We start from the raw sequence: 144109 nt of genomic DNA, 5'->3' as shown, positions 1-144109 counted from the left end.
GTCTGCTTCCTGGACGACATTCTGATCTTCTCGGAATCGCAGGAGGCTCACGAGAGAGATGTCAAGGAAGTCCTGCAAAGACTACGGGAGCACAGGCTTTACGCCAAACTGGAGAAGTGCCAGTTCGACATGACGGAGGTGGATTTCCTGGGCTACAAGCTGTCTGACAAGGGAATCGCCATGGACAGCGCCAAGGTACGCTCGGTACTGGACTGGAAAAGCCCGCGCAATCGGAAGGAGGTCCAGAAGTTTGTCGGTTTTGCCAACTTTTATCGCAAGTTTATCAAGGGTTTCGCTATGCAGATGGCGGCCATCATGGACACCCTCAGCTCCAAGAATAAGAAGTTCATCTGGACGGAGCAGGCGGAGCAGTCCTTTCAAAAACTCAAGCGTCTCTTCGCTTCCGAAGAACAACTGCTACATGTGAACCCCAGCAGACCCATGAGGGTGGAGACGGTTGCCTCCGACAGAGCCGTGGGGGCAGTCCTGTTGCAGCAAGACCCGCAAGGGGATTGGAGGCCGTGCGCTTTCTACTCCAGGAAACTCAACAAGTCGGAGCAGAACTACACCATCTGGGACAGAGAGTTGCTGGCCATTCATGCAGCCTTCAAGGCGTGGCGGCACTTCCTCATCGGAACCAAACACACGGTGCAAGTTCGCACGGACCATAAGAACCTGGAATACTGGCGCACGGCGCGGTTCCTGAACCAGAGACACATCCGCTGGGCGGAGTTCTTTGCGGATTTCGACTTCAGGATAGAATATATCCCCGGAGACAACAACATCATGGCTGATGCGCTATCCAGGAAGCCGCAGTATCTGGAGGAAGCAGCACCGGTAGCAGCCAAACACATTTTCGCACCTAAGGCGTGGGCATGCGCTTCAGCCACCGTGGACCTGGAAGCAATACGGCGTGAGCTTCGAACGGATTCCTTCACACGATCCAAGATGGAGGAGGTGCGCAGCAGCACAGCGAAGGACGACGAGTTCCAGATACGCGACGGACTGCTCCTCCGCAAAGGGGCCATCTACGTGCCGGGAGATGAACTCCACGCGAGAGTACTGCAACAGCTACACGACGCACCCAGCGCCGGACATTTCGGCAAGGACAAGACGGTGGAATTAGTAGCCAGAGACTTTTGGTGGCCCAAGATGCGGGGAGAAGTCGCGGATTACGTCACGAGGTGCGACACATGCCAAAGGGCCAAGCCAGTACACAGATCGCCAGCGGGACTGTTGGAACCGCTACAGACCCCGTCCGAACCGTGGGAGAGGGTAGCCTTGGACTTTGTCACTGATCTGCCCAGCTCGAGGGGCAAAACAGCAGTACTCGTGGTAGTCGACATGTTCACCAAGATGGCGCACTTCATTCCTTGCGCGAAGGTGGCCACAGCGGAACAGACAGCCAAGCTGTTCATAGACCACGTGTTCAAGGTGCACGGCCTGCCACGGTCTATCCTGTCCGACAGGGGGCGCCAGTTCATCTCGAGTTTCTGGCAGAAGCTGATGGGGATCCTGAACGTCAAGGTCAACCTAGCGTCGGCGAGACACCCGCAGACCAACGGACAAGCGGAGAGGGTCAACGCCATCATGCAGCAGTACCTGAGATGCTACGCTAACCAGCAGCCCTCGACCTGGGTGGACTATCTACCGCTGGCCGAGTTTGCCTACAACAACACGAAACACGTGTCCACGGGGGTGACACCGTTTTTCGCCAACAATGGGCGACATCCCAGGACCTTCCCGGGCTTAGAGAAAGAGGGAGAGGGGGAGCCGCAGGGAGCAGAGGCATTGGCAGAGGAGTTACAGGAGGTCCATGAACAGCTCCGAAGGCAGTTGGAGCTAGCTAAACACGTGTACAAGATGCAGGCAGACAGACACAGGAGAGTTGGGGAGGACATACGGGTAGGGGACTGGGTCTGGTTAGCAGCCCAGGCAGTGCCGGCCAGATCCTTAGCTAAGAAGAAGCTCGGACACAAGCAGCTAGGCCCGTACCAAGTCGAGGCACAGATCAACCCAGTGGCCTTCCGGTTGACACTACCGGAGGGATCCAGAATGCACCCGATCTTTCATAGATCGGTGCTCACGCCCTACAAGGCACCTCACAGGTTTCAGGCGCCAGCGACAGCTCCTAGCCCGCTTAGAGACGCACCCACGACAGGGGGGTCGCCGAGGGCAGGGCCGCTCAACGAGGTCACAGAGATTTTGGACTCGAGATGGGGGGAAGAGGGGGTTGAATATCTCCTCGCCAGGGAAGGTACCCCGGCCAGCGCCAACAGCTGGGTACCGTACTATGCGGTGGAGGAGCACTACCTCAAAGACGAGTTCCACGCACTCTTCCCACACAGGCCCATGCCGGAGGATTATTTCGACGAATATCTTTTCACACCCACACTTTCAGCCAGCACGTTCCGGGGTTTCTCTTCAGAGGAGGACACGGCGCCGGAGACTAGCTCCCCAGAGGGGTCCCTCTCAGGGTTTGGCACAGGCGGCTCTTATTGGTGGGAAGATCAACCTGTGGGGGAGTGGCGCAGTGAACTGCCGAGCGGGCCCGCGCACGCAGCGTCACCCCAGGCGACAGGGGGAGAGGAGGTCATGGATGTGTTGGGGGAGGATCCGGGGTTCGAACACACCGGCAGAGAGATGGAAGCTGAGGAGATCGACGTCGACGAGCCCATTGAGGACTGGCCGGATCTACCCGGCTGGAGGCACACCACGGGGGAAGAACTGTATCCTGCACTCACCCCCACAACATTGGAGCACCCAGAACCCACGCCAGAAGAGGGGGAGGGGGAAGGGGGGCTTCGAGGGGGGGATGGATGTCAGGGGTTCAGGAGCAGAGGCACAGGGAGGAGAGGAGATGGAGAGTGAGGGGGAGGAATCCGAGGGGAGCGTAGGAGAAGAGGACAGTGGACCGAGCGATTCCATGAGCCTCTCCAGCGAATCGGAAGATTCACAGAAGGGGGCGCCAGTGGCCAGGGGTAGGGGGTTCCCAAGGGGAACGCCCCAGGAGCAAGGGGGCAGCAGGGACTCCCAGAGCAGTAGTTGGAAATCAGGACCAGCTTCCCCACCAGAGCAGAGTGGGGGGGAAGAGTCCCAAGGATCGGGGCCAGTGCATTCCCTACCAGGGAGAGAAAATAAGGCAGGGCTGACCACACCTCCATCGGAGAGTCAGACAACGGAGGGGAGGTCAGATCCGGCCAGTATCCCGGAAGAGGGAAGCAGTGACAGAAGTAGTGTAACGGTCAGGAGGAAGGTCACTGGGTTGGCGCGAGAGGCAAGTTCAAATGTACAGGAGCGCGGGACAGCAGAGAATGAGGATTGGGAACCGGGTCCTAAAGCCCGCCGGAGGGAGGGGGAGGAGTTAAGCGACTCAGCGTCGGAAGAGTCCAGAAAGGGCAATGCCCCAGCGGGCAGGAGGACCCAGAGGAGGAGAGAGCAGCGTAAAAGGTGGAGCAGGGCTAGGATCTTAAACTGGTGTCATAGGGGAGGAGACTCAGACGGTACTTCGCCGGTCTAGGCTTTAAGACGTAGAGCTGCGCGCTGCGGCTTTGAAATGGAAACTAAACCTCAGTAAAGACTTTTGTACATAACGACAGCCTAGCGTTGGTCCTCTGTGAGCTGGGACCTAGAGGCAGCTCTGACACATACATACATACATACATACATACATACATACATACATATGGTTTTTTAAAGGAGATCAAAAGGGCAGGAAATTTCCTTCCACTTACTGTCTCTGGTCAAACAACTCTTGCAGGTTTATGATGGGCTATGAAAACTGTTTAACTACAGATAGGAAGCATAAGGATTTTTTTTTAAAAAAAACACACCCAAAATTCTGACTGTATACATTACACTACAGGCAAAAATATCTGTATCACCACCTTCAATTCTTAGGTTGGGTGGGGAAAGATCCCACAGTGAAAGGGTCCCTAGCCTAAGTTTCCACAATTTAGGATAGCGATAGGTGGCTGGAAGTGACCAGGGTCTGAAGCGGACTCTCAAAGGCTACCTGATTGCAAGCACATCCAATATACAAATACAGAACTCTGGTACTGGGTGATGATGGTTTGCATAGTCAAAATGGGGCTATTTAGAAAGAAGAGGCAGATCTCAGCAATCTCAGGTTTCCAGAAGGAGAGAGAGAGAGAGAGAGAGAGAGAGAGAGAGAGAGAGAGAGAGAGAGCAGAAAACAGGGGATATTGAAGGGGTAAACTCTTCCCTCCCAACAGCCCAGTGTTTTTCCTAAGGATGCTGGAAAAAGCTGAGTGTCTGTTGGGAGATGGATAGGAAACCAGTTGGGAGGGGTAAATGGAGTGTCCTGGAAAAGGATGCAGGACCCTTGACTTTCAGCCACAGATTCAAGTTTTCTTTAGCCAACATGGGAGTTATGTGCACACAGCTCAAAATAGCAGAAATGCTTTGAAATCATGGATGTGGTACGTGTTTGGCTCCATTGTGCGCAATTGTACTGTAGCATTCATTGAGATGGAAACGTCATCAGAGGAGAACTTGGGGGGGCTGGATGAGGGTGCAAGAGAATCAAACCATTTCACCCCTGTAGTTTAAGGTGTGTGCCCAGCAGTCTGTATGTCTCAGGCCTTTCACAGCTTAGCTAACACTTGCAACCACAATCAAAATAAAGCCATTCCAATCTTTTAAAAGCTTTTCTTTCTCCTTTTTCTTTTCTTTTTTCTTTGCAACTCACTAAAAATATCTGTTGCTGACAGATGCAAGCTATCAATAAGGAATTTAAAACTCAGTATGAAAAGTGGTAAGTGTGGAAGTCTTGATCAACATCTCAAATAGGATTTTACCCAGCAGGTACCGACTAGTTTGTGGTGGTAATTGTAAAGGGCATTTTACATGGGAATCAATTAAATGAAAATCTTTTAAACCCTTTTTAAAAGGGACTTTTTAAAGTTAACAGGTGATTTTAATTGGAACCAGGGGAGTTGCATTTTCCCCCCTCGTCTTCCTTTCTTTCTGAAACATTCAATATGGGGACAAAAATCAATACATTTCCATCAGCAGCTGAACTCCCAGCGTTTTCACGAGCCAAATGCTGAAACTTGACAAATACTATGAAGCGTGCTCCATTTTATTTTTAATTTTTTGGGTGACATGGTAAGTCATTAAATATAATTGATGCGGGAATGGTAGATCCCAGAAAGGTCCCTTAAGCAGTTTGAATACTGAGCAAATTTCAGAGAGAGAGACAGAGAGAAAGAGAGATAGACTGACTTTGAAGGCTAGTGGACTTTTGACTGGGGTCTTTGTTAGTCATCGGTGGCTCCAAAAAGCCCAAAGTTCTTTTTCCCAAGGCAGCAGCAAAACTGAGGCTTCTACCTGCTTCATTGCCTACATTCAAATCACCAAACTAATTAGATGGCTAGTAGCCACCAGCCACTGGATGCCATTAAGCAATCACCTTCAGGTAGCAAATTATTATTATTATTGTTGTTGTTGTTGTTGTTGTTGTTGTTGTAAACTTATATGCCGCCCTTCATCTGAAGATGACAGGGCAGTTCACAACATAAAAACACAAAATGAGAACGAAAAATACATATGAATCAAAAACAAACCAATAATTTCCTCTCCCACAAGCACATTTAAAAGGCCTGGTTATAGAGATATGTTTTCACCTGGCACCTAAAGATATGCAATGCAGGCAGGGCTGCATTAAGCATATGTGGGGCTGGGGTGCAACGATCCACCCGGCGCCCCCCCCCCGGTTGCCCAGTCCCAGGCACGCAGGAGGGCGGAGCCGGCTGGCTGCCTCAGCATCTCGCTGGCTCAGTTGCCCCCAAACTCATGGCACAGAGCTACCCGCAGCAGAAGAGCCCATTATGGTGCTCCAACTGATGGGCAGGCTCTTCCCTGGACTCAACTCTTGGGCTCCGGACTTTTGTCCTGGCACCCCTGAGAGCCCAGAGCCCCAGTGCCTGCACCCCTAGCGCCTATGGATAGGATGAATGCAGGCAATACAATGCAGGCACTAGGCAAGCTTCTCTAGGGACAGACATTCCACAAATGGGGAGCCATTCTTGTGTTGCCTCCCTCTGGACCTCTCATGGAGGTGGCACACAAAGAAGGGCTTCAGGTGATGATTGCAGGGTCTGCATTGGTTCATATGTAGAGAGGCAGGCCTTGACGTACCGCAGCCCTGAGTTGCTTAAGGTTTTATAGGTCAAAACCAGCACTTCAAATTGGGCCCAGAAACTAACTGGCAGCTAGTGTGCAACGTGCATTGGGTGGATGACATATTGGGCAACCCCATAGTCATCATGGCAGCCATGAAGTCCTGAGCCACACCACAGCCTTAGCATGGATGTTGCATAGCTGTCAACTTACAGATTTGAAAATAAGGGACCAGCAGCCAAAATAAGGGACCTGCAGCCTCACCTGTTCCAAGCACTCCAGTCTTCCTGTCCTCCTGCAGTCTGGTCAAACTCATGCTGGTAGCTTCGAGAACACTGTCCAACCAACTTTGTAACCAGAGGTTCAACTGAACAGAATCTGAATCACATGCACCACAAGGCCTATGCAGCCTCAACTTAAGATGGCTCCCCAGCCTGGCTTTGCACTGCAAAGTTTGCAGCAGCACGTGCAACAAAATGGCGTCCAGCATTCAAAAAACCCCTCAGCTTACATTAACTAGCCACACACACATAGCCTCCCCCCCTCGCCACAAGATCGCCAGTCACCCACCATTTTAGTCAACCAGCTCCTTTCTTTTCCCCCACAAGTCAATCAAAGGAGCCTCCAAAACAAATTCAAAAGCCCCCCCTCCCACGAGATCTCCTTTCCTTTTCCCCCACCATGTGCCCCTGCTCCAGACAGCCCTTTTCGCCAGCAAGGGTAAGTGGGCCGTCGATGACGTATCCATCCGATTCCGATCCAAGCACTTAGCACAGGTATGTTCAACTTCTGAGCCCCTCTGAGCAAAGGCAGAAAGCCTAGCCAGCAGCCAAACGAAGCCTCAAGGAAAACCACCATCACCTCTCCGCTGGGAAGCGCTGAGCAAAGGTGAGTCCCCAGGCAACACAGCCAATTTGATCAGCATAAGGCATGCAAGCTCCACCCCCCAGTCGTTCTTAGACTTCTTACTGGGTGAGCAACACAGCCAAGCAACACAGTTGGAGCCTCCCTCCTCCCTGGCCGGCAGGGAGGGAGGGAGAGGAGCTGCTTCCTTTGAAATTTAAGGGACATCTAAGGGACACCCATCAATAAGGGACAGCAGCGGGACATGGCACTGGAATAAGGGACTGTCCCTTCAAATAAGGGACGCTTGACAGCTATGGGATGTTGCAGAACCTCCAAGTGCCCCTATTTTTCAGGGATGTCCCTGATTTAGAGAAGCCATCCCAGTTTCCGATTTGATCCCAGAATGGCTCACTTTTCCTTAGGACGTCCCTTTTTTCATTGGATAAATGGTGGAGGGTATGGAGTTATCTGACCCCCGGGCCGTTTGAAGGCAATCCTGTATAGGGAAGGTTTTTTTCATGCTTAAGGTTTCATTATGTTTTTATAAATACAGTGGTACCTCAGGTTAAGTACTTAATACGTTCGGGAGGTCCGTACTTAACCTGAAACTGTTCTTAACCTGAAGCACCACATTAGCTAATGGGGCCTCCCGCTGCTGCTGTACCACCAGAGCACGATTTCTGTTCTCATCCTGAAGCAAAGTTCTTAACCCAAGGTAATATTTCTGGGTTAGCAGAGTCTGTAACCTGAAGCGTATGCAACCTGAGGTACCACTGTATTGGAAGCCACCCAGAGTGGGTGGGCAACCCAGTAAGATGTGTGGGGTATAAATAGTAAAATTAGCATTAAGAAATGGGACGTTCCTGTTTTCATTGGAGAAATGAGGGAGAGTATGGATGTTGAAGTCTCCCAAAACTTGCAGTCTGGGGGTCCTCAACACAACCTCCGAGACCAGCTCTGTCAGCTCAGGCAGGGAGACTGCTGGACAGTGAGGTGGTCGGTAAACCAGCAGAATCCCTAATTTGTCCCAATTGCCCAAAGCCAGGAACACACACTCAGGACCCTCACTCAACTGGACAGAGAGCCTGGGAGAGGGGGGGGGAGAGGGAGGGGAGAGGGAAGAAGGGAAGGAGAGAGAAAGAGAGAGAGAAAATTTCTATAGACCACAGCAACTCCTTCTCCCAGTGTCAGAGACTAGGCAGAGGAGGAATGGTGGAGAATGCCTCCCCAGCCTGACCCTTCCAGAGGAGAAGAAGACAGTTCAGGATTGCAACAGGGGTTTCAGGGAGGTCACAGCTCAGAGGCAGATGAGGGGGAAATAATGGGAAATAATAGGAGAGGAGGAGAAGGAGGAAGAAGAAGAAGCACCAGGGGGGCAACAGTTGACAGACACAGTGTCTTTAGAAAGCATTCCACACACACACACACACACACCGAACCCGGCAAGCATTGAAAGTAGGAGAGCAAAGAGCTCAAAGGCAGAGGGCACTTTTCAGCGCCTGTAGCTGTTATGCATGAGACTTACTCGGGGCAACACCATTATTCCAAAGGCAGCATTTCGAAGCCTCTCTCTGTGAATATTGAATAAAGAACAGTTGGTAAGAACTTTTCCTTGTCTTATCCATTCCTGCTGCCCTGCCGTGGGGGTTGGATCCTCTGCCGCCTGACACCTGGACCCTCGCCTGTCCTGATGCTGTACTGAGTACCCAGGTGGGCACAGTTAGAGACCAACTCTATCGTGCTCCCCCACCCAAGACTCAGTGATACAAACCCGATCAGCCTCCTCATCCATAAACAGATAATGGATGTGGGAGGTGTTACTCAGAGCCGACCTGGCATTTAGCAACAGCAGCCACAGACTTGGGGGCTGGCTGATAGGACAGCCTCAATCCCCCCAGTTGGAGGAGGGCCTGGCACATGACACAGTCACTAATGGCCTGTGCCATGTGCCCCTTTCCCTGCCTGCTGTTAGGATATAGTTCCCTTCCACCTTAAAAGGAACAGGCATGACTGATGTGTGTCACATGCCTGTTTACTTCCAGCACCGGCTTGCTGGGAACTTCCGTTTATATATTGCTTTTGCTAGATTGCTGTTTTGCTGGACATGAAGGGAAGCAGACATGTTTTTCCTTTGTTCCTGAACTATGCTGAATAAACGCCTGTAAATAATGCTTTCACATGTCTCTGTCCGCCACTTCTGTTGTGAGGATTTATTCACTCTGCTGATAAGAGCATGCACAGCTTCTGAACGTTTCGGAGACTCGTGTTGCTGATTGATGCTGTTCTGGGAACCGAAGTTCGCCCAGCTGCCGGCTGCCGGCTGGAGCCAGCTGGGGGGCTGCCAAATGCCCCCATCTCCCTGGACGCATCCCAGCCCCACAGCAAATCCCTCCTTGCCCAGTACCTTGCCCAGGGTCCTCCCTGCTCAACCCAGCTCCTCTTTTCCCTGGCATATCTCACATCCCCTACCAAGAGTATGTTCAGCTGCCTCAACTTTTGTAGCTGAAATCAGTTAAGCCAGATGGGAAAAGGCCAGCAAGGCAGTAAGCAGGTCTTCCAGGACTGACAGCCGGGATGGTCTCTGATCTCCTCAGCAGTATCAGTCCTTGTTATCTGGAAGTTATATGAGAGCCTCAAGAGTGAGTCATTTTGCCACATCACGGGAGCCTTCAGTGCACTTCTTATAACGTCAGTCATAAAAATAAGCCTTCAGTAATTCCATAGCTGCCAAATTATGATCTTGACCTCTGTGCTGGTCTCCAGTAACTGGCTAAATGTCCAGGTGGGCCTTGCCTTTGGTCGATAGAGATAACACTGGAGGGGAACTGCCCTCTTATTGATTTTATGCATAGAACCACTTGCCCAGTTGTTTAACAGGATTGATCAGCCTCGAGCATTTATTCGTTATCACTTCATTTAAGCAACATGAACAAAGGGTCTTGGAACCTACAATTCTCAGAGTGGTTTAACAATCAATCCCTCTTCCCAGGGAACTCTGGGAGAGCCAGTGTGGTGTAGAGGTTAAGAGTGGTAGACTCGTAATCTGGTGAACCGGGTTCACATCTCCGCTCCTCCACATGCAGCTGCTGGGTGACCTTGGGCTACTCACACTTCTCTGAAGTCTCTCAGCCCCACTCACCTCACAGAGTGTTTGTTATGGGGGAGGAAGGGAAAAGAGAATGTTAGCCGCTTTGAGACTCCTTCGGGTAGTGATAAAGCGGGATATCAAATCCAAACTCTTCTTCTTCTTCTTCTTGTAGAACAGTGAAGGGAATGGGGGCCTCCTCACAATTCTAAGGACCCTTAATAAACTCCAGCTCCCTGCTGGAGGAATCTATGACTGTTTAAAGTGGCACCGCAGTGCTTTAAATGTATGGTGTGAATGTGACCTTAGCGGCAAACATCCGAAAGGGGGGGGGGGTGATGAGGTGAGGGGATTCGAGAGGAAACTGAGAAAACCCGAGAAGACTCTGTAACAACTGCATTGTGTATGTGCTTTCCCACTGAGCCACAGTCCCCCCCTTCCAGAAAGGTAGACTTTCCACACTTTGGGATTAATGCTAAAGCATCAAAACAGGAGCATGTGCAGACTTTGGCCTTTACCCTCGTTGCTCAGATGGGAGGCACAGCAAGCCGCCTCCCCCCTCCCCTCCCAAAACCAGGACCTCTGAGGCTGCATATTCAGCAAGGGGATCGCATTTCCATCTCTGGGATTGTGACATGCTTCTGCTGCACACTAAGTGATTAGGACTTTGCGCGTAAGAGTACAGCCCTATCAGAGTGTAAGTGCTTGGCGGGTTTCTGCGGGGTTTTATTTATTTATTTATTTATTCCTCCCCCCTCCCCCCTCCTTTTCCTACGCCTTTGACAATCTAGACAAATAGGCTTTTAAATTAGGAAGTGATTTGGAATATAAGTGAGTGCATTTAAGCTGATAAGAGACGGAAAGATCCTAATGGCTGAAATATTTGTCGCCTCACAAATAAACGGAGTGTATCAGGAGCCACTAATATAACTAATTTTGACCATCTCCTTGGCTGCTCTGCGACAGAAAATGAGGTCAGCGTGGGTTGAGGCAACAGAAAATGAGCATCTGTTGGAAGGCAGTTGAGAATACTGATAAAGGAGTCTACTGAGCTGTATTACCTAGCCAGGGGAAAAAACTAGGAATCAGGTTGTTAAAATTAGGGGCTGAGCCTTCCTGAAGTGTCCGGGGTTTTAAAAACATAAAGGTGAAAATGAATACATTGGCTTCCAAACAAAGCTTGAATACAAATGCCGCCCTCACCATCTGAACATGGGATGCTGTGCAGTGTTGATGTGATACAACCTGAGTGTTTGTGGACATGGAAAGTTTTCTGGATTCACTTGGGGGAGGGGGAATGAAGACTTAGTCCGGGATGTAAACGTGTGCATCATACATCATTATTGTGTATACGGATTGCTTCTTTGGCTCCATCCAAGGGCTGCTTTGGAAACAAACCCAGCTATTTCCTAAGGCCTAGTAGCTCTCCAGAACCTATATGCAAATAAATAAAACTAAATTTGAGAGCCACCCTGTAATCAAAAGTGGTACAGTCAATGGAGGTTCTTGTAACCCGCCCTGGGACATAAAGGTAAAGGACAGGTAAATTAATAATAATAATAATAATAATAATAATAATAATAATAATAATAATAATAATAAAGAATAGGTAGGGTGGAAGGCAGGGAGGCCAACTGTAAGTGATGCAATAAATAAATAAATCATTGTTTTGTCCCCATCTACCTCCCTGCAGAGTTCTGCAAGGGCAAATCTGAGACTGAGGAGGAAGAAGCTGAGAGGCAGGATTATTCCCCTGGTTGTAAGAAGACAGGCATGTAGGTCGGGGCTGACTGAAGGCAGAGAGAGGTTATCAGGGCAGTGCCCCCCTTGCCCCAATAAGAACAGCTTTCACTGCATACAGCCCAGGCACATGTTTGTCCCCTCATCTGCTGTTCGTGATAAGGAAGCCATGAAGCTCTGTTTTGATTGGGAAATTATTATAAATAAGGCTGACTACATTTACAGGCTGCAGGACTGGCCCTGCTATTAGACAGAATGAGGCAACTGCCTTGAACAGTATATGCAGGAAGTGGGGGATGGCAGTGAAGCGTTGAAGGGCAACACTGGGTGTGCCCCCATGGCCTGCCCTATATCCTCCTAACCCAGCTTGCTGCCCTTAGGAGTGGTGGAAGATGCAATACCATCTTCAGCCCTAAAGGAAGACCTGGTCTACTTCAGTGCATGGAATGGAAAGACACCATTTTGTCCTTTGCCTCAGGCGGAATAATGTCTTGGACTGGCCCTGACTGGTTTCGTGGCAAACAGCTTCTAGGACTCGGCAGGTAGCTTGTACTAAAGTCCTGGCAGGTGTGTGTTTGCTTGTTTGTTTTGAAAGGGAGTTGATTTCCCTGTTGTACATCTTAAGGGACTGTCAGATTGCAGGCAGAGAACCTGAGGAGAAAGAGAAGGGACAAAGCAGGCGGAGAGCTGAAAGACACAGGGGTGTGAGGATAAGGGGGGTGACATGGGAGCTAACGTGAGACAGGAAAGGGATGAGGCTGTGTTTGGGGTCCAAAGGGCAAGGAGGTCCAAGGAGGCCTGTGTGTGGTAGCAAAAAGTGAATGGTCAGGAAGGAGAGCTTCAGAAGCCAGACCTTCCAGAGAGACAACTGTGTTGGGCTGGTGCAACAACATTTCTGTGCATAGGTTTCCATGGAGTAGATGTGCTGGTCTTCAGCTGGTGGGTCAGGACATGAAGGAGCATCACCACCCCCATCGTTCAGCCTGGGCACTGAAGTCCAGCGTCGAGGGCCTTCTGGCGGTTCCCTCACTGTGAGATGTGAAGCTACAGGGAACCAGGCAGAGGGTCTTCTTGGTAGTGGCACCCGCCCTTTGGAACACCCTCCTATCAGATGTCAAACAGATAAGCAACTCCTTGACTTTTAGAAGACATCTGAAGGCAGCCCTGTTCAGGGAAGTTTTTGATGTTTGATGCCTTACTGTGCTTTTAATATTTGTTGGGAGCCGCCAAGAATGAGTGGGGCGTGCAGTCAGATGGGAGGAAGGCTGATGATGATGATAATGTCATGGCCTGATCCAAAGTGGGTTGCAATAGGAGCACTACTGCCATGCAGGTGTATGGTAAAGGATTAAGAGATCTTGGGGCCCCCCGATGCATGTTTGGGTTAAAAGTAGGTCCTAGGTGTGAAAAGGTCAAAGATAATTGGAGTAAAGTAAGGGTGCCCATGAGAAGACAAGACTCCCTGGAAAAGACCCTGATGCTGGGAAAGATTGAGGGCACAAGGAGAAGGGGACAACGGAGGACAAGATGGTTGGACGGTGTTCTCGAAGTTACCAGCATGAGTTTGACCAAACTGTGGGATACAGTGGAAGACAGAAGTGCCTGGTGTGCTCTGGTCCATGGGGTCATGAAGAGTCGGACACGACTAAACTACTAAATAACAAAGGATTCCCAAACTGTGGTCCATGAGCTTCGTTCAGGTGGTGGTTCACAATGTGCCTGCATAAATACAATTAAAAATCACACAGCATCTAGCACGGTACATTGCAATCAGCACAATAGGCAGAGAAATTGTTAGGTGGACCACCAATACTGTCAGTAGTTTTTGAGGGGTCTGTTGGAGAAAAGGTTTGGGAACCACTGGACTAGAACCATTTCATCGAATGCGTGCAGTGCCAGTCTCAGTGGGTTCACATGCAATACAGACACATAGACATAAATGAAAGTAAACAATGGGACCCAAAAGCCATAAGATACAAAAGGTACAGTATGTAGCACTCCAGCGGGAAACTCAGAACATAAATGAGAGAAGCACTGTGGCGATTCTCAAAAATGGTAATAAACAGATCTCTTTCTGGCATTGCAGCTGCAATTTTAACACCTGATAGTGGGAGAAAAAACCCTTGGCTCAACTGAGTCCTAAATGAATATTTTATTTATAAAAATATTTGTATACTGCTGTGTCCTAATATATATATCTCAAGGTGGTTCTCAGCAATAAAAGCATACAATATAAACCATTTAAAAATTAAGAACAGGCATCAATTAACCATTATAGAAAAGTTTTCCGCAGGCATTTAATTATTATTATTACTATTACTATTATTATTATTATTAATACCCCATCCATCTGGCCCCGCCACTCTGACTGGCTTACAGCATATATAAAAACATAGCAAAACATCAAACATTAAAAAGTTCCTGATACAGGGCTGCCTTCAGACGTCTTCTAAAAGTTATGTACTGTAGTTCTTTATCTCCTTGACATCTGAAGGGAGGGCTGTTCCACAGGGAGCACGCAGAAGGCTCCCACTGAATCTCTATTGGTTGTACTTTTTATAGGCCAGAATTTTACACTGATACACTGATGATGGGGAAACAGACTGGCATGATGATTCCAGTATGTTATTGGGTGTGACGGGAAGAGAATACAGCACTTTTGGTTTTGCTTTGGGCTGATCCCTGCAAAATATTATTTTTTTCTACTTCTTTAGGAGGGAACAAGATGCTTTGCAAGCATCTGACAGTTTCCTAAAACGAGATCCCCCTGAATTAGTGAGGAAACTTCAACTCCCTACGTTTCCTCAGCAGAGCTATGGAAGGGTTCATATTTGATAACCATTAAGCAGCTTAATGAAATAATTATAACTCAGGCTCCTGAGCCCCGAGCGATCGATAGCCATGAGCTCTGAAGCGGCCACACACTCTGAGCTCTGCCGTTTGCCCAGCGCTACCCAGCAGGCAGGCCATCGGCCTGCAAATGCAATTGATGCTAAAGTTGCATTAAAACATTCCCATCAAGGGCAATCGTAGATTAAAGGCTACCAAGGCACTGTGGTTTGCCGGTCAATATTCTTTATTTGCTGCATCAATCCACCCCAGCTCCAGCTCCCCCCCCCCCCAAGTGCCTTGTCCCCTCCTGCACTCTATTAGCAGAAGTCAATTTGCTGTCAATGGGCAGCCGAGTCAAAGACACATTAATGCATGCTCACAAAAGCAGTGCACATGGCATTATCACTTCACTCGCTTTCAAATTACACTCTAACGCCAACTCCGGCTAGCTTGTGACTTGTTAGCACGATATGCGATTTGTTGCTACTAGGCGTAATATTTCATGCCTAAAGATTTCATCAGATATTTGATGACAGAAATAAACTGCCGCCCGCGGGGAAATCACTTTGAATAATAGAATTAGGTATTGTTGGGAAATCAATCAGGAATAAGCGCGGACAAGGAAAGCGAGGAGCATATTCCGCCCCCCTTTGCCTTCTTAGAGCCCATTTGTCTGCTAATTAAAGGGCTTATTATTAATAAATCATACTTAAGCAGCAGAAATTCGAAAGCAACCTCTTCCCTCTCTCAAGAGCAGGGAAAAGTTGATCTGTCAGGGTCTTTTTTCCACCCTTTAAAGCAAGGGGGGGGGGAATACAGTTAGTACAAACATCTCAACGCGAACAGCTAGCGTGCAATTTGCCTGGGTATCTCAGGGTTTTTCTTACAGGTGTCCAGTTTCATTTTAGAATCAATTACTTTATATACAGTACGTTTACATGCATTCTCCCATCAGCTGTTTTGCTTTCAAGAAATAGTTTGCCTCTTGGCCATGGATGGGAAGCTCTGAAGCACCCATTCTTCCAGCCACAGGTTTACCTTCTCCCTTTCTAGCAAGGCAGTCCACATCCCAGAGGAACTCATTTATACTGGCTGAAAAAAGGGAAAGGAAAGCATTTCACTGCGCATGGGAAATGATCCCAGCAAGCCTGGTAGTTCTTATGCCATTTCACGGAGACCTGTATTTTGTGTATATGCGTATGTTGTGTTTTGCGTTGTCTGACTTCCACCCACAGCGAGTGGCTCATCATAACTTTTCCCTCAACAGGCCCTCCTTAAGGAGTACTTACATATTCTTTTAATTTTCTGATTTGTATGCTGCATTTTCTTCTTTGTAGAAACACACACACTTCATCTGAACAAAGCCCATGTGATGTAGTGATTATCAGGACAGAGGTGCATTAACAATTGGGACCAGAAGCCAGAGGAAGCGTGGGGTCATGGTGGTCAGAATGTTGGAACAGAACTGGAGACGTCTGAGTTCAAATTTGTGCGCGCACACACTACCTTTCTGAACTCAAAGTGTACTCGAGTGCGCTCAAGAATAGTGCACTTCAGCAGACTAGTTGCATCTCATGACGCATGCACAAATAACAGCTCTTCCTTCCATTGAAGTGAAATGGGGAAGTCCTTTGGGATGCTGGTGGAGAAATGCAGCAATGGCAATAGCCCTTGGTTAGGATGTTTTCCCTGCCAGTGAAGGCAGTCGAGAAATAGCTTGGTGGCTCTCCAAGGGCAGGGAGTTCCAGAGTTTAGGAATCACAGTAGAAAAAATATTTATCTGTGCTGCCTACCCCGCTCATCTCATATCAGTAAAAGGAAAAAAATCAATACAGGGGTACCTCAGGTTACATACTGTCAGAGCTGCCCCTAGGTCCCAGCTCACAGAGGACCAACGCCCGATCGTCGTTATGTACAAAAGTCTTTATTGAAGTTCAACTTCCATTCCAAAGCCGCAGCGCGCAGCCCTACGTCTTAAACCCCAGACCGGCGAAGTCCCGTCTGAATCTCCTCCCCTCTGACACCAGTTTAAGATCCTAGCCCTGCTCCACCTTTTCCGTTGTTCTCTCCTCCTCTGGGTCCTCCTGCCCGCTGGGGCTTTCCCCTTTCTGGACTCTTCCGACGCTGAGTCGGCTGACTCCTCCCCCTCCCTCCGGCGGGCTTTAGGACCCGGTTCCCAATCCTCATTCTCTGCTGTCCTGCGCTCCTGTACATTTGAACTTGCCTCTCGCGCCAACCCAGTGACCTTCCTCCTGACCGTCACACTGCTTCTGTCACTGCTTCCCTCTTCCGGGATACTGCCCGGATCTGACCTCCCCTCCGTTGTCTGGCTCTCCGATGGAGGCATGGCCAGCCCTGACTTATCTTCACTCCCTGGTGTGGAATCCTCTGCCCTCGATACCTGGGACTCTTCCCCCCCACTCTGCTCTGGTGGGGAAGCTGGTCCTGATTTCCAACTGCTACTCTGGGAGTCCCTGCTGGCCCCTTGCTCCTGGAGTGTCCCCCTTGGGAATCCCCTTGCCCTGGCCACTGGCACCCCCTTCTGTGAATCTTCCGATTCGCTGGAGAGGCTCATGGAATCTCTCGGGCCACTGTCATCTTCTCGTACGCTGCCCTCAGATTCTTCCCCTTCGCTCTCCATCTCCCCTCTTCCCTGTGCTTCTGCTCCTGAACCCCTGACACATACGCTTCAGGTTACAGGCGCTTCAGGTTACAGACTCCGCTAACCCAGAAATAGTGCCTCAGGTTAAGAACTTTACTTCAGGATAAGAACAGAAATCGGGCTTTGGCGGCGCGGCAGCAGCAGGAGGCCCCATTAGCTAAAGTGGTGCTTCAGGTTAAGAACAGTTTCAGGTTAAGAACGGACCTCCGGAACGAATTAAGTACTTAACCCAAGGTACCACTGTACATAGCAAGGATTTTTCTTCTGATCTGATGCGGCAAGAGGCTAGATATTGACTGCATTAAGCATCTAATTCATTCCCCGATAAATGAGCAGCGGAGGGGTAGGGACTGCAATTAGAAATTATACGAGAAAGCTCCCAAGGGACATATTTTGCATTTGCCCCTATGCATCATGGACAGTCCATTTTATTTAATTCTTCTTTCTTCTAAGGAGCTCAAGGCAGGGTACATGATTATTCGCCATGTCATTTATATGCTCCAAAATGTCTCCTGCTAGCAGCCATTTCACCAGGGCTGCAACACAGGGTGGAAAAGAAGCAACACAAAACCATCACCTACCCAACTGGGAAGCCAGGATCTTCACTCTGTTAACTGACACCTGGCAACATAGCAGAGGAGGGAAGGGAAGGGCAGCAAGGTCACTGAATTGGCACAACTGAGAGACCGAGGGGATGGAGCAAGTCAGCTCTGAGGAAAAGTTGCAACTTTTGTGGCCTTTTAGGTTAGAGAATAAGTAAGAGGTGACCTAACAGAGGTGTATAAAAGTATACAATGGGGTGGAGGAAGTGGATAGAAAAAGTTTTCCTCCTAAAACTCGGGGACAGCTAATGAAGCTGAATGTTAGAAGAGACAGGACAAAAGAAGTTCTTTTAAAAAGTATTTATTTACATAGGTAAAGGTAAAGGTACCCCTGACCATTAGGTCCAGTTGCAGACGACTCTGGGGTTGCGCGCTCATCTCGCTCTATAGGCTGAGGGAGCCGGCGTTTGTCCGCAGACAGCTTCTGGGTCATGTTGTGGCCAGCATGACTAAGCCGCTTCTGGCGAACCAGAGCAGCGCATAGAAACGCCATTTACCTTCCCGCCAGAATGGTACCTATTTATCTACTTGCACTTTGATGTGCTTTCGAACTGCTAGGTGGGCAGGAGCTGGGACCGAGCAATGGGAGCTCAACCCGTGGCAGGGATTTAAACCGCCGACCTTCTGATCGGCAAGCCCTAGGCTCTGTGGTTTAGACCACAGTGCCACCAGCGTCCCTGGGATTTATTTATCTAGTTAACCTATGGAATTCACTGCTGCAAGATGACTACCAACTTGGATGACATTGAAAGAGGATTAGACAAATGGATGGGGGAGACAGGGCTGTCAATGGCTAGAAGCCGCGATGGCGATGTTGTGCCTCTGTTGTGGAAGCCATATATCTCTGAATCCGTGTTGCAGGGAATCAACAAGTGGGGAGAGCGCTGTTGCCCTCAAATCTTGCTTGTGGGCTCCCCACAACTGTGAGGACAAGATGCAAGACTAGATGGGCCTTTGGCCAGATCCAGTTGTGCTCTCTTTACATTGGTGGGTCTTTTTGCCTGTACAAGGCAACCTGCAATAAAACTGCAGTTCAGATTGCTCTGTTTAAGGTTTCATCCAGCCATATCCTTCTCTAGGATATTTTATTTCACTCCCTCCTCAACAAATTCCTGCATTATAGGGGTTTTGTCTAGATGACTGTTGGGGTGCCTTGCAATTCTGCAATTCCATCAATGCAACCTTCTCAGCTTATTGGGCGTTTCCCTCACCATAACTGAGGGTTTTCCCCTCAAAAGTTCTTTTGCACTTCTGCAAATTCCCCGCCCCCCAAAGTCTGTATGGATGGTGGTGTTTTGACTGCAGAAGGCTCAGCAATGGAGGAGGAGGTCGCTTTTAGCATATGTGATGACTGCCCATGCACATTAATTAGTCAGCAGTCAGGCCCAATCTAAGATGTTATTTTCCTCTCGCCTTTTGTCCTCTCCAGTTGGATGTTGTTGCGCCTGTAATCTAAAATTAATGGCCATAATCCTAATATAGGGATGGAGGGGAAGGGGGGGGCAGAGATCTAGCGGCTGCTCCAAAGTCGTTGCAAAACACAAAAGGGAAGGAGCCAGGCTCAGTTTGCGCATTGATCCAAGTTTCGTGAAGATTATGACGCAACTAAAAGGGCCTAAATAGCTTCAGATCAAACAGGCGGCTCGGTCCTCGAGGCGCCTGGCTGGGAATTATCCTCCTGAAAGGGGAACCAATGCAGAGATGGCCGAGACAGGAGTTAAAATCTATGAGACTTTCCAGTCAGATGTGATGAGATAGCTTCTCGACCCTCCAATAAGCAAGGAATTAGCTTCCTGCCCTCTTTTAATCAGGCAGGAACTGAAGCTGATGATATAAAGACAGGCTCTCTCAGAGAAAGCTGGGGAGGGAGATAACCAGCTGGTTCTGGTGGAGGGCGTATGTACTGCGCCAGACCTTTCCACACTTCATGCAGCAGCAAAGGCAGTGTGGTGTAGTGGTTATAGTGCCAACTTGGACCTGGGAGAGAGCAAGGTTCAAATCCCATGAGCTCTTTGGAGGGGGGGGGGGAATCTATTTTCTGTTTGTTTATTTTAGATATATTCCATCTTTTTCTCCAAGGAGTTCAAAGTGGTGTCCGTGGTTTTCCTCCTCATTTAAACTCCCACAACACCCCTGTGAGGTAGGTTAGACTGAAAGGCACTGACTGGCCCAGGATTACCCAGTGAGCTTCACTTCACTTCCAAATATGCTAAAATTTCCTTGTTGACCTTTCATCACTGAGGCAATTGCATTCAACATTTGCTAACTTCTCTTAGAATCCGTGCAGATATCTTGATTTGGGATGCTCCTGCCAACTAAGGATGCATTGATTGGAGCACCCCACCGGAATATGCAAGTGATGAGAGAAATTCATGCTCTGAAGTGCAACTGCTGTATGACTGTCTCCCGTGCTCTCTTGACATTTGAACTCATCCAGGAAGAACGAAAAACAAAACTAGCTGAGCTCCACATCCTCAAATAGCCGAACTCCAAATCCCCAACTCAACACACAGCTTTTATAAATTAGTGACTGCTGACATCTGGTGGACAGAACAAGAATTTTGGCTTTTAACTATGCTGCTTCAAAAAAGGCCAAAAACCAGGTATGCCACAAATTCTGGGAGCTTACTGGGCAATCAAGCAATTAAATGGGGCATCTATACAGCAGCTATGCATGTGAAAGGTATGTATCCTTGCTTAAATAATTTTCAGAGCTCAAAAGCTTTATTAGTCTTATATTTATTACATTTATATCTCACCCTTTTCTCCAAGGAGCTCCCCCCTCATTTAATCCCCGCAACAGCCCTTTCCTGGCTGATCCAAGGTCACCATGTGAGCTTCATGGCTGAATGGGAATTAGAACACTGGTCCCCCAGATCCTAGTAAGACACACTAACCCAGGGTTTCCCAAACTTGGGTCTCCAGTTGTTTTTGGACTACAATTCCCATCATCCCTGACCACTGGTTCAGTTAGCTAGGGATGATGGGAGATGTGGTCCAACAGTAGCTGGAGACAAAGTTTGGGAAACACTGCTCTAACCAGTAGACAACACTGGCGCTCTTAGAGATATTTTATAGCAACTGCAAATTCTGGATCCCTCCCCAAAACACCACTTCCTCTAGGAAAGTGGGTCATAGCTCAGTGGCAAAGGACATGCTTCCATGCAGAATGTATGAGGTTCGGTTTCAATTAGAGATGGGAAGAGCTTTTGTCTCAAACCATGGAGCAACACTGCTAGCCAGTGTTGACAATTCAGAGGTAACTAAACAGATTTAGACTGTTTAAAGCAGCTGTTTTACTGGTCAAAGCAGCACCTTTATCAACATGGATATTAAGGAAAACAGGACTGATATGGGGGCAAAAGGCTGCCCTGATCAAAGCCACAAAGACTGCTATCCTAAAGCCCCTCGGGAATAGGCCCTGCTGAGTTCAGTGGGATTTACAGCATTAATCCTAACCATATACTCAGAAACTTTGGTGTTGGTCACAATAGAGAATTGGATACAGCAAACTTAAATTAATACGCTCTACTAGCTGCTATATTTCAGGTTGCACCTAGAATGCAGGGACCTTCCTTCCCTTCCCCACCCCATGCAAAATCTGTTATATCTCCCCCTACAAAAAAAAAGGGGGGGGGGGGGGACTTCACCAACCAGATCTGGCTCATCTGAAAACATAGGTGGCTGATTAACTGAACTAGCACTATTAAGTGTATTCGGAGGGGGGGGGAATGCTAGACTACTTGTAGAATGTGAGAGTATACCTTCCTTTTGAATGTATCCAAGAGCAGACCTTTCAATCTCATGAAACCCTTGCAACTTCCATTTTGTATGCTTCATTGTCACTTCTCTGAAATTAATATGGAGGACTAATTTTTAGGGGGCTACCCTTCTATGGCTTCATTTAGGTTCAAATCCTCTCCCTTATTGTGGGCCATAGTTTCTATTTCCCCCATCAAACCTTGGTATGGAAAGAACAGATACGTACAAAACATTTTAGAAAGCAAATTTGCATTGGGGTGGGGATTGCTGGTTTTAAGGTTTAATGTATTTCATGTTTGAAGCATGTTAAGTGTTAGGTTGATATCCACCAAAGTACTGAAGATACATAAAAGATTTATGGCAATTAACAGACACATTGTAATTTAGTGCTCAATTTCCCACTGCTCTGGATCTCATTTAGTAGTGTTAGAAAGGTATGCTAAATGTACAAAACCTCCATGTGTACTGTTGCGTAGCAATCCTAAAATGCCTCCCAGCTGAGTGGATTAATATTGGGTAGGAGGCTCCAGAAGGGGAGAGGCTATAATAACCCATTTGTGGGAGCTTGCAGGGTTTTAGGCATAGCAAGTCTCCCCTCCTCTCTTGTCAAAAGGAGGTTAAGAGGACAATTCAGCTAATATAGGAGCTATGCAAAAGCAGTGAATAGCCTTGAATTTTAAAAGTTCCAGCTTCAGATCTACGCTTACTGTGAAATAATTTGGCATTCTTCCAGGCATACAAATACGACCTTATAACAAGGATGCTGTGTAGCAGAAATCTGGAAAAAGCACCAGGAAGATTCATGTAAAGTAGCTAAAGGTGAATGCTGATGCCTTACTCCTGGCATCACAATGAGTCTGCCTACTAAGAAAGCACCACAAGTAAATCTTTCATGTTGCCAATTAAATAAGTTTATTGGGACTCAAGTTGCATTTCTACTTTTATACAGTACTGGTAAAGTGCAGTGTTTGCCTTCCCCTCCCTGTGCACATGTTCCAAGTATCAAGAATGCCCTTTGTAATTTGAGTCCTTCAGTTCTGAAGGTGGTCCACAGAAATGTCCTCTCTAGAGCTTTAATCCACCTCCTCAATGGTTGGTCCAGAAGATGCTCCTCCAGAGGGGGGTGCTCCACCACCAGGGAAGCCACCAGGCATGCCTCCAGGCATCCCACCTGCACTCTGGTACAGCTTGGTTATGATGGGATTGCAAACCTTTTCCAGCTCCTTCTGTTGGTGCTCGAATTCTTCCTTCTCGGCAGTCTAAAAATACACAGGAAGAAAGCATCCATGTTAGTTGTTTCTCTGTACAGTCATATACAAAAGAAAGAAGCTTGGCTAAGCCCAGTTACCACTCAATTAAACACTAGCACTCCTGAACAAGCCTTTCTAAGTGAACTTTTGCCTAGTTTTGTATGATGCATAAAGCGTCTTTACTGGGCAATTGGGGATTGCAATGCCCAACAGATGTATTACCAAGTGGTCGCTCAGACATCCAAGGAAGGTACTTGGAGCCAACATAGGTCTTTCAACCTCTGGTGGAAACTACGAATGGTTTTGGAAACTCTTTCATCATTGCGAACCACTGGCTACTACTCCACTCCACCCTTTTTTTAGCGTCAAGGACAGACCCACTGTTTAAAGATTTGTAGTGCCACCCTAGGCACTTGCTAGTTTTTTAAAGTGTAGGCTGCCTTCTGCCATACAGAACAGCTTGGTGGAGAAGATAGTATTTAAATGCTTTCCACCAGTACTATTTGAGGCTTGAAGTGTAAAAAACCCTTCCTTTAGATATCTAGGTTGGGGTGGAGCTACAAACCTGGTTTTTATCCAGCCAGTTGATGATCTCATTACACTTGTCCATGATCTTCTGCTTGTCTTCATCACTAATTTTGCCTTGAAGTTTCTCATCTTCCACAGTAGCTTTCATATTGAAAGCATAGGATTCTAGGGAGTTCTTGGATGACACCTTGTCACGCTGCTTTTCATCTTCAGCCTTGTATTTTTCAGCTTCCTGGACCATGCGTTCGATGTCTTCCTTACTGAGGCGGCCTTTGAAGAATAAAATATTTTAAGTTTTGTGTTTTGGCAGTCAAACCACTATTTGCTGCATAGTTGGGGTTTTTTTTTAAAAAAAAAAGGTAAAGGGCCCCTGGCATCTGGATTACCACCTTATTCTCAACCTAAACCTGAACATTAGGTCAATTAGTTTTGGCTAATCTATACTGAGTTACCTACTTCAATTTCATAAACTTACCTTTATCATTGGTTATTGTGATCTTGTTCTCTTTGCCAGTGCTCTTATCCACAGCCGACACATTGAGGATACCATTGGCATCAATGTCAAATGTTACTTCAATTTGAGGTACGCCCCTTGGAGCTGGAGGGATGCCAGTTAATTCAAACTTGCCCAGCAAGTTATTGTCTTTTGTCATTGCTCTCTCGCCCTCGTAAACCTATAAAATAGAAGTGTCTATAGTCAGCCTCGTTTACAAGTGCAAAGGCTCTATTTATAGGGTTAGAATGCATTTAAATATAATTTTTAATAGGAAACCAAGCAGTTATGAGTAAGTTGGTCGCTCAGACATCCAAGGAAGGTACTTTGAGCCAACATAGGTCTTTCAACCTCTGGTGGAAACTACGAATGGTTTTGGAATCTCTTTCATCATTGCAACCAGACACCAGCCTGCTATCCTTACACAGCAGAGTAAATTCATGTGATGTCCTCCAGAAGTTGATACTCCCATAAACTAAAATGTCAGGTTAGCCAGAATTTCAGCACATCTGGAGGGCACCATATGGCTAGTCCTAGATTAAATGGCTATATTTTTTAGCTAAACTCCTATGGGACATTTTTACCATACCTGAATCAGCACACCTGGCTGGTTATCAGAGTACGTGGTGAAGGTCTGAGTCTGTTTTGTGGGGATTGTGGTGTTTCTTTTAATCAAGACCGTCATGACACCACCAGCTGTTTCAATGCCCAGCGACAGAGGAGTGACATCCAGCAACAGCAGGTCTTGCACGTTTTCAGACTTGTCCCCGGACAAGATTGCAGCTTGAACAGCTGTAAAGGAAAAAAAAAAGAGGTTATGCGTAAACAAAAGTACACGCTATGCCTCTTTACTACTCAGAAATAATTCTACTCGCTCAGACATCCAAGGAAGGTTTGGACCATCATTATCAGCTTCTGGTGGAAACCGCGAATGGATTTGGAACCAGTCATCAATGCAAGAAATCAAGTTTATAGTAAGGAATCTGGATTCTAGGCTTGCATGTAAACACATGCTTAATCTACAGGTATAAGGCCCAAAATTTTGGTGTAACTGCAAGGATGCATTGCTGATAAGCTTTCAGACTATTACTAGCTCTTAGTACTGACCTGCACCATAAGCCACAGCTTCATCAGGGTTGATGCTCTTGTTCAGTTCCTTGCCATTGAAGAAATCCTGAAGGAGTTTCTGGATCTTGGGGATGCGAGTGGAGCCACCAACAAGTACAATATCATGCACCTGAGATTTATCTAGCTTGGCATCCCGCAAGGCTTTCTCCACAGGGTCAAGAGTGCCACGGAACAAGTCAGCATTCAGCTCCTCAAAGCGAGCTCTGGTAATTGAGGTGTAGAAGTCAATACCCTCATACAGGGAATCTATTTCAATACTGGCCTGAGTGCTGGAGGAGAGAGTTCGCTTCGCACGCTCACAGGCAGTGCGGAGCCTTCGAACAGCTCGCTTGTTTTCACTGATGTCCTTCTTGTGTTTGCGCTTGAATTCAGCAATGAAATGGTTGACCATTCTGTTGTCAAAGTCTTCCCCGCCCAAGTGGGTGTCACCTGCAGTTGACTTTACTTCAAAGATGCCATCCTCAATGGTGAGGATCGAGACATCAAAGGTGCCACCACCAAGGTCGAAGATCAACACGTTTCTCTCAGCACCGACCTAGGATACATGATAAAAGGTACACATTAGTGGAAATGAAGACAAATTAGTAATACCCAGATATTCCTCACCATGGAGTGAGATGCTTTTACCACTCACTTTTTTGTCCAAGCCATAAGCAATAGCAGCTGCAGTTGGCTCATTGATGATCCGGAGCACATTGAGACCTGCAATGGTTCCAGCATCCTTTGTAGCCTGGCGTTGGGAGTCATTAAAGTAAGCTGGGACTGTGACGACAGCATTTGTTACAGTCTGCAAAAGATAAAAAGAAACCTCTGTTAAGGTATGGAAACAATACAGCATACGATCTACAATCACAATGCTGTCATTTTAAGGCCTCACCTTTCCCAAGTACGCCTCTGCAATTTCCTTCATCTTAGTTAGCACCATGGAAGAAATTTCCTCTGGATAAAAGCTTTTTGTTTCTCCTTTGTAATCCACTTGGACTTTTGGTCTGCCAGCATCATTCACCACAGTGAAAGGCCAGTGCTTCATATCAGACTGGACAACAGCATCATCAAATCTACGGCCGATCAGACGCTTTGCATCTATAAAAAGATTTTAGTTACTTGTTAGTAATGCTTCACTGGTGACTTCCTGTGTCATTTTAATAATGCCACACTGCACTTTCTAGTCTTAACAATTTCCAGAAAAGTAGCTATTTTTGATTGAATGCAGCAAAAAAGGGTCTTTCAGATTTAATACCAACTTTCAAAGAAGCATACATGCACTGAGCAGAAAATGCTACAGCTTAATGGAAAAAGTCTGAATTTATTGGTAATTGAATTTCTATGCAAAATGTATACGAAATAAAATGTATGTATGAGTTGTACAATTATATATTCTACTAAATAAACATTTTATACATGCCTACTAAGAATTAAGTTAAACAAATCCATAAAAGCTGATGCTGCAATAAACTTGTTCGCCTTTAAGGTGCTACAAGGCTTATTTCCAATTTGAATGGAGCACATACAAAGGGTTATACAGCTCAATAAAACACCAAATCTTCCCAGGGGTGGAGAAACTACCAAAACTCCAGGTGGACATACTATGCCTTCTCCACACCTCTCTGGTATTCTTGCCAATAATGCAGCTATTTGTATGGGGCATGTTGTAAGGTGAGGGAAGTGACTCCCGTAAGGAAGTGGTTTTAATTGTATCTCAAGAGTGGTGTTGAGAAACTTCAACCCCGCTGGCCTTTGAAATGGAAAACTTTTAATTAGCTGCGCCCTGCTACTATAATACTTTGTTATTACCTAATTTCGTTATTACAGCACAGTTGCATGACAAACACCTTAAGCAAGCCTTAATCTAAATGGCCATTGTGCAAGACAAATGCTTCCAGGAAGTCTTAATGATCCTTACCGAAGACAGTGTTGGTGGGGTTCATTGCCACCTGGTTCTTTGCAGCATCACCAATAAGCCTCTCAGTATCAGTAAAAGCAACATAGCTGGGAGTGGTCCTGTTACCCTGGTCATTGGCAATGATTTCCACCTTGCCATGTTGGAAGACACCCACGCAGGAATAGGTGGTGCCAAGATCAATTCCAACAGATGGTCCCTTAGACATTGTAGCTGTGAAGACAGTAACATTTAATTAGATATCAACAATTCATACCTGTAATGTTAAAGCACAGGAAGCAACATATTCAAAGCAAAAACAGTCAGCCGATCCACTTTAAGAACGACCATTAAGACATTAAGAACTATTTAGCAAAACATTTATCCTAGAACCAGCCTAGTGAAGTTTCAGAAATGGCCAAGATGACCATACACTTAAATCCCCATTTGGCCATAAAACTAACTAGATTAACTCTCTGAAACAATTTGGAATTTTTCTTGCCTTGAAATCAAAGCATTACTTGTGCAGGACTAGGCCTCTTTTCCAAAACGTTTTTTGCTTAGAACCCCACTGCCTGGATGTAAAATTATGCATGCTTTTATGCATTCAATTTTAATATCCCATCTGGCTCCCTGACTCGCAAATCTGAACCCTCTGAAACCCTTCTGTCCTAATAGAATGGGGATCGAAGGCGGTGCAGCGACTTTGGAGAAGCCACCACGTGCCCGAGGCGGAAGCGCCGACGTTCCAGCCACGAGGGGCACCGGAAGGATTGAATTACTTTTCCCGGCATGCCCTAAGAGCGTTCCACCCGCGCGAGAAGGAGGCGGGGCTTCGCGATGGACTCTGGGAACCTCCTCTTCCCCCCTCCCTCCGCGGCCTGCATTTGGAACATGCGGCCTCGAAAGATGGGAGGAGCAATACCAGACCACGTGCAAAGATGCCGGCCGGAACCGGCCGAGGGCGCTGCTGAGCACGTGGCGGGGAGGAGGAGAGGAGGAAGCAAAGAAGGGCGATTAGGTAAGCTTTCTGCACCACTAACGAAGGGAGAAGACAGAAGAGATTCCTCCACACCACCCTAAAAAGGAACTGGACCTTTCGCCAGCAGTTACTTAAGAACTTCTGCTTTTCAAGCAAGACTCCAGTGATCTAAGGTCGAGGGAGGCAGCAATCCTCATTTCCTCGCCTCGATATTTCAAGGTCATCAGGAAAATAATAACGACCGCCCCCATTTTCTAATCCTAAGAATTAAGACGCCCCCGCCAATTTCGTTAATCTGCCCCCATCCAAGTAAAACTGGATTAGAGGCACACGATACATAAACGTGGGGGGGGGGGGAGAGAAAGGTTCCCGTTTTTAACCGCCCCCACCTAATTTTCCCGCATTAAATCAACGGACTCGCCCGTGCAATCCTATAGCCAGGTTTAACGGGGCATAGACTTAACCAATGGGTAGCATTCCTTCTTTTCACTCCCCCGTTCAAAGAAAAGGCCAATGCAGCTGCTTTATTAAAGGAGGGCGGCCCGCCCACGTGTACTTTAATCGCCTTAGCAGATTTAGCCTAGTTTTTCCAAAGGCGATCCATACCATTATCTCTCTCTTCCCCCCCCGCGCTCGTTTCCTCCTTTTTCTTCTTCGGCACGAAGCGTTTAGCCGAGCCTCTCCTTAAATTTATTTCCTTTTATCTGTTTCCCTAAAGGAACACCCGTTTCAGGCGCCATTGTCACCCCCCCCCGACTCAGGCAGAGACCCCTATGCTAGAGAAAGTGGGGGCGAAGAGAAAGAGGCTGGAAAGACGTTTTGTACAGCTGAAAGGAAAAGGGACAGAAGGGATGGGGAGCCTGCAAAATTAAGGAGCGACACGGTTTTTTTCCACTTTAGCAAATTCTCTACTTTCCTCCACCCCAACCACGGAAGGAAAAGAAATCAATGAATCAGATGCAATTAGCGCATATATAGGCACCTACTCTGCATTACTGGCCCCCCCCGAAAGAAATTACCTGCTTCGTTTTCCTTCAAAAACCAGGAAACGAGTAGCTGGTTCGAGTAGCTCTGGAGAAAAAGCGGCTTTCCCGGCCCAGCCACAAGTCATTATATACTACTGGAGAACCTTCCAGAAGGGCCACGCCTCTTTCCGGCCGACGGGCCAATCCCGCCGTGTCGGTCGCCCGCCTTCCCCGCCCACCTCAGCCAATGGCCGTAGAGGCATTGCGTGAGGCGTATGTGACGCAACAAAGGAAAGCGAAGGGGGCGGGCGAAACCGGTGATTCAACGGGTGCCGGCCGGCTTTCTCGCTCTCTTTCCTTCTTCTGGTTCTAGAACTTTCATCTCTCCCAGCGCGGCAAGACAGTGTATGTGGGTGGGAGGGAGAGAAAATGTTGGAGCTCTACGACGTGGCCCTGGGCCAATGAGATTTCTCCCCTGGTAGCCTTTATTTGCATAACCGGAGAGCTGTTAGGCGTAGATAGGGCCTGTTCTTTTTCTGTCTTTTGTGTTCTGAGGTGGAGCCAATCCCTCGCAGAATCGGGTCGCCCCCCCCCTATATTTATATAATATTCGACGGGAGGGATTGGGCGGAGAAATGAGAGGGGGAGGGGGAGCCGATTTGAGTGCAAACTGAAGATTCGGACGGACGTGGGGAGTGACCAATGAGGTGGTCGCACGGGAAGAAGGGGTGAGAAACTGGCCAATCGGGTCGCTGGTTACCTCAGAGCGGGAAGTCAGTGGGCGGGTCGAGAGCAGCCGCATTTTTGGAAGTGAAGGAGAGAGTTCGGCACAAAATGGCGGATTAGCGAGGCCCGTTTGCCGCAGGGCGCTGGCTGATGGCCAAGGCCGGGGTCAGTTAGGGATGGGCGGTTCATGCTCGGGCGCCAAGGGGCGAACAATGCCGACCTATCTCGAAAGGAAGTAAATCGACTCAACACACTTAGGATTGTTGTGGCGCTCCCCCCCCCCCCCCATTTTCATTTATTGCATTTATATCCCACCTTTTCCTCCACGTGGTTCTTCACCTCATCTCCGCAGCAACCCTGTGAGGTAGGTTAGGCCTAGAGGCAGTAACTGGCTTCTTTCCAAGGTCACATGCCGTGAGCTCCCAAGACCCTTTTTATCAACTATGCCACACTTGTTGTGAAATGAGAGAGTTTCTGAAGTGCATTCTGAAGCCGATACCCTTAACCTTTCTCCCTTTGCCGACCTGCTGTGCGAAGGAATTGCCTTATAGAATTCTGCACATGCTCAAGGGCACATTGCACACACACACAGCCGGCATAACCTGAAAGCTGCGTAAGCGCCATGGGGAAATACCAGGGCTGGCCCAATACATTTTGGTACCTGAGGCGAAACACAAAATGGTATCTGCCTACCCCTGTCCAGGCAGGGAAGAAAGGGTGAGTGTAGAACCACTATCAGGAAGGGCGGGGGGGGGGAGTGAATAAAATCTTCACTGGGTACAAGGCAGAGAAACCAACCAACCTGCCTGGTGGTTGAAGTGGGAATCAAAGGCAGTTGCGGGGATGGAGGAAGGGGTCTGCTCTGAATCCCACCTGGCAGGTGCAGAGTCCAGAGGGAGATTTATTGAGATCATTGCAAACTTTGTGGCTGTTAGATTTCATTACTGTATTTTGCATGATTTACAAAATTGATGGTTAAACAACAACAACAACCCTCCAAAGGGTTTACCAAACAACAACCCCAAGCTGTTCCTCCCACCCCTAGGTCTCTTTTCCACCCCCCCTCCTAATTACCACACAGCCTGTTGGAGAGTAAAGGAGAAGCTGAAAGTTTGCTTCCTATTGTATTCCATTTTTGTTGGCCTAATAAGGGTCTTGTTTCTGATTCACCCCCCCCCCTTATGGGGTGACACTTTGTTTTTCCCTCTTAAAGGGAGTTCATATAGTTTAAAACTGCCTGGGTACTAAAATCAAGTAACCGATTAGCTGAGCCACTGTCAACCTTGTTTGCAGTTAGCTCCACATCTCTCAACAATATGTGATGCTGAGATGGACAATGGTTGGTTTCATTCTGGCTTTGGAAGGTCTTCTAATTTAGATGTCTGATGACCAGCAGACAGTTGCACAAAAGAAAGCAAATGAATTATTCACGGTTTTTGATGGTTTAGTTCTGACAAGGAATGCTTGGTTCTGGGATTAAAGGTGTAGGCCTAATGTGCAAGGGGAAGGACTGAAGCTCAGTGGTAGAGCACAAGCTTTGCATGCAAACAGTCCTGGGTTCAATCCTGGCATTTTTAGAAAGCGTTAGGAAATACTGTCTGAAATAGTTGCTGCCACAGTGTAAATAATGAGTTAGATGGATTTATAGTCTAACATGGTTTAAGGCAGCAGCGTCCTATGTCCCCTGTGTAGATAGTCCCATTTCACAGTGGAACTTGTTTTTTTTATTAATATGCATAAGCTTGCTGGCAGATAGAATCATACTTACTGGGGAGTAAAGCTCATTAAATTTAGTAGGATGTTGTTGAGTAAATGTATTTTTGATTGCATTGACCTGATTTGCATGCCCCTTTAAATGGTTGTTAAAATAAATTTATGGATTAAATTTGAGTATGCATTGTTCTAGTGCTTTTCCTTCCCCATTCCTGCTACGCTGCCAGGAAACAAAAAGTGGTCTGATTTAATTCAGACCCAGGCCCATAATTTCCTCCTCTCCAAACGAACCACAAATAGTAATCTAGTTTCATTCATATTTAAACCATAATTTATTTTAACTGTGGTTTACAGTGGCATGTGAATTGGGCCATTGTAAACCATGGTTAATTCTGGCTGCAATTAATTCCTCACATGAAAGAAAATCCTCTCTTTTTTGTTTTTTGTTTTTTGCTTTACTCTGCCTATTGATGTGGAAATTCCACTGCCTACCTTTTGGGTGAAAACTGAAACTTGTGTGCAATTTATTTCCCTATCAATCTCAATATTTTGGGGCACTTATTCCTACACAAATTTCTCTTTCCCCCAATTGTTACCTAATTAAGAATCTTTTTGGTTTGGGGGCAAAATTAGTATGTCCTTGTATTAGCCTGTTAAAAGTTTTCTTTTTCAAGTAGGCTCTTTGAAGTTGAAATTTTTCCCACCTCTAATACTGATACTGATGAATCTGAGATTGTTAGAGGGAAGCTTTGTCCCTATCATCTTATGTCAAAATGTGCTTGCTACGGTTGTTGGTTCTGAAGGGTGACTAAACTACTGTGGATCGGATCTATTTATATCTTCAAATAAGGTCTTTTGGGATATGTTGCTGGAATGATTCCCCCCAGTGGAATTGCATGTTCATTGGTTATATAATCCATAGGACATTCTAGTTATACGTGCATACAAAAGCTTGAAATTTCCATTTTGTTGTAGGTTTTCTTGGAATTTATGTTTATTCTGAAATAAGGCCCATTGATGCTCTAATACAATTTAGCCTAATTAGCATCGTACAAGTAACTGCAAGTATGAATAGCTTACTCTGTTTACATAGAAATGTGACATTTGCATCTCATGACCTTTAGATCCCACTGCATATTGTAAAGTGGGATCAACAAAAAAAAAGAGGTCATAAGAAAGCCATCAGACTCTACATATAGTATAGACTCCCAGGTCCTAGATCTCCTGCTAGCCAGGATATGGAAGCCTACTACTATCCCCTTCTCTACTCTCTTTCCTATAAACACTTAGTAGGTAAGAGGAAGTTCCTCTCATTTTCCCTCTCCTTGATGCAGTTTGAAATAATTAATTGGACCATAAAGTTAGTTATATAACAAAATTGTGACACTTTTCCAGGTTTGGTTGAACTACAGCATTTATACTGCAGCCTCTTTTATTTAAAAACAACAACAAAACAACCTTACTAAATTGTTGATTCAAAGGAATCTATAATAAATGTTTGTTTCATTTTGTGTTGCTCATTCTGAGCACAAGTACACCAGTAATAGCAGGTAGACGTAATCTCAGTTTACCAATTAAGAATTAAAACAAAACTAGAGAAGATTTATGCACCCACACTAAGTAGCAATTGGTATACAGAATAACAGTAAATACTTTAAATAGAACATTTTACAAAATAAAGTTTGGTTTCTCGTAACATGAGCGTGATTTCCCTTATGAAATACTGTTTAGTATCATGTCTACTTCAAAAGCCATTGCACGTAACATTCTCTTTAAATGTGAAATATTTGATGATCTGAAAGAATATACTCCACCTTTATTTAGATCATATCTCCCTTAATACCTGTGTAATTTACTTGGGTTAATTTTAACCTATAATGCCACTGACGATGTGCTAAACTAGTAGAATCCATAGTTTGTACTTCACCTTTAAAGAAATGGCAGGTGTTGGTTTGGAAATTTAATAGCATGTGAAGGCTCAAAGTACACACGTACCATATATTTACAACTGAGCCAATTTGAATACAATGATGTAGATTTTCCTTTGTAAATTAGAGTAATTTGTATGGGATAATTTAAATTGGGGTGGGACTTCAGGCTTGCAATGGAAAATAATTTGGTGCCCTAGAGAGTGATCTGATTTAGCATGTTTATTTTACTTGTATTTAGTAAACAGAACTAAAAACTTTGAAATTGCCAAACTTGCCTAGTATTTTATTTGCAGTTAGCATCTACTCATTGTTACTACTGAGCTTCCTGAGTGGAAAAATTTCCAGAGGGAAAACAAAGTGTTGAAAAAAATTCTGCCACATATCACTGTTTCAGTGTCCTCTTTTTTGTGATACAAATCATTAATCCATTTCTGTACTTGGGTCAGATCCTGAGTAAAGTGATCTAAATAGCTTCCTAGTTAAAAGTTTGAAAAATGAAGTTTACAATAAATCATAAACTGTTGACCACCTTGCAATCTTCTCTATGGTGATTCAAATCAGTGCAGTGATAAAACTGATCAGTGGTCCATAAACCTTATATTTTAATTTATTCATGTTAAGGATGTGCATAATATGAATTCAGTATGACCTGCAAACAGGAGTCATTGGCACTGTATTAGGTTTATTTTGAAGAAGGGGAAAGTAGGTTCCTTAGTTGGGGATAATAAACTTAAAGTACTACTCTATGAACATTAGGAGCACGTTCTTCAACACAGTAGAATTCTGAATAAACATATGGGGGTACTGTTAGGGTTGCATCCAGCTAGCTATACTTATAGTAGACCCATTGAAGTGAATTGACCTAAATAATTCATGTCCATTCTTTTCAGTGGGTCTGCTCTGAGTAGGACTAATTGGATAGAACCATTAGTCTTCCTAGATACCTGATTGTAATCATACTGGAGCATGCTTCAAATATTTCCAAACATTTTGTTACAGAGACTCTCCAAGTAAAGGCCTTTCTCTCTTAGGAAGAAAATTCACCCCTGATTTCCTTTGAGAAACCTTTACTGAAACCCCTTGTGTTGTATCTAACATTAATGAATTGCCAATACAGTACATGATCCACTGGTACTTTCTAAGCAACCATTTGGGAATCATTCTTGTACTATGTCAGGCTAGTGGTTTCACTCTGAATGTGATAAAATGTCAGAATTTAGGCTTTAAAACAATCAGCTGCAGTATGAACATTTTAAATCAGCCTAGTTATAAACTTATATCTTCGGTAACAAATAGTATTAATGGAAGTGTTTTTGTACTTTGGAAAATTTGAGGAATTCTTAAAATCAGCTATGGAATTCTACAGTTCTGGTTGCATTGTGTAAACAAACTTTCATTGGCTTTCTCCTTTAAATTTTGGGTGTCTGCGTGTTTCTTTCACAAATATATTTACAACAAGAATTCCCAAACCATTAATTAGAAGTTTTACTCATCACACTTTCCATTTTATTCTGGCCTTTTCAAAAGCAACAACATAACTTTGGCAATATCCATCCTAAAAATGAATGGTGTTATTTCCAGTACAGAGAAGAGAAGTACACTGTCCATCGTCCCCCATCCCCCGACACACTTCAGTATTGCTTCTTGTGTACATTTCATGAAAACTACCAAATAAATTTCCACTTCAGAGATCTATTGGTATTTTTTGTGTCTCTTTTTTATTTTTTACAAAATGGTTCAAGACTCCAGCATTTGACACCTGCCGCTTCAGTGTTCCCTTTTCTTCCTTTAAGAGTTAATCACAAAAAGCATTAAAAACAATAATAAAAAAACCAGCATGAGTTCACTTTTCAAGGCTACCTGTAGCAGAGAATACTGTGATGAGTTTTATTATGTAGTGGTTGAGTGTGTGTGGTGGGGGAGCTCCCTTGGAAGGTAAACAATCTAATATAGTGCTGGTGGTTTGTGTGTGTGTGTGTGTATGTGTTATGGGCATAGCTGGAGCCTGAATAGATGTGGAATAATCAAACTGACTGGAAAACCCGACTCTGAGCAGGCATCATGGTTGGTGTGGCTTCTGTTTTCATAAAGTTGGTGTGGTTTATTTTCTTTGGCTCAGTTTCCCTGCCATCTATCTCAACCTGGTTGTGTTGCGTTGGAGTAATATGAGGAGTGGCCTCTGTTGATAATGTCTGCTGGCTTCGGGAGGCACTGTTTGCTGTTGATCTTGTTGAGGAGGATCCAGAATGTGAACTTCTGGAGCCAGAAGAGGAAGAGCCAGGCTTGACTAATCGGGCTTTTGGTGCCTCTGTGTCTTCTCTGTAATCAAGAGATGGTATGATTAAATGTAGAAAATAATGAAGACCAGACATATTCATTTCATTAATTTTAAGATGCTTTAGAAGTTCAACAAGGTTTTGAATTAATTGCTGATCTTTTCACCTGTATTACATATGTATATCATTCACAATGCGTGAAAAGAATAAAAATGCTTGCTTCCATGTTATCCAAATCATACTAATACCATTCTAAATAATTCAGGGTTTAAATGCAAAATATAAATCCTAGAGGATTAAAAAAATGACCAGTTATCTACTAATAGGAAAGTTGCAGGTGTTAGTTAGCAGGAATATTGTGTATTGCATTGTGGGTGGGGACAGTCTCTGAAACCAAAGGCTCATATGGAGTGATATGCTGCAAGTAACACAAGTGACATGGATCTAAACTCTAAACTAAGGCTTTTACAAAACCTATTCTATTAATTTGTATAAATACAGTATAAGGATTACCACAGCAAGACTGGCTTGAATCCCTCCCCTTACACTATTGATTGTGTTGGTGTGAGGGGACACATTCTGCCTTCATACAGCCAGGTATGACATACATGTCACTTCTGGCTCCATGCACTGTGAAGATAATTAAGAATATAAGAAGAACCTGCTGGATCAGGCAAATGAGCCATCTAGTCCTGTATCCTGTTCTCACAATGGCCAACCAGATGTTCTTTCAGGAATCCTTTGTAATTTTTCTACTGTGATCGCTTAAATAAAACTCATTTGTGTTTCACACAGCTCTGATGTGTCATTACTGCATTGGGTCAATCCTATATTGTGCAACAACTGCCATGCCGTGCCCAAAAAACAAATCCAAAAGAGCTACCACACTGAGTCAGATCAGTAATTAATTGAGTCCATAGTCATTTCCCAATAAGACCAACACTAGAAGTTTGAAATGAGGTTGTGCAGCAACACAACTGAACAATCTAGTCTCCTGAGTATTTGCTTCTAACAGCCAAAAGTTTAGGGGTTCCTTAACGATGTGTTTGTATTCCCTATCTTAATCATAGAATTGTAGAGTTGGAAGGCACCCTGAGTACTTTCTAGTCCAACCCCCCTGCAGTGCAGGAATATGAAGCTGTCCTGACATTTGATTGAAAAAACACACAATTGCACTTCTAGGCTGCTGTTGCTAAAATAACACATTCTGTCATAGTCTGCTAAAACAGTTGCTTCTCAAGTTATCTGATGTGGTGGATTGGCAGCCCCGCACCGTGTGCCAAGAATTGACACCATATTTGGTCTCTAAAACATCCTACCCAACTTGGACCATGGTGGAAGCTGATGACTCGTGGACTGGCAGATGTCCATGGACCACCACTTTGAGTAAAGGTAAAGGGACCCCTGACCATTAGGTCCAGTCGTGACCAACTCTGGGGTTGCGGCGCTCATCTTGCTTTATTGGCCGAGGGAGCTGGCGTACAGCATGACTAAGCCGCTTCTGGCGAACCAGAGCAGCGCATGGAAATGCCGTTTACCTTCCCGCTGGAGCAGTACCTATTTATCTACTTGCACTTTGATGTGCTTTTGAAGTGCTAGGTTGGCAGGAGCAGGGACCGAGCAACGGGAGCTCACCCCGTTTGAGGATTTGAACCGCTGACCTGATCGGCAAGTCCTAGGCTCTGTGGTTTAACCCACAGCGCCACCCATGTCCCTTACCACTTTGAGTAGCATTGCATTAAAATGTGATTGGGTAGAATTATTTTGTATCTGCTTTGAAGCTTCTTCTGAAGTGCTTTAAAACATGGTTTAAAGTTTCAGGGTAATAAAACCTTTGAGAATTTTTCACCCTTGACCAAGGTTGTAGTTCTAGGGCAAAGTGCTGAGGCAGACTGTGTTAATAAGTCATTCCCTTGTGTGTGATCTAACCCATATTAATATAGTGGAGTCAGCGGATGAACCTGAACTACTTGTTGCAGCTTGAAAGTGGGTCACAGAGTGCTTTCGGGACTTAGGCCACTCTGTACATAAGTTGGACAAATCTAGTGTGTGTTACATTCCTGATATACAATTCAGTTATCTAGAATTTGTTTTTTACATTTGTATCTCATCTCCCAAGTAACTAGGTAGGCTGTGCAAGTGTGAGTTGCCTGGGGTCATCCAAGTGAACTTCATAGGTGAATGGGTATTTGAGCCTGGGTTTCCCCACAGCCAAACCCAGTGCCGTAGAACTGTACTATACTATTTCCTGTATCTTGAGAGACGTTCCTCTCAATCATTAATGTTATTTTTGGTATAGAACTTCGGAGGCGGCGCGTCCGGCAATGGCTGCTCTCTCCTAACCGGGAAGAGGGAGCTCCGCAGGAACGGGTCGTCCGCTACGGCGCAGCGGAGACCCACATCGGGAAACCACAGGTAGCGTAAGCCTGTGGCCGTGGGACTCGGCGGGCACCAGGAGCGCCCCCCGAAACGCAGAAGGGACCCCGTAAGGGGTCTCGGAACGTGGAAGGGTTAGCGCGGTGCTGTGAGTCAATCGCTCTTTCTGCGGAGTGAAGCCGCGTAGCTGCTGTCGGCGAGCGCTGTCCTCTTTTCCTGGAATCATTCGGCTTGAAACCAACAACTCGTGAGTAAGATAAGAAAAGACAAGGTTTGGGACCAAAATTTTTGCTAATTCGGCTAAAAACGAGAGACGTAACCAGGAAGTCCGTCTCTTGCCACTGCCTAAGATCTAAATCAAAGGCTTTGATGTCTGGAGCCTTTGAAGAGGTGTCAAAAGACAATCAACTCTTACATCTATTTAAGCTACTTTAGGACTTAGCTTTTGAAAGCTTTATTTTAATTCATGAACTGTGTGATACCTCCACTGTTGGATTTACAAATTGACAAAGAATCCCAGGCAGTCGGACTGCCTAGACACCAGAACTGTCAGATTGCAAGACTTTGATATTTTGTTGCTGGAGCCAGTATTAGCTGAGCCTAAGTGGAACTGTTGCTTTGAGCTGTTACATCCTGCACTTATTGAGACATTGTTATATATTGAGACCAACTCTGCTAAATACAACTGCTGAAGGGTTTTCAAGAAATTAAAGGCTGTTTGGACATTCTTTTTAAAGTATTGAAGTCTGGAAAATTTTAATAACTGATATTAATTAATTTGACTTCTTCCCTACAATACAAGTGGACTCCCCCTAGAGGATTTTTGGATTTACAACTATACGTGACTTTCCTTTTGGTTTCCTTTCCTCCTATTTGGTTGTTTATCTTATGGGCTTGTGGATTCCCATGAGAACATACTCAGTTTGACCTTGACTCGTAGACAGAAGTGGAATGAGCGGCACTGGGAGACAAACAAGAGCGGGTAAAGGAAAAAAGCAAACAACTTTGAATTTACTTTCCCAGCCGCGCAGATCATCGGTCCCTGATGTTTTGGAACTAGAAGAAAGTGAGCAGCTGTTGGGTGAAGATATGGCAGCAGGCGGAACTGCTTCAGTATTAGACAAAATACTTGAAAAATTGGAAGGCCTAGATAAAAAGGTGGATGAACAAACGGCAAAGATTGATCAGACCAGAGACTCTGTTAACAAGTTAACTGAACAAGTTATTTCGAACGCTCAAGCAATTAGCAATTTATCTGAATCCACTGTAGAAAATCGGAAATTGGCAGAGGAAGCCATTCAGAAAACTGCAGTATTGGAGCAGGAGGTGAGACCGCTCCATAAGCAGGTTGGGGAACAACAGGCCTACCTGTCTATGATTGAACTTCGGGCCAGGGAAAATAACCTAAAATTGAGGTTTATACCAGAACTTGAACATGAACAAGGGAACTTAACTGAGTTTTTAACAAAAGAATTTTCCAAGTGGTGGCCTTTGGAGGAGGAAAAGGACTTTAAAATTGTGACTGCTTTCAGGCTTGGGAAACTTACAAGGAAGGACAAGCCCAGAGACTGTTTGATTACCCTGAGATCCAAGGAGGAAAGGGATAAAATACTAGGACTACATTACGGAAAGTCACTTGAAATTTTGGACAAAAGAGCAGAGATTTACAAGGACATTCCTAAACAACTTTTGGGTCTTAGATCTACCTACCTTGAATTAGTCAAGCTGTTGAGGAGCAACTTGATTATCTTTAGGTGGGAATTTCCACAAGGACTATCTTTTACATTCAGGGGGAAGAAGGTCAAAATTAAAACAGCTGAAGACAGAGATAAATTTTTGAATACCTACGGAGAGGACCTTCAGAAAGGGATTGAAAGACCCTCAGGGGCTGGACCACAGCTTGTACCCACACCTACACCTCTGGGGTCTGTTGACCAGGATAAAAAGATACCACCACTAGAACAATAACAGATTTGACCAGGATGTCTCTGCAACTTCTGAGTTGGAACATAAATGGCGCCAACATTCCGGAGAAAAGGAGAAGGATATTTCATATTTTGAAAAAAGAGCAATTGGATGTTATTTGCTTGCAAGAAACACATGTGACTAGGCTACATAGAAAAGTGTTAATAAATAAAAGATTAGGCCAAGAATTTATCTCATCGGATCGAGTAAAGAAAAGAGGTGTGGTGATATATGCAAAAGAGAGCCTGTCACCAAAATTTTTATTTAAAGATGAACAAGGACGAATTTTGGCAATTGAGATCCAGACCCAAGGAGAAAAGTTTTTGTTATTAGGAATTTATGCGCCAAATGAGGGAAAATCGGAATTCTACAAGAAGCTGCACGAGATTATGCTGGACTATCTGGACTATGATAACATCATCATGATGGGAGATATGAATGGAGTGGTATCAACCAATATGGACAAGTCACATAGCCAAAACATGACAAAAGACGGCAGACTACCGAAAACATTCTTTGAAATGACTGACAACATGGACTTGATTGACATTTGGAGAACAAAGAACCCTCTAGGAAGAGAAGGAACATTCTTTTCTGAAGCCCAACTGACATGGACAAGAATCGACCAAATTTGGATAACCAGAGGCCTGGCACCCAAGATAAAAAAAGTGGAAATCTGCCCAAAGACTTGCTCCGACCATAATGCGGTGAAGATGGATATGAGATTAATTCCAACCAGCTCCTTTAGATGGAGAATGAATGACAATTTGTTTAGAGATCAGGACATTATTAAAAAGGCCCAAAAAGCTTTGAAGGACTATTTTGAGATAAACCTGAACACTACGGTGGAAAAAAGAACTGTCTGGGACGCAAGTAAGGCGGTCATGAGGGGGTTTCTGATACAACAGAATACTATTAAGAAAAAAGTACAGAACGATAAGAAAGATAAGATCTTGGAGAAAATTAAAGAAGGCGAGAAGAAGTTAAGATCGAGACCGAAATCAAAGGAGATATTAAGAGAAATCAAACATTATCAAGCACAATATTCAAAACTGATAAACCAGGAAGTGGAATGGAAAGTTAAGTTAATGAAACAAAGATCCTTTGAATCGGCAAATAAATGTGGAAAGCTGCTAGCATGGCAGCTGAAAAAGAGACAAGCTGAACACAGTAACAAATTTAGAAATTGAGGGAAGAAATATTCAGAACCCAGTGGAAATCAGAAAGTCCTTCCAGAGATATTTCAAACAACTATATACTCAAGGGCCGCAAAATGAATCAGAGATAGAACAGTTTCTAAAGAAGAATGGTCTACCAAAGTTGTCTCTGCGGAATAGAACAATCCTGAATTATAAAATAACACAATTAGAGATTGAGGAGGCCATTCAGAACATGCAACTGGGCAAGTCTCCAGGGCCAGATGGGCTTACCTCCAAATATTATAAGACATTGAAAGACTATTTGATACATCCATTAATGGAGGTTTGCAATGAAATTATGGAGGGGAAGAAGGCACCGGAGTCGTGGAAAGAAGCTTTCATCACATTGATACCCAAACTAGAAACTGAAAAGACACAATTTAAGAATTACCGCCCCATCTCCCTCCTAAATGTGGATTACAAAATATTTGCAGACATTTTAGCAAGTAGATTTAAAAAAGTTTTAAATGAAGTAATTCACAAGGACCAGGCAGGCTTTCTCCCAGGTAGACATTTGTTTGCAAACACAAGGAACATTATTGATATTTTGGAACTCTTGCAAACAAACATTAATACAAAAGCAGTCTTGATATTTATAGACGCGGAGAAGGCCTTTGACAATATCTCCTGGAAGTTTATGAAGAAAAATTTGGAAGGAATGGGAGTGGGGCGGGGGTTTTACAATGGGATAGAGGCAATTTATTCAGAGCAAAAGGCAAAACTGATAGTTAACAAAGTGGTGACAGAAGAGTTTAGAATTGAAAAAGGAACACGACAAGGTTGCCCTATATCCCCTTTGTTATTTATATCGGTCCTAGTAGTGCTCTTGAATATGTTCAGAGGAGACCGGTTGGTGGAAGGTATCCAGGTTGGAGCGAAACAATATAAACTGAAAGCATTTGCAGATGACCTAGTTTTAACCCTACAGGAGCCAGAGCCTAGTACTAAAAGGGTGTTGCAACTGATTTATGAGTTTGGTCGAGTGGCGGGATTTAAACTTAATAAGCAAAAAACCAAGGTCTTAGAAAAAAATTTGACTTCTTCAGAATCAGAAAGGTTTCAGAAAGAGACAGAATTAAATGTGGTTAAAAAAGTAAGATAGGTAAAAGGTAAAGGTACCCCTGCCCGTACGGGCCAGTCTTGACAGACTCTGGGGTTGTGCGCCCATCTCACTTAAGAGGCCAGGGGCCAGCGCTGTCCGGAGACACTTCCGGGTCACGTGGCCAGCGTGACATCGCTGCTCTGGCGAGCCAGAGCCACACACGGAAACGCCGTTTACCTTCCCGCTGGTAAGCGGTCCCTATTTATCTGCTTGCACCCGGAGGTGCTTTCGAACTGCTAGGTTGGCAGGCAAAAAGTAAGATACCTAGGGGTAAACATAACAGTGAAGAACAGGAATTTATTTAAAGACAATTATGAAAAATGTTGGTCTGAAATTAAAAGGGATCTAGATGTTTGGTCAAGATTGAAACTTTCCTTGACAGGACGTATTGCTATCCAAAAATGTTGTTTTTGTTTCAAACTTTGCAGATTGTGGACAAAATGGAGTGTTTTGGGAGGTGGCAGAGATATATTTCAAAATTTGTCTGGCAGGGCAAAAAGCCCAGAATTAAGTTTAAGATATTAACTGATGCTAAAGAAAGAGGGGGCTTTGCCCTGCCAGACCTAAAGTTGTATTATGAATCAGCAGCTTTCTGCTGGTTGAAAGACTGGCTACTTCTTGAGAACACTGATGTTTTAGATTTGGAAGGATTCAACAATGTGTTTGGTTGGCATGCATATTTGTGGTATGACAAGGCTAAAATACATAAGACTTTTAAGAACCATGTTGTCAGAAAAGCAGTATTTAACGTCTGGTTGAAATATAAAGACTTATTGGAAAACAAGACCCCAAGGTGGTTATCACCAATGGAGGCTAAGGCCTTGAAAAAACTCAATATGGAGGCCAAATGGCCGAAATATTGGGAAATAATAGAAAAAGATGGAGATAACTGGAGGTTGCAGAGTATGGAGAAAATAAAAGATAAAGTGCGAGATTGGCTACATTATGCTCAGATTAAAGAAGTTTTTAAGTTGGACAAAAAGATAGGATTCCAGGTGGAAAAATCAAAGTTAGAAACTGAACTGTTAGAACCCAGCTCTAAGATACTTTCAAGAATGTATAACTTGCTGCTAAAATGGAATACACAGGATGAAACGGTTAAATCAGCTATGATAAAGTGGGCACAGGACATTGGCTATAACATCATGTTTGCTGACTGGGAAAAGTTATGGACCACCGGTATGAAGTTTACGGCATGTAATGCCTTGAAAGAAAACATTATGAAAATGATATACAGGTGGTACATGACCCCAGTCAAGCTAGCAAAAATATATCACCTGTCAGACAATAAGTGTTGGAAATGTAAAGAAGCTGAAGGAACATTCTTTCACCTCTGGTGGACTTGCCCTAGAGTGAAGGTTTTCTGGGAAATGATTTATAATGAACTGAAAAAGGTATTTAAGTATACCTTCCTTAAGAAACCAGAGGCCTTTCTCTTAGGCATTGTTGGTCAGAGTGTGCAAAAGAAGGATCGAATCTTTTTTATGTATGCTACAACAGCAGCAAGGATACTCATCGCAAAAAGCTGGAAAACTCAAGAATTACCCACACTGGAAGAATGGCAGATGCAACTGATAGACTATATGGAACTGGCGGAGATGACTGGCAGAATCCGAGACCTGGGAGAAGAACTGGTGGAGGAAGACTGGAAGAAATTTAAGGACTATCTACAAAAATATTGTAAATTGTATGAATGTTAAGAAAGATGTAAGATTAGCAAAAACATGGCTTCAACAAACTAGTTATAAAGAATATAAATTTAAATTTAATTGGAAGACGAAAAGATAAATTTTGGATAAGTAACATTTTATGTTTAAGTTTTAATAAGAGTATGTTAATCCCAAAATTTGAGATATTAATATTGGAAAATTATATTATATGAATTAAACCAAGTTAATAATTTGCTGGTAAAATTTATGAGTTTAGAAAGCAGGAACAAGGGTTGTGAGGAAGTCCAAAGATGAATATGAAATGTGGATATTGGAAAAGATTGTGTTATAATCTATGTATTTTATTGTTAAACTAAAATTTAATAAATATTATATAAAAAAATATGTTATTTTTGGTATATTCCTGTCCCATATAAAATACTCAAACTAGTTTGTGCACTTTTATTGTATCCCATGGCTTCCAATTTCTTCCTGCATCATTCTTGTTGCCCTGTGTATAGAAAAGGGCAGTGAAGTGAAATGAAAGTTTCCAAAGATGCTAAGGTTGAAAGCAAGGGACAGGAAAAAGTCCAGGTAAGTGTCACATAGGCAATACTGGTAATCTGTACTAATGGTTTCTCTTACAAAATTCCAAACCTAATATACAATCGAAGAGATGCAGAGTTTTTTTTTAAAAAAAATAAATCTGTGAAAGAGCACAGATATCATCTTAATGGTTGGATTATAAAGAGATTAAATGGGATACTGTGAGTCATGAGGGCTGGGCAATCTTAAAGGATGACTGTTTCATTTTCTCTCCTGAGGGTGTAGGCTGAATCATGTAGTTCAGACTTGTTTTAAACGTCCCACAAATAAAGTTAAGGAAAGTTCTGGTAAGGGTAATGTGCTAGAATAGAGAGAGCTACTTACATTTAGTTTGTTGTCATTTGTCAGTTCTTGAAAGTATGTGCTCTTTCAAGAATTCATATGAATTTGTACTTCACAATAGTGACTGAAATTATTGTTACAGCTATTAAATAAAAATATACAACTTCAAACTCAAGTATCTTAAGAAGATCACTTAAAACAATATACAAAATACTACTACAAATTCAATTGACAAGCATATAGCTGGGTGAATCTTGTATGGAATAAACTTTGTATTCAACTCTGGGAAATGGCAGATAAAAGCTCTATATATAAAGAAGAGGAGGAGTTTGGATTTGATATCCCACTTTATCAGTACCCTAAGGAGTCTCAAAGCGGCTAACAATCTCCTTTCCCTTCCTCCCTCACAACAAACATTATGGGAGGTGAGTGGGGCTGAGAGACTTCAGAGAAGTGTGACTAGCCCAAGGTCACCCAGCAGCCGTATGTGGACTCTATATTTAAATGAAAAAAAGATGAAAAGGAACTGTCACAAGGGAAATGCTTTGGCAAAGAATTTAGCCATTTCTGAAGAGGGAATAGATGTCAATAGACAATTATTTTAATCGTCAGCTGATTATGCCAAACTCCACCTCCATCTGCCACTATTTTGTGGCTGACTGCCCTGCACCACTGTGTTGTGACTGGTCAGTCTCAGTAATTCCCAGCCATCTCAAGTAGCCTTAGGAATAGAAAGTTTGAGAACCTCTAGTTTACACCATGTTCATTAGCACTGAAAAGTTAAAGTAATGCACAAATGAGTATTTAATACCTCTTCAAAGGAATACAAGGTGCACAGTATTTTTGTTAAGGATCTCAGCATTCATGGGTTAATGAGAATGGTCTGAACAAAGACATTGGATTCTTATCTCATTATACATGACAAAGCCATTTTTCACCTTCTCACCCCTTGCTTTTTCCTGTAAGACCTATTGCAGTCGTTAAGAGTCATCAACAGGCTCATCACAGCTATCTGCCAATCACCCAATCCCACCACCCTTCTGAGTAATACCCCTCCCCACCTTCTCACTATATAGAAGGGTCTGGTGACTTCTGTTTCAGTGTATCTGAAGAAGTGTGCATGCACACGAAAGCTCATACCAAGAACTAACTTAGTTGGTCTTTAAGGTGCTACTGAAAGGAATTTTTTTATTTTGTTTTGACTATGGCAGACCAACACGGCTACCTATCTGTAACTGAATATTTTTGAAATAGCATGTAACTAACTTGTTCACAATTATCTCAAACTAAACTGCATTGTTGTCCATATGCTTTCCCTACTGCAGGAGTGGGAAACCTGTGGTCCTGTGTGTTTAATTAGACTCCAGTTACCATCAGTTCCAGCTGGCACGGACAATGAATATGGATGATGGGAGTTGTCGTCCAGCAACATCTGAAGAGACACAAGTCTCCCACAATAGAATAACACATATTTAGCCTTGAAACTTCAGTCTTGACTCATTTATTCACTCCACTTGCCCCAGGCTTGCATATTGTAATGCAGCTAGATTCATACTGCATTTCCCTTTTAAATAGGTAGGAACAAACTTTAATAGACAGCAATATACCTGTGCAATTTATCTGTGCAATGACATAAATAAAAACTGGGCAGGCGAGTGATATGATAGCCAGTCTTTTTCCCAGCCTGCATGTCTTGTGCCTGATAACACAAGACAGTGGCTGGTATACAGGAAGCAACCATTTTAAGTGTGTCCGATGTGTGTGTGAATGCACACCTGATTCTCAAAGAACCTAGAAGTGACCCAAAAAGTCACAAAAAGGGGTGGAATGGGGTGTGTGCAGGCCTTTTCAGTGGTGTTTCAACTATATGCAATTTCACTTAAATGTGTGGCACCTTTGGAACTTAACCTTCGTGTAAATTGGGAGTTGCCTGTATGCATATAAAGCTGCCATTTTCTGCATATGTTTAAGCTTCAGCAGAGTTGTCACAGACTGTATTTTTCAATCTCATTTTGATGTTGTTTACATCCACATAATACCTGCCCCCTGAGGATAACATTTCATGTTGAAGCATACTTTAGTCCAGGAAGGCTTATCCTGTAATACTTTTGTAAATGTTTTAAGGACCATAAAACTATTCGCTTTTGTCAGATCATTAATCCAGCTGGTGTAGTACTCTCTCTTGCTGCCTGTAGCAGCTCTTCAAGGGGCCTTTTAAATTGGGGTGCCAGTGATTCAGTCTGGGATCATGTGTAAATCATGTGCTTAGAATCATAGACTTGTACAATTGGAAGGGGTTCTGAGGGTCATCTAGTCCAGCCCCTGCAGTGGAGGAATCTCAACACATAGTTCCCCATCCGATTAGAAACCTCTTATCACTGAGTGATAACCTCCCCCTCCCCCCTTCTGCCTGTTCCGAGACCTTCTGTGACACAGGAAGGTAATGTGGTGTTAATTTGGTCTTTTGAGAGTTGTAAATAGAAACACTTTTAAGGTAATTACTTGATTTCATTTGGGGTCTCCTCTTCTTCATATTTCTTCTTCTCTTTTTTCTTGATTGTCAGCCACACCGCCAAGAAAACCAGGGCAGGGCCCCCCATTGCTCCACACACTGCTCCAGCAACTATGCCAAAATTTTGTGCATCTGTTAATTCATAAATGCATACAGTGTTAACATTTGCCAAAGAACGAAACATTTTGCCACAGTATGTTGTGTCTGTTTCAGTGAGTTTCCATGCAACTTAATCCTCTTGTATAGGTTCTAATACTGTGTCCAAAAGATAAAATAACAGCATACTCATATTGCTATAGTGAACTGCATAAACACTGTAGTCCAGGTTAAGCCCTTTTTACCTCTCCTCTGTTGAATGTCCCTTTATTCATATTTACATTTATTTTAGGAAAAATAAAGCCTTGATAATTCTCTGTCTACTTCTGGGTTAAAGAGGTGAAATTTAAGTCAGTTCACTTTCACAAAGTACTGTGAATGTTTTATGTTTTTAATTATGTTTATGTTTTTGTATTAGGGTTATTTTTTGTTGTAAATCACTTTGGGAATTTTTGGTGTGAGAAGTAATTGATATGTTTAATAAATTTAAAGTAACTATAACAAGACTGGCTGGTTGAAAAATTCCTTTTAGTGACTTCAAGTTTCCACCTTAAACATGCTCTCTGATACACATTCATTCAGTCTACAAATATTTTTAAATGTATCCATAATGTACATTTTATGTTTGTTACAGTAAATGTTATGAAATGTGTAATATAGTATCCAAATGTATTACTGCTGTTTATTTATATTTTTGTTGCCTAATCTGTTGTTGCTCACAGATTCTTTTAACCTTGGTGTGCCATTATTTTGGCATTGTGACCCATGTATAATGGTTCTGGGCACAGGCTTAAAGTGTTCAGTTAATATTTATTAACTAGCACATTGTACCACAATAGAACTTTCTTAGCTATTTATTACTTGATTGGGCAGTTATTACATTTATAACCTGTCTTTCTTCCATCTAGGAGCTTGGGGTAGTTTCCAGTCTCCCATCCAGTCATTGAGCAGGTTTCAGACCTCTTTATCTTGAGCAAGGTGGCTGCATCATGCATCACCTGACCATGTCATGGGACAAGAAAAATCTGTTGAGAGAGGTCATCTTGTTCATACGTGATGGCTGCTGGCAGCATGGTGGTGTAGTTGCAGCTGTGGGAGTGCACCAATGGAACTAATCCAGTGCTTCTGCTGGTATGCCTAAGTAGTCCTTACCTTGCCTCTGCCCAGTTCCACCCAAGTTCTTTCTAGATAGGCTGCTGTGGTGACGCCTGTCTTGGGAGCACAGCTCCATCACACCACGTAAAACAGTTACTGTTTCTTGTTGTAAGGACTTTTTATTCCTCCTGTCCATTTATTTAAAAGCAAATCTATTCCTCATGGTTGCACACACCTAGATTTGTGTGTATGTTGGCAAAGACTTGTTGCCAACCGTGTGAGCCTTACCCTTATTCCCGTGTCATGGGGAAAAACAGTTGCCCAAAAACCCTAATCTCTGGTTAAACTAACTTGGAAAACTTCATGACCCACAGTATTGCTATCATTAAGTACCTAAGCAGGAAAGCAAAACTTATCCATTGCAGTGAATCCTTCCCATGTAGTTTTTACTCAGCATCTGGTGGTAAGTATATTTTATTGCTCTACAGGAAAATAAAAAATTATTTCTGCCTCTTCAGTCAAATTTGAGGCTCAGTATAAAATTAGGCGAGTGGATAATTCAAAAGTGTGGCCTTTACTTCAGAGACATAGCTCATGAAACCTAGAGTTGCTGCTTCTACCAAAAATATATTAGTTTGTAGGGATCCCTAAATAATAGAATCATAGACAAGAGTCATCTAGCCCAACCCCCTGCAATGCAGGAATCTCTTGCCCAACCTGAGATGCAAACCCACAACCCTGAGATTAAGAGCCTCATACTTGACCAAAGGTGAGCAGAGAACACCTGAGATTGATAAAGGAGAAAGAGGGGTGCAGCTTCTAGACCCAATGGCTGACTACAGGGTCTTGGTTACTGTGCCTTGGGAGCAAAGCTTCGTTGTGTAAACTGACAGCTATTGTGTGGAGAGTTTGGGAGATGGAGAGTGCTGAAGCCAAGGTCTGAACAGCTGCCTTCTAGTTGTTCTGCTTTTCTATAATATTCATGAACTGTCCTTTTCGTACAATTGACATTTGTTGTGAATTTAATGTTTAATTTAGTATTGGGCCACTTTGCCCTCCTCCAACCTCAAAAACACTTGGGATTCCCTGTATACTTACACTGCACAGTCACTTTTACAGCACAACTTTCCTGCCCTACTTCATTAGAGGCAGTACACTGGTATAACCCTGTTGCCATCCATGTGAGGTTCTTCAGCAGAACTTGTGCAGGATTGGAAAAATCTGGGGGGAAATCAAGATTTCATGAATTAGGTAGGACAAGGATACATTGTTTAAAACCTAAATAAATAATGTAGAACCTTTTAAATCTTTTGCAGGGAGTAAAGATACTCAACATGTCAAAGACTTTCAGCTTTTTATACTTTATACAGAAGACCCAAAAACATTCCCTGCTTTTGATAGCTGCCATAATGAGCGACCACAAGAGAACCTTTGCTGAAGGTGGTTTTGGGGCAACAATGAACTTACTGATATGTGCCATGGGTGGCAGGGACCCAGCTTTTCCATCCTCTTCTATACGCTCCCATTTGTACATTATGGGTGTAGTGCCAGAGACAGTATTGCACTGTAAACTGATTTCTTTTCCTTCTATCATCTCTCCTTCTTTCCAGCATTTGGGTTTAGAAGGTTTTTCTGGGAATAGGAAAAAAATATCAGATTTCTACGCTTAATTGTAAGCCAGAATAACACAATACTCAATAGATAAACTAAGTGCTTATCTTGGAACAACTTTATAAGAGCCTTACCCAGAACCTTCAGGGTTATGTGGGTCCATTCATACTGCCCGGCATTTTTAACTTTGCATGTGTATTGGCCAGCGTCGCTTGGCTGCAGGAAAGAAATCTCCAAAGAGGCATCTCCAGTCCGGTTGTTGGAGGCAAATGAAACACGACCCTTTTGTTCATCATTAAAGTAAGTGTAGGTGTTGCTTCCTGCATAATTTATCACCTGAGAGGCAGAGAGAGTCCACTCATTAGTTACTTTGTTCTTCATTTCACCATTGCTAGTTTAATAAAAACAAAATCTCTAGGATTTATTCTTATTCCAAGGGCTTTTTCCACTTCAGTATTGTTCATCTGCTAATCCACTAGCATGACTACCTCTCTGGAGAGTTTTATTTCTGTCTTTCATAATTTGTTCTTGTAGTTAAGGGTTAACCTTCAACATTCTCTGAATGAAAACTGGACAAGAGTAACTTGTTCTAGATGTGTTGTCCTCAGTATACTACTTAGTTAGATATGTTCAAGACTGCACTCCAGTTCTTCTAAATTTTCTAAGTTACCCTTTTCACCAGAAATCTGTCGTCCAATGCGGGAGCTCTTTTAAAATACAGAATGGCTGGTTTGCCAAGCAGGCTCCTTGTATGCTTTTAAAATGTGTAGTGCTTAGTAATCGATGTTAACTAGTTTTGCTATCTCGGTGTGACCAAAGGTGTGGCTGGTGTTTCCCAGTTTGCATTGTAACAAAAGCCTCTTCATAGGACTCTGAAGTCTCATATTGTTCTGAGCCAACTTTATATATTAGCATACATGCAGGGACGAACAAAAGCTAACCGACACCCAGGGCGGGGCAAACCACCGGCTGCACAAGCGTTGTGTCACTACGTACGACGCATGTGTGGCATTGCTACGTAGGGCGCATGTGCAGCGTACCTATGTACAGCACATGCGTGTGACACCACGCATGCGTTGTACGTAGCAGTTTGCCCCTGGTGGTGCCCGAACGCCGTACGGACAGTGGTGAGATCCTCTGCTCACGGCTGCAGTGGCGGCGGGGGGATCCCAGCAGCAAACCACTATGTACAGCACGTGTGCGGCGTCGCTACATTCGGCGCATGTGTTCAACACTGCATGCATTGTATGTAGGAGTTTGCCACTGGCGCCGCTCAAATGCTGTACGGACGATGATGGGATCCTCTGCTCGCGACTGCAACTGCGAACAGGATCCTCCATATGTGGCTGTGGTGGCGCAATGGCTGCTCACACCACTGCGCCCGGGGGTGGTGGGGCGAGCACCCCACGGGGTGCCACCTTGTCACCCCCCAGACATGGCACCCTGGGCGCACTGCCACACCTTGCGAGGCCACTGCATACATGAGGGCAGAGTTATTTTTCAAGAAAAAGAGGTGCCTGAGCTCACCATGAACTTCTCTCTTGTTCTCTTAGAATGGCAATGATGCCCACCTAAGAGGTGCTGGAGCTGAGCTCCAATGAGCTCCGGCTCATAAAAGCCCTGGGTGAGGGCAAGGTTGCTTTATTCCTTTAATCCCAGAATCTACGTGGGGATAGTGTGAACCAAGGAACTTTGAATTTCAGGGGATAGACATACCACTTTTGGTTCAGCATCGGAATTCTTTAGCAGCCATTCTATGTCTAGGCTTGTTTGCCCCAGGCGGTACAGTCGATGGTGACAGGGCAGAGTAATGTTTGCTTCGGCCACTTTCTTAAATTCTATCTGAGCCCGTGACAGCCAAGTGGAACAGGATGCTGAAAGAGAAAGATCAAGTCAGATGCTTCCAGTAATCCTAGATCAATAAATTGCTGCTTTGGCATTTCATGTCATGTTCCAGTGAGAGTTGTGTTCTGTGGAGTAAACTGCTTTGAATTGATCAAGAAGACCAGATATGAACATTTAAAGCAATATTATTCCTATTAACAAATGTAACCAAAATGGAGAGGGAGAGAGTGACTTGCCAAGATGATGAGGCTACACTGAGGTGGAATCTGAACACATCCATCACTCTGTCAAGAGGATCATAGTGACTTTTACGTATCATCTTTGTGTTATCATGGGATGCTGCGGGTCTTGTTCTGTGTTGCAGATCAGTTGCTTGGTAGGCATGTCACAAGTGCAGCCTCACTAAAACAGAGTTTGGTTATCTCTTGCTTTACAAAATAGAAGTTAATTTGTATCTACAGTATTTCAGATGAGCTGACTGGTAGATTAGCAGTAAACCAGTCAATAATCTAGATACTGTTTACATACTTCTATTTTTTGAAAAAGTATGCTGATGCTGGCAAACACCAGTGGTAGAAACCAGTGTTGCCATGTGCACCAAACAGATGGTAAACATAGAATTCTTTTAACTGTTGGAGTTGATAAAAGGAACATAGGAAGCTGCCTTATATAGAGTCAGACCTTGGTTGGTTGATTTCTGCACTGTCTACACCAGGCATGTCCAAAGTTCGGTCTAGGGGCCTAATCTGGCCCTCTGGTTGATTTAATCTGGCTTCCATGGCAGTTTATTTACTGGAGTGAAACCCCCAGTCAACAACTTCAGTCCTAAAAAAAAGGTCAACAACTATGGTCAGCCGTCATGCATGTTCACTTCATCAAATCTGGCCCTCTGAAAAAAGTTTGGACACTCCTGGTCTACACCAAGTAGCAGTGGTTTCAGGCAGGGGTGTTTCCCAGGCCTATCTGGAGAAGCCATGGATTGAAATGGGGACTTTTTGCATGCAAAGCAAGATGCTTTACCACTGAGCTGTGGCTCATAGTGTATAACAGTTGCTAAAATAGTGATAGGTTTGGTTTAGCCCAAAAGTATTTATAGTGAATAAGTGTATGAGTAGTGTATGATTTAAAGCAGCAATCAAAACACTTAACTCACTTTTCTTGAATAGTGAGTTGACTTTTGGCTGTCTGAGTACTGTGAGTATTCATCAGAACAGTACTGGTTGTAGCTTCCCTCAAACTATAAAAAAAACCAAAGTAGAGCTTGAACTACTGGTTTTTAGATTCACACACTCTTGGCAGAAGCCCTGCCCAGAGCAAGGGATTTAATTTATGTGGGCTATGCGTAAAGAACCTGTAGCTGAATATAGGCAGGGCTAACCTGGCAGCGATTGTCCTGGTACTATTGGCAGCATTTCCACCCATATTGCGTTGTTGTGGATTGAGGGGCTGTGAAATGACATGGACGCCAATTCCCTCTCCTCAAACTCCATCCATTGAGCTATGCTACTTTGTGGTGGGATTAGGAACAAAATTTTATGACTTGTGATCGATAAAGCTTTTGCTTACAGTTTGTTAATAAGAAACATACTATTTTTAACTTAAAACCCTCCTAACAAAAGAAAACCAAGTACTGTACTGTAATCAATGGCGAAATTGTATACAGCTGACAATGCTATATTGATGCTTCCAGAGTTGGCCGCTAGAGGGACTCTGATACGCATGTGAAATTTAGGCTGAGAAAGTAATGTAGACAAAACAAATAGATATGGAGTGTCTTTTTTATCATGTGTGTTGTTTTTGAGATCTTTTTTTTTTTAATTTAAAAAAGGGAGAGTAGACACCCCAGTGACAGCTTGTTTTAATTGTTATTTTTTCAGTTGACCATCTTTAGAGCAGCCAGAAAAGAGAAGCAACAGAAAACTAATAATAAAATGTCATCCCAGTTCAATTTATATTATTTTACTGTGAAATGTTGGTGTGTTCATGATGAGTTAATTCATTTGTGCTTGCATTTCAAAAAGCTGTTTGGCATTATCTAGTTTTTGCCTCCAATTTCCTCTAATTCCCTTATGGGGTATCCAGAGTCTGTAGAGTCCCTCACGAGATTTCTGAGATTTCTATCGGTCAGAGAAAGCAGAGGCCAAGCAGAGTATATTGAAAGGAAAGTGGCTAGTAAGCCTGATCTTTATTAAAGGAAATAAACTGTTGCAACAAGGTCCCCACTCACCACACACAGGAGGGAGGAGAACCCCGAACAATGGTGCACAAGCCCCTATAAAGACTTTTGAAACTGCCCACCCTGTAGCCCAAGACCACCCACAAAACATCATACATACATCACAGAAGGAGGCAGACTCCAGCAGAAATTTGAGAGTGTTGCTTCTCTCCTGTCTGCCATGATACCTGATAATGCCTCACTTGATTGCATTTTCTGGGTTGCCTGGCCATTCCTTTGAGATGGTAAATACTTTAGTTCCGGAATCTATTACGCATATTGATTGTTTGCTCAGCTTAACAGATACTTGCCAGAATGTATTTGAAAAGGGAGGTGTAAGCCCCTACAGTCCAAAGACAATTGGAAAGCTTTTCCCATTTCCTTCCTCCTTGCAGAGAAATATTTGAGGACAATTTGGGAGAGTCAAAATGGCTTCAGGGTTGTTCTCCTGCACTATTTTAGACACGAGGTTTATATACTTATGTATGTGTTTGCCTTGGACATTTATGAACATTTATTCTATATTTCAGACCTTAGAATTCTTATAATTTGAGGAAACAGGAACAATGAGAGTGACACACACACACATTCTTGCATTCACCTTTTCATGACAAATCCTAGCCTCCCAGGTATGCAGAAAATTTCTGCTGAATTCACTGTTGGCAAAGTAGCAACAAAGAACTTAGTCGTCTATAGACCATTTATTTTAATAAAAAAACAGGGGGGCGGGGAATGACCCTTAGATACATTAAGCCAAAGATAGGGTGATAAGATTACATTCAAAATGTTCAGGCCTTTCATGTTACCTTTTTTTCTCGTGACTGAAGCGTGTCAGAATGCACATTAGGATTACTTATTTGAAAATTAATTACCATGACTTAACATGGGAGTCCCTTAAGTGAGAATCTAATATTCTGGGAGGAGAAAGAAGACTGTTGCTTTGAACTATCACAATCTTAGCAGCTTTTTCTATTTCCACCCCAAACATACTTGTACATTTCGGAAACTATGCTGGGTATATCGTAAACTGAAATGCAGTCCCTTGAAAGTACACATATTTATACAGAATTTGTTCATGGGCAGGCATCCTTGTTTGTTTGTTTTCAAAAATACTGCGAGAAGTTTCACTGAATCGGTGAAATTGTGTGAAAACAGTGTTCCATTTTTACACACAACACAGTGCATATTGATGCATATGCTCCCCCTCTCCCCAATTATAACTAACACTTCTGGTAGTTAAACAGCCCAGAAACCAGGTCCATATTCCCCACTGAGCTGGACCTTGTTGTCGCATTCTGAAATCAAAGCATATGGCACTGAATCTGCTCAGATTTGGCTTCATGAATGGCATTGAGGTGGAGACAATTAAAATGAATGGTATGGATAAAATACCGTACTCATTTTTAATAGTACTTTGTGTTTCTAAGAATTGTACCACAAGATGGCAGAATTCACCCAAAGGCCATGGGCGTTTCAGTTTGTTATCTTTCTCCCTCTCCCTTCTTGATCACATGTGATAATTCATAATCTAGTGTATAATTGTTCTCAGAATTCAACCAGGTCAGTGTGTGCGCGCACACATGCAAATGTATATGAGTTTCTATTTGTAAGCTACATTTATAATTTGGTAAACCTAAAATCTGGGGAAGAAATAGCATGTATTTTTGTATTTAGTGTCAGTGAGTCTGAAGAAAGTGCTACCTAACTTAAGACCTGAAAATCTAATGGCAAGGAACTTTCAGATTTCTCAAAATAGTTTGGGGGAGCCTGACCATCAAACTGTTCCTATTCTCTAGCTAAGGCTGTATTTAAAGACTTTGATTAATTGAGCCTACAGTTTATGCTTGAAAGGGTTAACTAAGAAGGCACGGAGGTAGGAGATAAAATGGATTGTGATGCACACTGCAAGCTTCTTCACTATGCAAACTGGATTCACCTTTGAACCCTAAGCATCTTGAAAATCCTTTTTATCTACAGAGAGTTTGATTCCATAAAATCCTATGTGAAATAACTGGCCTTTTAAAGAGGCAGGGCTTTCATGTAAGCAGTTGGTACTGTATGGTGTTCACATCTATCCTACCTTGCATCCATTGAAAAACTCAGTCTTAAGCAATTTTGTAATAATAGTTATTAATTTGTTAAAGATGGATAAAGAGAGACAATGACAGGCTGCCGTACAGCCATAGAAGAAATTGATGTTTGATTCCCAGTTTAGCAAAACATTGCATACGCTCAGGAAATGCTTTTCCTTGAAATGCTTCTCCTTTTGGGTCTTGCTTCTGCATTGGTCCTGATGCTATCAACTATATTTATATTAGATCAAGTGGTATCTTAACCACTCTCCTGCTGCTTCCTTGTGACGAATTTTCACTGCCATGTTATACTGCCTACAAACACCATGGGCTGCGACAAGAATAAAATATTGTATAGATTAACCTGGAGAAGTTTTTTTTTAAAAAAAGAGTTATGTGAATCTAATTCTATACTAACAAAAAATGATACATTAAAAACTGGATTGTAGCCAAGTAAGTTCTACCCAGAGTAGACCCATTGAAATTAATGAACCTAAGTTATTCATGCAGATTAATTTTAATGGGACTACTAAGTATAACTAACATTGGCTGCAATTCTGTTTTCAGGCTTCCTTTTCTTCACTTTAAACTTTAATTTTGCTGTCCTTAATAACGTCAAATGTTGAGCCAATGTGCAAGTAGTGCCTTTTTGCAGATTTTTTCTTGCAGAGGAGGTGAAAGTCGGAAACGAGTTGGAACATTCTGTGGGATAATCACTCAGTTATGCCCAGACGATGTACATACTGGGACATCTGCTCTTTGTATTCTTTGGCTAGCAATAGAAGAGAGGCTATAGGTCACCTTCTCCCGAGAGTGTGAGCGCTCAGAATAAGTGAGACCCGGCCCCACATGCATGATGCTTGCAGCCTGCTTTCCTAGTCTGATCTGTGGTTTCAGGAATTTGGTAGAGAGTCAGAAGTGTCTGGTTAAAAAAAATATTTTATTGCAGTCAGCTCCCAGGGGGAGCAGCTAGCTAGGCTCAAAACAAAGAGGACAGAGAGGCCCGTCAATATAAAACATGGTGCTCAGAGGCCCTGCCTAATTTGAATCACATGCGCTTGAAGTTTCAAGTGACACAAAGATAAAATGAAAGTAAATTTCTTTCCTCTTTTAAGCATTGTGAGGCATTTGAAGTCTAAAGCTAAAGAAATTAATAAGGATCAAATCAAACTATAAAGAACAAATTGTAGATTTAAAGATTAAATACCTCCCGCCCACACACATACCAATCAGAAGCAGTTATAAGGTGGAAATATGATGGGTACTGTGCAGATATATATATATATATCTGTTGAATCATGGGTGGTCAGCAGCTGTGTAGGTGGGGAAGTGACCATTATTTTCCTGGCTCCTTCACAAAAGTTGCTGTACTAGGACAGAATGTACAATGAAATTTTGAGAGAGTATTAAAGTGGAATTGCTGATGGAAAAGTGGGCCGGAGATTGCTGCTGTTCTGTTGTTGGCAGAATGCCATAAATAAAAGGATATTACCTTTAAATGTGGCCGAACAGCCATCATAATCAAGCTTCTTGGGGTAGAAGCTGAAGAAAGCATTATGTGTCAGACCAGCTTACTTGAGAAATCACACTGAAAATTGGAAAGAGTTTTGGAATGACAACTGTTTTTTCTTCATATTTTATATCAATATGTATTGCTAGTAAAATATGAGAAATCTAATAACATGGCGGTCAACAGCTGATAATGTCTGCTTTGAGCAATGTCTTCCAATTTTAACTGTTTACAAAATATTTATCTTATGAGCATTGCAGAGTCTTGTTTCGTGTTGCCTGACAGGCTAGGTGCCCTCTCAACAGACAACAGTTTTTTCCTGATTATTGTAACATACCAAACAGCAGGTAAATTATAGCTTCTGATGTTCAGACATTCACAGAGAACTTGACAGTACTGTACAAGAAAAATGTCTGCAGTTATTACAGCTGCAGCTGGAGACAGGAATACCTGAGGCATTTATCCAATTTGTTTCAGTTGCAGGTACAAACTCCTAGGGAAGGGAAGAGAGATGGAGGGCAGATGGGTGCATGTACTTGCTTGTCAGATGTTCAGGTTAAGATGATAGTTAACAGAAACCCCAATATATTTGGGTTGCTAAACCTTGCCCTGGATCTGAATATTGCGCATATCAAACCTAATAATTCTGGTTGAAGGGAGACTGATGAATGACTAGATGGGAAAGGATATTAAGAATAGGCTGAGGGGTAAACCCTACAAGAATCTGGAGTAGAGTCCCTAAGACGTTTAGATGGCGTTTCGTATGCCTCCTTCCTGCCAACAAAGGTCCATATAGTAAAAGCTATGGTTTTCCCAGTAGTGATGTATGGAAGTGAGAGCTGGACCATAAAGAAGGCTGATCGCCGAAGAATTGATGCTTTTGAATTATGGTGCTGGAGGAGACTCTTGAGAGTCCCATGGGCTGCAAGAAGAACAAACCTATCCATTCTTAAGGAAATCAGCCCTGGGTGCTCACTGGAAGGGCAGATCGTGAAGCTGAGGCTCCAATACTTTGGCCACCTCATGAGAAGAGAAGACTCCCTGGAAAAGACCCTGATGCTGGGAAAGATGGAGGACACAAGGAGAAGGGGACGACAGAGGACGAGATGGTTGGAGAGTGTTCTCGAAGCTACCAGCATGAGTTTGACCAAACTGCGGGAGGCAGTGGAAGACAGGAGTGCCTGGCGTGCTCTGGTCCATGGGGTCACGAAGAGTCGGACACGACTAAACGACTAAACAACAACAACAAATGCCTCCTTCCAGCCAAGCTGGTGACAGATGTATTGCTCTGCTTTCCTTTGGCCCATCAGCGAGGGGCTTGCCGTCCGGGCAGCCCAGGACCTTCATACACACTGCCCAGGATTGTGTCACAGAGAGATCACTTTGGTGCTACTAACACAACAAAAACAATGCATTAGGCAGCAGATATGAGTTACTGGTCTGTGCAGTAACAGCAGGGATTGATTCTCCAGGGTTTTACGTCACTCCCAGAAGCGCACTGTCTTTTGAGACAGATGGATGCCAAAAGCAGTATACGTTTACAGTGTATTCTGCATCATCATGATGATCTGAGATTGTGACTGATCTTAACAGTGATTTTGTCTGCTAAGGAAGTTGTTTTATAAAGGATCAAATTAGCCCTTAGTTCAATCAACTGCTGGTTCAAGTCCCTAAGCCAGAAAATTAAACTTTTACCTATTCTATGACAAATACATAACTCTCCCACAAGGATGCCCTGAGGCACCTATCTTATAATTGTTGGACTATGTAAACATGATTAGATTTAATTATAATTTGTCCTTCTGTAGGCCATTATAAGATTGTCACCATTCTGCACTACAGAAGGCAAAGATCTACGAATGAGAAAAAGCCTCAGCATGTACGCAGAAGTTTTCTTACTTATTGCTATTTAATACTTTCAGACATGTTTACTTCATGGCAAGGTACTTGTCCAACAACCTGTCTGGTTCCTCTAGATATAATAGTAGAGTGGTACCTCGGGTTAAGTACTTAATTCATTCCAGAGGTCCGTTCTTAACCTGAAACGGTTCTTAACCTGAAGCACCACTTTAGCTAATGGGGCCTCCCACTGCTGCCGTGTCACCGGAGCCCAATTTCTGTTCTCATCCTGAAGCAAAGTTCTTAACCCAAGGTAATATTTCTGGGTTAGCCGAGTCTGTAACCTGAAGCATATGTAACCTGAAGCGTATGTAACCCAAGGTACCACTGTACTAGTATGATATCTGAACACCAAACATTTCTTGTATAGCAGTAGAAAAGTGAAGAGGGGGTAATAGGTGTTCAGAAGCACATGTCGCTAAAAGTTTACCACACAGCAAAAGGCAACATGAGGCAAGATGTGGATATTTCCAAGACCAATGTCTGTGCAGGATAACACTAGCAAAAAGTGTGATGCAGAAGGCAGCAGATGCTGTTGCCCCTCAGAGACAAAACAGTATGTAAAGTTTGTGCGTAGAGGCAAGTGAAAATACACATGCCGCTCTGTTGCTGAGTGTTGGCATTTATCCCTTCTATTCAGCTGCGTTTTGAGAAATCTGTTGTTCCTACACCGATGGGGCATGTAAGATCAAAAAGTTACATTTATTCCAAGACAGCTACCCAGTTCTTGACATAGAACTTAGCACCTTTATGTTGACCTGACTGTAAGTGACCAATTCAAGAGAAAATACAATAGGACTGTAATGGCCAGTAAGTCATCAAGCAGATTGTTGCCACCAGAGACCCAAACAATCTCCGACGGAGAGATGAAGGGGCCGACTGTAAATCTTCTAGTCTGGGGAGAAGATCCCTCCCCCTATGAAAGGTTGCTGAAGTTCCTTGACAGTGCAGTAAGACCAGCATTAGCAGCTGGAACTTTATTGTCTGTTAACTTCCTTTTTGCTCTTATGTCTTTTAAGTCTAGAGTATTTCTTTCGTAATACTGAATCTATTCTGCGTTTTGTTGAATTGTTGATTTTGCCCTGTTTGAATTTATTTATATCTTTTGCAGACTGGCTCCTGCCCACCCCCCTTTTTTGTATTTTGATAATAAATAGGTGTTTGTTGTAAACTGCTTTGGGCACAGCTCACTGTGGACAGGAAGCATATAAATAAATTAAACCAACACTGGAGCTGCACACTGTGATCACTTGTATCTGAAGCAGCTCCTGAAGGTTGGCTGAATTTAGCAGTGTGGCTGGATCTGTTAATTTTCGGTGGGATTGAAGGTTTGCCTGACTCCTCCATGGATCCTGCTTCGTACTAAAGATTGGGGCCTGTGTGATTTGAATTCTTACTGCTGGCACTGGGTCTGGTTTAGTTCTGTTTAAAATCCAGGTCCATCTGGTAGTTTGCATGACATTTGCAGTGATCTTCTTTGAAAGGGGAAGATCTGAATTTTTTTTAAGCCATCAAAATTAATTACTAGACGAGTCATATTTATATCGAGACATTTGACAATAAAATGATAATGCTAGATATAAACCTTGCCAAATTCTAACAGAGTGATTTTGCATTTGGGAAAAAGCTTTATTTTGAAACACATGCACGTTGGATCTTAAGAAGTAACCTTGGTGTACCTTCCATCACAATCAATGAAAGTCACTTTTCAGGTACGAGCTTCATTCCCTGTTAGCCATTTTCAAGTTACAGTAGTGAAGTGCTCAGTTATGTTCCAATACTTGCTCATAACAAGATATGACAGTTCACGTACCCACTACAAGTGTTGCTAATATGAGACAAAAATGAATGCCTAATGTTCTGTGTCACTTTTCATATTCCCACCTATTCCAAAACATGCATGGATGACCACAGATTTCCTCTGGGCAAAAATATGAATGACAACAACAGCCACTCCCCCATGTTCCTTATACTGTAGACTAGAGAATGTGAGTCTGTATCATTAAGATATTTTTGTGTGTTACAGTTTCAGTAAGCGTGGATTTATACATTGCTTACTTTCACCCTTGTGGTGTCCATATCTATGAATGCAGTTCCTCATGCAAAAGTCACCTAGCATAAAAAGTATTGTGGGATTCTCAGTACCTCCAGACAGGTCATTCCAAAGTTCTTCCTAGCCTATCCAAACCAGAAAGAGAAGTATATTTCAGGTTCTCCAAGTTGAATATGTTTGTTACTGAAGGGCGACTGGGCTGGGGGTGGTGTGGTGTTTTTTTTAAGTGCCTCTAGTACATTTTTTTTCCACCACAGGTATTCTGTGTCAGTGGTTCCACTAAACTGATATCTTTGAAGCAGTGGTAAGTCAGGTGTTCAGGAGCTAGGCCACGGTGAGTCTACTTAACCATCTAATCTACATATCGTACCAGAAGGCGTTTTGCTGGGATCAGAGGGTACTCCTCTGTATACACAGAAAATAACTAATATCACGTATCCTATGCTGAGGCTCTCCTCAGGCATATATAGTAATAAATTGATTAGATTATCATGTCTCTGAGCTATGCTGGTGTCTATTATATTCACATTCCTCACAACACTGCTTTTCCTTCTGAAGTAAACCTGCTTATTGCTGCCTTATTCTTAAAAGCCCCACCCCTGCCTAGTTTTTATAGGTTTTGTCCCCAGTCACTATTTTTTCTCATTCTATTTGTGTGTCTACGCATACACACGCACACACACACACAGATCCTCTGATGTTTGCTCCTCTAGCTAAGGCCAAAGAGCCTAGGGATGTTGTCTGAGGAAAGCCCTGAACAAGAATAAACTTGTACTGTGTCCCAACAAGCATTCCTCTGACCTTTGCAGCTTCCATTGGGCACTTGTCCCAGTTTCAGAGTGAAGATGCCCTAGGTCTGGCTGAAGCTGCAAAGACCTTTTGCATAAGGAACCATCTTGCTATCAGTGACCTGAACAGAAAGATGCTTCAGCTGAAAGCTATGAGATGTCATTGAGCTTGGGTGAGTGAGTGAGCATAATGTTTCTAACATGCTGAACCAGAACAAATGTTGCTTCACGTGGGCTGCTGCAGAGCATATCTACTAATTAGATGTGAAAAGGCCAGCCATGTTACCAAGGAGCACATTCTATGAAGGTCAGAGGAAGTATATGTACCTTAGCCTAGGAAAAAGGGGTAGAGGGGTAGTTTTCCTTTGTGCCTAGGGAGCCAACTATTGCAAGAAGTTCTTTTGAGTTACAACACCTCTTAGTTGCGGATGGATTGTGGATCAGGTTTTCAGGATTCCCCCCTCCCACCCCAAAAAAGAAAAGAAAAGCTGATATGCACACAAATAACACCAGCAGAATGTTTTTATTAGAAGTTCCATTCAATACAACGTTAGTTTGATTGGCAGTCTTTCATTTGTACTTGATAAAGATTCTTGGAGGCCTCAAAACGAACTTCATAGTTAGCTAAAAAACTTATTTTAGAAATTAGTTATTGTAACTATTAAGAGTGGATTTCTGTTTAATTTTGAAATGCTGATATTTAATATTACTGTATTCTATATTATTTTAATGAATGTTGAATGTTATTTTATTTGCATATTGCATATTGTATTATGCATATTGTCTTATTTATAAGACGTTAGCCGCTCTGAGCCTGGCTTTGGCCGGGGAGGGCTGGATACAAATAAATTATTATTATTATTATTATTATTATTATTATTATTATTATATGGGGAGGAAAGGAAATGCTCTGTTTTGAATTTCATAAACTGACAAAATGGCAAAACACTGACATTAGTGAGCATTTTTGCAAAGGTATCGTATGCATACATTATGTGATTTTTTTGAGGGGAGAAATGAGTAGTTTTGAAACAATGCCTGCCTTGTTCATTTTAACTTCAGTGCAAACATTTAAATCAACTTATTTTGTCTCATTGGTGACTCTTCTTTTCATAGCACATAGAACAGTGACTCTCAGCCTCAGGGAACAACAGTTCTCTGCAGTGAGGGGGGACAACAAAGAACAGCAGCCAGAGGTTACACAAAGGTAGCTCTCAAAATTGGTGAAAACAGTCTAACTTTACTAATGCTTATGATATTTTTTTCCTGTGGCATTCCCCCCACCTCCCCAAGATGAGCTCTCTTGGGAAGTGGTGATTGTTTTGATAAATCATACAGTGATCTATCCTGTTTGGATTAACACAAAAGCAAATACACATGTGAAATTGAGAGCAGTATTTGATGGTATTAGAAAAATAAATACAATTTTTTTGCATCTGAGAAAACAAAGCTCATTTGAGATCTTGTTTTATTTGTACCACCTGTGTTCCTAGCTAATGTAGGATAGAATGGGACAGAGAAACCTAATCATTTGTAGGCTTAGAGATGAGTTTAAGCCAAATGCATAGTAATTCTCAGGTACCTTAATGCTAGTAGCAGATACAACAAGAGTATTTAGATTTAAGCTGATACCCATTCACTAGAGTCAGGAAGACAAGACAGAGTGCACTGATGGGCAAGAATCAAGTATCCAAGTCCAAAATTTTAAGTCTGGAGATCTGAGATGTGTCAGGATGCAGAAAAGATTAGGCAAGTGGGGTTAATGCTGAATAAGATTTTCAGAGTTAAGGCAGTTTGGGTCCTTATATTGACAGAATGAACCTTGGATATCTATTTTAGTACAGTGTTCCATTTCTTGGTAGAGCTTTACATATTCTGGCATAGCATATAGGAATGGGAGGTGGGCACAGTATGGCTGTAGTCTTGACTGATTATCTATAATTCCAAATACTTTTCTGTTCCTCGCTTGACGCTCCTGCCAAGCACCAGAATTCACAGATAGAAGGCATTTAAATCTTGTTTATCTTAAGCTTCATTTGTGAAATGCAAATTCAAAATTAATGTGTTTTCTCTTTGTTCGTTAATTAGCCAGTCAGGTTAGGGACACAGCATATATGCCTGGCGACAGAGCCAACCCACAGTTTCATCTTGCAGATCCTAAGGCCAATCAGTTATCCCTTGGCAAAAGTTTGCTAAAACCACCTGACGTGCATTTTATACTATTAAAAAAGAAACAATCTCATGCTTGGCACATTCCCGCTAAATATGAATTTATTTGGCAACATCAGCCACGAAATTAAAAGATGCCTGCTTCTTGGGAGAAAAGCAATGACAAACCTAGACAGCATCTTAAAAAGTAGAGACATCACCTTGCCAACAAAGGTCCGTATAGTAAAAGCTATGGTTTTCCCAGTAGTGATGTATGGAAGTGAGAGCTGGACCATAAAGAAGGCTGATCGCCGAAGAATTGATGCTTTTGCATTATGGTGCTGGAGGAGACTCTTGAGAGTCCCATGGACTGCAAGAAGATCAAACCTATCCATTCTTAAGGAAATCAGCCCTGAGTGCTCACTGGAAGGGCAGATTGTGAAGCTGAGGCTCCAATACTTTGGCCACCTCATGAGAAGAGAAGACTCCCTGGAAAAGACCCTGATGTTGGGAAAGATGGAGGGCACAAGGAGAAGGGGACGACAGAGGACGAGATGGTTGGAGAGTGTTCTCGAAGCTACCAGCATGAGTTTGACCAAACTGCAGAGGCAGTGAAAGACAGAAGTGCCTGGGCGTGCTCTGGTCCATGGGGTCACGAAGAGTCGGACACGACTAAACAACAACAACAATATGTTTGGTAGAAATATGAACATTTTACCTTTTATTCTGCTATGGAATATATTTTACACCACTCATTCATTTTTAAGCCTTCTATGAATTATTACAACTATTATTTTATTATCCTGTAATTTTATTCTTCCTGGTTTTATGACTGCTTTTATTATTACTTTTAGCTTAATGTTTTGTTGCTTGTTTGAATAAAAGAATTAAAAGAAAAAGAAAGAAACTTCTAACTGCTATCAGTCTGAGATTCCAGTGCGCTGTTTACAGCTATTTGTGAAACAGACATCACAGCTCTGCTGTGGCTTAAGGAGTAGCACAACATTTAGCTTAAAGAGAGGCTCTGTGGATATAGAGTGCTTCCAGGCTTCACATTTACTCCCATGATGTTGCCAATACCCTGGGAGTAAAAGTAATGCCTGCAAAGTACTGCAGCCATTCTGTCATCAATATTTTGGCTTTGCTTCCCAAACTTAGATTTTCAAGTTTCTCCACGTTATTTCTTAATCTCATATTTGACACTGAAAATGGATAATGTAGTGAACATCTGTAAATATATTTCCCAACAACTTCCTGTACCAGTCTTCAAAGCGATTGTGGGCTGTGAAGGCAGAAAGACCTGTTTAGATGGGTAGACATTATCAGCTAGATGACAGTGAAGTGCAACTGAGAGCTATTGTAGGGTTTTTAGTTTGCTGAAAGGCAGTTTAGAATTCCTATATATATGAGTAAGGGCAAACCCTCAGGAAGTCCATGGCTAACAACAGGGTTGTCTCATATGTTTGTCTTCTTAAGTCTTTATACCTTCCTAGATTTTGTTTCAGAATTGCCCATTCTTCAAAGTAGGGCATCTTGACTTTGCAGACACAGATCTGTCCACGACCATTCCTGGATATTTAAGTATAGACTCCCTTGGTCAGCTTCCCGTTAAATCAGCTTCACCCCGTCTTGACCTGGGCAAACTCCCTTGGTAAGCTGTTTCCTCAATAATGTCTGGTTTGAGTCACATGCCCCTGTGGACCTACTGTCCTGACAAGTCCATTGTGGCTTGTATTGGGTCCTGGTATTGTATGAACTAGCCATATTTTTCTGGCTTTGTTTTTGTTTGGTTGTGCAAACAAATTATAGAGTTGAGTAAGGCTGCTTTCCAATGATGCCACTGCAAGGAGGAAATGAGGAAGTGTCATATGATGGAAGAAAAGGGGGATATTTAATATTTTTAGCTACTACTGTTTTCTTGTGGTATTGAAACTGCTTAGGTGATGGAACCAGCTCAGATGTAAGCCTGTAAGTGGCTTTGGATTTTTGTAAGATACTTTATTTCTCTCAGCCAAATCTTGGGTTTTCATTCCCAATGATCCCTAAGAGGAATGCTTTGGGGGGGAACGAGACTTTAAACATCTTTTTTAATTCGTTATAAATTTCCTCCCAAAATTCCCACATCTTTTTGCATGTCCATCAAACATGATATGGGAGCCCACTGCGCCCTGCCGTGCAAGGTGTGCTGCCCAGCTCTGGAAAGGAGTGGCACTTCTGCTGCAACTTGCCTTCCTCTCTCTGCCTCTCGAGTAAGACCTGACCCAGAAGGCTGGGTGTGAGGGAGGAGCAGACTGCACACACATGGCCCCGGGCACCCACTGTCCAGGGGGGCCAAGCCAGTGGGCTTGAACCCTACAACCTTGCCTTGTTTTTATGTTTCTTTCCATCTGAAGACCGGATTGTGTCCGCAAAGGGAATTGTGGCATTATCAATGAAACAGGAACAAAATCCCCTTGACATTTCTTATCAAAGTTCATTCTGAGAATTTAATCCAGCAATGTAACCTAAACTCTGCAGTTTTACAAAATACGTCCTCTACAGTATCTTGAAATAGGCTTATACAGAATACTCTCACGTTTGTAGTGCCCCATTACAGGGAGAGAATCAAAAGTAGGGGGAAAAAGTGTAACAGGCAAGAAGTAAGGGAAAGACTAAATGTCTGAATGTGCTGAAGCTTGAAGCCCGGAGTCTTAATAGATTCCACCTCAAGCATGTATCAAACATAATTAATGTTAATGTCATAGCCATCTTAATGTCAATTACTTTTTAATGTCATCGCCTTCTCTTTGCTGGTGACAGCAATGTTGTACTGCTGGGAATAAATTCCACTCACTAATTTAGAAGTTATAAAGAGATCTAGAGAAACGCATAGCTGGCTTATGGTTCTTTGCTGTAGCTTCCAGATCTATGAGGAAGCTATGAGTTCAATTGCATTTCAAAGGGCATTGATTATTAGAGCAAAATGTAAAGCAGTCTCCTGCAGTGAAGGGTTTAGGATTTCTGTTTTCTGAAACATGGTTTTTTTAGGTTGTACTAAATCTTTTGTGGTAGTCTTGCTGACTGCTGTTGAATTTCATTGGGACTTCTCCAGTACAAGGAAAATGTAGATGAAATGACAGGGATGGGAGAGGGAGGAGAAAAACTCGTCCACCACATTTGAATAGAAGCAATTTATTCTGATGCTCTTATGCTAGAGTTGTACAACAGGAAACATGCAATGTTCAAATAATTAAAAATAAAACTGATATTAAATTTAAAAAATCATCAATTTTAAGGAGGAATTCATTGTAGTGCTAAGGTGATTCTTTCATTAGCACAAACATTTCAGCTTGTCAAATGGAATAATCTCCTCTCTTCCCCCCCCCCACTCTTCTGGTGGTTTTCCTAACCCCCTGGCCAATTTAGAGGGTGGGAGGAGAGGATGGAAGCCCTTTGTGTGGGCTTCCTCTGGTGGGTCTGGTTGGTTGAATCTGATCTTGAAATAATATAGAAGTTCAAAATACTTGGCAGCTATGTGGGTTGTTTAAGACTTGTGTTACTTATGATTAATCAGGTCAGCTCCTTTGATGCTCATTTACATTTTCCAGGTATAAAATATTGTGGTGTAAGTGCTGTGGAAATGTAATATACAGTGGTACCTCGGGTTAAGTACTTAATTCGTTCCGGAGGTCCGTTCTTAACCTGAAACTGTTCTTAACCGGAAGCACCACTTTAAGTAATGGAGCCTCCTGCTGGCGCCACGCCGCCGGAGCATGATTTCTGTTCTTATCCTGAAGCAAAGTTCTTAACCTGAAGCACTATTTCTGGATTAGCAGAGTCTGTAACCTGAAGCATATGTAACCCGAGGTACCACTGTATCTGTTAACAGAAGCCTGTCTTCCAGAGCTGCAGGTCATTTTCACACTAAGCATGAAATTCTAGGTTCTTTCAGCTGTCTTTGCTCCACTTTCCAAACATGAATACTTTCTTAGCTGAAGTGATGCGAAGCACTGTAACTGTAACATGGACATGGAAATGTCATGCGGCTAAAGACCTTGCGCATAGGTAGGCTTCCAAGAGAGTGGGAAGGAGAAATGCATGGCCAGTAGTAATGACTTGTGCAATCATGCATATAACCAGCACAGGGAGAAATGAAGAATCCTACATGACTTGGAAGTTAAGTGTATTCAGCCTAGGTTAGTCAAGTCTTTTTGGGACTAAATTGGCAATTTGTACATTTTGTACAGACTGTGACCCACACACTTAGACAATTTTGAACCCCAGCCAGTTGAAGAAGAAAAATATAAGGAGTTTGCAAAATCTCAAGCCCACAAGGCCCCTAAAAACAGAGCAGGGTCATCAAAATAAAGTCTTGACCTTCTGCTACATTTTTCCTCAACCACGAGAGCTAGAAATGTATTTTATGTTCTTTCATAAGCCATGCACACAGTGATGCTGTGCCAGGTTTCAAATCTGAATTGGCCGCAGCTCTTTTTGTTGTTCTCTATACAGAATATCTTGTTCAGTGTCCAAATCAAAATTATTTCTACCTCTTAAAAATTAAGCATTGGGGATTTCTTTGTATCCAAATACATCCTCAAAGTAGTCCCATGCTAAGGTAATGCTGTGGGCATGATCAGGGGTGAAACTAGGCTTTATTTCACTCTGGTCAAAGATCCGGTTTGGCACCCCTCATGCACATTTCTGTATACACCAACACAGGCTGGCAGCCTCAATGGTGCCCCTCTGGAGGCTTAACCTGGGCACACACAAAAAAGGCATCTAGCCCACCCTCAGCCCCCACCCCCACCCCATAGCATAGCTGTCAACGTTTCCCTTTTTTTAAGGGAAATTCCCTTAGTCCAAATAGGATTCCTCGCAAGAAAAGGGAAAAGTTGACAGCTATGCCCCATAGTGACGGCATGATCCAAGCAAAGTCAAGCAGTTAGTGCATGTGGATTTAAGTAGGAGAGTAGGAGAGTTATGCACATGATCAAATCGATAGGGCACAAAAAAATTAACTTTGGCTGGATCCTGTCACATATAAATAACATCCCATTTTCCTAGGAAGTACTTGAGGTGTTTGTCATTTAGTGGACATAACTACAACAGCTAACTGCCTTCTTTACATGCTGTGCTTGGTTGACCTTTGATGGCCTCCTCTGCCAGTGGCAGGGAATGTCCTGATCTTGGCTCCTTTTAGATGGGGAGCAAGTTACATCATGGGCCATGCCTTCACTGTCACTGGCCATTAGGATCTGTGGCTCATTCAGAATTTTAAACAGTAAGAGGAGGAGCCCTCACTACTTTATGAGCTGTCTGTAATTCTTCAAGCATTGCCTTATGCGCCTTGCAATCTTGGGCTGTTTCCCATCTTGCCTCTTCGTCATTGCAGGCCCAGACACATCAGGCCTCATTAAAAAACATTTACTATAAATGGTAATCAGGTGAAATAAGCACAATGCCAAAAGAAATAAGGCATATCGTTCTGATAAGGCTTGTGTACATACATCTGACAGCTACCATAGCCCGGAGAAACCTCCCATTTCAAACAGCTCACATTCCTTCCCCCCAAGCTAAACTCCACACAGCCCTGTTGTTTAAACAAGCTGAAAAGAAATCCATGCCAGAGTTTTAATGCAGGGACCTCCTTCCATAACCCCAGTGCTCCCCAGGCGCAAGGCTCCCTAGCAAAACGCCACACGCCAGCCTCTCTTGTTTACACATTCCTGCATTATGAGACAGCCAGGAGGAGGTCATAAAATCTACTCGACTCCAGAGAGAGTGATGAATTCAACCAATCAGGGCATAACCCAGAGATCACAAATCACATGAAGTCAGAACTTGGCCCGTGTGTTGTACCCATTCTGTCTACCTCACACACCGGCGTGCAACTTGTTTGAGGCTAAGAACAGCTTTAGAATCCTATAATGAACCCAAAGCATCCTCCAGCAAGTTTTATAGGTTTTTAGTTAGGGCTGAAATGAAACAGGAGAGGAGGAATAACCGATGCATAAATATTTTTATACATACCACAGTATGAGCCCCACCCTTTAAACAATGTTCATACTTTTTTAGTGGAAGTTTATAACATTTAGTAAGAGGGTGGTTGCCAGGACACTCTGAAGATGTTGCTGAATTGAGAGGGCCCGACATTTCTTCACATGCAGCTACACATTAAAATGCATCCTAGGAAAGTAGTTCAATTGCAAAGGAACAACACCCACACTTGAATGTTATGGCATTTGATACAAAGCGGGGGGGGGGGGGTCAGTGTAATAATCTTGGGTTAGGCAAGTGGTTCTCAAAGGGCCTGGTGCGCCACACAGGTGTAGCAGGAGGGGATGGCAAGTGTGGTGGGAAGATTCAAGGACAAATCAATATAATATTTTTGGAATGATTTGTGCTCTTATGTAGCCGCATGTTTTATAATTTCTGGATGTCCCAAGATTGTATTAAAAAGTAGTTGTTTTCTATGTTATAATATAAATAAAGCACTGTTAAGTGTTGTTTCTTTTTGTTTTCCAATGTATTTCTTGTCAATAACATTTTTGGTGTGGCACGAGCAAATTTTTATTTTGGAAGCGTGGCCCAAATAAAGTTTGAGAAGAGTTTGATATCCCGCTTTATCACTACCCTAAGGAGTCTCAAAGTGGCTAACATTCTCCTTTCCCCTCCTCCCCCACAAGAAGGTGAGAACCACTGGGTTAGACTAAACGAATGTTGAGGTCCTCTCCAAGCTGTGATTTTAAAGCTGCAAGGAAGGGACTACAAAAAAAAGCTCAAACCAGATTCATTGTTAGGAAATCTGGCTAGACAATTTACTTAACTATCTGCTTTGTTATGTAAATGCAGTCCAAAGTGAAACTAAATAGCTGTAGACACTTCTGGAAGGTAAACTGAAGAGGGTGCATCCCCTCCCCACAAGTAGTAGGGAAAAAATAGCAAGGCCATACTGGACTTGGAACAATGCAAAAGGTGATTTCTCTTTCTCTGAGAAACTGCTGCTATGCTTTTGGGAAGCCCACCCTAAAACAGAACCTATCAGGGGAGGAGATCTCCTCCCATAAAATGTATTTATATGCCACTATATCATTTAAGGGACGCGGGTGGCGCTGTGGGTTAAACCACTGAGCCTTGGGCTTGCCGATTGGAAGGTCGGCGGATCGAATCCCCGCAACGGGGTGCGCTCCCGTTGCTCGGTCCCTGCTCCTGCCAACCTAGCAGTTCGAAAGCATGTCAAAGTGCAAGTAGATAAATAGGTACTGCTCCGGCAGGAAGGTAAACGGCTTTTCCGTGCACTGCTCTGGTTCGCCAGAAGCAGCTTAGTCACGCTGGCCACATGACCCGGAAGCTGTACGCCAGCTCCCTTGGCCAGTAAAGCGAGATGAGCGCCGCAACCCCAGAGTCAGTCACGACTGGATCTAATGGTCAGGGGTCCCTTTACCTTTACCTTTATATCAATTAAAAATCAACATGGTTTTGACAATATCTATCTATCATCTATATACCAGGGGTTCTCCAGTTGTTTTTGGACTACAACTCCCATCATCCCTAGCTAGCAGGACCAGTGGTGAGGGATGGTGAGAATTGTAGTCCAAAAACAGCTGGAGACCCAAGTTTGGGAAAAACTGATCAATACACACATGCATACATATTACAAACAATGACCATCAACTAACCTTTATCCTAAAATGTTATCTGAAGGTACCTGCTATTTAATCCATTAATTAGTTAATTTTTTAACAAGCTAAAAACAAAGTGATTTGCAGCTATTTATAATAAGAGGGTTTTATCCAACATTCCTTCAGTAAATTTTAGATCTGGCCTTTGGCCTTGTTATTACATCTTTTTCAGTAGGGCGTCAATGGAATAAGTTTAATTCTAGCCAAAGTGACTTGGATAACATTTCACCATAAGGAACACAGTGGGATTGTGATGTTATGTGGAAAGAGTCATGATTTTCTGGAATAAGGACTAGTTCACAATGCCTACTATTAATCTCCATGTTTTACTTGCCATTTTTATATTTCTTTGCTGCACATGATATCTGCTTGCACTGTGTGGATGGGAAGGTGGAAGTGAGGCAACAACCTTCAGCGTTCTGTTCAGATCCCATTTGACCCTTGTAGCTACAAATTAATATCCTAATGTCATACCTAGATCAGGAAACAGTTCTCCTAAGAGCAACTTATATTAAATGCAAATTAGTATTGCATAAGATTCATTGTTTTCCACACTGTTTTAATGGCTCAAGAGTGTAACAGAGGAGCTTCAGATAGAAGAGATTATTACTGAAAAAACTTGCTTTGCATGATACGTGTTTTGTTCCTAGTGGGGCTCTTTCAATCTGTAAGGTCCCAAAATTGGTGACACACACACACACACACACAGAGAGAGAGAGAGAGAGAGAGAGAGAGATTTGTGTTGCAGTTCAGGCCATTTCACTCAAAACAACATTTCTATTCCAGATTGCAACATCTGGATTCTGTTCTTGAGGATTTAGAAATGCTTTCTGGAAGGAAGGATGAACAAATCTCTCTTACTCAAGGTTCCAGAAAAGCAAATGAAGATATTTGGCTGAGGGTGCTAGAGATATTTTGTTTTGCAAGAAAATGTTTGTTTCTTTGCAATGAGATTTTAAAAACATCGTATTATTTTCCTTGGGTTGTGTTCAGCTATGTTTCATTCATAACAGACCCATTAAAATAAATGACCATGATGAATTCCAATGGCGCTCTCTACACTGAGTAAAAGGTCGCTGAATACATTCCATTGAGCTCTTACTTTTTTCAAAAGAAGTTTTCTTACTGTTAATGGCAAAACTACATTTCATGGAACATTGTATTGCACACTTAATATACTGTTGCTCCTTTGCAGATTGTTCTACAAACACATCATGTTGCATTTAGAATTGACACCAGTTCTTACATTATTAGGTATGGATTGTCTCAGTGCACACTAAGCACGAAGATCATCAAAAGCAAATGCTTATAATACATGGTAACAATTTCCTTCCTGTTTACAGGAGTTATAACACAGGAGTGGTTAGAAATGAATGCTCACTGAGTAAGCTTTTGAAGCAGGAAAATAATAATAGAATCATAGAATTGTGGAGTTGGAATGACACCAGGGCTCATCTAGTTCAAGCCCCCGCAGTGCAGGAATCTTAACTAGATCATCCATGACAGATGACCAGCCTCTGCTTTAGAAACCTCCAATGAAGGAGAGTCTGCCACCTCTGGTGGAGACCTGTTCCACTGTTGAACAGCTTTTACTGTCAGAAAGTTATTCCTGATGTTTAGTCTGAATATCATTTCTTGTAACTTGAATCCATTGGTTGGTTCCTAGCCTCCGGAGCTGGAGAAAACAAGCTTGCTCCATCCTGCATGTGACAGCCCATTAGATATTTGAAGATGGCTATCATATCTCTTCTCAGTCTCCTCTTTGTCAGGCTAAACATACCCATTTCCCTCAATCGTTCCTTATAAGGCTTAGTTTTCAGGCCAGGCATCCCCCACCTGCGGTCCTCCAGATGTTTTGGCCTACAACTCCCATGATCCCTAGGTAACAGGACCAGTAGTCAGGGATGATGGGAATTGTAGTCCAAAACATCTGGAGGGCCGAAGGTTGGGGATGCCTGTTTTAGGCCCTTTATCATCTTCATTACCAGTAGTACATGTAAAAAGGGTCTAGGGGTCTTAATAAACCACAAACTTCACATAAATCCACAGTATGGTGCAGCAGCAAAAATAAGCTAATGCTATTCTAGGCTATTCTGGTACTGGGCCAAAACTAACATTTGTCCCTACTGAAATTCATTTTGTTAGATTTGGCCCAGTACTTGAATCTGTTACGCTGATCTTGAATCTCAATTCTGTTTTCAGCGGCATTGGCTACCCCTCCCAGTTTGGTGTCATATGCAAATTTGATGATGAGCATTGCCTCAATACTTTCATCCAAATTGTTTATAAAACTGTACATTAGGATCTAGATTTGTTTGCTGGTCTCGTCCTATAACAGTACCTGTGTCGCAGATGAAATCAAGGCAGTACTGGTATCTAAGATTCTCATATTTCAATAACACAAGGCATTCCAGAGCTGTTGTGTGTTCAGTGGAGGATGTTTGTCATGTTATGCAGTTTATGTAGCGATGACAGTGGTATGTGGCAATGACCACAGCATCCTGAGTTGGTGGACCTGATTTTTTTTTTTTGCATCTTATCCCAGGATTTCCCCCCTCCATCCATCACTTTGTCCCTCATATAAACAGATGAGTCTGCTCGCCACATCCTTGCTGAAGGGGATTCCTCACTTTCAACCCCCCCCCCAACTTGCTAGGGTAGGATGGCCTCTTTTAGTTGAGGCTTATAGGCACTGGCAGTGATGACACAGAAAAATAAAACCGAGAGTGATTTAAAGCAACAGGGAGGGCTCTCCTTTCAGCATGCAGAGCATGCAACTAATGTAAATTTATTGTTTTTATGGTTCAGCTGAACTCGGCCACTTTGGAAGTATTTCCAAGTATTGACTGAAAGCCTTCTGTTAGTTCTCAGTTTGGATATGGATTTCAGCACATATGAACAGAAGATTCTTTGCTACATAATATTTGCTACATAAAATTTTTACAAATGGTGGAAATGAAGAAGTGATTGTAGGAGCATCATTTCAAGTTTTGGGGGAGCAAAGAGATTTAAGTGTGGGTGTAGAGAGAAACTTTTTACAGTTTCAAATTGCAGGGGAATAACCCCATTAGGAACATTTGTTGTGTTTAACATCATAAGCAGAGTTTAAGGCACTTAAGAAAAGTAATTGTATCAGGTCTGAAATGTTCACTAAGTGGCACACTCGATGAGAAGGCTGAGCTGCACTAAACGTTAAATTTATTTTTACTTCAAAGCCCACATGCATAAAATGTGCTAATTTGGGGAGATAATTTAGAGGAAGATGTAAATTGGTAGCCCTGGTTAGTGCTAGGAAGTGTAAACTTGTTACATTGCAGTTATATTACTCTTGCCCTAATTTATCTACTGGGAAATAAGAGCATAATACTCCAATAAACCCTTATAAGTGGTATTGTAGAAGGCAAATTAGGTAGAACATTCTCCTTCAGTTCAAGAACCTCCTTAGGGCTCCCTACATGTCATCAAAAGATGGTATTGTGATGTTATGTAGAAAGAGGCATGATTTTCTGGAAGAAGAACTAGTTCTTGTTCACGATTATTTCTTATATGCCACAATTGGGAAGCAAAAGGATCTATCTCTTTACACACACACACACCACTCACCACCCCACCACACTTGCATAGCCATACTGCAAATTCCTATAGCTTGATATTAATCCTCTAGAGATAATTGCATGCCAGGCTTTTCCAGATGTGGGCAGATCCTTCTTAGTTACGTGATGCAGCTGGAATCTGGAAATAGACATTTGAAGGGAATATTCTGCCTTTAAGCAGGGATATTTTCTAGGATGGAACACTACAAGAGAATATACTGAAAAAAGGGCAGGGGAATGCACCCCTTACATTTCTGGAAGAGATCTCTGTTCCCAAATAGGCTGGCATTTGTCCTCCTCCCCAATATCACTCCTCTCTTGTTCCCACCCCATCAAATGGCAATGATAAAGCCAGATTTTGCATCTGAGGGGAGCGCAGCTTTCTCATTTGGCACAGAATTATGGCACTATGGTAACCATGTGTGGATTTCTACTGGGTGCGTACTGAAGTTGAAGGCTAGGTCGGACTGAGTGGGGGCTTATGGCTTGCTACATCTGACCCCTTGAGTTGCTTAGTAGTTAAAAGTATTGAAATAGGAGCAGGGGCGGAGCAACTTTGCTGAAGGGCATCAGGTGTCAATCTGTCAAAGGCCTGGTTGAAGATGAATATTTTACCTGGTGCCTACAGGTGTATAACAGGGGTAGGCAAACTAAGGCCTGGGGGCCGGATGCAGCCCAATCGCCTTCTCAAGCTAGCACACGGATGGTCCAGGAATCAGCGTGTTTTTACATGAGTAGAATGTGTGCTTTTATTTAAAATGCATCTCTGGGTTATTTGTGGGGCATAGGAATTTGTTCATTTCCCCCCCCCCAAGTATAGTCTGGCCCACCACCCCATGGTCTGAGGGACGGTGGACCGGCCCACAGCTGAAAAAGGTTGCTGACTCCTGGTGTATAATGAAGGTGCCTGCTGAACCTCCTTGGGGAGAGCATTATAAAATTATTCATGGCATGATCAAAGCAGATAGAGGTTTTTTCCTCCCTCATAATGCTACAGCCTGTGGACATTCAATGAAGATGAATGTTGGAAGATTCAGGACAGACAAAGTACTTCACGCAGCACATAGTTAAGCTCATTATGGACCTCATTCCCACATGAGACAGTGATGACCACCAACCCTGATGGTTGTAAAATATGTTAGACAAATTAATGGAGGATAGGGTTACTGATGGTGACTAGCTAAGATGGCTATGCTCTGTCCCAAGGTCAAAGGCAGTAATGCTTTGAATACCAGTTGCCGGAAACTACAGAAGTGGGGGGTGCTTTTGTGCTTCAGTCCTGCTCAAGGGTTTCACATTAGGTCACCTGGTTGGCTACTGTGAGAACAGGATGCTAGACTAGATGGGTCACTGGCCTGATCCATATTCTAGCAGGCTTTTCTTATCTAGGTTTAAATCCTCATTCAGCCATGAAGCTCTTTGATAAACTTGGGCTCATTCTGTCTCAGCCTCACCTTATATCACAAAATTATTGCAAGTTTGAAATGGGGAAGAGAGAGTTTTGTCTTCCATCCTACCAACTTGGAAGAAGGGCAGAATAATAATAAGCTGCAATAAAATAATAATAGCACTGCAGGATATTCACTCACTATAATTCCTAAATCTGAAGAAGTGTGCATGCACATGAAAGCTCATACCAGTAACAAACTTAGTTGGTCTCTAAGGTGCTACTGGAAGGAATTTTTTAATATAGTTCCTAAAAGTTAGTGAACAAGTAATTGGTTCAGTTGGAGATTACAATTATACAAAAGAGAATTTAGGCTGCTTGGCATTCTGGGTGTATCTCTCCCCCCCCCCCCAATTCTTTCCCCCTGATCTTTTCTCTGGTCAAACAGGTTTTATGTGATTTTGTAGCAAGACAACCCTTTCCCCCCTAAACTGAACAAACTGGAATGTGTTCATTGTGGATGTCAGGGAACTGCCATCAGAAAGGCAGGAGGTGGAGGGTCTCTCAGAAGTCAGGAGAGACTCAGCAGCGGAGGAAGGCACCAGCAGGGGGAGAGAGAGAGAAATGAAGGAATGGCTCAGGGAGTCTTCCAGCGATAACAGCGGAGAAGTCTCAGGTCCTCCCATAGGTACACCCACTCCTCGCCGGAAACTGTCGCGCCGAGAATCCAGACGACGCGTTTCCGTCAAGGAGCTTTTATGCTGGAGTAGATTCCGTAAACGCCCACTGTCGGATTCTGCCAGCGATTGAGGGAGCCACGCTTAAGGGCTCCGCTAAAGACAGAGTCTTGCTAAGCTGAGCAAACTCTGAGGGACTAAGCTTTTACGCACAAGCAGCTCATCATCCCATCACAGTGGACAATGATGCCACTATATCAAAGAACCTTCAACTAGGGGGTGCAAACCCCAAACTTTTCCTTGGATCTGCAGTATGGGAGGAGATCACCACTGCAATATTTCCTGTTGAGGAAGGCTCCTGTGCCTTTAATAAAAAGGTAAAGGTAAAGGTACCCCTGCCCGTTCGGGCCAGTCTTGACAGACTCTAGGGTTGTGCGCTCATCTCACTTAAGAGGCTGAGGGCCAGCGCTGTCCGGAGACACTTCCGGGTCATGTGGCCAGCGTGACAAAGCTGCATCTGGCGAGCCAGCGCAGCACACGGAAACGCCGTTTTCCTTCCCGCCAGTAAGCGGTCCCTATTTATCTACTTGCACCCGAGGGTGCTTTCGAACTGCTAGGTTGGCAGGCGCTGGGACCGAGCAACGGGAGCACACCCCGCCGCGGGGATTCGAATCGCCGACCTTTTGATCGGCAAGCCCTAGGCGCTGAGGTTTTTACCCACAGCGCCACCCACGTCCCAGTGCCTTTAATAGACAACTTGAATAGCTTTGGGAAGAGTTGAGTCTCTTGTTTGCCTCACCATTAGAGAAGACAGACAATATTGGCATCTCAAGTAATTTATTTAACGGGCCACTTAAATAAATCCTTCCTGATGCATGAATGTTATCAATCCTCTTTCTCTTACATTTGTCGCCTATCAGAATTTTTCCATGGGAGGATTATCCAGAGAGGGAAAGGAGACCATTAATGCAGCTTCAGTTAGCTTATTTCAGTTGGAAAAAAAGCATTAATATTCTTGCAAATGTGAGTGGGAGGGGGCTGCTGTGGGGAACGGAGGAGCAAATAAATCACAAGTAGGTTAGGCCTGGAAAGTATATATTTGCAAAATTACTAGGGACACCATTGCTGTGCCAAGTCAAATGCACAAATTATTCCAAGTTCACAGGAATGAAGAATAAATTACGTTAATTTCAGAAGTTCTGGTGCCACTCCCCGCTGACTATTGTGCTATTGGTCTGCATACAGTTCCAGTTCTTGACAGGGAAGTGCATGATTAAATAGGAACCTGGTGCCTCATTTTCTGCTGTTTTGTGCGGGTCAGGTTAGGACATAAGAAAAGGCTTAGAAATGAACAGTCCATGGAAATGCTGTTCCCTTCTCACTTTGGTGCTGGAAAGATGGCGGTTTGATGGCTGTCTTTACTGATGAGTTTAATAATTGTTGATGATTTGCAATTCTTTATGATCGCTTATACACCACCCACACCCCATCCCTTTCATATAAATTCCAAGGCAATTTACAACCATACAACAAAAACAACAGTTAAAGGTTGGGTAAAACAATACAAGTAAACACCCAAGGCAGAGACTTAAAGAATGTCAGCTTCATGAACTATGAACCCTGGAATTTTGGATCACCTCCAAACCGGTGCCAAAGCTTTGTAGTCATTTTGGAGGGTTTTGTAGTGTGAAACCACATTTTGTAGCACTCCACCCCGCAAACTGTGTAACTGATAATCTACCTGGGGGGGGGGGGTCATAGCCTAGGTATCACCCAGAAATCCAACATTGTCCAATTCAAATTGGATGGCTGCCTCAGCTTGCTGACTTTGGGTTATATGAAAGGGGCAGCAAGTTGCAAAGTATTTTTATTTATTATTATGGGTTATTTTACGGACAAGGAGCAGGAGAGGCGCTTTTTGGATTTTCTGCCTCAGGTGCTAGAAGAAACTGGCCAGCACCTTGGTTATCATGCACCTTGATTTGGGTTGTGGGTGTGGGGTGTGGGGTCATTGCCCACTCCTCCAGCAAAATATCTCAGGTCAGCTTGGATAATTGTGTGAAAATACATTACTTAGAAGTAAGTCAGCTGAATTCCAGGGGGAATGCTTCCTGATAAGTACCGTATGTACAGGAGTGGAGCCTGAACTGGTTAATCTTAAAAATTCAACACAGTTGGGATAGACTGTTCTTATTCAGTTAGAATTGAGAACCCCTTGCCAATGGTATTTTTTGTGTTTTGTGTTTTCTTACGAATACTGCACAATTAATTATACTCCATTTATTTAGTCACTACTTCTAGACCAGATTAAAACAGCAAACCTAAAGGTATAGACTAGATCCGGTTGAATTCACATTGGATTTACTTACGGGTAAACATGTTTAAAGATTGCAACCCTGCAGCAATTTACTACCGAGTAGACTTGCTATGGATTATGCTGTGCTAGTATACTTATATTGATCTATATTGCAATAAACTCATTGGGATTTACTTAGGTGTTTAGGTTCTGGGTGGCATTACACAGTGTTTAAAAATCAGTTGCTCAGTTTGGGGGGCACTAAAAATGTGGGATTTGTGCTACAAACCCTAGAAAACTACTACAAAACTTTGGCACCAGTTTGGTGTGAATCAGACAGGGTTGGATTTCTGGGTGGTACCTATGAATCCTGGTTAGTATGAATTACTCAGCTTGGTGGGGGGGGGGGCAACAAAATGAAGAGTTTGCATCACAAAACCCTACAAAATCGTTGGCACTTTGGGGTTTGTAGTTAATGAAGCTAAGAATGTTGTCCGTTGTTAGGTGCTCACACTGGAATGCTGTTTCACAAAGTAGGAAAAACCACGCTGAAAGTCCTGCTCTGAATTGTTTTGGATCAGGCTTCTAATATTTTAGAATTGCAAGGAGAGATTCTCCTGAACAACACAATGACCTACTGCGTGAAGAGAGGGTAAGGCAGCCTCCCCATTCCCTAAATCTTAAACACCAGTGCAGATTACACAGACAAGGGGTGTTATAAACTGGCTGTAGTTTGCCTCACAAGCAGCCTATGTGCCATATTCTGCATTAGTGGCAACCTCCAGCAAACTGTGTGGGTACTGTTATGTAGTGAAGTTTCACCCTGGGCCAGCAGGGGGATACTGTATATAGTTTTCACTCAGGTCTGTAGATAGTTTTCACTCAGGTCCACGTCAGTTATTTTAGGTGGGAAACGCTGGGCTGTTGTTGATACAATGTTGACAGCCGGCTGCCTATAAAAGCAGGCCGGCTGAGCTGTTTGCAGTCAGTTCTATTCCAGCTTACAAAATAAAGAGCTACTTGGAGAAATCGCTGTGTCGTCTGCTATGTCAACCCACAACTTAACAGGTACCCCACCTTGAATGCACTGCAGTAAATGTGAGATCCAACATAATGTCATTCTGGGCAAGGAAATGCTTTAAGGATGGCCAGGTACCATCCAGGAAGGGTTAAGTTAGGTTGGCAGGTGTGAGAGACAAGACCTTTTCAGTGATGGTCCCAGTAGAACTCTCATTCTTGGGAAATGTGCAATTCCCTTTGTCTTTCAGGCAGATCCTAACAACATTATTTCTTTCAGACGGCTTTTGATTGTGGGTGCAGTAGCCTATTTTAGTTTCAGCTGGATGGCTTGCTGAAATAGATTTGGCTTTATTGTCCCTGCTTATCGAGGTGTGCCATTTTTATTGTGCATGTTTTCAGCTGATTTTATCAGACAATGTGACATTGAGAAAATACTTCAGTTTCAAGATGACTTAACAAGCCTATCAAATAATCATTTAAAAATGCAGCTAACCTGTTTTTTGTCTCTGTGTTGTGGACTACCAGTGCACATAGTGTCCAATGATGTTTTCTTTCTGGCACTGCTACACCTATATCTAGAATGACAGGGTTTTTTTTAGTCTATTCTCCACATATGGTTAAAAAAGGAAGCTACAATAGCATGGTGGGGGGAACCATGAAACCAAGAAATTGATGTACCCTGTTTCTTTCAGTAGGTTCATTTACTAATGGATGTGCATTCACTAGCCTAGAATTGCAGCAGCATGCCCAGGGCATTGCTAAATTGGAGAATGAGTTAAAGTAATTAGTGTATTACTGTGTATTACAGGATCATTAGCTTCAAAGCAAATGACCTTGGAATCCTCAAACTTTCTCATACTCTGTCATTGTGTTTCCACGACTAGTATTTTCTGTACCACCTCATGTAATAGGCTTCTCTTTTTATGCTTGGAACCTCCTTTGAACTCTCTGTGATTGCTGCAAATCTAGTTAAAAAGCATCTGTAATAAAGAATCTTGCAGCACCTTAAAGACTAGCAAATTTATCGTGGCGTTAGCTTTCATGCACCAGAGTCGATTTTTATCAGATGCATCTGATGAAGTGGGCTATACTCCACAAAAGCTTATGTCAAAATAAATCTGTTAGTCTTAGATGTCACAAGACTCTTTGTTCTTACTAATGCCCTGGGCATGCTGCTGCTATCCTATGTTTCATTGAAGTTCAGGTCACTGATGGGGAAACTGGCTTTCAGAGGCTCAGTACTTTTTCTTGTGATAGTATTCGCCAGTACTGTTCTGAGTACTGTCACCTCTTTTGTTCTGTCCCTGGCAGCCATTTTGTGCTGACGCCTGGAGCACTTTTGCCAAGATATCAGTACCACACCTAATTTAAATAATAATAATAAATTAGAAGCAACAGCAATGAAAGCATTGGGGAGGCTGAAGCTTATTTTCTCTCCCCCCCCCCCCCGCAACTATATATGTGTTTAACAAAAATAAGAGCTTAGTCTATAATACATTGAAATTAGATGACCTTAGATGGAGTTTTGGGGGCATTTTAAAATGTGATTTTAAAACTGATGTTTGAATTTTCAACATATTAACATGTAATTAAAGAGCCGCAGAAGGACACTGAACAAAAGGTATACTTTTTAAAAAAGCTCTTTTCCTATTGCATTAATAGCATTTGTAGGTGACCTATTATAGGCTGAAATATGTTCCTTCTTTCACTTTTGAAAGTGCACTTGGGACCTGATTTGAACATTCTGTGCTTCTAGTGCTCAGCAGTTCCATGATCCATCTTCCACAAATAATGCTGTAGCTATATGATAAATAGTATAAGCTTTTAAAAAAAGTTTTAATTCAGCAATCTAATATCTTATACAGTGGTACCTCAGGTTACAGACACTTCAGGTTACAGACTCCAGTAACCCCAAAATAGTAGCTCGGGTTAAGAACTTTACTTCAGGATGAGAACAGAAATCACGCGGCGGCAGCAGGAAACCCCATTAGCTAAAGTGGTACCCCAGGTTAAGAACAGTTTCAAGTTAAGAATGGACCTCCAGAACAAATTAAGTTCTTAACCCGAGATACCACTGTATAATGTTTCAATATAATCCATTTTGCCACCCAAAGTCTTATATTAACAAACCTGATGAATTCCATTCAAATAAGTAAGGTTCAGGGAGGCAAGGCCCCCCCAAACCTCTAGATTCAGTAAAAGGTTAGAATCTGAGCAAACTCATAATTTCAAGAATTTAGTAATAGCTAGAAATAACACCAGTTAGCTTCTTCGTGAAGCCAGCTTGGTGATAGCTCATTGGGGGTGGGTGGATAATGGCTTGGTTTGTTTGATAATGGTAAGCCACCTGCAAAACATAAGACTCTGACCAGTATGGGGTAGTTTGTCCACCTTTAGTCTCCACCCTGCACTCAGCTCTCACCTATGGCTCCTAGAAGCTGTCAGTACACCCCAGGAATGGCTTTGACTGGCTGGCTAAACCAAGTGAAGGTTGCTGCTGGGTCTCAAACCCTCAGTGAGTTAGGGACTTCCCCTGCATGTGAAGACAGGCTCTGGCAGATTGAGTGGATGAGACCAATAGTGGGTCCAATGGTCAAGAAGGAGGTTTCTGCATGTGGTATAGAGGGAAGTGAAGGACAGGTGGGGCTCGTGAACCTAAGAAAGTAGCCCATCGCGGAGAAGGAAAACTTCACTTCTTCTCTTTGGGAGAAGAAAGGCTAAAGAGTAAATCCTACACAATTCTGGAGTGGAGTCCCTAAGACAGTTGGATGGTGCCTAGTATACCTCCTCCTGGCAATTCCTGCAGCCAAGCTGGTGCTAAACGTATTGTTCCACTTTCCTTGAACCACATCAGCGAGCCTGGGGTGTGTGTGTCTTGCCATATGGGCAGCCCAGGACCTTCGTACACACTGCCCAGGCTTGTGCAGTGGGGAGAGCACTTCAGCACTGCAGCGGTTTGACTGCAACCCTGAAGGCACACTCCATTGTCTCTCAAGACAGATGGATGCCAACAGCAACTTTTAAAGCCATCCAAGTTGTTGGCCATCACTGCCTCCTGTGGGAGTGAGCTGCATAGTTTAACTATGAGCTGTGTGAAGAAGTCATTTCCTTCAACTGTCCTGAAATTTTCCAACACTCAGCTTCTTTGGATGTTCACAAATTATAGTTTATGAGTCAAGATAGGCAAAACAGCTGTTTTCAATGGATTCCTTTGTTGAATTTGTGACATATGGATTTATGCATCAGCCACTCAAAAGGCAAGGAGTGAGTTCCTCTGGAAACTTTACTCCACAGAAATCAAGACTGAACTTTACTTAACCTGTCAGCCACTATCCAGTGAGCAGCCTTTTCTGGTTTATTTGGCACACACCACAAAGGGCATTTTCACACCCTGAACTAAGAAAAACCTATCAACATGTCTCATATACTATTTATACCATATGAGTAAGGTTCATAGGATGCAGAATCAGGCCTAAAACTGAAACAAGGGGTACAATCCTCCCACCTATTTTGATTGATTTGATGCTTTTTAGAAACAAGAAAAGTTTGGGTATAAGGAGAGAGCTGAGAAATAGGCAAGAGTTCTAGTGTTGTTCCTTCAGTTTGTATCTTTGAATTCCCTGTACACTAATTCTCATCTCCAGCTCTCTGACAGGTTTCAGCTTGCTTCAGACACAACATGATGCAGCACCTAAGAGCGTCAGGAGCCAAGTCACAGTTATTGTTCCTTTTATGGTTGAAGAGATTAAAATTAATGAAATTTGCAAGCCGTGGCTATGATCTCCTCTTAACTGATTTTAATCTCCCCTAAGCAGCTTTTGACGGACGCAGGTGGCGCTGTGGGTTAAAGCCTCAGCGCCTAGGACTTGCCGATTGAAAGGTCGGCGGTTCGAATCCCTGCGGCGGGGTGCGCTCCTGCTGCTCGGTCCCAGCGCCTGCCAACCTAGCAGTTCAAAAGCACCTCCGGGTGCAAGTAGATAAATAGGGACCGCTTACCAGCGGGAAGGGACGCAGGTGGCGCTGTGGGTTAAAGCCTCAGCGCCTAGGGCTTGCCGATCGAAAGGTCGGCGGTTCAAATCCCTGCGGCGGGGTGCGCTCCCGCTGCTCGGTCCCAGCGCCTGCCAACCTAGCAGTTCGAAAGCACCTCCGGGTGCAAGTAGATAAATAGGGACCGCTTACCAGCGGGAAGGTAAACGGCGTTTCCGTGTGCAGCTCTGGCTCGCCAGAGCAGCGATGTCACGCTGGCCACGTGACCCGGAAGTGTCTCCGGACAGCGCTGGCCCCTGGCCTCTTAAGTGAGATGGGCGCACAACCCCAGAGTCTGTCAAGACTGGCCCGTACGGGCAGGGGTACCTTTACCTTTTTAAGCAGCTTTTGAAGTAGTTCTACTTTCTGGTATTGTGAAAACTGTTCCAACGCTAGCTGTGCCCAAGTCTTATGAAGGACATCTGAGCACATCTGTTGAAGGAAGCCCTCGCTTACTTCAGCCTTGATTGGTTGGTTGGTTGGTTGGTTGGTTGATGTTGTTCACCAGTCTTGTTTAATTTACAGAGGATCCTACACAGGATTCTTAACACATATTTGATATGCCTTCAGTTTTAAGTGATTATATACTCTCAGCATACACGCTTCCTGAAGAATACAGTCATACCTCAGGTTGAATACGCTTTGAGTTGAGCGTGTTCGAGTTGCACTCTGCGGCAACCCGGAAGTAACGGAGCGCGTTACTTCCGGGTTTCGCCGCTTGCGCATGCGCATATGCTCAAAATGATGTCATGTGCATGCGCAGACGTGCCATCGCTAGTTACATTTGCTTCTAGATGTGAACAGGGCTCTGGAACGGATCCTGTTCGTATCTAGAAGTACGACTGTACCAGCATAAGGCCCACCCAGTCTAGCATTGTTTGGATAATCCCAGCTCCATTGTAATTTCCCCAGGCCAGTAGTCCACTGGTGGATTACTCATCCTGAGACACTGAGAGCTGATTCCCACATTGTAGTAAGAAGATATAAAAACCCCTCATAGAAACCAAATGATATTGTCACTCATTGAAATGGTCCTAGTATCATTGGGGTGGGGGGAGTGAAAATGAAGCAAATTGCTTCTATAGTATCACATGTGTTCATTGCTCATGCAGTGTGAGCTGTTAAAACACACAAATAAGCAGCCAATCTTAATTTTCAAGATAGCCATAGCTTATTAACTATACATCACCCTTTTCTAACGGAGTACGTACATGGTAATATCCTGTGACACACACAAAAACTGATCATTTTGTTGAAAGGGGAGTTCAAATTTGCCAGCATCGGAATATTGTTCAGATTTCAGTTGAGAGCTTATTTCAGGGGTCAGCAAACTTTTTCAGCATGGGGCTGGTCCACTCTCTCTTAGACCTTGTGGGGGGCTGGACTATATTTTGAAGGGAAAAAACGAAATAATTCCTATGCCCCACAAATAACCCAGAGATGCATTTTAAATAAAAACACACATGCTACTCATGTAAAAACACCAGGCAGGCCCCACAAATAACCCAGAGATGCATTTTAAATAAAACTGCACATTCTACTCATGTAAAAACACGCTGATTCCCGGACCGTCCGCGGGCTGGATTTAGAAGGTGATTGGGCCAGATCCAGGCCCCGGGCGTTAGTTTGCCTACCCATGGCTTATTTCATACAAAATACTCCAAAGTCTACAGCTCTTTGATCACAGTTCCTGTTTGGTTCAGTCTGCCTTGGCGGGGTTTTGCTCTGGGTTATTTCAGGTAGACCCCACAACGGAATCTACTCCGGATAACCCCCCTTGGGTCCATCTTGGCAGCACTTTGCTAAATTGTCCTTTTGTTCAGGAGGTGGGTTGGGCGGGAAGCATGATGATGAAGAATCTGGCTCAATTTCCCTCCTGTCTCAAGAATGGTGATTGGAAATAATTGGAAGTGGCACTGGAAGTAATCGGAAGTGACAGCCCCTGTGCTCTGAGGCTTTTGCTTGAAGTCTAACAATCCCCCACAAAACAGAACCTAAATTTAAACAATGAAGTCACAAAGTGATTTGCCTTCAAGGTTGAAAGCCCTGTAATTTTAATTAATTAATCATTTTTTAAAAAAAAAATAGATAAAATAAATAAATTGCAGCTTGAATGGGTTGGAGAGGAAAATGTTCTTGGCTATACATTTCTGCTTGGTTTCTCAAAGCTCTATTCAGTACTTCCTGGTGTTCCTCTGCTTCTTTGCTCTGAAGGAGAGTTCAGTTCTATATTAAACATTTCCATAGCCCTTAAAATTTTTATCAAGGCTCTTTTTAAAAAAAAATATACTCGGCAGACTCAACTGTACAAAGCATCCAGTGCATGTCTCATAAATATGTACAGAATGGAGGAGTGCCGCCCTGCTCTCCTGATGCTTGTCCTAGGAAACAGCCTGGGGAAGGAATTGAGCTTTCTTTTTTTACCCTTTTTTTAAATTTGTGCTTGATCTAGAGACCCAATTGGAATCAGGGATGTCATAGACAAGCATACACTATGCATATATAATAATAGTACCTGGGACTTAACACAAGATGTGAGAAGAGATTGCCAGTTTACAAAGCCCTGAGGGGAAGGTGAAAGATAGGGACACTTCCACAAACGGCACCAAGAACACTTCTTAGTTTAAGATGAATAATGGATGGATGGTGTTTATGCACTATAAAAAAAGTGCAAGAGGACCTTTTTAGAAATCAAATATACTTTCTAGTCGATGTAGCGCTTTGACCCGATTTACAGAGGGGAAGCAAAAACCGAAAAAGAGTCGCTTGTTAAAACAGCCTCCAAATTAGACCTTTCGAGATCCTTTCATGGGCTGTATCACCTTAAGTGTGAAGCACAATGTCCTATCTTTTTGAGTGTCCCATTAACAATGGCTTCTAACAGTGACTTTTTGGATTAGCACCTCTAAACTGCTATATGAATGCGGTCTGTAAGTGGGCCTCTTTCAAACTTAGCACACACATGAACCGGTGTGGTGTTGAAGAATCAGTGTTGTGTAGCGGTTAGAGTTTTGAACCAGGATATGGGCAGCCAGGATTCGAATCTCCACTTGGCCACGAAGCTCACTCCGTGACTGTCACTACCTCTCAGTCTACCATAATTTACATTGCATGCTTGTTGTGGTGATTAAATGTGGAGAGGGAGGCCTATATATACCACCTTGAGCTTCTTGGGGAAAAAGATGAGATATAACTGCAAACAAACAAATAAATAAATAAAAGCCCTAAATAGGGACAAATGAAATCTTTCTGTAGCCTAGAGTGCTGTGCTTTTTTTTAGAGAGAGAAGCTGTTGCTCTCTCTCTCTCTCACACACACACACACACCCTCCATCTGGAATATATAATAATCCAACTGCCATTGATGATGATAGAATATAGCAAGTGCCAGCAAATCTTCCACCACAGATAATCCAATTAACACCTTCATTTGAAATGCCACGTGTAGGATATACCCTGCAGGAGCATTGCTTAGCAGCTTCAGCACTGAGGGCAAGGGAATCTGGTTCTCACTATTGCTTGTAGGATTTAGGATTCCTTTTCCACAAGTCTCTTGTCAACCCCCCCCCCCCCATCTTATCTGACCATGCTTTGTTTTACAAGACCTAATAAAGCTACATGCCTGTCCTCAAATGGCTACAAGCATATACTGCTGGCTATAGAGCAAGCCCTAATCCATTAGCTGTGTAAACAACTGAATGCACAAGGAAACATCAGCGAATAAAACAGCCTTATTCCACGCCCCAAAGAATAGCTGATTTTAGCTTGTTATATACATTACTAGATTGATGGAACATGGGGAATTAACAATGCAATGTGTGTATGTCTCTGTGTGGGACTGTGCTATGTAAGTCCAAGTTCTACAGCCAGAAAAGACATCTCCTGTGACTGGAATAAGTTATGCAGATTTGTATAATGGGCCAGATTATCAGACATGCCAAATATAATCAGTGACGCCCTGTTTCAGACCTTACAGCTCCAGGGTATCTCTATGCCCAGATCTAGGTACGCATTGGAGCATTCATAAGACTTGTTCAACATACCAGAATCTAAAGAAAACAAGGAGGTGCCTTGAGAACTTCAGCTTGGAAGTGGCTTGAAAATGCTGGGTGGTGTCAAACGAAACAGTTTCTCTACTGCAAGAACTATTATCAGCTACCAATTTTTTGTCCTCCATCATTCTTCATGCTTCCATCCTCTGTACCAGGCATAGGCAAACTTTGGCCCTCCAGATGTTTCTGACTACAATTCCCATCATCCCTGACCACTGGTCCTGTTAGCTAGGGATGATGGGCACTGTAGTCCCAAACATCTGGAGGGCCGGAGTTTGCCTATGCCTGTTCTGTACTCTCTATGGGTAACCTGCCCTCTCCTCTATGTATGTGATCTGCCCTGCCTTCATAAATCTGCAGCAGTTTGCAGAACCCTAATGTCTGGAGCAGATTTACTGAGGGCACAGTGGCACACAGGGAGAATAGTGGGCAGGGAAATGCCATTGCGCAGCTAAAAGTCCTTGTCCCTGTGAAACTCTTCATTTGGCTATGACCCATTGTTGTTAGTAATAATAATAGGGACTGAAATAATTGGAATTTCATTTTGTGCCAACACTACTGGATATTGGGACTTCTATCTTCTGCAAAGTTTGTACACGCAGGACCATGTTGAGTGTGTTGACTTATCATCTTCTAACTTTTACTAGTATGGGACAGAACTTGCATAGTGAAGTCTCCTGCAGCATTTTCAGAATAGTAGCACAGCACAGCTCTTGGAACTCCTTTATTTTTGTTATTTTGCCCAACTGAACATTACACATGAAAACGTACGTCTTAAAAGGCCTTCTTTTCTACCAAAGAAATGGACAATTTGGCTATAGCCTTTAACCTTGCACAAAGTGGAAATGAAATATAAGCTTAAATTTCTTCAGCAGGAACAACATGGGCATAGTTAAATGGTTGCACAGAAATATGAGCATGGGTGTGTGCTGTGCTAAAAGTGAATGTATGGAAAATTTGCATTTCTGGTAATATTTGCCCACAAATTTATACGTTGCGCTATCCTGTTGTAATTTCCACCCTCTTGCCTTTGAGATACATATATGAACAGAACTTCAACTCTTCATACTCTGCTTGTGTTCCTGCTAGTGAACTGGCCTTCTATCTTGGGGGCTGGCCATTGCTCAGTTTATCCATTATTGGGCATAGAATGGTTACAAATCCCTGATATTATCCCAGAGGAGGGGGGAAACTCCCCGGTATTGCGATTCCATTCAAATGGCCACAAAATGTGAAAACTAGGGGAGAAACACTACGTGCAGAAGAAACCTCATATTACGAGCTTTGTTGGATCATGCCAAAAACCCATTTATTCCAGCATCCTCCTTCCCACAGCAGCGGGCCAAATTGCCTTCAGGTATCCTACAAACAGAGCCTGAACCCAACAACCTAATATGGAGTGTCTCCATTAGTCTTTTGGGTGGGTCATAAAGCAGTTTTTACCCATTTGTACTTAATTTGTTCCCATTAATTTGTTCCCATCAGTGCATATCACATTTCCTGCAGGTAAGCTGCCTTTGAATTGTTGTAGATTTTGGCAAAAAAAAGTTTGTGCCGTGTTGGGGCTAAAACAAGTGCAAGATATTGGTTGCCAGTCTTCTGTTGAAGTCTGATGTGCCCAGAAAGTTGGGAAATGTGAGATACTCCCATTCCCAACTCTGTATTGGGACTTGGCGCCAAGGCTAATGAGAGAGGGCACATGCTCCCACTTGCCCATCCTCTGTGGATATTTTGCAACATCACTGCAACATCCCACTTCCTGTGGGAGACCCAAAAGCTTGGAGTTGCTCAAGAGATGGAAACCTTTACACAGACTGCAGGATGTGACAGCTGGTAGGAGACAGGAATTTGAATAGGTCATTCATGTTTATGCCTCACCCAGCTCTTGCTGATAATCCAGGGTCCATCGATTCACACCCTTAGAAGCATCAGCTAGCAAAACCTTGTACTCCATCCTTCCTCATGTTTCCATCCTCAGTACCCTCTCTGGGTGGTAATGCTTCTGAATACTAGTTACTAGAAAACCATGGGAAGGAGGTTGCTCTTGTGTTTGAGTAGTCACTGTTGCACAGGCTTCTGGGTAGCCACTCTGAAGGCAGGATTCTGGACTAGATGGGCCTTTGGCTTGATCCATCAAGCTCTTGCTATTTTCTTATGTCCATCAGCTTTCCTAAAAGAGGAGGAGTCTCTGAATCTACTCTGGGTCTTCCAGACTGGTGAGGAGGGATGAAGGCATAGCAGCCCTTTGCGATGCGCTGATATGGGATTTTTCACAGAGCTGCCTGCTTGTCAATCCAATGTGGAAAGTGGAATTGAGGGGAAAGCTTGTTCTCCACACTGTGATGTCTCTGGAGAGGTGGAGAAGGAGGCTGCCGCTGACTCAGTCACAAGGGAGGCCAGCCTTCGTCTCATTTTACTCAAGCCTGCCTTTCTTAATCATTTCCTCCATCTTTTTACCTCCTCCATTTTACAGAGAATGTCTTTTATATGGGACGTATCGGTACTAACTTAGTTTGCCTGCTATGAAGATGACACAACAGCCAGCAGATTTTGGGGGTTGTTGTTGTTTTTTTGCCATCTACGGCAAATAATTATCAACCTTTTGTTGTAGTATAAGTAGCTGACGGTGATAACATGTATTACAAAAAAGCATTTTAAATAGACTTTTGAATAATTTTCCGTGCTTCACTGGTCCCCCTGGATTTCTCTCCCTGCCTTTCTGGTCCTTTCGCACACTGGACACAATCCACTTCAAGTTAAACACTTAGAAGTCCCGATGATTTCAACGGAAGAGATTTAAGAACATGCATAACCATGTAATTCTGTTCATGTCTGCTCAGAGGAAAGTCCCATTGAGTTTGGTGGGGCTTACTCCCAGGTAAGTGGATAAGCTCCCTCTACTTAAATAAATGGTTTCCCAAGGTAGCTTAAAGTCAGCTGAAATGCCAGATATAATTTAGTTATGCAGCTAAAAATGGAAAGCGTGAAGGTGTAAGCAACACATTTGGGAAAATTTGAATCTTACAGGTACACTCATCAGCAAGCCATTATTAGCTGCTGTTCCCTGTTGACTTTGTGACAAACCTGATTCTCCTCTCTGTAATATGTTAAATTACTTTCCTTTTCTTCCACTGTCTTTCTGTTGTTCCTTTCCCCTATGTTTGTCTTCAGCCCATTCTTATTTTTTCTCTTTTGTTGGCTCCCCTCTTCAGTTTGTCTATCTTTTTTTCTCCCGTGCATCCCCGCTCCTTCTTTCTCCCTTCTTCACCTCCCTCCCATGTACTTTTAACACATCTGTTTCTAATTTGGGGCTGTCTATGGTATCAGTTGGAAACAATGGGCTCCTTTAAAATATCAGAAACAAATTTCTGAGCAGAACGACATACACAAAAGTGAGCAGATTGGCCAGTGATCTTGAAACAATGCTTTGTTGTTCAAATGTGTGGATGGCAAAGTTGTCTAAGGCTTTGTATCCTAAAAACCTCAGCATTTTTATGTGTGTGTGAGCTCTGCAGGCAGCATTTAAGATTTCTCCAAGAGAAGTATTTAACATTAAACAGCTTCAACAGCTTTTTGTGTAAAACAACAACAACCCACACCTTTAGGAGAAGACAGCCTCATGCTTTAAACTCTATTCATTCCGATATGCGAATTGAATTTTAACTGCCCCCCCTATTTTTGTTCTCCATAAAAATAATAAAAATGCCAAGAAATTGAAAACAGATGATCTCCATGCTCAACAAACTTCGATGCCAGCCCCCAGCTTTAAATCATAAAAAGTAACTTATTTTTCCAAGAGCCCCTCCCTTGCTAGTTACTGTTATGGTTGCAACTCCTCTTTTGTTAGGATTTTCCTTTTAGAGAAGACTAAAACAAAAACCTCCAACTTACCTAGAAACAGGATAGAAAGTGCAGACATTCCGTCTCTGTGAGAGAGACTTTTCTTCCCCCTTTTTTTTTACTTCTCTCCACTCAGGAATGGCAGGCAGACCTGCTCAGAATTCAAAGTAACGCCTCTGGAATGTGCTCCATGTAATTGCATCCATGTGCCAGAAAAATAACCAACTTTGCTCCTTCTTCCCTTCTGCTATTCATTCCCCCCATCCAGTTTCCATGCAGATATGAGGAGAGCCTGTTTCTCTCTGTCCGCTGGTTCGGAGCCTGTCAGCATCTGGAAGAGGAAAGACAAGAGGCGGTGCAGCTGAGAGACACATCTATGGCTGCACAGAGTAATTTCGCATGTCTGGAAAGAAAGAGAGAAAAGAGGAGGGAAAATACACAGCGCACAATTTTAACCATATGGCTGAATCCCAGAACAGCCCCTCCCTACCGTCAGCCAGGATTAACAGTGAAGGCTGGTCATGTGGTGAGCTGTTACTTACTCCTGGTAAAAGAGCAACTGCACGTTCTGTGGCAAAGCAAGTAGATTGTGCTGGTGTCGAAATGGTTAAGCGGATTAAACTTGGAAAATAATTGTCCCTCGGGTGGGGGGGGGGCTGTGGCATTCCAGGTGTTGCTGAACTTCAACAGCATGTTTTAAATATGTTTTTATTGCTTTGTCAGTTGTTTGCCAGCCCGGGCACCTTTGAAACGAGGGGCAGGATATAAATTTAATAAATATTAATAACAACAACAGCAGCAGCAGCAGCTCCCATCATCCCTGCCCCTTGGCCATCCTGTTGAGGCTGATCAAAAGTGAAGTCCAATGACATGGAAAAGAACAGTAATACTCTCTCTCCTAATGCTAGAACGTGTGGACATCGAGGGAAGCTGAACGTTGGAAGATTCATGATAGATAAGAGAAAACGTTCATACAGCACACAGTTCACCTATGGAACTCACTCCCATAGGAGGCCACCGACCTGGATGACTTTAAAAGAGGATTGGACAAATGCATGGAAAAGAAGGCTATCAGTGGCTGCTAGCCATGATACTATGCCCTGCGTTCATGATCTGAGACAGTAATGCTTCTGAATACCAGTTGCTGGAAACAACAGAAGGGGAGAATGCTTTTGCAGCTGTGTTACACACAGAGGCGGAACTAAAGGGGGCGGGGAGCACTGGGCGCCACATTTATTGCGGGGCCTGCAGCATGCCTGAGCCACACATCTCCCCTGGGAGTGACATGGTGGTCCGAGTACCTGCAGGCTCCACAATGCCCGCAGGGTGCACCCGCCGCCCTGGGTGCCCAAGTGGCTAGCTACAACACTGGTTACACAGTCTTACATGTGGAAAAGCCTAGGTGATGCCAGTGGTTTGAGGATTAGTGAAGTTAGACTCCTTTTTCCTCTTGTCTAGGTTTTCCCCATACAAATCCCTGTTGGCCAACATCATCAGTTGAACTAGTCAGAGGGAAGAGCAACAGGTAGCTGATAACAGGTCACAGTACTGATTTTGTGTGTGTGTGGAGCCTTGCCCCCCATCCCCCAATTCCAGAACATATCTTACATTATCTAGCAGCTGTGGTATAATGTAGAACAGGGGTCAGCAAACTTTTTCAGCAGGGGGTCGGTCCACTGTCCATTAGACCTTGTGGGGGGCCGGACTATATTTTTTGGGGGGGAAATAAATGAACGAATTCCTATGCCTCACAAATAACCCAGAGATGCATTTTAAATAAAAGCACACATTCGACTCATGTAAAAACATGTGATTCCTGGACTGTCCGCGGGCCAGATTTAGAAAGCAATTGGGCCGGATCTGGCCCCCAGGCCTTAGTTTGCCTACCCATGATGTAGAAGGTCAACCAAATCAGTTTCATTCACCCAACCAGAGTACAAGCTAGCCTGTGGTATTTCTGTACTTCAGCTTATTCTTACCCTACTGTTACTGGTATTTGAAACCCTCCTGGGTTTAGCAGGATCACACACACACACACACACACACACACACACACACCTCGTTGTTTGTTGCAACTCAAGTGGGGACAAAGAATGGATGGGCTTTTAAAAAAAGATCTGCCTTCCTGCTCCTTTCAGACTACTGCTTTTCTTTCAAACTCCAGTGGCTGCAAATATCACTCAGCTCATCACTGGAAAGACCAATGGGTGGCTGCTAACACTGGCAATTTTTGGTTTGGATGTTTAGCCTGGTTCTGGATTTAGGGGCAGTGTGTGTGTTGTGTGGACACTACAACTTGGCTCAGATGCCTGCATCTCCCTGTCTCCAGCTTGCAGAAAGCTGAGTAATCGCCTTCCACACACATGCCTTAAGGAGATGTGAAAAATATAATAAAAGCAGTCAAAAACAACACAACACAGCAATTAGGCAGCAGGTCTCACTCATGGGATGAGCAAGTTACCATAATACCAAACAGCAGATATCCTACAATTCTCTTTTCACAATTGCCCCTTTGGATTAGCCTTATTCAGCTGCGATCTCAGATTCACTTAAGAATCTTTTAATCACTCTTTTATTTCCACAGTCTGGTTGCTTAAAATTTTGAGAAAAGGGGAGGATAACCTCCCCACAAACTCTATGTCCCCTGCTTCCCCCGCACAGATTAATGGACACTTTTTATTAGTTCTGCATGGTAATGATGTGTATTATTTCAGTTGATTATACCCTCATACGACTTACACATAATAATTGCTTCACATCCTATTTGAACGGTTGAAAACTGGCCGTCCACCCCTATTTATTTATACCACTTTTCAGGCAAACCTCACAAAGCAGTTCACAAAAGCCCATTAAAAATACAAAATTGACACTTATTGTTGTAAGTTACAATAAAGGGGAAATGCACCTGTTTGCTTAGAATGAGCAAAACTGCTTCTTCTCCACTCTCATGGCAAGATGGTCCTTCAACTGGGGTGGGGGTAAAACAAAGGACCCAAATATCTGAGAGACTGGCTTCTTACCAGATTTCCATGGGGAGAGACCATAGAACTCTCTTCATCATAATACAGTGTTACCTCGGGTTAAGAACTTAATTCGTTCTGGAGGTCTGTTCTTAACCTGAAACTGTTCTTAACCTGAAGCACCACTTTAGCTAATGGGGCCTCCTGCTGCCGCTGCGCCACCGCTGCACGATTTCTGTTCTCATCCTGAAGCAAAGTTCTTAACCCGAGGTACTATTTCTGGGTTAGTGGAGTCTGTAACCTGAAGCGTATGTAACCTGAAGCGTATGTGTCAGGGGTTCAGGAGCAGAAGCACAGGGAAGAGGGGAGATGGAGAGCGAAGGGGAAGAATCTGAGGGCAGCGTAGGAGAAGATGACAGTGGCCCGAGAGATTCCATGAGCCTCTCCAGCGAATCGGAAGATTCACAGAAGGGGGTGCCGGTGGCGAGGGCAAGGGGGGTCCCAAGGGGGACACCCCAGAAGCAAGGGGCCAGCGGGGACTCCCAGAGCAGCAGTTGGAAATCAGGACCAGCTTCCCCACCAGAGCATAGTGGGGGGGAAGAGTCACAGGTATCGGGAGTAGCGTCTCCCCCAGCAGGGAGAGGAGAGGAGTCAGGGCTGACCACGCCTCCATCAGAGAGTCAGACAACGGAGGGGAGGTCAGATCCGGGCAGTATCCCGGAAGAGGGAAGCAGTGACAGAAGTAGTGTAACGGTCAGGAGGAAGGTCACTGGGTTGGCGCGAGAGGCAAGTTCAAATGTACAGGAGCGTGGGACAGCAGAGAATGAGGATTGGGAACTGGGTCCTAAAGCCCGCCGGAGGGAGGGGGAGGAGCTAAGCGACTCAGCGTCAGAAGAGTCCAGAAAGGGGGATGCCCCAGCAGGCAGGAGGACCCAGAGGAGAAGAGAGCAGCGGAAAAGGTGGAGCAGGGCTAGGATCTTAAACTGGTGTAAGAGGGGAGGAGATTCAGACGGGACTTCGCCGATCTAGGGTTTAAGATGTAGGGCTGCGCGCTGAGGCTTTGAAATGGAAATTGAACTTCAATAAAGACTTTTGTACATTACGACAGCCTAGCGTTGGTCCTCTGTGAGCTGGGACCTAGAGGCAGCTCTGACAGTATGTAACCCAAGGTACCACTGTATAGTGCACAGGCTTTGAATGTAGAAGGTCTCAGAACCAATCTCAGGCTTCTCTAGTTCAGAAAGGATGAGCTAGCAAGTGAGGAGCAAGAGATCTTTCTGAGTTCTTGGAGAGCCACTACCAATCAGAGCAGGTGATACTAGCTAGATGCACCAATCCTTTGACCTGGTTCTAGTTGTGTGCCTACAAGATGTTTAAAATCAAAATGAAAAGGACGTCTGATGATCTAAGCAGAAAGCCACTGGGTGCTTTGCCAGATGTATAACAGTCACCCTGACTGATAGATGAAAGGTATTGTATGAAAGCTATTGCTAGGTCTTGAATGAAGTAGGAAAATAGAATTTCTAATAGACTGGTGGATCACAAGCTTCCATCCTGTACCCTCCCTCTTCAAAGATAGCTGGACTAAATAGATGCAAAGGATCAGAAGCAATTGTAAAGCTGAAATTGCTTTTGAGCTTTTGTTGTCCCTATTAACTGATCCTTCTGGAAGAGAACTCAGAGGAGCATTTGTAATGTAAATGAGCATTTTGGCAAATGTAGGCTTTATATTTGCATTATAGACTATTGAAGCAAAAGGCTCCTCAAGTCTCCTGTGAAAAAAATGTCCATGGGCTTGGCCTTGCTCTTTCCATTTCCCCTCTATATGAGCTTCATAAGGATATATAAGAAGTGCCCAGCTTCTGGATCAGGCCAAAGACCCATATAGGCTATCATTCTGTCCTCACAGTGGCTAATCAGAGGCCTGTGAAAAGCTTGCAAGTGAGACATGGGTGCAACAGTTGTGCTCCCTAGTAATTGGCATTGAGATGAATACCACTTCTAATATGGAGGTAGGATACAGCCATCAGGACTAGCAGCTATTGATAGCCTTATTTGTCTAACTGCCCTTTAAAGCCGCCCAAGTTGGTGTCAATTACTAAACCTTGTTTCTTTGTCCATGGAGTTTTCTTGGCAGGGATACTGGAGTGGCTTGCCAGTTCCTACTCCAGGTGGATCACGTCTGGTCAAAACTCTCCACTGTGACCTGTCCATCTTGGGTGGCACTGCACGGCACAGCTCATAGCTTCTCTAAGTTATTCAAGCCCCTTCACCACGGCAAGGCAGTGATCCATGAAGGGACAGATCACTGGAAGGACAGATTGTGAAGCTGAGGCTCCAATACTTTGGGCACCTCATGAGAAGAGAAAACTCCCTGGAAAAGACCCTGATGTTTGGAAAGATTGAGGGCACAAGGAGAAGGGGACGACAGAGGACGAGATGGTTGGACAGTGTTCTCGAAGCTACCAACATGAGTTTGACCAAATTGCAGGAGGCAGTGGAAGACAGGAGTGCCTGGCGTGCTCTGGTCCATGGGGTCACAAAGAGTTGGACACAACTAAAAGACTAAACAACAACACTAAACCTTGTGGTAGGAAACTCCATAGTTAATCTAAAAAATGCTTCCTTTTGTCTTTCCTGAATCTTCCAACATGACTCTGGGTTCTGGTATTATGAGGAAGGGAGAAAAACATGTCTCTGTCAACTTTCTCCACATCATGCATAATCTTAAATGCCTCTATCCTGTCACCTTCTAGACATGTTTTTCTAAAATAAAAAGGCTCAAGTGTTGCAACTCTTCCTTTTAGGGGAATTGTTCCACCTCAGTTATAATTTTGATTGCCCTTTTGCTGAATTTTCCCCACAATATTCTTTCTGAAGTGTAGCAAGCAGAACTGTATGCCGTATTCCAAATGTAATCATGCCATAGATTTGTTTACTGGCATTATGAGCTTGTTGGTTTTATTCTTAATTGTTTTCCCAGTGACATGGAACTCACCCTTTTCATAGCTGCCACATACTTCCAAGGTAATTTGGTCCAATGTGCAGTGCTTTGAACTGCATTTGTCAGTTTAATGTGTATTCCTCCAAATTGGCAAGATCCTTTTGGAACTTCTCACAATCCCTTTTTGCCCTTACCAGCCTGGGCAACTTGGTGTCATAAATAAAACTTAGCACATCTGTGTCATTTTTGAAAAAGCACAAGTCCTTATACTAATCCTTGTAGAATTGTGCTTTCCTACAACTCTCTATTGGAAGAACAATCCATTTATTCCCACTCTTTGCTACTGGTTCTTTAATGAGTTACTGATCCATATGGAGACCTGCTCTCTTATCCTTTGACTGCTAAGCTTACACAGGAGGGACTAAATCATTGCCTAAGTAGATAATTTTGACTGGATCACTTCTATCCATATACTTATCAAAACTACCACAGAACTCTAAAAATTCAGAAAGAACTTACTGTTGTGGAAGCCATGCTGATTCTTTACACACTAGAAAGACTTGTTCTTCTGTTGGTAATTCTATATTTAATTAATAATACTTTCCACCCATTTCCCCATAGCAGATGTTAAACTAAGTGGCCTTTGTATCCTACATATGAGTGTAGAGAGGAGGACGGATAGTAAGATACAACAACAGTTACTAAAAAATTGCTTGGGAGAAGCCACACCAGTGGGGTCACTTGCTTCCCATATGAATTATGTGAGTGTTAATTTAGGCTTAGGAACTTTCATTACCGCCTCCAGAAATAAACCACTTAGAAATGGGAAAATTCATTTTTTATATATATAATCCAACCTCATGATCACTAAATAGCTGTGGAATATGTAGTCTTCCTAGAGCAGCCATAGGAAAGGAATAACTTAAAATACTGTCTTGGCTAAATGCTTTGTTAAAAGCAAACCCACCCAAAGGCAGCAAAATTCATCATTAACAAACAAGCACAACTTTTGCTAAAAGGGAGCAGCATCTGCATATTTTGCCTACAAAATAGGAGGTTGGTTTCCTTCTGAACTTCTGTACTTGCCTGACTGAATAGGCTGCTGGTTTCTAAGCACTGGAGCCAGGAGCATGGCTGAATTTTTCAGCATAGGACACAAATCAATGGAGAAAAGTGCATTCCCCCCCATCCCCCACTCTCCCAGATTCAAGAAGCACTGAGCTTGTCACTCCACATTACAGCTCAGATAGACGACATCCCAAGCTATGCCATGAATGCTACCCAAAATGTTTCATCGTTTTAATAGAATCAATGCATCAGGAGTCGAGAGAGAAAGAAGCATCATTCCTTGTGCTTATTCCCCAGTGTCCATGGAAATCATCAGAGGAATGTGAGAAGCAAAACCTGCAATTCTATACCCATTCTAGCTCAATGAAACTTACTTTTGAGAAAACCTGCATAGCAATGCACTGTAAGGCAATGATGGAAGCAAACGTGTTTCAAATCCCATGCTACCAAGAGGAGAGAGTATGTGTGTTGAAGTAGTGGAATATCTTTGCTTCCATGTCTCTTGCAAATATTCTTTTAAGTAGCATTGACTGGAGCCCACAACAAATGCTTGATAAAAATTAACAAAGTCTGTGTGGGATGCTAGGAGATAAGAGACTGATGGATTCAGGTAGTGAAGGTAATAAGAAGAACCTTTCCCGTTCTAGTTACGTTTGAGAGCTCAGATGTTAAAAGCATAGTTTACAGTTTCTTCAATTATTATTATTATTATTATTATTATTATTATTATTATTACTCATGTACCACCCTATATCAAGAGGTCTCAGGGCGGTTCACAGAGAAAATCAACATAAAAACCACAATATATATAATAAATATAAAAACAACACAATAACCCACTCCCCAAATAGCCACATTTTAAATGGGCATAGGATGTCAATCAGATCAACCAAAGGCCTGGTTAAAAAGGAACTGGATTACTGGATGGATGGACCAGAGAAGAACCAGAATGAAAAGGTATTCTCTCAGAAGGTGGTGTTCGGATTTCATTTTTCCAGTGTGGCTTTATTCCATGGAGCCTCTCACATCTGCTTGGGCGTTTGTTCTTTATTTGGGTCAGCTGTAGATATGTGCTCCCAGTGCTGGGCAATGAATTGTGACATTTGGAAGTACATAGACTTATTCTCTCATTGCTGAGGAGATGTGCTCTGGAGTGTGTTTAGATTAGCTTTGTTAAATGTGTGTATTTCTTCATACAAAAGGAGTCCCAAAATGGTTTACAGGAATAATAGTATATAATACCCCCCATTATGCTTAAAGTGTCAGCAGTAATCATCCAAAAACATATAATAATCACCCCACCAAAAAATAAATGACCCAAACCAGACCATTAGCGTTGACCAAATGTCCAGGAGAAGAAAAACGTATTTGCTTGGCACCAGAAGGATGACAAATTCAGTACTTGGTGAGCCTCTGTGAGGAAGGTATTCAACAACTGGGGCCACAACAGAAAGGACTCCATTTTATGTCACCCTCTCAGGGGTCACACGTAATCCTAAGATGTTGATCTCAGGGTCCAGGTGGGTTCATATAGGGGCATGTGGTCCTTGAGGTATGGTGTGGGGTCCTGAGCCATGCAAGGCTTTATAGGTCAAAACCAGCATTTTGAATTGGGCTCCAAAACAAATTGGCAGCCAAGCAGTTGGGAATAAGCAAGAAAAGCCATACACAATAAGTGCAGGTGAGCCAGAACTGAAGTTATATATGTTCAGGCCATCTAGTTCCAGTCAGTCTGATCACTATTCTGCTCTGCCTGCTGTTTCCAAACAGTCTTCAAAGCCAGCCCAACACACATTGTAGCAGTCTAATCTAGATATTACCAAAGCATAGGCCACTGAAGTCCAGCTATTCCCATCCACATAAGGTCATAAACTGCTAAAACTGGTGGAAGACACTCTGTGTACCTGGGTACCTAAGACAAGCAAGGTGGCATGAGTGAAAACCTTACACATCTAATGTATCTGACCCCTCTCCTGTATGTTTCCCCCCTTTTTTAACCCCACACAAAGTATATCAACCTTACATGCCAGATAACAGCTTTCTTGTGATACAGGTGAATAGAACTTGATTCAGAGTTCATAGGCTGTTCAAGATGTCTTTTCAAAACCCATACACCTTAAGCAGCTTTGAGAAACATATCAAGCTAACAAAAGCACATGCAGAATTCAGGGCTTGCAAACAAAAATACACCCTCTACCTCATGCAGATAGCTTAGCACATATTACTGAGTGTGAAAGCTTTGGTTAGCAAACAGGATTTTTGTTTTAAGCTTACAAGGGCCTTTCCCCCAACACTCAGTTCAAATGAAGCAATTGAGGTTCTGTTTCCTCCTTTCCCCTCAAAAAAAAATAAGAACACACTAAAGAGGTTCCTTTTGTTATATTTATGGATGCCTAGCAGTGAACTGGAAATAGCTTGGGCTGTGGCATTGAAGTGGTTCAGCAATACCCAGCTAGGGATAGATGGCTCTGACTCCCAAGTTACTGTGGTCTCTCGTACTTTTCATTTATTCAAGCTCAGCTGAGGGGGGGAAAGCCATTTCTATGTGGAAACAGTCAGGCTGCATTACTTCCGCATCCCTGCAGCTCATATCCTCCTCTCTGAAGGTGGCACCAGTTTGTCGGCCGTCGTGGGTGTTTCATGAATTTGCTTTCCATGAGAACTCTGTGTTGCGTGACCCTTAAAAACAAGAGGATAAACTTACCACTGAGCTGTAGCTGGAAAGACGGTGGCCACAAACTAGGTGGCTTTTCTCTGTTCAAACTCAAGTATCACTATATGAGCACTCTCTTTCTATAAAGAATTAAGCAGTTGGTGTGCTTAGGAACTGGCAAATGAGTTCCTCTTCAACCAGGCTTTAGGCTGACTAACATCCTATATCTGTTTACAGGTGTTTGGGGGGTATGGGGGACTATGATTTGTTTTGTTCTTGTTTTTATTATGCATTTTGTGTTTCTATCTTTTATTCTTCTGCTGTGGATGGTGCTGAGAGCTAAGGATGAAGGGTGGTATACAAATAATAATAATAGTTGATAAATCTAGAACAGTATGTGGATGGACTCTGGGTAGAAGAAGTAAGAATTCTGACATTGATGAGTCCTAGTACTGTGTAGGAATGCATCTAACCGCAATTGGAGGAAAGCAGTGACTGGATTTTATCTCCACACAGAGATGCACACACTGATCAGGACTGGCAAGAGGAGTAGAGCATTCATGGTGTGGTGTTCGTTTGTAAATTCATAGAAGAAATGCATACCTAATTATAGCAATGTGACACAGTTGCCCATTGATTCCAGCTCTGTGTTGGTTCTGGCCCTGGTGTATCTTGGTTGATGAGCATTAATGTAGCTTTGTAACATTCTATTTTCAACAGAGAGCCGACCAACCTTGGACATCCTTTGGAAACAGGGGGAAAAAACAAACACCAAAATGATGGACCAGCATTTCAGTAGTACGAATTAACTAGAATCAGAAATATATTCTCAGCTGACATTTTATATTTTACATCTACAAATCTGTTTTGAAGGTTGTGTTTCTCTCCTGTAGCTTGCAGGTTAGGATAGTCTACAAATATTAACTCCTCTTCATTTAATATACTGTCACCTTGAGGAATATGTCTTGTGGCATTCACTTCAGATCATTCTGTCCAAAAGAATGCCTTAAAATGTGTGTTGCTAATTTGACCTAAGCTGTAAAAAGGAGGAAGTAGATTCTTTCAGATCCTATAAAATGCCCATCTCATTGTTGATGTCTTGGTGGTTTTCTCTTCACAGTCCAGAGAAACTCTACAGTGGTTACTGTTTGGCACCCAAGCTGTTTTCTGACAGTTTTTTAGTTGCTGAAAACAACAATTTAAACTCAGTGGATTAGGAAGGCTGTGATGGATGTGCAATCATTTTGTTTGTTTCAGAATTTATAAGCTCACCTGCATTCAGAGAATACCCAAAAATATAAAATGGATTTTAAAACAGTATTACAATATAAAGACCAACAAGAATTGCAAATTGCAGAAATGAAATAAATTGATTTTTGGAAGATGTGAGAGGAAATTTTCCATCAAACATTGAAAACGTAAACTATGTTGTGGCTTGCTTCACTTCTTAAGCAAGAGAATCCTAGAGAACAGGTGTCACAGTGCTAAACACATGTGCTTGAGTTGCATCATGCTTAGTTTCAGAGGAGCATCATCTTCATCCACACATCTAAGCAACCGCAATGAGATGTAGAGGGAGATTCCAAGATTCTCTGCACTAGAACCATGTAAGGCTTTATACATCAGTAGTCTCCAGCAGAAATGCATCACAGGGGGCGGTCTACCACAAAAATCCTGTTTGTCAGGATACCTGACAATGGTCACTGATTGCTCCACCTGGGCAGCCTGACCATTCCTTTTGAGATGCTAAATACTTAGTTTCTGAATCCAGGTCACAGGCTCACCCTATTCATACGCAAATATGCCCTTAAGACAGGATTTAAGCAAAGAGACAATGTGGAGGAGGCTTTCCTTCCTCACTACGGAGAATATTTGAGGTCACTGGAAGAGTCAAAATGGCTTCAGGATTGCTCTCCTGTACCGTTTCAGACCTTGTAAATTTGTGGACATTATATATATGAGACATTGGAATTGCTATAACAGTATGAAGTGTTTACTGCACCTGGATGAATAGATAGCCATTTATTCAGCATACACTTTAGGATGAGAGGTTCAGTGGAAATAAAGAGACATTATCATAGCCATGTGCCTAGCAGCATTTTGCTTTCCCTGTCCCAAATCTACCCGTATCCTGTCTCTTCCCATATGAAGAAACAACAGAAAGAACTATTCTGTCCTCCCCACCCCCACCCCCGTCCCTAGTGCATTAACATGGTATGGCACAGATACGTCAAGCTCAGCTATCTAGCTGTCCACCAACCATCTCTTCCTAGACCTTCTTTCCACAGGACCCCAGATCTAGGCAAATTAGGGTTCGTTTGTGATGCTACAGTAAGTCATGCAGTAACCCCAGAGGAAATCAGCTCCCTGTCTGATGAAATTAACATTAGCAGCCTAATTCCATCCCTCTGCGGGATGATTGATGAAACGAGGAGCTCTGGTGTTTTAAAAGGTTGTGCTTGGCCTTCAGCTAATTGCAGCTATGAAAAGCTTATTCGAGGCCCCCAAGAAAAGAAGTGGGGAGGGGGTTTAGGGAATTCCTTTAAATATCTACAGCCACAGAGTCCTTTGGGGGTGAAGATGAAACATAGCTGCTTGGCAGCAACTGAAGCATAGCAGCTCGTGAAAGGTCTCTGGTGGAGGGGGGTGAGGGAGAGGGAGAGGGTGGAGGATGAGTCCACAGACCCCAAGTGGAGGGCAACTATTGAAACTGATAATGGCCGTCCCACCCCCACTCCGCCCCCACCCCCTGCACACACACACACGCATTCAACAGTTGCAACTGTTGGAGCTGTCTTCTACTAGGTAAAGGTAAAGGGACCCCTGACCATTAGGTCCAGTCGTGACCGACTCTGGGGTTGCGGCGCTCATCTCGTTTTATTGGATGAGGGAGCCGACGTACAGGTTCCGGGTCATGTGGCCACCATGACTAAGCTGCTTCTAGTGAACCAGAGCAGTGCATGGAAACGCTGTTTACCTTCCCGCTGGAGCGGTACCTATTTATCTACTTGCACTTTGATGTGCTTTCGAACTGCTATGTTGGCAGGAGCAGGGACCGTGCAACAGGAGCTCACCCCGTCGCGGGTATTCGAACCAATGACCTTCTGATCAGCAATTCCTAGGCTCTGTGGTTTAACCCACAGCACCACCCGCGTCCCTTAAATAATGCTTGCACATGCGCACAAGCTATTTCCGGTGCTCCTCCGACCTGGAAGTGGACAGCCATGCAGCACAGCGCTGGTAAGAGTGGGCGGCGGCAGCAGGCATTGCCGCGGGCTGGATAAATGAGTCCCTTGGGCCTTATCCAGCCCGCAGGCCTTAGTCTGGGGACCCCTGTACTAGAGGTTTAAAAGCCTGTAACAATTCATAGAAGTTCATAGAAGAGGCAAGAAGCAAGGAAGAAACAGTCAAGAATGATATGTTTTACTATGAGAAGGTAGTGGTGTTGCCTCTGGCTAGATTTCCATATTACTCCCTTTTCTGTGGTCATTTGATGTGTTATCTCCTGCTCCTCCAGGTATGCAAAAAACAAAACAAAACCCTTTTAAAGCATTTTCTCCCATTTGAAACTTATAAAAGAATGAAATGGGGGGGGGGGGGAGAGAGACACACCTTGGATGAATTGATGTGCAAGGAATAACCTGAGGCACTTCAGAAACATGTGGGTAATTGTTCTTACCATTCTCCACCCCTTCCCTGTTTTGTGAAGAGATTTCCCTAGCAATAGTGGTCTGTGATTTATAGCCTGCTCCTTGTTACAGCCTGGGTAAGTTCACCATAGGATGTGTGATGTTGGCAAGAGTTCCAATCAGAAGACATTAACTTCCTGTCAGGTTTGTCTGATAGAAATGGCAAATAACAAAAGGGAGCACATAAAATGAGAATGATGCTCAAAGGGTCTAGAATTTGCTATGAAAGCCTGTCACCTCGGGTTGCCTTTCTGGGTCCCTCCACAAAATCCCAAATTTTTGAGTGGCAGGCATAAAAGCTGATAAATGAACAGTAGGGAGCTTAATTTAATTCAGTCAATTAAGACAAGATGACTGCCAAGGGAAAGAATCTGTGAGGAAATATTTATGCGACGGTGTCTTGTGTTTCACTGTCGTATGTGAAAGATCATCCTAAAGTGTTGCTGCAGTGGTCTAGAGTTGTTACTGCATAGATCCCATAGTGAAGAGAGGTACAAAGTGCTACTACATAGTTCATTTCTGTGTATGGTAAGCCTTCAAATCTCACAGAACTCTTAACCAAATAGTTAAGATAAAGCAAAGTGATACACATATGATAGTTTTTTTTATGTTGCTGGATAGATAGAAGCCTAGCTGCAAAAGTATTTTAGACAGACACATAAATTGCTTAGTAGGGTTGTTTGTTTTGTTTTGATAAATCACCTGCAGAAGAACTTAAGGTCTCTTTGTAACTGGACTCTGCCAATATATTTAGCAAAGCTACCTGCAGAGCTGTGCCTACTATGCAGTTGAGAAGGACAAGGTAATTTGAACTCTGCAGTCATTGTACAAAAGGCCAATTTGTAACTTTATTGCCAAAATAAAATAAGATTTCTAAATCCTGATACTTGAGAAGTCCGTTTTGATTTTGTTTTTTGTCATTCAGTTTTGTAGAAGTTTTGATCCACATAAGGCCCAGTAAAACATGACTCTTGATGGAGCCTGGGTCCCATACTAAATAGTTTGAATGCCCAAAATTAAAGTAGGGATTTTGAAGATTGCCACTCCCCAACTGGTTTTTAAATTTGATTGGAAAATCCAACTCTAATAGTATTTTTAAAAAAAAGAAAAGAAAAGAAAAGATTAAACGAAGGTTATAAAGGACAGTGGCTTATCAGTAAAACTTCATATTTATATATTTATCATGTAAAGTTGTGATTCTTCATGTTTGCACTTTGCTTTCCTTTAGAATAGTGGTCTTTGACTGATTGAGACCCAAGACCGACCTCTGACTCCCAGGGTGCAACGTGGGATCCACTTTTACTTTTGCTTTATACTTAACAGTGCTGATAGTGTTCGTTATTAATCCTAAAATGGCAATTCACAGAACAATATACCCAGTGCTTCCCACCACCCCCCACCCAAAAATAGGTGGCGGTACTCATCATGAAGTTGTTATAGTAAGCACCACACTTTTTAACAACAAAAAGAGGCCTCATTAGTGCGTACCCTGGGAGTACCCCCTGAAACCCCCCCACTGAATATACCTACTATTACCTTAGCATTACAGTCATATCTCAGGTTACAGCTGCTTCAGGTTGCGTTTTTTGGGTTACGGACCGCCGAAACCCGGAAGTACCAGAATGGGTTACTTCTGGGTTTTGGCGGCCGCACATGCACAGAAGCGCCGAATTGCAACCCGCACGTGCGCAGATGCGGGTTGCGAATGTTGCGGGTTGCAAACATGCATCCTGCACAGATCATGTTCGCAACCTGAGTGTCCACTGTACTACTAAGTGAAAACCATTCTTGCAGTGTGGCAGGACAAAGGCACGAGCAAGTGCTTAACCAGCAATATGTATCGTATTAAAAATAATAATAATAAAGCCTTGTGCATCTTTCTCCTGCCACATTGCAGCATTTGTGGAAATTGATAAAATGAGGATCTCATCAGAAGAACGTGTCATAATCCAGACATGCGTGTAGTGCTCCTTTGCTCTGGTCAGCCTAAACTGAAATCCAACGTGGCAACAACAGCTTTACTGAGACTTGCCTGGTGTGGCCTCGACCCACCTGCTGGTGGAAGACCTGTGCCTTAGAAGGCCTTGCCTTTCAAGCCACAATGCAGGAGACCCTAAGATGTGCCAGTTTTAGACATTAAAGTTCATCTCTCTGAAAGATCAAGGGTGGGGCGGAATTCCTTTAGCAGCTTGAAAGGAAAACCCAGAAGAAATATTCAAGAAAGGGACAGCTTCAAGTACGTTACTTAGCCAACGAGAGAAGCTAAGTTGAAATGATAGACAGAAAGCCTTAAGAGTGTTTTCCAAAGTCTTTCTGGTCTAATCCTGAGCAGGACGGCTCCTGCAAAGAAAGGTGGTGAAAAGAAGAAAGGACGATCAGCCATCATTGAGGTGGTTACTTGGGAATATACTATAAGCATTCACAAATGGATCCATGGCGAGGGCTTCAAGAAGCGGGCTCCTTGTGCTGTCAAGGAGATCCGTAAATTTGCAATGAAGGAGATGGGGACTCCTGATGTACGCATTGACACCCACTTGAACAAGGCTGTCTGGGCAAAAGGAGTAAGGAATGTTCCTTACCGTATCCATGTGTGTTTATCCAGAAAACGCAATGAAGATGAGGATTCGCCTAATAAACTGTCACATATGTGCCAGTTACCACATTCAAAAGCCTACAGACTGTTAATGTGGATGAAAACTAATCTTTCATTACAATAAAAATGTTATGACATTTTTTTAAAAAAAAGTGTTTTCCAAAAAGTGAAAAAGACATTGCCACAGAAGGTTCAAGTGGCACCACAATATGAATGTTTTGCACATGCCATCACCATATAGTCTCCGTATTAATGTAAGCTATGTATATATGGGGTTCCATATTCACTATGCCTCTGGCTCATTATGCTCTTCCAAGGTGTGAAGTCTCCCTGTGATGATTAGCCATGGAAGATGATGTCTCAAAAGCACAACAGTTTTGGGGAAAGCTAAAGCATGGTTGTCGGAAACCTTTGCCTTGTTGTTTTGGGAGAGGTGGCCTTTCTGCTTTCTCATCTTTCCAGTTGTTAACAAATCTCCTTGGAACAGAGAGCGTGTCTAGCATTGTTTTCAGGAAGCAATCGCTGCCATTCCTTGTTGGGAGAGCTATCCATTGCAATAACCAAATGAAAGCTTGACATTTTTAGTGTCTAAAAATATAGGAGTTTCACAGCCTGTATCCACATTAAGGAAATGCCGACAGTTCTGGGTCATCCTGCAAGGCTTAGAAGATAAAGTTCCATCATTCCTTAATATGAAAAGGATTAACTTAAATGGTGACAGTCATTAGGGGGCCACAAAAAGCTTTTTGTGTGTGCATCACACTGTACAATATGTAGGTAATATTTTCACAGATACAATGGCTGATGCAATAACAGCTATGTTTGCAGCCCACTTCAACTTTGCCTTCCTTTTCCCAGGAAGGCAAATGTTAAACCAAATACTTTCAGGCCTCCTTGTCAAAGATATCTGGCTTACGTTGCATCAACATTTTCTGACCTCCTGTAATTTGGTTATTACAAAGAGAGAGACTGACTTGTCATGCATTCTCCCAGTAAATTAAACAGCTGTTAGGTGGTGGGAGTTGAATTAGATCTTTGGGAACAGGCATATCCAACCTGGTCTTTGTGTGCTTCATGTGTATGGGAAAGAGTCCCTGAGCAACTTAAAACAGACTGCAGCCAGGTTTAACCAGAATGGCATGCCAAATGGTACACGTTATACCTTTTGGGGTATACCTCTTGGGAGATCTGCTTCTGCAAAATGGAAGCACACAGCATCATGCCAGAGTTAGAATCATGGTGGACAAAAAGTGGCAAGTCCCTGGGACCAGATGAATTAATGGCAAAATATTATAAAAAACTAAGTGAACAGTTGGTAAATCCATTGAAAGATGTGATGAATGAGATTTTAAAAACAGGTGAAATCCCAGAAACATGGAAAGGAGCCTGTATTACAGTAATTCCAAAACAAGATTCTGATTTGCTGCAAATAAAAAAATATAGGCCTATTTCTCTATTAAATAACAATTATAAATTATTTGCAAATATTTTAGCTACCAGAATGAAAAAAATATTAAGTGAGTATATACATCAAGATCAGGTAGGATTCTTTTCCCTTATGGGGTATTCCAGAGCCAGTAAAAAGTCTTTCTAAAGTTCCCTATCGGTAGGAGGTCAACCAGGGTATACTGAGAAGCAAAGCGTCTAGTAAGCCTGATCTTTATTAAAGGAACTATTGCAACAGGGTCCCCACTCACCACATGCACGAGGGAGGAGAGAACCCTGAACAATGGTGCGCAAGCCCTTATATAGACTTTTGAAATTGCCCACCCTGTAGCCCAAGACCACCCCCCGGAAACATCATACATACATCACAGCAGGAGGCGGTCTACAGCAGAGGAGGCGGCCTATAGCAGAAATCCTGTTTTCCAGGTACAGGTAGGTAGCCGTGTTGGTCTGCCATAGTCGAAACAAAATAAAAAAATTCCTTCCAGTAGCACCTTAGAGACCAACTAAGTTTGTTACTGGTATGAGCTTTCATGTGTATGCACGAAAGCTCATACCAATAACAAACTTAGCTGGTCTCTAAGGTGCTACTGGAAGGATTTTGTGTGTGTGTGTGTTCTATTTTCCAGGACACCTGATAATGGTCACTGATTGCATTACCTGGGCTGTCTGGCCATTCTTTTGTGATAGTTAATACTTTAGTTCCTGAATCCAGGTCACAGGATTACCCTATCCACACACAAATACACACAAATACGGCATTAAGACAGGATCTGAAAGCAAAAAGACAATGGGAAGGCTTTCCCCATTTGGTCATTGGGAGAGTCAAAATGGCTTCAGGATTGCTCTCCCATAGTATTTCAGACACATGGTTCATATATTTAGATACGTGTGCATTTATGGATATTTATTCTATATTTAAGACCTTGAAATTCTAATAACACTGTTTTTGGTATTGATTTGTTTGATATACTTCAATATAGACAAACACCCTAGTATTTGGGGTGGGGGATATCTTATTACCCTCCTTAAATAAGCAGGACTGTCCAGGAGGGAGAGGAGTGGAACACAATAGAGTTGGATAAAGGTTCTGATAATATGCTGGAAAACTTGACAAAAGGAGTTGAGAGATGAGAATATTTTGCAGAGAGCTAAGGAGAGCCCTGCTGCTGAGTTTTGGCTCCAGGCAACGACATAAATATCCCTTATTCTACATAAAGAGATAAGTGCTGGTGTGTGGAAGGCAGATTAATTTAAAGCAGTGCCTTTGTGATGGCAGCTGAAGGCAAAAGATCTCTCTTAACAATATGCTTGAACTGTTTCATGCTGTAACCTGGAATGCATTGATAGGAGGTGGAAGGGACTTGAGGAAATATTCTCTTGAAATGTTTTAGATTGTTTCCACACCAGGAGTACCGTAAGCCTTCTCTCCTCAAATTCTGCATTAGTCAAAACAGGATTTTGAATCTAAGAACATAAGAGCCTGCTGAATCAGGCCAGTGACCCATCTAGTCCAGTGTCCTGTTCTCACAGCGGCCACCCAGATGCCTGTGGGAAACCAGTAAAAAGGACCTGAGCACAAAATCACTCTCCCCTCCCATGGCTTCCAGCAAACTGGTAATCAGATGAATTATTGCCTCTGGTTGTGGAAGCAAAGCATAACCATCATAGCTAGTAGTCATTGATAGCCTTCTCCATATATTTGTCCAATCCTTATCTAAAGCCAGCCAAGGTGGTGGCCATCACTGCCCCTTGTGGAAGTGAGTTCCACAGTTTAACTGTCTCTTCATTGTCAGCTGAGACCAGACAAAGAGAGCAACAGTTGTGGGAATTCTTAGTGGGATTTGTTTATAATTATTAGAACTCTTTTAGCAATACAAAGTGTTTTTTTGTTGTTCTCACATTAACTTACTGATTGATTTTGATAATGAATTTATAAATAGTATAAGATTACTGAAGCAGTGCAGAATTTAAAATAATTCATATGGAATCAAATAAAACTCAAAACAGTTTAAAATTGAGGGAGCAGTGCTTCGAAATAGGTTGCTATTCCCACTTTGCAGATAATGAACTGAGGTTGACGTAATAGGTTGTAAAGGTCACACAAACGGAATTAACGTCTGAGGTGAAATTTGAGCTTGGGTTGTCCAGCATTGTTCAATGTGCTGCAATGAAATGTGGAGGAACCTTCATTTTCTGCATCCCTTTACCTAAGTTCCGCCATCTCTGGTATATATAAAAAAGGTTCAAAATCAAATGCAAAATTATAGGTAGATGGTCTAATTCAGAGCCTCTTCTGCCACAGTTTCTTGTTGGTTATCTTCATTCTTTGGTTGAGGAGGGAGCTCTGAGTATTTTAATCAGCTGCCAATTGTACTGGGCAGTGCATAGAAAAATGCAGGTGTGGGTGCCCTTTTGCTGGTCACAGTTTATGGAGCTGAACTGGAGTTCCAGGATACGGGTTCAGGGCATCCAGGTGGCAGCAGTACTCCTGTGGTATACAGCTTCCAGGACCCAGATGCCTATATGAAATTGCATAAAATGGGGAGCACCCTAAAGTGTCCTCCTCAACCAAGCCCCGCCATCCCTCTGGCTCCCATGAACTGGAGGGCGGTGAAGCTGGCTCGGCTGACATGTATGGGGAAGGAGTTTCCCTGTGAGCATCAATTGAGCTGGTTAACTGAGCCCCGCTCTCCCTCCAGGGGCTTGGTTGACCAGGTGCGCACCACTTCTGGGTACCCAGCATCGTGCATGTGTGTGCAGTTGCGCATAAACAGAACACATATCAACAGGGAGTTGCCTGTATGTGTGCTTGCATGTCCTTTCCGTCCTATGGCAAGTTTATTTTTGGAAAGTTTATTTATGTTATTATTATTATGAAAGGTAAAAGGTAAAAGATAAAGGACCCCGGATTAAGTCCAGTCGCAGACAACTCTGGGGTTGCGGTGCTCATTTTGCTTTCAGGCTGAGGGAGCTGACGTTTGTCCACAGACAGTTTTCCGGGTCATGTAGCCAGCATGACTAAACCACTTCTGGCTCAAAGAGACACCGTGACGGAAGCCAGAGCGCATGGAAATGCTGTTTACCTTCCCGCTGCAGCGGTACCTATTTATCTACATGCACTGGTGTGCTTTTGAACTGCTAGGTTGGCAGGAGCTCGAAAAGAGGTATGGGAGCTCACCCTGTTGCAGGGATTCAAACTGCCAACCTTCTGATCAGCAAGCCCAAGAGGCTTAGTGGTTTACCTATTATTATTATTATTATTATTATTATTATTATTATTATTAAACATTTGTTAATTAACACTGCTCATTTTATCCTTGCAACAACACTGTGAGATAGATTAGGCTGCGGGTAAGTGACTTGCCCAAGGCATGGGCGTAGCCATGATTTATTTTACAGGGGGCAGGCTTTATGTGTGGGGGGGGGCAGAACAGAGTTATCTGTGATGCAGTTGGTCAGTTAGTTATTTTTATTTATTTACTTGATTTTTACTTACAGTGGTACCTCTGGTTGCGAACGGGATCCGTTCCGGAGGCCTGTTCGCAACATGAAAAGCCCGCAACCTGAAGCGCTGTATCCATGCAGGTGCACAGCGTGATTTGGAGCTTATGTGCATGCGTGAAGCGCGATTTAGTGCTACTGCACATGTGCGAGCAGCGAAACCCAGAAGTAACCCTTTCCAGTACTTCCGGGTTGCCGTGGCACGCAACCTGAAAAAACATAACATGAAGCAAACGTAACATGAGGTATGACTGTATTTACTTATTTTTACTTAATTACTGTCCCCTTTTACCCCATGGCTACATCCATGGCCCAAGGTCACTCAATGAGTTTCATGGCTGAGGGGGATTTAAACCCTGGTTTCCCAGGTCCTTGTCCAACACCCCAACCACTCTAGCTCTCATTAGGATCCTTTGTTCTTTCCCCTTCTTGCCAGCTTGCTAAACAGCCTCACTCTTCCCTTACGAAAGACAGAACCTGTGGGTTAGGGATTCTGTGTGCTATTTTCAGAAAAGTGGGCATGTTTTTGTGCGTATGTCTAATGGCTTGGTGTCTTTTGAGAAACTGCTTTCCGGGGTCCCAGTGGGGAGAGGATGGTGATGGAAGGATTCTCTCCCCCCTCACAGATGTAAATATTCATGAAGCTGCTGAGGCTACCAGGTGGGAATGAGAGGGCCTCATCCATAAGTAAAGAGCATCAGTATCTTACGGCATTAGTGAGAAGAGACTGACATCACTTTGCTTTTATTTCTTTCTATTTTAAAACATCCTGGTTATAATACTCAGCTCTGGCGCATCTAGCAAATTTCTGAAGATTTTATTTAAAAGGAAACAAAAAACACACACAAACAAGCCCACTCTGTACTGCCCTAAAGGAATATATTAAACTCAGCAGTGGTGGTTATGCATGCTAAGATGTATAAATGTCCCTTTGTGTGCATGCACACAAAAGCTCATACCAATAACAAACTTAGCTGGTCTCTAAGGTGCTACTGGAAAGAATTTTTTTATTTTGTTTCGACTATGGCAGACCAACACGGCTACCTACCTGTCCCTTCCATGTTAGGTTGGGTATCTTGGAGTTCTTTTACATGATTGGATTTTGTGTGTCCTATCTTCTCCCAGCTTAGGGTTCCAAAGGAGGCTGTATTGATCCTAGGACACTCACTGATAGAGCATAGGCTGTGCCCTGAAGGGCAAGGCTGGAGATAGACAATAGATCTGGCATATCTGATGATCCGGTCAAGATCTCAGTTGGGGCAGCAGGCCCAGGCAGGACAGGACAAATAAGGGCACAATATAGGCTTTTAGTATGCTAGAGAGCTCACAGTGGCCAGTGTTGTCCAGGGCTCACCAACACTTCAGCTTGACCTGTATTTTGATTGTATTGTGTATTGATTAAGTCCCCTGGATCTTGTTCCACAGCTGTGCCTTGGGGAAATGTAATGTTACCTGCTGAATCAGAAGCTCAGTAAACCAAATCTCTCTCTGATTCCACATATCTGATCAGATCCAATTCAGTGGGTAAGATTGGATTTTCGCAAGGCACACCTGCAGAACAGAAGAATTCTCAGACCTGGGAGAATTACTTTGTATACAATACAATCAAAATCCAAGCAAAAATATTGAGGAACACTAGGACTTGCTCAGAAAGAGCTCCCCCCCCCCAACCTATGGCAAATGATGATCCTATGACATGAAATCATAGAATCACAATTGTAAGTTGTAAGGGATCCCAAAGGTCATCTTCTCCAATACCCTGCAATACAGGAAGCACAGCTCAATAATCCTGATGGATGGCCATCCAACCTCTGTTTAAAAAACTTCAGTGAAGAAGAGTCCACCATGTTCCAGGGTAGTTTGCTCCATTGTCAAATAGCTTTACCACCTGAAAGTTCTTCCTAATGCTTAGTCAGAATCTCCTTTCTTCTCATTTGAATCCATTGGTTTGGGTCCTGGATCAGCAGAAGACAAGCTTGCTCCATCTTCCATGTGACAACCCTTGTGATTGCAAGTTGTTTAAAACTGCTTTTAATATTGTATTTTACTGTTTCAACTTGCCCTGGGACCTTAGAGTGAAGGGTGGGTATTTGACAATGAGGGTGATTATAATTTCATACCAGAAATTGGTTTGTAAAGAAAATTGCTGCTGTTCTTGATCAAGCATTGCATTTGGCATAGTGACGGCAACCTGAACAGACATTGTGGCTTTTAATCTATCAACAGATGATTTGGGATCAGGTCTCAGTTGAACATCTGTGCTGAGCAGCAGTGAAATCCATGGCCCTTTTTTTTCTGGCACAGCAGCTTCGCAAAGGAGAAGGAGGAACTTCGCCATTGTGAGCTCCTGTTATGAATGACTTTACCTGGAGGTGATATCTTCCGCCAGGCTGACTTTGACATTAAAAATGGAAGAGGCCAGGGACGTTTTCCACCCAAAGCTCAATGGAAAGTGGCAGGTGTCAGATTTTTGCAAATTTCTAAATGTAATCTACAGGCTTCTGTTGACAGGGACATGAAGGCTGCAGCCTGGAAAGGAGCCAGCCTAAACTGCCACAACCTAGAAATACAAATAATTCTAAAACCAGGAAAGAAAGAGAAGTTTAAAGCTTTCATTTTAACTCAAAAGGCCACAAGGTGAAGACCGAGCAGGTCTAACATATGCTGCCTATGTCCATGGCTGTAAAATTTCACAGCTTTGCTATGGTCAGGACTCGAGGGGAAATGAGGGGTGGGTGACCCAAGGTTTGTCAGATAGATGCATAGATACTTGGAAGATACTTGAAAGTCACAAGTAGCTTTCCTTTGCAGCCATACATAATTTTGGAGTCCTGAGAAAATGGATGAGGTGCTTTGATAAGTGGCAGTCAAGCGGCTGTTGCCCCTCTTGGCTTATTACATCAAGCAAGGAGGGAGTGGCTGGATCCAGAATGTCATAAAGGCTTCCTTAAGAGAAGAGGCAACCCATCTGCTGTTCAACAGCTCCTGCAGAACCCTAGTCTGGACCTTAAGAATTATTTATTATTAAATTCATATCCTACCTGTTTTATTATTAAATTCATATCCTACCTGTTTTATTATTAAATTCATATCCTACCTGTTTTATTATTAAATTCATATCCTACCTGTTTAGGGAAGCTTTTAATGTTTGATGTATTAAAGTATTTTAATATTTTTTTGGAAGCCGCCCAAAGTGGCTGGGGAAGCCCAGCCAGATGGGCGGGGTATAAATAATAAATTATTATTATTATTATTATTATTATTATTATTATTATTATTACCATTTCTCCAAGGAGCTCACGATGATGTGCCTGGTTCTCCCATTTTTATTTTCACAATAATCCAGCAAAGTAGGTTAGTCGGAGCGTTGGTGACAAGGTCACCCAGTGAGCTTCTGAACCCTGTTCTCCCAGGTCCCGATCCAACACACTAAACACTGCACCACACTATCTCTTTTGCTGTTAAGAATGTAAGAGCCTGTTGGATCAGGCCAGTGAGATATCGAATCCAGCACCCTGCTCTCACCCAGATGCCTGTGGGAAACCTGCAAGCCGGACCGCAGTGCAAGAACCCTCTCCCTTCCTGTGGTTCCCGGCAACCACAGAAACATTACTTCCTCTGACTATAGCAGGTGAGCATAGCCATCATTGCTAGTAGTCATTGATAGCCTTCCCCTCCGTGAATTTGACCAACCTTCTTCTAAAGCCATTCAGGTTGGTGGCCATCGCTTTCTGTTGTGGGAGTGAGTTCTATAGTTCAGTGGTGTCCAAACTTTTTTCAAAGAGCGCCAGATTTAATGAAGTGAAGGGCCGTGGGGGCCAACCAAAGGGCCAACCAAAGTTGTTGACTTTTTTTTTAGGATTTTACCCCGAAGTTGTTGAGGTTCTTTTTAGGGTTGAAGTTCTTGAGGTTCCCCAGGAAATAAACCGTCACAGGGGCTGGATGAAATCCGACCAGTGGGCCGGATTAGGGCCCCGAAACAGACTTTGAACATGCCTGCTATAGTTTAACTCTGTGCTGTGTGAAGAAGGATTTTCTTTTATCTGCCTTGAATCTTCCAACATTCAGTGTCCCTGCATCTCCATGAGTTCTAGTGTTATGAGAGAGGGAGAAAAACTTTTCTCTGTCCGCTTTCTCCATGTCATGCATACAGTGGTACCTCAGGTTAAGTACTTAATTCATTCCGGAGGTCCGTACTTAACCTGAAACTGTTCTTAACCTAAAGCACCACTTTAGTTAATGGGGCCTCCTGCTGCTGCCGCGCCGCCGGAGCACGATTTCTGTTCTCATCCTGAAGCAAAGTTCTTAACCTGAAGCACTATTTCTGGGTTAGCGGAGTCTGTAACCTGAAGCGTATGTAACCTGAAGCATATGTAACCCGAGGTACCACTGTAATTTTATAAACTTGCCTCATGTCACCTCTTACTCGCCTTTCCTTTAAATTAAAAAGTCCTGAATGTTGTAACCTTTCCTTGTAGCTCCATCCCCTTGTTCACTTTGGTTGCTCTTTTCTAGACTGTTCATTTTCTCAACTCTGCAATATGCTTTTTGAGGTGTAATTCGCTTCTGTATTATCCCCTTCTTGGGCAAGGCACTTGAGTGGGTGGTTTCTGTGCAACTCCTGGTACTACTGGATGAACTGATGTTATTATGTGTCATCATCAACGTGTATATAATATACACACTTAAAATAAAATCACACGTATTGAAATATAGAGTCATGGTGCTCCCCAGCAGAAATGGGAGAGATTCCCAAGAGACAGAATTAGCAAACAGAAACAAGCCAGAGTCCAGAATGCTCAAATAGATGATTTATTACAAAATAGAAACAAGGACATAGACAGTATTTAGATGGAACCAGCAATTGTTTGGTTAAATCTACAGAGGAGGTAGGAGATGGAGAAGTCAGAGAGAGACGGACAGTGTGGGAATGATAGAGAAAGGCTATGCAGGGGTACTAATGCCAAATAAGGAGATTAGTGGGCGATCTAAGGGGAGCCACATCAAGATGCAGAAAGGAGTGAAAATGTAAACAGCAGGTTGCTAAGGCACCATGAGTAAAGGAGACAGAGGGAAGAAGGGAAAGGAGATCGGAATTGTAAGTCTGGAGTCATTCTCTTGTTCCCACAGTGTATAGTGAGTACAACAGTTTGTGTGGGGGATTGAAAAGGGTTCCATGTGCATCTTTCTGGGTATGGCTTTCTAACCTTAGCACTGGGTATCACAGTGCTTTTTTTGTATGGCCTTTCCCCTCTTCGGGGCCCTAAGAAGCCATTTGGCAGGTATGCAATGGTACCTTGGTTCTCAAACTTAATCCGTTCCGGAAGTCCGTTCCAAAACCAAAGCATTCCAAAACTAAGGCACACTTTCCCATAGAAAGTAATGCAAAATGGATTAATCCGTTCCAGACTTTTAAAAACAACCCCTAAAACAGGAATTTAACATGAATTTTACTGTCTAACAAGACAATTGATCCATAAAATGAAAGCAATAAACAATGTACTGCAGTCATACATACAATCAATCAATCAATCAATCAGTAGCTGAACTGGGTTCCACACAATCACCAAAACACACACAAAAAGAGCCACCAAAAAAACCCAGCGCAAAATAAATAGCAAAAACAGCGTAACACTCAAAACGGAAGTGTGGCACTCAAACTGGAAGTGTAACACGCAAACAGCATGTTCAGCTTCCAAAAAAAGTTCGCAAACCAGCACACTTACTGTTTGGGTTCCAAGTTGTTTGAGAACCAAGGCGTTTGAGAACCAAGGTACCACTGTATTATGAAGCTTGGTTAGTTTGGACTCTGGTTGCAGTGGGTGGGGCATATATGTACTCTGGAGTCCCCTGCAGCACAGGGAGGGAGCTGTCCCTTTTCACATCAGTGGAAGAAAGCTAATAAGGTACTTCCAACCTTTAACCCTTTGTGACCAGGAAAGATGAAGAGTTCTTGAGTCAAGTGAGTCAAGAGTTTTTTATTGGGGAAAAAATTATCCTTACTGGGTAGAATAGCAGTTATTAAAATGAATGTATTGCCAAGACTATTGTTTCTGTTTCAATCGTTACAGATAATTGACAAGATGGATTGTTTCAAGAAGTGGCAAAAAGAAATTTCTAGATTTGTCTGGCAGGGCAAAAAGCCCAGAATTAAATATAAAATTCTTACTGATGTGAAGGAGAGAGGGGGGTTTGCCCTGCCGGACTTTAAACTATATTATGAGGCGGCAGCTTTTTGCTGGCTGAAGGAATGGCTACTTCTTGAGAACACAGACATTCTTGATCTGGAAGGGTATGATAATGCTTTTGGATGGCATGCATATTTGTGGTATGGCAAGGATAAAGTACAAAGGTCGTTCAAAAACCATATTGTCAGGAAAGCGTTGTTTAATGTCTGGGTCAGATATAAAGATCTTTTGGAGAATAAAACCCCAAGGTGGCTCTCTCCAATGGAGGCTAAGGCCTTAAAAAAACTTAATATGGAATCTAAATGGCCAAAATATTGTGAAATTTTGGAGCAGGAGGGAGATAAATGGAAATTGCAGAGTTATGAGAAACTTAAAGATAAGGTGCGTGACTGGTTACATTACTTTCAAATAAGAGAGGCCTATAATTTGGACAGGAAAAATGGCTTTCAGGTGGAAAAATCGAAGCTGGAAACAGAATTACTAGAACCCAGGGCTAAGGTATTGTCGAGAATGTATAACTTGCTGCTGAAATGGAATACTGAGGATGAAACGGTCAAATCTGCTATGATAAAATGGGCACAAGATATTGGTCATAACATTATGTTCGCTGACTGGGAACGGTTGTGGACCACCGGTTTGAAATTTACGGCATGTAATGCCTTAAGAGAGAATATTATGAAAATGATGTATAGGTGGTACATGACCCCAGTCAAGCTTGCAAAAATCTATCATTTGCCCGATAATAAATGCTGGAAATGTAAAGAGATTGAAGGTACATTCTTTCACCTTTGGTGGACGTGCCCAAGGATCAAGGCTTTCTGGGAGATGATTTATAATGAAATGAAAAAGGTATTTAAATACACTTTCCTAAAGAAACCAGAGGCCTTTCTACTGGGCATGGTCGGCCAATTGGTGTTAAAGAAGGATAGAACCTTTTTTATGTATGCTACTGCAGCAGCAAGAATACTCATCGCAAAACACTGGAAGACACAAGATCTACCCACCCTGGAAGAATGGCAGATACAAGTAATAGACTATATGGAATTGGCAGAAATGACCGGCAGAATCCGAGATCAAGGAGAAGAGTTGGTGGAAGAAGATTGGAAGAAGTTCAAAGTTTATCTACAAAATCATTGTAAAATCTATGAGTGCTAAGGGCAGTGTAAATGAAATGATGGGGTTCTAACGATTAGGATAAGGAAGAGTATAAAGGGAAAGATAAAGGATGAAAACGAATATGAATGAGCTTGCTGAAAAAACTTTTAAAGTGGAATACAAGAAGGGAAGGCGGGAGGAAGCAAGGAAAATAAGGTTTTGAAGACTATTAGAATGAACTAGAGTTTTTTTTTTAATTTCTCTTTTATTATTATGTTGAATCCTTTTTATGTTTTTTTTTCTTATGATTTTTGATATTGTTTGTATTTCTGATGTTTGTTGTTTGTTGTTTTGAAGTTTGTTATATTCTGTGAAACTTAATAAATATTATTTTTTTTAAAAAAAAAAACAATATGGCGAAAAATGTGCTCCCTTCGAAACTATGATTCATTTTAGTTGGAATTCAGGCATGTTCATCGCTGCTTTGATCATCCTCATAGATGACCAGGAGAACAGTGGGGAAGATACACCCTGCTGACCCGAGGGTCACCTAGTTCAATCCTCTGTGATGCTCCTGTTGGTGCTTGCAGAGACATAGCTGGGCTTGCAAACACCAACAACCTTCTGATAGTCATTGCCTGCAAAGGCACAGGACTTTAGGCTTTTCAAAAGGGGGCTCTGTACTTCTGCAAAGCCTCATGGTTCACCTGGGCATGCTGAGATTTATCTTCTGTTTCTTAGTAGCCGCATCTCAGTTCCATTTCTGTTGGCACTCACTGCCTGAGTTCCGCATTAAGCAAGAGTCATTGGATTAATTTACACAATACTTTGAATTGTTACAATTTGGCTTTCTGGGTATAGAATGTAATCTTTTTATTTTTGATGGCCATTTTATTGTCGTTGCCCTCTGCCTGTAAAAGAAGAGACCTTAGTTAAACAGCCAGATGGTTTATGTTGAGATCTCCATGGAATACAGTGAAGCGCAATAAATAAGAGCCCCAATTTGTTTTGTAACCGGTGACATTGAGCTCTGTACAGTATCATAGTTGTTATTCTTCTCAGCCCTTGACTGCACCTGGCCAGGAACTGGAAGAAATGTGTTTGTTTATTTACTTACTTCAACTGGATTAAGACTTCCAGCCCCAGTTTAAAAAACAAAATACTGGAAGGAAACATTCTGAATCATTTGATCTTGTGTATTTAGATGTTAATAAACATCATTGCCTTTAATGAACGTCATTCTCTGTGAATGCACATTCTTGAGGCTTGACAGCAGTTTATAGCATTTACATTAGGCAGCTAAGAGGAATTTTGTGACTGAGGATTTATTTAGCCATTACACTGAACACGGGCATGAGGGACTTGTGTATCCATTTTTGGTGCTTCTGGTGTCCAAAAGGGAAAGTTGTGCATCTTCTCTATACTGAGATGTGTAGGCACCAGACATAAGAACAATTTACTGTGAAGGAGATCAAGAACACCCTGCTTTGGATGTTGGAAGGGCAGCCGGGGCAACCACCCCAGGACCTGTGCCCTTGGGAGGCCCACAGCTTGCACCAATGGCCACAGCTGGCAGATCCATTGCGTGGGTTGTCCTGCTGCCTCCTGGCCACCAGGCTGGACTCGCCACCTCTTCCTATTCTTGAATTATGCAGGAAAGGATAAATTGGAGGCAGGGAGTATGTGGACAGGAGAGGGGCTGCAAAAGAAGGAAAGGAAGTAAGGTTGGGAGGAGGAATGGTCGCCATGTTTTAAAGGAGGGCAAATGACAGAGGCGAGGGGGAGGAGATGGCAAGGGGGTCCCACACAATGTGATTTGCCGCACATCCAACACACCCAGGGATGGCCAAGCATGGAAGCATGGAAATGGGCTACTTCCCTTACTTTTGCATGACACCCAAGACCAATCACACATCATGTTTTCATGTGTATTGCCAGGGAGGGAGGCAGGAGCAGGGGAGAACCTTATTTGAAACTGGAATCAATGACAGCATTTGATCGTTTGGAACCAAGTCCCCCATCAGGACTTGTAAACATGGGGCTTTGTTGCAATAATTAGAAGTCCGTGTGTTATGACCACATTATAAAAATATTGTTATGTGTGTATTAAATGGCAGGTGCTAATCCTTCGTTTTGATTGTGAATATACAAGCTCGTCAGATTTTTTGTGTTGTCAAAGTCTTGTCAGAGCATTTATGCCACCACCAGCCTGCCCACAGGATGCTTCACCTTACATAAACAGTTGTAATGTTCAATATAATCAGCAATTGTTTTACTATTTGGGGATTCATATACAGCAGTGTTTCCCAACCTTGTGCCTCCAGCTGTTTTTGAACTACAACTTCCATCATCCCTGACTAGCAAGACCAGTGGCAAGGGATGATGGGAATTGTAGTCCAAAAACAGCTGGAGGCACAAGGTTGGGAAACACTGATATACAGTACAATGGTACCTTGGGTTAAGTACTTAATTCGTTCCGGAGGTCCGTTCTTAACCTGAAATTATTCTTAACCTGAAGCGTCACTTTAGCTAATGGGGCCTCCTGCTGCTGCTGCACTGCCAGAGCATGATTTCTGTTCTCATCCTGAAGCAAAGTTCTTAACCTGAGGTACTATTTCTGGGTTAGCGGAGTCTGTAACCTGAAGCGTCTGTAACCTGAAGCGTATGTAACCCGAGGTACCACTGTACAGGGTTGTTCCTTCCTGCTTTTATTTTGCTTCCATATTACAGTTTTCTACTCTATTTGAGCCTTTTGTCCCACTCCACTCTCTCCCCGTCTCTTTTCCCCTTCCCCTTCCCCTTCCCCTTCCCTAAGGCACTCATCCATCCCAGCCTAAGGACACTGGCATTTTGTGAGAACTCAGGTCCTCTTTTGTTGCTGGTAGAAGGGCCATGTTCCTTCCCATCCCCTTCCCCCATCCCCTTTTGGTTATAAATGTTTTAGTGATCTTTAAACAGGTTGTCACAATGTGTTACTGTGAGAATTAACAAGGATCTCCATAAACAGATTGTAAAGTGATAGCCATGTGAGTTGCTGCCTGTTACTCTAGCAACAGCTCAACAGAAAAAAGGCTTTTAATTATGGACTCCTTCAGTCATGGCTAAAAGGGACAACTTCTGCCAGCTCATTTACAAGACAGTCCAGAGCTTCCAGGTGGACAGTCTTGGTGGCTACACAAGAGGTGATGAGGCTTGGCTCGCGGCAGTCTCGGGGGGGGGGGGGGGCTATCGGCTTTTCATGCTGATGCAAGACAACCCTGTTCCAAAAAGGCAACTCCCATCCCAACCAGCTTGCAAGCAAATCCTAAATGCATTGACTTGGAAGCAATCCATGCTGAAATTTGGAGGGCTTCCAAATATATGTGCATGGAAATGGGCTGTGATAAATGAAAGCCATGGCTGTCCTGGGCTTTCCTCTCTCCCCAGATCTCAGAATGCGATTGATTTGAGGTTCCTCTTTCCAGAGTACTAAAGAGTCAAGGGTAGTATTTGTCAAGTTGGTTTCCTATAGAGGAGGAAGCACTGGCAATGTGGGACATCTTTATAATAATCCCTTTGGGTTGCTCCTCAAGGATCCTATGCTTTGGAATAAGTACCTTCCTCCCTTTAAGTGCAACCTCCTTTTGAATAAATATTTAAGTTGAGAAGTTTTCTCAAATCACAGAATCATACAATTGTAGAGTTGGAAATGACTCCAAGGGTCATCTAGTCCAACCCACAGCAATGCAAGAATCTCAGCTAAAGCATCCATGACAGATGGCCATCCAGCTTCTGCTTAAGAACCTCCAAGGAAGGAGGGAGGAGTTGCAGCAGCAAGTGGCTAGTCAATATTAAGTCTCACACAACATCAGTTTCCTCGTCAGCTGCTGTGCCATGGCTGAAGATCAAACAAATGTAGGGAAGTAGATGGTGACCAACATGAAGACTGGTAGTGGCAACAAGAGAGTATAGCATGGCCGATGCTGCATAAGATGTCCTCCTTACCAAAGAATTAGAAGAGCGGAAGGGAGGTGCCAAAGAGGGAGGCAACATGGGTGTAACCAGGATTTAGGGGGGCGGGCAGAACACCCACCTGTCCTGTACCAGAACCAAGCTACCTGTGACATGATTGGTCAGTTCACAGACCAATTACTCAGTTGGGTTGCTAAAATGTGCCACAAAATCAACCATGTGACCTCAGCGAGCATTTCCAGTTCAAATATTCTGATTATTTCTATTTTTAGTTAAGTGTTTTTATTGATTGACTTGATTTTGAGAGGGGGGCAGCTGCTACGCACATGGGAAGCAAATTTGTAACTGGGAACCCACAAGGAATTTGACCACCCCCATCCACTAGGACAAAGGTTTGCTGGGGACTCCTCTTTGCTGGGCATCCCAACTAAAGGAAACAAAACCTCAGCTTCCTGATCTTGAAGGCACAGTGATGTGAAACTCCTCACGCCTAAAGCAGAGCTGGAAAAAAATTCTTTAGTCCACTGTCTCCTTACTGGATGAATGAAGGAACTCATTCATCTGGTGGTTTTTGGAGGCCTCCCATCTTTTTGAATTCCCTTTAAAAGGAACCAGAGACCCTAAAAGGTCCATGATGCCTTACTGGATGGGACATTAGAAAAGTGAGCACTGCAGGAGCTCCAGGCTGCCTCATTTTAATTGTCCTCTACCTTTGAAGCAGGTGTTTTGGAAGGCTCTGGCAATACATTGGTTAGGAAGCTGGCTTGTTTCACCAAACCATAGTTAAGGTTAACCACAGTATGGTTTGGGCGTCACATTAAGCTGTGATTATTCAAAAATGGAAGAGAACACTTCAGATTGCAGAGTCCTACCAGATGGGGAGGAGAGAGCTAAAGCTTGCTCCCATCAGGAAAAAAAAACAAAACCTATGGTTTAATGTGCTGTCTGAATGCAGACAATGCATGTGTAAATTCGTATGGGTAGATGGTTGCTTTTGTGCCCATAAATGTTTGTGCCTGCCAGTCTTGTATCTCCCTGTTTCTCCTTCAGTGAATAGTATTGCTGCTACCTTTGAATTATTCACCGCTGACCTTTAAAGGGGTGGAAAAGTTGCAAGTTAACCAGGATTCTCTGTGAAAGATGCAAATATGCTTCATCGGCACACAGCGCCTTTGCATTTGGGATTGAAAACAAAATAACATGGCTGGAAGATAAGCGAGGAAAAGCCCTCTGAACCATAACAAATCCGAGAAACCTGAACCTCAATCTCTGCAGGGGGGGGCAGGGCAGGGGCTGGGTGGTCTCTGGGCTATAGCTATTGCAAACAAACAGTGATACTTCACTCTTTATGGCAGAAATTCCCATTCTGTTAAGAAAAAATATATATATGAGAGAGGGCTACTTCAGGTTTGGGGTGTGAGGAAGTGATAGGTACGGAGGTCTGAAAAGTAATAATTCCATTTTTTAATTGTTTATTTCATATACCACATTTTTCTCCAAGGAGCTCAAGGTGGTTTACATGGTCCCCCCCCCCCCTTATTTAATCCCCACAACAACCGTGTGAGGTAGGTTATGTACCACTGATGGTAAAACAAAACAAAGTCTTCAAAGTGGTTTGTGAAAAGAATAAAAACAGAATTATCAGTAAACATATGGAACGAGTATTATGTGGCACCTGTAACAGTGCCAGTTTCGCAGAATGAAATGGTTGAATGGGCATATATGGGCGAAGGAAATTATGCAGACATTATTATACTACTGACTTAGTTTACCCTAAAGTGCTAGGGTGGGTTGCAACATCAAAGCACATTAAAAACAGTTTAAAACAACTTACGAAGGTAATCATACTGGCCTGTCTTATTGGGCTGTTGTAAGAATTGCCATGTTAATGCATCTGGGTCATTTTGAATGCTTAAAATGCACTGTATAACTCCATCGCTCTTGTTTACCAAAAGGATGATTCTTCAGTCAAGACACCTTTGGGATTTCGTCTTGGCTGGAGAAGGGCTCTCTCTCCCCCCCCCCCCCGCAACCTTACCTGTTTTTCTTTCGTAATGTGGCACTGGATTATGAGGTACAGGGACTGCGTTCCAAGACCCTCAAGCCAACCCCCCATTAGCATAAAGAAATTCACATAGACACAGAATTTTTGTTTAAGGTTATTGGGCAAATTTTTTGGCCACAACTTTATTGATTACAGGAAATGAGAGCACTATTGGCTTAAAAGGTAAAGGGACCCCTGACCAGTCGTGACCAACTCTGGAGTTGTGGTGCTCATCTCGCTTTATTGGCCGAGGGAGCTGGTGTACAGTTTCTGGGTCATGTGGCCAGCATGACTAAGCCACTTCTGGAGAACCAGAGCAGTGCACGGAAATGCCGTTTACCTTCCCGCCGGAGTGGTACCTATTTATCTACTTGCACTTTGAGGTGCTTTCGAACTGCTAGGTTGGCAGGAGCAGGGACCGAGCAACAAGAGCTCACCCCGTCGCGGGGATTTGAACCGCTGACCTTCTGATCGGCAAGTCCTAGACTCTGTGGTTTAACCCACAGTGCCACCTGTGTCCCAGTATTGGCTTAGGCACTGGCAAAAGACTATATCTGACTCCTGCCCACTTTGCAGGAAGTCTATAAGGGTAAACCACCCAAAGGGAAATTGCTTCAGGGAAACCCGCCTGCATCTCCCCTGGTGTTCCCAGAGGCCTGGCCTGTCCCTAGCCCCTCAAGCGGACTTCGGACAAAATCCAGGCCCTGGATTCCTTTAGCAGAACACCCTTGAACAATGGAGGGGCAGACGATGGCCGACCTCCCCTCCTCCACTCAAGAATAAGCCAATGCCTAACTGCCAAACCTTACAAAGTTGTGACGATTTCTAAGAGGTAGGCAAAAACCAAGTGGCCCATGCCAGTTTGCCAAATGTAAAAATTGCTACCCAGTCCCCGATTCAAGACAGGCAACCAACCGAAGTCCAAAGCAAGGCCAAAGGACACTTAAATTAAAGGGAGGGTGGGCGGGTGTTTGGCAGCACGAAGCGGGTGCTTGGCACACGTCGCATTGCTGCTTTTATACATTCCCCCATGATCAAATTGATTGGGCAATTCAAATTGATTGGGCAATAGCCCTGTGTGATCATGGTGCCACCCTGGCGTGAGGGTGATGGCTCCGCCCACGCCAGGGTGAGGGGGACCGGGTTGAGGGCCTGCCCGTAAGCAGGACCATCTATTAAGATGATCCCACTTATGAGCTGAGGTAATGAGACTCAGAGCCTCATTGAGCCTGGCAGTTCGTCAGCAGAATAAAACCTAGTACAGCCTCAGAATGGGGAGATGTGTTTGGTAACATCAAAACAACAGCAGCTAATAATGGATTCCGCCCCCCTTCCCTAAATTAAATAAAAGGGATTTCTCAGGAGAAATAGGAGCCTGTGCACACTGTCAAGCATGTCTTCACATCCAAAAGGACTAGGAAACAATTTTTTATATATACAGTGGTACCTTGGGTTAAGAACTTAATTTGTTCTGGAGGTCTGTTCTTAACCTGAAACTGTTCTTAACCTGAAGCACCACTTTAGCTAATGGGGCCTCTTGCTGCCACTGCACGATTTCAGTTCTCATCCTGAAGCAAAGTTCTTAACCTGAGGTAATATTTCTGGGTTAGCGGAGTCTGTAACCTGAAGCGTATGTAACCTGAAGTGTATGTAACCCGAGGTACCACTGTGTTTAAATGAAAGCTGAGTTTCTCAGGGAGTTACATTCTGCGCTTTGCTCCAAGTCTTGCACAATTTCAGGCCATGGAATTGCAAAATACACATATACTCCCCAGTAGCAGTACAGTTGGTACAGGATAAGCTGTAACTCTTTCCTGGTGAGGAGTCGCCAGACCCACCAAGCTCACCTTCCTATACCTGCTACCTGGCCATAACAGTTGTCTGAGTCCAATGCTGCTCTGAGAGGAAAAGAAGTTTCGCTTTGGTTCTCTCCAAGCAATAGCCTTCCTCTCGCAGGCCTGTTGAAACTCATTGCTCTTGACCGGGCTATTATTATGTGGGCTTTATGGGACACACTGAGTGCTTACGGAGGCAAAACCTGCTCTGCAGAGCTTTTTGGAAACTGTCAATTAACATCACAGCTGCCTGAACCTCATAGCCAGGCACATCCTGTTGGGGATATCTTTAGAAGCCTTCAGAAGACAAGTAGAAAGGGCCGCAGAGAGTCTTTCAAGTTTCTGATGGATAATGAGGCAGATGCTTGCAGCATATTGTGGTTTTCAGAGGCAACCACAAAAGAAAAAGAAAATGCGACGGCATGAATAATTTACACCTCCTGCTCTGCCTCCAACGCCTCCGTGTTGGGTCTCTGTATGTGTCAGAACTTCTTAATTCCTGTACATTTGTGAGTGTGTATGTATGTGTGTGTGTTCAGTGTGAATATGTGACTCTCACAATGCGAACAGGAGGACTCGAATTTCTCATTAGGTGGCAAAATTGGTCTCTCACTTCATAATGGAAATCCAGGCGGAAATTCAAGGAGCGGAGAGGGATGTGTAGCAAAACGGCCAACATTTTGCAAGCGCTGACCCAGCTCCCTGTTTAGGTTTTGGTGACTTCAGGGCAGGTGGAGGTGGCTGTTGAAGCCTTTTGGCTTTGTGCTTATTCTCAAGAACAGAGGCACACGTGGGCTCCTTTGTGCCCTTGGCAAGGAGCTGTACTGGCACCCCCTATCCCTTGTGCCCTTGGCAGAGGAGCCCCCTGCCCTGCACCCTTGGCAAGGAGCTGTTTCAGTGACCCCCAGCACTTGCACCCTGGGCAAAGGAGTCTGCATGCTTTGCCTGGCCCATGCAGAGCAGTGGAGGAGCAGCCTGGGGAGCAGCACAGATGGGCAGACAGGCTCCTGGCCTCTCCAAGACAGAGTGGAGAGGCATGATTTTTGCATCCCCCTGGGCCTGCATCCTTGGCAGGGGTCAGCCTGGCCAACTCCTAGGTACAAGTGTACATCTGTGCTACTAACATTCCTGTCTGGGTTTTAAGAACTACGTGGGCCCTTGAAGCTGTCCCAGAAACTCCAGGGGGTGCAGAATGCTGCAGAGAGTCTCCTCACGGGGTCTCTGCCATGGGAGCGTATTCACCCAGTGCTTTTCAAGCTGCACTGGCTCCCGGTGGAGTACAGGGTCAGATTTAAGGTGCTGGTTTTGACCTTTAAAGCCCTTCAAGGCCTAGGACCCTCATAGCTACGGGACCGCCTCTCCCGGTACGCCCCACGGAGGACCTTAAGGTCCATAAATAGCAACACCCTAGTGGTCCCAGGCTCTAAGGAAGTTAGATTAGCCTCAACCAGAGCCAGAGCTTTTTCAACACTGAAAAAGGCCTGGTAGAACATTCTGTCTCATGGGACCAGGGCCCTGCAGGATCTGATTTCTTTCCACAGGGCCTGTAAGACAGAGTTGTTCCGCCAGGCCTTTGGCTTGGAGTCAATTTGATTCCCTCCCCCTCTTTCTTTTTTCTTTTTTCTCCAGTGGTTTCTAATCCTTGGCCTTTTGCGCTCCCCCCCCCCCCGACAAACATAAGATACTTACAGATATAAAAGAAAGAGGCGGGTTTGTCCTCCCAGACCTTAAACTGTACTATGAGGCTGCCTGTTTAGTCTGGATTAAGGACTGGATGAAACTGGAAAAGGAAGAGGCATTAGATTTGGAAGGCCATGATAACAGATTTGGATGGCATGCATATTTATGGTTTGGGAAAGTTCACAAAGGATTTTATAATCATATAATCAGGAGATCATTAATGACGGTGTTGGAGAGATCTAAAGATCTATTAGAACAAAAAACACCCTGGTGGCTATCACCAATTGAAGCTTCGATTCTCAAACCGCTTGGTAAAAAGGGGAAATGGCCTACATACAGAGATTTGCTGAAGGATCAAGAAAGGAAATGGAAATTAAAAGATTATGAGGAAATAAAAGACCATTTTCAGAGTTGGTTACATTACAGACAACTACATGAAATGTACAAGGAAGACAACAAGAAAGGGTTTAGTTATACAACTTCTAGATTTCAAAAGAAAGTTATAGAAGAAATGAAGCTGTTGAAGAAAGCATATAGTATTTTGCTAGAATGGGAAACAAAAGATGGGGAGGTCAAATCGGTTATGATCAAGTGGGCACAAGATATAGGACATAATATACAATTTGAAGACTGGGAAAAATTCTGGAAAGTAAATCTGAAATTTACAGATTGTTCTCTTTTGAAAGAAAATTACATGAAAATGATGAATAGATGGTATATTACACCAGTACAGAAAGCAAAAATGTACAAAACCGGGTCAAACACATGTTGGAAATGTAAAGAAAAGGAAGGGACTTTGTATCATATGTGGTGGGAATATAGAGAAATGAAAAAAAAATTGGGAAATGATATACAATGAACTGAAAAAAATGTTTAAAATGACATTTGTAAAAAAACCAGAAGCATTTCTGTTAGGGATTCTAGGACAAGACCTGCCTAGAAAAATAAAGAGCTTATTTATGTATGCTACAACAGCGGCAAGAGTCTTGATAGCACAAGGATGGAAGAATGAGGAAATCCCAACGAAAGAACAGTGGCAAGAAAAATTGATGAGTTATGCAGAACTGGCTAAATTGACATACAAACTGTGGGACAAGGACAACTGTCACTTTAAGGAAGAATGGGAGCTTTTTACAAATTATCTAAAAAGACAACAAAATGAACTGGCAGGGTTTGAATAAACATACAGAAATTTATTGGTTGATAACATGATAGATAACGTAAGGATATGTATAAGTTTATAACATGCAGAGAATAATATGTGTTGAGAAATCAGAGAGAGAAGCTGAGGGAAGTCCCTGGTGGTGGGGAGGTTAGAAGGGGGGTTGGGGGAAAGGGGGGGAATAATAATGAATATGATATGTTTTGACAGTTTGTATGTTGTTGTTAATAAAAATATTTAAAAAGAAAGAAAGAAAGAAACCTCCAAGGTAGGTTGTTCCACTGTCAAATAGTTCTTACCTTCAGAAAGTTCTTCCTAATGTTTCATTGGAATCTCCTTTCTTGCCCTTTGAATCCATTGCTTTGGGTCCTCCCTTCTTGAACAGCAGAAAACAAGCTTGCTCCATCTTCCATGGGACAGCCCTTCAGATATTTGAGGTGCCAGGGATCAAACCTGAGCTCTCCTGCATGCAAGGCATGCATGTTACCACTGAGACACCACAAGCCTTCGCAATTTTATTGCTGCAGTTTTAACAAAGGTAAAGGGTAAAGGGACCCCTGACCATTAGGTCCAGTCATGGCCGACTCCAGGGTTGCGGCGCTCATCTCGCTTTACTGGCCAAGGGAGCCAGTGTACAGCTTCCGGGTCATGTGGCCAGCATGACTAAGCCATTTCTGGTGAACCAGAGCAGCACACGGAAACGCCGTTTACCTTCCTGCCGAAGTGGTACCTATTTATCTACTTGCACTTTGATGTGCTTTTGAACTGCTAGGTTGGCAGGAGCAGGGACCGAGCAATGGGAGCTCACCCCGTCATGGGGATTCGAACCGCCAACCTTCTGATCGGCAAGTCCTAGACTCTGTGGTTTAACCCACAGCGCCACCCAACCCTGTTAACTCTTCCAACATTTTGCATCACGCTTAGGAGAAATTATAATAACAGCTAGTTGATGTTAATAGCCCCACCTCCTTGGTTTCAAGATCAAAACATTCTTAAGCAGGTTATCTAGTTCAATAGGTTACAAAGCTATTAGGACATGCATGATGTCAAACTTGATTCTGCAATAAATAAGGATTAGGAAATCTGTTCTTTAAGCATAAGCTAGGGTGCCCTCTGGAGGCTCTTAAGAATAAGCTTTGATTAAGACTTTGGCTTGTTCATATCTATTAACACCCTTCAACTTCTTAAAACAGAGGTTTTCAACCTTTTTGACCAACTACATTCTTTCTGAGGCACCCCTGTGGGGCTCAGGAGCCCAGTGATGTAACCCCTTGCCTGCAGAGCTGGTAGCCTCTCACCCTTTTTCAAACGCCCTCCCTTGTGGAGTGTTCCCTCAGACTCCTCTCCTCTCCCTTCACCTCGGGAGTCCTCTGGGCAGCTTACAAGTCCTTGAGTCTGTACTCTGAATAGTGACACCAGGGACCTAGAAGGTGCAGGGCTTGTCAGTCCAACTCCTGCACAGTCTCATCGGGGCTGACCTTAAGGCAATTGGAGCAATTGGGCCAAAACAACAAAAACATTCAAGTCATGCCCCACTGCTTCAAATTGGACCCCACTGGCTAGCCCTGAGTCTAATAGTTGCTGGGCCTGAGTTGCCCTGCCCTTGCATGAAGTCTTGGGTTTACAATTTTGGGAGAGGGGCTACTGCAGCACTGGGAAGCAGCCAGGCTGGCAAGGCCCCCTAGATTTAGAGGCCCGAGTTGTCTTGCACTCACATGAAGTCTTGGGTTTGCAATTTTGGGAGAGGGGAGACTGCGGCACTGGGGAGAGGGCAGGCTGGTGAGGCCCCCTAGATTTGGAGGCCTGAGTTGCCCTGCCCTCGCATGAAGTCTTGGGTTTGCAATTTTGAGAGAGGCAAGACTACCTGCTGGGGAGTGGGAGGGCTGGTGAGGCCCCCTAGATTTTAAGTAGGCTTCAGCCTACTTAGCCTATACCTTAATCCAGCACTGGAAGCAGCCCCTGGCCAGACCCAGAGGCTCCATTCACCCGAAGAGCTTGTAGCCAGGGCTGCTGCAACAAACAGCTGTGTAAGCCTTTAGGAGAATTTCCAGCTGCAAGATAAAAAACTGTGAGACTCTGGGACTGACCTTGAATCTTTTAAGTGCTATGGCAAATGGAAAGGAAAAAACAGACCAGTCAACTGCAGAAAAAACATTAAGGTCTGGGAGGACTTTGCAGCAACCCAGGAGAGGCTCAACACCAGGCCTCCCTGCTTCTTCTGTGGCTGCTTTTGCACCAGTACACTTAAAACCAAGAGGAATGGCGACAGAAGAGGCCTTAGCAGTTGCATTAAATAAGATAAATGATTCACTGGAACAGCTTAACAAGAAAACAGACGCGATAAATGTGAAAGTGGATGCTGCAACTACTAAAATTGACTTAAATACAGAAAGTATAAATAATCTGGGACAAAAGGTGAATATCAATACAGAAACCATCCAGAAATTGATACAGGAATCTACTTTGATACGGCAGACTGCGGAAGAAGCCAGGGAGAAAGCTGTTGCTTCTGAATGCAAAGTAACACAACTCCAGCCCTACAGAGGCAACTTGATGAACATAAGTTGACGCTTGCTATGATTGAACTTAAAGAAAAACAGACGAATCTGAGGATCAGAGCCCTACCTGAATTGGAGAAGGAAAGCTTGATAGACTTCCTCACACAGGAATTTGCTGACTTTTGGGACTTGGACTTGGGTCAAGAAGAGATTAAAATTGTGAGGGCCTTCAGACTTGGAAGAGGAGGGAAAAAAGAGAAGAACAGAATAAGAGACTGTTTGATCCCCCTTCGAACTAAAGAAGAGAGAGATAGAATATTGGGTTGGCACTATCAGAAGAACCTAGAAGTACAACAGTCAAGAGTGGAAATTTTTTAATACGTCCCGAAATATCTTTTGGATCTTAGGCCTAACTACGGAGATTTGGTTGCCCTGCTGAGAAGGAATAAAATCACCTTTAGGTGGGAGTTTCCCCAAGATCTATCCTTCAGTTTCAAAGGAAGGGAAATAAAAATAAGATCAGTAGAAGATAAAGTAAAGTTTTTGTATAAATACGAAGAAGATCTGCAGGAAAACTAAGGTTTCAGCGAAAAATTTAACTGTTAATGAGAGAGAGAAGTTTCAGGAGGAGACAGGACTAACATTGGTTAAGAAAGTGAAATATTTAGGGGTTAATATGACAGCCAAAAATGTGAATTTATTTAAGGATAATTATGAAAAATGTTGGATTGAAGTGAAAAAGGATTTAGAAATATGGACAAATTTGAAGTTATCATTGTTAGGCTGAATTGCTGTGATAAAAATGAATGTGCTGCCAAGGATGTTGTTTTTGTTTCAAACATTGCAAATTTTGGATAAGATGGATTGTTTCAAGAAGTGGCAGAAAGATATTTCCAGATTTGTTTGGCAGGGCAAGAAGCCTCGAATAAAATTTAAGATATTAACTGATGCTAAAGAAAGGTGGATTTGCCCTGCCAGACCTTAAACTGTATTATGAATCAGCTGCTTTTTGCTGGCTGAGAGAATGGCTGCTTCTTGAAAACACTGATGTGTTGGATCTAGAAGGTTTCAATAATGCTTTTGGCTGGCATGCTTATTTGTGGTATGATAAGGTAAAAGTACACAAAGCTTTTAAAAATCATATTGTTAGAAAAGCATTGTTTAATGTTTGGATAAGATATAAGGATTTGTTAGAAAAGAAAACCCCAAGATGGTTGTCACCAATGGAAGCGAAGGCACAGAAAAAACTCAATATGGAGGCCAAATGGCCGAGATATTGGGAAATTTTGGAACAAGATGGAGACAGAATAAAATTGCAGAGTTTTGAAAAATTGAAAAATAAAGTGTGAGATTGGCTCCATTATTATCAAATAATGGAGGCATACAATTTGGACAAAAAAGTTGGCTTCCAGGTGGAAAAATCAGAATTGGAAACAGAATTGTTAGATTCAAAAATTAAGAATTTGTCAAGAATGTATAACTTGCTGTTGAAGTGGAACACTCAAGATGAAATGGTGAAATCTGATATGATTAAATGGGCACAAGATGTTGGACATAACATAATGATGGCTGACTGGGAACAGTTATGGACCACAGGTATGAAATTTACAGCATGTAATGCCCTAAGAGAAAACTTAATGAAAATGATTTATAGGTGGTACATGACACCAGTCAAGCTTGCAAAAATTTACCATTTGCCAGATAATAAATTTTGGAAATGTAATGAGATTGAAGGTACATTCTTTCACCTTTAGTGGACATGCCCAAGGATTAAGACATTCTGGGAGATGATTTATAACGAAATGAAAAAGGTATTCAAATATACCTTCCTGAAGAAACCAGAGGCCTTTCTCCTGGGCATGGTCGGCCAATTGGTGCCAAAGAAGGATAGAACATTTTTTATGTATGCAACAACAGCAGCAAGAATACTCATCGCGAAGTATTGGAAGACACAAGATTTACCCACCCGGGAAGAATGGCAGATGAAGTTGATGGTCTATATGGAACTGGCGGAAATGACTGGCAGAATCCGAGACCAGGGAGAAGAGTCAGTGGAAGAAGACTGGAAAAAGTTTAAAGATTATTTACGGAAATACTGTAAAATTAATGAATGCTAGAAAAATGTTGGAATGAAGTTATATGGCTTTAGTAGAAATGTTATAAGGAATTAAGTATAAATAGATTAATAGATTAATAGAGTATTAAAGGAAAAAATAAGGTTAGAATGTGCTAAGATAATTATAGGATAGAAAACAGAGGAAGATGGAAAGGAATTGCTGAAACAATTAACAGAAGTGGAATACAAAAAGGGAGGTGTGAGGAGGTCGCGGAAATAAGTGAATGAAAGATAAGATACTGAAATTATTTGATGTGTTTTAAACTGTTTTTGTTTTGTTTTGTTAGTTTAATGTGTTAGTGTTATGTAGTGTTTTTGTATTGTATTGTATTGTTCTTCTTTTTGTAGTGTTTAAATTGTTGGAAAAGTAATAAATATTATTTTAAAAAAACAAAAAAACAAACAGCTGTGTAAGCCTTTGGGAGGCAGAGACCTGGGAGGGCATCAGAGGATGGAGGGAAAGAAATTGGAACTCGCTTCTTAGGAGATATGACCCACACAGGGACAGTGGGCACAGACTGAGAGGGAAAGGGGCAGGGATGGCAGTGAGGTAAAATGCTGGGAAGGGGATTGGGACCACATTCACTCTGCATATTTAAAGTGCTATGATGCTGCTTTAAACAGTCATTGCTTCCTCCCAAGGAGTTCTGTGAGCTGTTGTTGTTTAGTTGTGTCCGACTCTTCGTGACCCCATGGACCAGAGCACACTAGGCACTCCTTTCTCAGAGTTCCCTGTGAATAGGGATTGATTACTAAACTACCCTAGGAACTGTAGCTCTGGGAGGGAAGTAGGGGACACCACAGAGCTCTCAGCACCCGTTACAAACCCCAGCTCCCAGGATTCTTTGGGAGAAGCCATGAATGTGGTATCATAGTGCTTCAAATGTATGGTGTGAATGTGACCTAGGTCCCAAAGGAAGGGAGGTGACACTTATATAAAGACCACAAGTTTTGAGGAAAAGAGGAAGAAGACAACAAAACGATCAAGGAACAACAGCAAACTCAAACTGCATGAAATAATATCCTCCATCCTCAACTTCAAACAGAAATTCACAGTAAGGGAAATTTCCATTTTTCAACCCATGTCTTCCAAGTTCATACCACACAATCAGTTTTTGGATCACACAGGGTTTAAGCTACTTCAGAAAGGGTGTTAAAAACTACCTCTTCTACAGGCCTGCTGTTTCTATGGTGACTTTTCTTTTTCTTTACCAAGACATGTTTGGGTGTTTCTATTTAAAATATGAAAAATGTATCTAGTGTGCTAGGAATTTGAAGGATCTTTCTGCTATAGTTTAGTTTGTACACCAAAGTGGAAAATGTGTTTTCATTTCAGATTCTATTCTGTCACATCAGCTTTACAAGCCTTTTGCAAAGGGACAAGATGATCCTGGGTAGCAGAAAGCTCCTTTGTTTCCTGTTGTGCGATCCTAAGCAAAAGAAAATATATATTTCAGTGTGGAGCTTAAGTCTACATAGAGATGGCATTAAAGCAGACGTTCCAGAGCCACATCAAATATTGGAGATTGAAAGCCAAGTACACATCTAATGCTGCTCAAAATATGGTCGGTAGTTCATAATCTTTCCTTCTTTACTATTTAAATGTGTAAGGTGTAGATTATTCTCAAGTAAATACACATTTTTAGACATAACTCAGGGAAGATACCTCAGCATGATAATTTAAGGATGGAATATTCAACTCACTTCTTAGGGAGTAAGCTCCGTGAAACGTAGTGGGGCTTGTGAGCAAACATGGGATTGGTTACATTTTGAGATCATAGAATCATAAAATTATAGAGCTGGAAGGGACCCTGAGGATCATCTAGTCCAACCCCCTGCAGTGCTGGAATATACAGGCGTCCCATACCAGGATCAAACCTGCAGCCTTGGCATTATCAGCACCATGCTCTAAGCAACTGAGATGTGTTGCATTTAGACAAGGGAAGTCTGTATATAGTTTTAGACCTTTGTAAAATTATGCCATAAACAAAAAGATTCCTGCATTGCAGGGGGTTGAACTAGATGTCCCTTGTGGTTCCTTCCAGCCCTGTGATTCTATGATTCCAACACACTCCCTTAGACTTGGTTCTTTTAGCAATATTACCACCTAGTGGTCTTGAATCTCTAAAGTAACAGCACAATTATGTTCTTATTTACTTGGAAATAAATCCCACTGTGTTCGCTAGGACTCCATAGTAAGTATCCTTAGACTGTAGCCTGACAGCATGGGAACTGTTCCTGATAGTAGGAACTATTCCAAGCCTTAAAGGATAGGATAGGAACTCTTCCCAGCAGTTCTCCACTGCCTTGCTTAATTATGTATCTGTGCTCTGGTTCTACGTACTTCACCTTTCTTTTTCTGCAGTTTGGGCATCATTATGCCCAAATCCAGTGACCTTTAAACTATGCCTCAGGCTTCAGTAAGGGCTTTGTGTTACATTTCTTGATGTACTGCATAGCTCCTAAGAGGGAGTTTGATAGAAGTCAGTAGAGAAGGCAACAGTAATAATGAGAAGCATCAGCAGGTAGCTTTGGATTTATAAAGATGAAAGTATGCTACAGTAGCCAGAAGACTAGACAGAATTGACTTCATTGTGACTTGTAGTGGCTACATCCAGCTTGTCTGTCTGCTGCTGACTGGAGCCAGCTAATCTGCATTGTGTTTTGTTTCTTCTGGGCAGGGAGGAGAGCACATTTATGTATCAAGGAACTGTTGTCATATCCAAAGAGGTTATGAGCCGATATGAAGCCCGCTCTGTGCCTGCAACCCTTTGCTACAATGCCTCTTATTCAAGGTTTTGCATTTGAAGTACAGTGGACGCTCGGGTTGCAAACATGATCCGTGCGCATGCGCAAAGTGCGATTCAGTGCTTCTGCGCATGCATGACCGCCGAAACCCAGAAGTAACCCGTTCCAGTACTTCTGGGTTTCGGCGGTCCGCAACCTGAAAAAATGCAACTTGAAGCGCCTGTAACCTGAGATATGACTGTAGACCATGTTTGTGAACCTCTGGAGCATATTGGGCCACCAAAGCAGACTCTGATATTTTCCTACTTAAGAGAATGAGGACAAACATATGAAACACCTTATACTGTGGCTGCATTCACATTGCAGCTTATTCCATTTATCTGATGTTTTCCAAACTGTTAATTTACATCTTACATTTGAGCTTGCACATGACATAAAAGCCGTTTCCCGAAACTGGGAGCTCATTTCAAAGGTTTTGTTTTATTTTAGAAGAAATCTGTTTGCAGCCCCCTTTGCCTAGAAAATAATGGTATTGAAGTGACAGTGGTATACTGGCATACGGTTTGGTGTGGTATACTGGCATACAGTTCTTTCCTGGGGGAATCAAAAGGAAACAGAAGCACGCATATTCAGAAAGTGTGTGACGTAGTGGCATTGTCCAGTGATGTTCGTTGTGTCACACCTGAGGGATAGCTCAGTTGGTAGAGCATGAGACTCTTAATCTCAGGCTCTTGGGTTTGAGCCCCATGTTGGGTGAAAATTTCCTGCATTGCAGGGGTTGGACTAGATGGCCCTTGTGGTCCCTTCCAACAGTTCTATAAATCTATGGTTTTACCACCCACACTGATATGAACGAAATTTTAGTGTGATGGGCTGGTATATCAATGAAAAAGCCACAGTTCCATAATGCAACAGGCACTGCAAGGTGAAAGGAACATTAGAAAACAGGGCAGATGTGCTAGTATTGTTATTTGGAAAACTAATACAAAATTCCCCATGTCTTAATGCACCCTCAGTCAAACCAATGTTTCCCCTAGCCAAGCCTTGCTTTTCGATATAGATTCCAAAAACTGAACTTGGATCTGAATGTAAACCACATGCCTTACCACTGAGCGATGTCCCTCATCTCCCTTTTATAGGAGATACGCTGTTCAAGGTGGGAGGGAAATGAAATAATTTTCCTCCATGGGGCATATTGTTCAGAACCCCACAACTGTACTTTGCTGTTTGGGGCCCTGAGTTTATTCTTCCTTTTCCTTCCTTTTGCCTCATGAGGTTGTTACTGTCTTTTCTCTGTTTTCCATTCATTTATGGGCAGAGCTGCCAGCTGCAGTTTAATTGTTTTGAGACTTGGTGGGTTGGAGTGTGTGGCAGGGACAGGGACTCCTGATTCAGTAACTCTTGTAAACACCCTATTCTCTTGTGGATCTTTATACTATGCAACACAAAGGATGAAGCTGGAGCATTATAGTGGGTGTGTAAAAGGGATGAACTTCTTCCACAGTCAGATGAGAAGTTTTGTGATGAGCCAGCAGATGGTGCAGTCGCCAAGATTTATTATGTAATTTCATATTTTTAAAGCAGACCTTTCCCTGTAGACTCCGGTGTGGAGGTATTGCTATTTCAGATAGGAAGGATCTTGGATGAAGTTACAAAGATTGAAACTGCAAGGTCAGTAACTTGCCCTTCTATTCTTTCTTAGCCCTCAGCTTAAGCAGGTGATGAAACAGATTGAATGAGTGAATATCAGATTGTCAGGGTTTTGATGTATAAATGTCCCTTCGTGTGCATGCACACGAAAGCTCATACCAATAACAAACTTAGTTGGTCTCTAAGGTGCTAAGGGATGTGGGTGGCGCTGTGGGTTAAACCACAGAGCCTAGGACTTGTCGATCAGAAGGTTGGCAGTTCGAATCCCTGCGATGGGTAAGCTCCCGTTGCTCGGTCCCTGCTCCTGCCAACCTAGCAGTTTGAAAGCATGTCAAAGTGCAAGCAGATAAATAGGTACCGCTCCGGTGGGAAGGTAAACAGCGTTTCCATGCGCTGCTCTGGTTCACCAGAAGCGGCTTCGTCCTGCTGACCACATGACCCAGAAGCTGTATGCTGGCTCCCTCGGCCAATAAAGCGAGATGAGCACCACAACTCCAGAGTCGGCCACGACTGGACCTAATGGTCAGGGGTCCCTTTACCTTTACTTTTTATACCAGTTCAGACCATTAGGTGATTTATTTGTTTATCTTACTGCATTTGTATTCCACCTTTTATTCCAAGGAGCTGAAGAGTGGTGTACATGGTTCTCCTCCTTCTCAATTAATCTCCACAACAACCCAGTGAAGTAGGTTAGGCTCAGAGGCAGTGACTGGCCTAAGGACACACAGAGAGCTTCATGGCTGAGTTGGGATTTGAACCCTGGTCTCCCTGGTCTTAGTCTGATATTCTAACCACTACGCCATACTGACTTTCTCTTAGGCACCTCACACAAATAACTGCTTTTCCATTAGGAATGTGCACCTCTGCGATTTGTTGCAGTCATTCATTTTCCCACAAAAGATAGGGAATTTTTAATTATGAGGCTGTCATGTCATCATTTTGCAGTCCTGCTGATTGAAGTGCCAGCAGTATAATGTACGCTTGGAAGGGTGCTTTTTTAGCACATGAGAAAAAGCAAAATTGGAATATTCTTACAACCCAGTGTTAATGAGAAGTTTCACCTGCTTGAGCTGACTGTCTTGTTTGTCAGGATCTGGGTCTTTCAGTCAAGGAAAATCAATTCGTATAAATAGCTTTACTTGGGTAGCTGAACAAAAAGATATAACAAGCCAGATCTGTGGTATGTTTTCAGAGCATGTATGAAAGTACAAAAGTTGGTGAATATAGAAACATAGACTTACAATATTGTTTTAACAGCAACCAAGGAGAAGAGCAAAGAATAAGGGCTACCACCAGTCAGTAATGGAAATGAATTACACATTTCTCCAGAATTTCTTTGATGTTAGAATTAGGCAGTTCTGTGCCTCAGGATGAAAGTGAATGAAGTATTAGTAGGAGCAGCCATCTCTAACTCATTTTTATTCCCTACTTTGGTAAATACAAAAGCAACTTGTATTTAAATAAGCAAACAGGCCCTTAGTTCCCAACCTCACCATTTAACATTTTACTTTACCTCATTAACTGAAGTTGGTGATCATTGATTAGTTAGCTAAAACTTGGCTGCTGCCACACAAGAACTGATGGTGCAACCCCAGAAGACACACATTGTAGCTGCGCAATGACGAGGAAGAATTGTAATGGCAGGCAAACACTTTTGCAAGGAAGTTGGTTTGCTGTTGCTTATTTCCTCAGGAGGAACCCTGATAATCTCCTGAGGGATCTTCGATTTCCTCAGAACATTTGCAACACCCTGTTTTGGATATCCAGGAGCTGTAGTCATCCTTTTGGTGTGTGTGTTTTTTGTGTTCCTCCCACAGCTTTCCCATGGAAATCACACTCTTTACCGCTGAATTGGACCGTGGAAAATTTGATAGCCATTTGGTCCAATTCAGTGGTAAACCAGTGTTTTTCTGGGGGCAAGTGGTGGGGCAAATGGAGGTGCACACATGCCCTAAAACACAATCTATCTGCTAAAAAGAGTGGGACAATTAATAACAATTTAAAAATCACCAGTTCATAACAAAATAACAGCCCAGTCAGAAGTAAAACATGGCCAGAATTGCAACGTAAAAATCAGACCTAGTAGTCGAAAACTCTTAAAGTTCTAAGAAAATAAGATGCCTCATCTACTGGACCTCCCTGGGGATTGGGTTCCATCAAGGAAATGGCCCTCTCCCTTAATCAATAAGCACCCACAAACAGAGAATGCAGGAGCTAAAAGTATGTGGTATTTGAAATTGGTAAACCGAATCAAGATGTTTTGCTCAAGACAAGCTGTATCTAAACACGACCTTGCCTCACCCCCGTCTAGGTACCAAGAGCTTATCACGAGGCCAGTTTATGGGCTAGATTAGAGCATTTTTAAGCTATCAAGTGACTCTCATTTTGTGAAGCAGTAATCAAGATTACTCCGTCCTTATCATACCAACATGATAAGAAAGAGCAAGAAACAACAGAAAAATTGAAACGAAAAACAGTGCGCATAAACTAGCATCACAACTGATCACATTGAAAATGGAAGCTCATGTTGATGTAAACTGATTGTGTAAGTCAACCCTAATTTCCTTAAGACTGTAAACTGCAGATCCAGCAGACTTTATGAACAGGCTTTGAATATTTGTTTCCATGTTAATTTAGAGAAGGTGCAACAAAACAGACTAAATAAAGTTAGTAACTTTTCCTTATGAACAACTTACTGGTGGGGAACCGTCACTCATTGATAAAGGAGCCTGCTATATTTTTTCCCATAGTTGCTCTGTAGGCGATGCTTTACATACTCTGTGCTTTAAATACATGAATGCAAAGTCTGCATCAAGGCGATCCAAGTTATGGACCAAGGAAATTATGCAAAGTGGCGTAGAATTATTTTGCTTCATTTTACCATCCTTCCTCTGGTCAAGTGGTAGGATGGCAGATTGCAAGAAACACGAAAACTCTACTCCCTGACCTTGGGCAATTCTATTAGTTCTCTTGACACCTGAGATTTCATTTGGCATTGCCCACATTTGCACTCATGAGGACTAGAAACTTGCTTTCTGAAAATGAAACAAAAGCACAGATGCTGTATGTCAAATTCTGTGCCCAGTGCAAAATTATGAACTATGTAAAAGACACACCAGCTCCCCATGTTTTGTGTTGCTTTGTCTCTAAGCATCATCTGCTCA

General features: G+C 43.1%; 2 protein-coding genes, 1 long non-coding RNA gene and 1 pseudogene across 4 annotated transcripts; 2 read left to right on the top strand and 2 right to left on the bottom strand.

The window, feature by feature from the left end:
- Positions 1–22561: 22561 nt before the first annotated feature.
- Positions 22562–29112, bottom strand: HSPA8 (heat shock protein family A (Hsp70) member 8). Its single transcript, XM_079954715.1, has 9 exons — positions 28953–29112; positions 26976–27185; positions 25950–26155; positions 25707–25859; positions 25052–25607; positions 24534–24736; positions 23927–24125; positions 23489–23721; positions 22562–22932 (listed from the first exon to the last, which is right to left on the bottom strand). The coding sequence occupies exons 2-9, from the start codon at positions 27178–27180 to the stop codon at positions 22747–22749; spliced, it is 1941 nt and encodes a 646-aa protein (XP_079810841.1). The 5' UTR covers positions 27181–27185; positions 28953–29112; the 3' UTR covers positions 22562–22746.
- A 3621-nt stretch (positions 29113–32733) lies between these two features.
- Positions 32734–93572, bottom strand: CLMP (CXADR like cell adhesion molecule). The gene is made up of 7 exons (XM_079954828.1): positions 93173–93572; positions 51754–51911; positions 50172–50373; positions 49894–50058; positions 49525–49647; positions 47226–47367; positions 32734–35587 (listed from the first exon to the last, which is right to left on the bottom strand). Exons 1-7 carry the CDS (start codon positions 93198–93200, stop codon positions 35293–35295), a joined length of 1113 nt encoding a protein of 370 aa, XP_079810954.1. The 5' UTR covers positions 93201–93572; the 3' UTR covers positions 32734–35292.
- LOC307203794 lies at positions 63339–67181 on the top strand. The gene is made up of 2 exons (XR_013833357.1): positions 63339–63394; positions 66061–67181. It is a non-coding gene; the product is annotated as an uncharacterized lncRNA (long non-coding RNA).
- A 13645-nt stretch (positions 93573–107217) lies between the features above and the next one.
- On the top strand, positions 107218–109167 carry LOC307204591 (large ribosomal subunit protein eL31 pseudogene; annotated as a pseudogene). Its single transcript has 2 exons — positions 107218–107237; positions 108744–109167. The product of its transcript is annotated as a large ribosomal subunit protein eL31 pseudogene (transcript).
- Positions 109168–144109: the final 34942 nt, after the last annotated feature.

The sequence above is a fragment of the Podarcis cretensis genome (genome assembly GCF_951804945.1).
Source record: "Podarcis cretensis genome assembly, chromosome: 15".
Lineage (NCBI taxonomy): Eukaryota > Metazoa > Chordata > Lepidosauria > Squamata > Lacertidae > Podarcis > Podarcis cretensis.
This window is presented reverse-complemented; position numbering and strand designations above follow the sequence as displayed.

Excerpts from the sequence above, each read along its gene's own strand:
- HSPA8 (XM_079954715.1), bottom strand. The coding sequence starts at position 27,180 with ATGTCTAAGGGACCATCTGTTGGAATTGATCTTGGCACCACCTATTCC. Across the intron at positions 26,156-26,975 it reads CCCCACCAACACTGTCTTCG|ATGCAAAGCGTCTGATCGGC; the intron begins GTAAGGATCATT and ends ATCTTTTTATAG. Across the intron at positions 25,860-25,949 it reads CAGAGGCGTACTTGGGAAAG|ACTGTAACAAATGCTGTCGT; the intron begins GTGAGGCCTTAA and ends TATCTTTTGCAG.
- CLMP (XM_079954828.1), bottom strand. The coding sequence starts at position 93,200 with ATGTCTGCACTTTCTATCCTGTTTCTAG. Across the intron at positions 47,368-49,524 it reads TGTAAAAGTGACTGTGCAGT|ATGCACAAAATTTTGGCATA; the intron begins GTAAGTATACAG and ends ATGAATTAACAG. Across the intron at positions 35,588-47,225 it reads GAGACCCCAAATGAAATCAA|AGAAGACACAGAGGCACCAA; the intron begins GTAATTACCTTA and ends TCTTGATTACAG.